Source organism: Bos indicus x Bos taurus, chromosome 4 (genome assembly GCF_003369695.1).
Source record: "Bos indicus x Bos taurus breed Angus x Brahman F1 hybrid chromosome 4, Bos_hybrid_MaternalHap_v2.0, whole genome shotgun sequence".
Taxonomy (NCBI): Eukaryota; Metazoa; Chordata; class Mammalia; order Artiodactyla; family Bovidae; genus Bos; species Bos indicus x Bos taurus.
This window is the reverse complement of record NC_040079.1, coordinates 30,771,553-30,915,731: the sequence shown is the minus strand read 5'-3', so window position 1 is coordinate 30,915,731 and position 144,179 is coordinate 30,771,553. Positions and strand designations below refer to the sequence as shown.

General features: G+C 38.2%; 1 non-coding gene across 1 annotated transcript; it reads left to right on the top strand.

The window, feature by feature from the left end:
• Nucleotides 1-116,884: 116,884 nt before the first annotated feature.
• LOC113891972 lies at nt 116,885-116,991 on the top strand. Its single transcript, XR_003510944.1, has one exon. It is a non-coding gene; the product is annotated as a U6 spliceosomal RNA (small nuclear RNA).
• The last annotated feature ends 27,188 nt before the right edge of the window (nt 116,992-144,179 follow it).

Sequence of the window (144,179 nt, the reverse complement as noted above, 5' to 3'; positions counted from 1 at the left end):
AACTGAACTGAACTGACTTGGTGTTTCTTCTTTTGGAAGATGATTTCCAGAGTTCTGCTACATGTATCATAAAAATCCTCTGGAATGGAGAACTTAAACAGGAATTTATTCTTTGTGGACTGGGTTGCACATGAGTACAGTTAAGATAACATAAAATGGCAAAATCAGTGTAGCTTTGAGGGTACATCTCACACAGTAAAGAATCTGCCCACAATGCAGGAAATGGGTTGGGAAGATACCCTGGAGAAGGGAATGGCTACCCACCCCAGTATTCTTGCCTGAAGAATTCCATGGACAGAGAAGCCCGATGTGCTACAGTCCACGGGGTCACAAAGAGTTGGACACAACTGAGCAACTGACACTCACTTTTCACTGATAGTAATAGAGCACCTTGCCTTCTGAACTGGCATTTGGTCTGATCTGTCTACACTTCTAATCCTGAGCATGCAATTGACAGATCAATATTTTAAGTCGAGAAGATAGACTGACTTAGAAACATTGGAAACAGAAATACTGACAGTGGTTTTTTCCCCCCTCCTTTGAAAGCGTGGCAGTTCATAGTATTGGTGGGTTGATTGTCTCATTCTGGTATACACAGGACTCTATTTGTTCCTTATCCTGGGAAGTAACTGGTATTATAAATGATTCGTTTTTTGTTCTGACAGCTTGAATGCTACTGTACCCATTTAAAGAGTTATGAGACTTTCGAAGCTGAATTCCAGGGTGATTATGATGCTGCAGTTGTCATTGCCTGATGTAAATCATGTGGTCATAAATGAAAGCCTACCCTGGCCTTCATCTGGGCAGCATTGCCTCTGCCTTTGGGAACTGCTACCACTTGAGACAGTTTGCAGGGAGGTTTATATGATGTAATACAGATGCTTTCCAAAAGCAGAGATCGTGCTGTTATGAAATGCTGTTGTCCTCTGGCACCCATTGGTGTGTGCCTTGAACACCAGGCAGGTCTCACAGACACCAGAAGAGGGAAAGAAATCAGCATCCGTCTTTATTTAGGGATAAATGGAGAATAATAGAAAAATTACCTACAGCTGCCCTATGCTTAGGCCTGGAGTAGACGGCCATATCCAAGCACATCTGAAGTCAGGAAAAAAGTTTCCCAGAAATCTCACACGCCTAGTCTTTTTTTTTTTTTAATTGGAGAATTATTACTTTACAATATTGTGATGGATTTTGCCATACATCAGTATGAATCGGTCATAAGTATACCTTGCCCCTCCATCCTGAACCCTCCTCCCACTGCCCTCTCCACCCCATCCCTCTAGGGATAGAGTCCAGGAGTCACAACAAGAGAAGCTGTCACAATGAGAAGGCCGAGGACCACAGCTGGACAGTAGCCCCTGCTTGCAGCGACGAAGACCTGGCATGGCCAAAAATAAACAAATCAATACTTTGAAAAACAACAAAGATAGGTTGTTTGGCCCCAGTCAGTCTGCATTTTGAGTTTCAGATATTTACCAGTATGTTCTGGGATTACCAACCTCCTGATATGCATTGCAGAGCCCCGCTTGGGAAGAAATCTTCAATTTCATAGTAAGTTGACATAGGGCACTGCCACTGTGCTTGGGAAAAGGGAAGTCACCCTGTACGCAGGTAGTGTGAGGTCCAGGCAACCCAGAGTGAGCACCTAGAGGAGTTTTCATATGAGCCTAACCCAAACATGCTACCTGAAATATGGGCAATTATCAAATGTCCTCTCTTCTGCAAAGCTAGGACTCCCTGATGAGTTAAGATACCGAACTGCTGTATTGCTTTTGAAAGCTGTTTTCTGATCATTTATTATCATGGTGCTAATGACAGAAAGTCATCAAAGAGTTGAATATGGGTATTTGTAAAATTTCTATTCTCTTTTAAGGGATTAAATTGCTTTAAAAATGTTGGCTTTTGCTCCTCTTCTCTCTCTTACCACCCAAGCAAGGGAAGTGAGGCAGCAGCACAGTGCATCCTTGCCCTGGTGCTTCTATATCCAGTCGATAGGTGATGCCAAGCTGAGAACTAGACTAGGCTTCTCTCATTTTCCATCTTGGTGCCTATCCTCCTGCCAGGAATGTGACTACAGTGTTAAATTTAGAAGCACTAACTTAGGGAGGAATTTAAACAGAAGTTCAAACATATCTGTGGCAGTTCTGATTTACAGTTTGTTGTTGGCAGTATGCGGATTTGGGGAATTAAGGGATTTGGCAAGATATTCACTTTGCCTGCTTATGCCTCTTCTCACTATACTTCAACTCAGTGCAACAAATATTTCTTAAGCACCTACAAACAGGGCACTGTGCTGAGTACACTGGGAAATAGAGTATGACAATTCTTACCATCCAAAAATTGTATACCTGGATGCATACATCGCATTGTGTACCTTGGGCAGTACTGACTGCAAGAGTACCCAACCAGATGTGTGCTGTCATTTGTAAGCTGCACAGAAAAGGGTTCTGAGCGATTGGTAATGAATGCATGCTTCTTTTTTCATGGTGGTGATGGTTTAGACAATGAAGACATTAAACAGGAAAGCGAATTACTATGCCTTCTTTAGTCAACAAGTGTGAGCATTGCATTTTCTCAAGAAGAGACTCTGGAGTTGCCTGGAAGGCCATGGGAACTTGGAGGTCAATGTCTCAAGTTTACTGACGCTTCAGTATTCTTGTCATGAAATCTTCCAGACAGATTCCACTGGAGAAACAAGAACTTCCTTATTCAGAAGTTTTTCTGGTGGCAATCTACCTGATTTTCTTTCTTTTTTTTTTAAATTGAGGTACAGATGATCCACAATATTGTGTTTCAGTACATGGAGGTTTCTAGGCAAGGATACTGGCATGGGTAGTCATTCCTTTCTTCCAGGGTGTTGTTCTGACCCAGGGATTAAACCTGGGTCTCCAGCATTGCAGGCAGATTCTTTACCTACCATCTGAGCCACCAGGGAGCCCTGGTTACAGGTGTACAGCAAAGTGATTCAGTTATACATACTTTTTTAAAGACTATTTTCCATTATAGGCTATTGAAGCATATTAATAAAGTTCCCTATGTAATATAGTAAATCCTTATTTTAATTATATATTAATCCAATATATAATTATATATTAATCCAATATATAATTGCTTATATATATATATTAGTTTATATCTGCTAATGCCATATTCATAATTTACCCCTTTCCCCTTTGGTAGCTATAAGTTTGTTTTCTTTTTCTGTGAGTCTGTTTTGTATATAGATTTATTCGTATTGTTTTTAGATTCCACATATATGTGATATCATATGATGTTTGTCTTTCTCTGTAAATCTACCCTGACTTTCTGAACCAAGTACTAATTCATACATACTTGGTAAAAAAGTACATTTTGGAAAAAAAAGAAGCAATTATTTTATCATCATAATAATTGTACATATCTGCTTCTAAGTCTCAAATGCATTTTTAAGGGCACTTTTAATCATACTTTAACGATGACTTTGATTTCCAATCACTTATAAAACAGAAAATGTCAGAGTTATTTTGAGTCTTCAGCATTTTAAAGCAGTAAATTATTTATTTCTTCTCAACACAAATTAAGGATTTTCAAAGAGAAAAGTGAATGTAGAAAGGGAAAAGCTATAAATCCAGAACAAAAAGGGACCCAGAAATAGAGCTCAATGCATAGAGACACAAATCAGAAGTAAGACATTTAGTGAGACAGGAAAAAAAATCTTGTTAATCTTCAGTGCTTAAAAAAACTGAAGGGTGAGCTGGGCAGCCTAATTGACTATCACTGAAGGATGTGACATTGCTATCAAAAGGGTCAGTGTAATTTGGGGCTGGCTATGCAGAGTCATCACTTCCCAAGGTAGAAAGATAATGCTCTGTGTCTATGAACTGGGCTTCACCCAGAAAATATTTAAGTGGCTATCAAGGTGAATCTGAGAATAGACGCTAAGCCTCCTTTGGACTTGAGCACAGGTAATTAGTGATATGCAAGGCGACACTACCCTTGGCTTTCACAGCAATGGGACAGCCATCCCTTGGTCAAGTGGCTTTAGATCTCCTGAGAGTGCATGCATACCCAGGGGCGCTAATAAAACTTGTCAGGTGCCTGTCCGCAGATGACAAGTTTCAGGTCACTGTTACTGAGTTAACTTCGTAATAAGCACAAAGAGTTCCTCTGAGAGGCTTGAAAATCAATTTAGAAGAGGAGATCTTGAATATTTCAGATTATGGTGAGGACCAAGCAGCTCTTTATGTCTCTGCACAGTCAGGAGTGCTGCTCAAATCATACTTTCTTGACTCCTTTAAAATTCTGCTAGATGGAAGCTAAAAGCATTGTACTTTCCTCTTTACTTTGTGTTGAGTTGGCCAAAAAGTTCACTTGGGTTTTTCCAGAATATCTTGTGGAAAAATCCGAATGAATTTTGTGGCCAACCCAATATTTGAGTATAGATTTAAATTTGCAAAATAACTTGCAAAGAACCCCCATATATTCCACAGCCAGTATCTTTATTACTTGTGAAGAAACATTACAAGACACTTGTTTTATTTAGTATATAATTTTCTCAGTATGTGTAAAAGTAAATATTGCAATTATATTAAACAACCAGTAAGAATTATAACAATGTGGATGCTACTGTAACCCAGTTCTTCATAACCACTGTGATGATAGTTATACAATCCTGAGAAAACCTACGGTGTACACAGAAATTGAAACCTGGTTGCTGAAATACTGGCATTGTGCCTTTAATATAGACAGCTATTTTATGTTTCTACATGTATTTTTTAAAAAACAATTTTACTTAAAAAAATGTTTCTTTTTCATTCATCTGTCCAGAGAGAGAACAGGAGGTCCTATATTTTGACATTTGGTATAATCTCAATGAAAAACAGAGGCATATTCTCAAATAGCATGTAGGTTAGTTGTATTTTCAGTCAGAAATAAAAAATCATAACTTCTCAATTGAATTATTCAGTAAGTTAATGAAAGTCATACTGAACAATAGTCACCATGCCTGGAAGTGGAAATAATAACTGCTGTTATGAAATAGAAGGTCTGGGATGTTGTTTTTCTTTTCTCTTCAGGAACTTTATATTGATCTTTGATGTTATTCTGTTTCCATAATATAAAGTAGAGAAAGGGCAATAGAGAAAGAGAAACAAAGTCACTGGCTCTTTCCAGTTATGCTCTCTGAATTAGTCTAGCTAAAAGTTTTCAATTTTGTTTGATGCCGGGAGCCGGCATATTGCATATTGAGTGCATATTGCATATTGAGTGCAGCACTTTTCAGGATCTGGAATAGCTCAACTGGAATTCTATCACTGCCGGTAGCCAGCGTGAGGAACTCCGCCCATGACAAAGGTCATGAGGAAGGAGGCTCGGCATACGCAAAGGCGGGATCGAGCTTCAGGAGTCCCCCTGGAAATTCTCGAGCATATACCCCCAAAACCAGAGTCTGCCTACTTTCTGCTTTGTGCTTTCACCTACACCTCTGACTTTACGGGGGGCTGTCCCCCACTACCTCTCTGAAAAAAGTTAGCTTACAGCTCCAGTTAATAATTCCTGGGTGTGACAGTGTTTAACTTACAAACTCCTTTGGAAATCCTCTAGCCTGCCTGAATAGGTTTTTCCGGCCTCATGTGATTGTTCAGAGCCTCCCAACTGTGAGAGGCAGGAGATGTTCTAAACTGTCTAAACACAGATTCTTTTGAGTAGTTAAAAGATTGATTAGAAATTGTATTGGTGAAGGGATTTTCACTTGTTGGGCCAATGTTTGCTGCTAAGTTTCCATATCCCTTACCTGCTGTGTCCCTGGCAGTGTATTGGTTAATATAATTGGTGTAAATAGTAGCTTTAATGTTTGTAACCTGGGACCCTTGAGTTAATTCTTTTTCTTGTTGTAGCCCACCACACCTTTGCGCTGTACGAATGCAACTTTATCTAATGCTTTTGGAAGGTGGCTCCTGACCAATCACCTTTAGAGAAAAATAAGTTTTCTGAAGAAAAGGTCTTAAAATGTTAACAGGCCTCCGGGCCAGAAGATGATGCAAATCACCTAAACTTTTGCATATGATAAGTTTGAAAGCCTGACTTCGATAAGGATCAGGAACTGCTGTCTTTGCATGCCTCTACCCCTTCCCCCATTATCCTCTGTGCATAACTTAAGGTATAAAAACTACTTTGAAAAATAAAGTGCGGGCTCTGTTCACCGAAACTTGGTCTCACCATGTCGTTCTTTCTCTTACCTTCTGGCTGAATTATTCAGCCTCTTTTCTCCACTGAATTTCTTCACTGAGCTATCCTTATTTCAGCCTCTTTTCTTCACTGAATTTCTTCACTGAGCTATCCTCATTCTATTACTCTTTATATCCTTAATTAACGTTTAATTAAGCAATTGTTTCCTGATCTTCGCCTACGCCGTCTCTCCTTCGAATACCCTGGATCAGCCGGGGCTGGTCCCCGGCAGTTTACCTTTTCGAAACCCCATCTCTTAGTTTTATTAATCCTCCCTATTTTTCTCTTTTGGGCTTCCAGGTGGCACAGTGATAAAGAATCCATCTGCCAACACAGGAGATGTGGCTTTGATCCTTGGATCGGGAAGATCCCCTGGAGAAAGAAATGGCAAACCACTCCAGTATCCTTGCCTGGAAAATTCCATGGGCAGAGGAGCCTGGTAGGCTATAGTCCATGGGGTGGCAAAGAGACACTATTGAGCATGGCATGGTAGCATTTTTCTCTTTTAGCCTCTACTTCATTTATTTCCATTCTGATCTTTGTTATTACTTTTCTTCTAGAATAATCTATTTTTTTAGTGAAATTTTAACCACACAAATTTTTCAAAGCAAAAATTTGTACTTTTTTGTCTTGGAAATGTTATAACATTTTTAATAGCAATACATAGGAATGAAACATATTCAGTCATTTACATTACAAATAAGAAATCTGCAGTTTGTTGTTGTAGCCTGTCAAAAGAAAACTACCCATTAATAATCTATGTGCAATGTAATTACAAATATGTACAGTGCTTTAAAAAAGCCTACAAGGAGGACTTTACAGAAGGACAGGTGGCTAGGTTCTTTATTAGACTAGTCAGATGTTCAGAATATTAAAATTCTGTGGACTAGTAATAAAGTATTAGTCACTCAGTAGTGTCTCTTTTTTTTCCCTTGTTTCTTGTCTATTTTTTCTTAATATATACATTTTATTGAAGTATAGTTGATTTACAAAGTTTCAGGTGCACAGCAAGATGATTCAGTTATACATATACACATGTGTTATTTTCCAGATTGTTTTCCATTATAGGTTATTACAAGACATTGACTATAGTTCCCTGTGCTATACAGTAAACATTAGTTGCTTGTTACAGGTCTATTTTTTTAAATTAGAAATCTAGCATTCTATTCACACTGAGTCAAACAAGTAGAATCAAAATGTCATAAATTTTTTAGTTAGGCAAAAATTCATGTTTCCTAAAATATATGAACATACATATTATATATATATATATATATATATATATAATATGTATGTATACAAAAGCTTTCTACTACACTTGATAAAGGTTTGAGGAAGAACACAGGATAATCAATTTTTTGATTACCTCAAACTCAACTGATTTAGGACCTTAATTATATTTTCAAACAATTTCCACCTTTATCAATCTAATCATGGAGTAACTCTTCCATCATATCATGGATTCTGCCACATCCAGGGGGAAAAGATTATAGTGGGGTATATAGTACATGACATGATGAAAAACTTGGAGATCATTTTAGAGTGCCATCTACCATACAGATCTATACCACATAGATTGGGTCTTCCCTGGTGACTCAGCTGGTAAAGAATCTGCTGCAATGCAGGAGTCCTGGGTTCAATCCCTGGGTTGGGAAGATCCCCTGGAGAAGGGAAAGGCTACTGACTCCAGTGTTCTGGCCTGGAGAATTCCATGGACTGTATAGTCCATGGGGTTGAAAAGAGTAGGACATGACTGAATAACTTTCACTTCACTATCACATAGACATTCTGCTTTTATTAATGGGCTGATTTTGACCTCTATAATGTCTTCCTTCTCCAAAGATTTATCTAAGAGACCTAAAATATTCATTTTTTTTCTCCTCAGTCCTTTTCCACACTTTTTTTGTTTTTGGCCACTTCATGTGGCACGAGGGATTTTAGTTCCCTGATCAGGGATCAAACCTATATACCCTGCAATGAGAGCATGGAGTCTTAACCATTGGATTGCCAGGGAAATCCCTCCACACATTTGTATGATATCAAATATCAGAAGATGATTGCTTCTTGGCAGGAAAGCTATGACAAATCTAGACAGTGTGTTGAAAAGCTGACATTACTCAGCTGACAAAGGTCCATATAGTCAAGGCTATGGTCTTCCCAGTGGTCACATATGGTTGTGAGAGCTGAACTGCAAAGGAGGTGGAGTGCCAAAGAATTGATGCCTTTGAAGTGTGGTGTTGGAGAAGACTCCTGAGAGTCCCCTGGACAGTGAGGAGCTCCAACCAGTCAATCTTAAGGGAAATCAACCCTGAACACTTATTGAAAGGACTGATGCCGAAGCTCCAGTATTCTGGTCACCTGATGGGAACAGCCGACTCATTGGAAAAATCCCTGATGCTGGGAAAGATTGAGGGCAGCAGGAGAAGAGGGTGGCAGAGGATGAGCTGGCCGGATGGCATCACCGATGCAATGGACATGAACATGGGCAAACTTCAGGAGATGGTGAGGGACAGGGAGGCCTAGCGTGCTACAGTCCATAGGGTCGCAAAGAGTTGACACAACTGGTAGACTGAGCAACAACATGCTGACTTGACTTCACAGTAAGTTTCATTTTTTTTTAAATAAGTGACTAGCTATTTAAGCCTAGGTATCTATTACTGAAGTCATTTTCTAGTCATATCAGGCATGGACTGATATATATGTTTAAAATGATCTGTTGATTTAAAGCAAAGTTAAAACAAAACTGAAAAGTAAAAATTACAAAATTAACTTACAAAGTTCCTAATATATTTAATGGATCAAATAGCTTTTAATTCCACTATTAGATAATTTGTCATTTGTGCCTGAATTCATAAACATGAATTTTCGAAGGACTGGGGGATAACTCAGTGAAATGTGCCTACAATTCGATTCATAAGCCGAGGCTGTTCAGAAAGTTGTTTGAATATTTGGTGAAATCTTTTCTTGGCCAAATGTAAACCTAAGAACGCAGTGTAGGCAAGGCTAACCTCTATTGTCCTGCCATTAACAAGAATCTTGTGGAGACGGTTTTACCCAAAGGCAATGGAACAAAATAAAAAGAATCAACTTCCTTGAGTCCCTCCCTGTTTCTTGTTGTTGAAGAGATTTATGATGTAGGGGCAATTAAATGCTCCAAAAGAACACGAATAATTACAATAGGCCTCGGTGTGTGAGAGAACTTTATTGAAATGTATTGGCAGGGTGTTTTGTAGTTTCTAATAGCTTGCCATCAGAAAAGCAAAATGAGAGAACAGAGAAAAGAAAAAAAAATCACCCTTTATGGATTACTTCCATGAAGAGAGAACAAGTTTGGGACTGCAAATATGTTTTCTGCTTTCTCCATTGGAGGTGGGGCTGTTCTTCCCAAACAGCCATCCCTGATGGTTGCTACATTTGCACATTTTTCCTTAAGTGAATAGGTTATGCAGACATTTTTCCCTGGTTGTGTTTGCTTAAATTTTATATCAGACAATCTGGCTTGAAAAAATAGAAAATCGCAGTTTGTAAATTATATATCTAGGTATAGGCTTTTTTGTTTTATTTTAGTTTTTCTTTTTTTTTTTGACATTTATCCTTCTTGGTATTCTCTGAGCACCTTGAAGGTTTGGTATCTGACATTAGTTTGAGGAAAATCGTTTCTGTCTTTATTCTGCTAGTAATATACGAACTTCCTTGGTGGCTCCGTAGTAAAGAAATCTGCCTGCCAATTCAGGAGATGTGGGTTTGATCCCTGGGTGGGGATGATTTCCTGGAGAAGGAAATGGCTCCCCACTCCAGTATTCTTGCCTAGAGAATTCCATGGACAGTTCCATGGACAGAGAAGCCTAATAGGCTATAGTCCATGGGGTTGCAAAGAGCTGGACAATATACTATACCTTTTGTAGTCATCTCATAGCTCTTGGATATTATGTTTTGAATTTTCAGTCTTTTTTTCCCCTCAGTTTTGGAGATTTCTATTGAGATATCCTCAAGCTTACAAATTCATTCAGCAGACATGTCTAGTCTACATGAGTCCAACAGAGGCATTCTTCATTTCTATTACAGTGTTTTTGATCTCTAGCACTTAAAAAAAAATTCTTTCTTAAGATTTCCATCCTTATTTATATAATTCATTTGTTCCTGCATGTTATCTACTTTTTTCATTAATGCCCTTCAGTATATTAATCATAATATTTTACATCCCTTGTCTGATAACTCCAGTATTCCTGCCATATCAAAGTCTGGTTCTAATGTTTGTTCTTCCTCTTCAAACTGATTTTTGTCTCTGAGGATGTCCTGTAATTTTTTGTTAAAAGGTAAACATTATTGGGTAAAAGGATCTGTAGTAAACAGGCCTTTTGTAATGTAATGTTAAGTTTGAGAAGAGAGGAAAGTGTTCTATATAGTACTATGATTAAGTTTCAGTCTTTTTAAAAGTTGTTTTATTATAATTGATTTGTGTTGCTGTGTTAAAGTCTCAGTCTTTTTTTAAGCTGTGCCCTTGGACTGGGAATTTCATCAGTGCTTCTCAGACTAACTAAATAGGGCTGAGGCTGGAGTTGGGTATTTCTTTTCCTCTGGGTAAGTTAGGTTCTGTTAAAACCATAGAATGTTAGCCTCTGGGGAAATATTTTTTTCTGAGGGTAGAAGCATGAAGGGATTTTTCTATGATATTTACTGTGAGGATCGTGAAGGTAAAACTCAGGAAAGTGTGGGGTCTCTCCTAGTTACTGCTGGAGTTCTTAACTCTCAGACTTGTCCACACTGAAACTCTAGCAACTTATCAATAACAGTTCAACCTCTTTTTCTTTGATTTCCAAAGTTTCTTATAAATGTTACATGATGTCTGCAAAAAATTTAACAACTTTGGTTCAAATGTTTTTAAAGTTCACAGACTGATTTATATATGAACTTTTATTTATTTTTTTAATTTTATTTTATTTTTAAACTTTACATAATTGTATTAGTTTTGCCAAATATCATAATGAATCCGCCACAGATATACATGTGTTCCCCATCCTGAACTCTCCTCCCTCCTCCCTCCCCATACTATCCCTCTGGGTCGTCCCAGTGAACTTTTATTTTATATGTATCATACTCTGGCCAAAATACTGCATAATATGTTAATTTTTTTTCAAGAATACAAATGCTAGGCATCTACTTTTATTAATGAGACTGCCGATGTGTGTCTCATCAAAATCATTGTTATTTTTCAGTCACTAAGTTGTGTCTGACTGTTTGCAACCCCATGGAATAGAGCACGCCATACTTCCCTGTCTTTCACTATCTTCCAGAGTTTGTTCAAACTCATGTCCATTGAGTTGTGATGCTATCTAACTATCTCACCCTCTGCCGCCTTCTTCTCCTTTTGCCTTCAATCTTTCCCAGCATCAGGGTCTTTTCCAATGAGTTGGCTCTTCGTATCAGGTGTCCAAAGTATTGGAGCTTCAGCTTTAGCATCATTCCTTTCAATGAATATTCAAGGTTGATTTCCTTTAAGATTCACTGGTTTGATCTCCTCGATGTCCAAGGGACTCTCAAGAGTCTTCTCCAGCACAATTCAAAAGCATCAGTTCTTCAGTGCTCAGCCTTCTTTATGATCCAACTGTCACATCCATACATGACTACTGGAAAAACCATAGCTTTGACTATATGGAACCTTTGTCAGCAAAGTGATGTCTTTGCTTTTTAATATGTTATCTATGTTTGTCATATCAGAATACTTAGCTTTTAATCTACATTTTCAGAGAGCAATTCATATTCTTCCTTCTTCCCTCTTAGAAGGAGAAAAGCTTGCCAAACAATACATTATACTGCTCTTCAACTGGAGCCATTTTTCCATCTTAAATACATTTTGTGCAATGTGTCATTTATGGTTAAAATATTCTAGTTATCATTTTTATTTTCTTATAGAAACTGCCAATTATATCCAGAGTCTATTATTTAGTCATGCAAAATTTACAGAGAAAAAAAAATGCGTTTTCAACTACAGACTCTGAAAGATAAATTATAAATATGGCCCAGGAATGAAATTCTTTTCCTGGCATAAATACAACAGTGCTCTATGTAATACATAACTTTTAAAGATGATCAAATCTAGATACTTAAATTGAACTTGGAGGTCGTCTAGTGCAACCTCTCAGGCAATTAAGAACCCTCTCAACAATACCTCCGGAAAACAACCATATTATCCTTTCTAGTAAGACCCTAAAAAGCCCTTTCACATACAGAATGGATTTTATCCCATGACTTTCAAATGTGTCACTAACAGACTGTGATGGTTAAACAATGTATACTGAGTGAAAGATGGTAGGTGAAAGAAGGGAGGGAGAGAAAGAACTGAGACTACAACTCTTATCTCCAGACTCTTTGCCAGGTTTTCTTACCATGAATCCAGAATGATGCCACCTAGACTGCCTAGGGAAAGCAGACTCCTGGCTCAGCGAACACAACAGGGGGATATTTTTGGTATTACTTCATCATTCTCTTGGGGGGAAAATGTGTTTCTTTTTAGGTTCTTAAGTAACCTAATAATAGGTTACTTAAAATATATATCTAGACTTACAGACAAGTCTGCCCAGAAAGTGGTCTCAATTAAGGCAGCACGACGTAACAAGGAAAATCATCCTCAGAATGTCATTTTGGTACCACTTAGAATTTTCCAGATGTCTCTACACAAAGCTCTTTAACAATTCTATTTTATTGCCAGATGGAGGGGAATCCTACAAATTTTGTATTTATTGTCTCACCTATTAAGTCCATTATTGAAGCATTATTCATGTGATATATTTTAAAAATTCTTAACTTTGTTCACATCTCTTAGCATTTCCCTTCACTTCCATTTATATGCACACAAAGATTTTATTAATCCAAGACATTTCTAAGGAGGTTTTATTTTGTGTTAGGTAATGGAAGTACAGTGTAATAAGCCTATATACCGTAACAGGATATGCAAAGCATTTTAGAAGAATAAATCTACTATCCAAAATAACATAATTCACTTTTAAGTTTAAAAGCATGACATTAGTAACAGTTTTTCTGCATTCATTAATAAATTATACAAATATTTATCATGCACGATACTGGATGCTTGGGGCTAGTGCACTGGGACGACCCAGAGGGATGGTATGGGGAGGGAGGAGAGAGGAGGGTTCAGGATGGGGAACACATGTATACCTGTGGCGGATTCATTTTGATATTTGGCAAAACTAAGACAATTATGTAAAGTTTAAAAATAAAATAAAATAAAAAAATAAATAAATGAACAAGAGTTAAGATTCAAATTTAAAATCTTGCTTGGGGAAAGATAGGCAATAACAAGTTAAATTTTAAACATATATAGTATATAAAATGGTTAGGACTGCTAAAAAGGAAGATGAAGCAGAAAAATGGGATAGCAGGCATGTAGAGGTGCAATTCTGATCAGAAATCCAAGGAAAGTGTCAGTGAAAACATGACATTTAAATAAAGACTTGAAGGAGGTAAGAGAGCAAGTTTTGTGGATTTCTGGGGAAAGAGTATTCCAGACAAAGGAAAAAGCAAGTGCAAAAGCTTTGAGACAGGAGTACACCTAGAATATTATAGGAAAATCCTGGATGCCAGTGTAGCTGAAGAAGAGTGAGAGAGAGCAGAGTGAAAGAGTTCAGAGAAACCAGGGCAGCCAAATCCAAGGCCTTTGGGGTCATAATGAAAAACCATGAGAGAGTTCTGGAAGGGAGACATGATTTTACTTATATTTTTAACAAGTCCCCTGAAGGCACTGTGGAAAATAATGGAGCACAGGAAAGAAGCAGAATGACTAGAAGGTTTTCATACAGTGATCTAGCTGAAGGAGACTGGCAATGTGGGTCATATCATTAGCACCACATGTGTCTGATGGGGATAGGTTTTACAGGATATACTCTTGAAGTGAATGTGAACTATGAGAGCATGCATTTTGACCTCAAGCTTTTTTAGCCTTATCAACTGCAAAAATGGAGTGACCATTAATGGAGATGAGAAATACCATAGGAAGAGCAAGCTTAGACATTATGCGTGAGTTGCCTATTAGAAGTCCCAGAGAGATTTAGATGAAGCAATGCCTCCTCCTGGCATTCCGAGGTGTTTCAGACACAATGTGTACATTAAGGTACCACTGATTCATATGAGGGATTTAAGTCCATGAGACCAGATTAACTTGTAAAATGGAAATATATAGAGAGAGAAGGGGTTCAGAAATTGAGTGGGAGTCATTCCATTATTTAGTGGTTGGAGAAATGAGGAGCAACCAACAAAAGGAACTGAAAGCAGTAAAATTCCTGGAAACCAAAAAAGTTTCTTAAGAAGAGAAGGATCAGTTGTGTCAAAAGGTGCTGATAAGTCAACTGTGTTGAAGATTGAGAGATGGCATTGGATTTAACTATGTAGAGGTCAGTGGTGACCTCTAAAACTCTTGACAAAAATAGTTTTAGGAAGTGGTAGTGATGAAAGCTAGTTGGAACTATTCAAGAAATAATAAAGGCAAAAAATCAGAGGCTGTGAGTGGAAAATCTTCTTAAAGAGTTTTGATGTAAAAGAAAACAGAGGCAAATGAAGACTGGAAAGTTTTCTTTTGCTTTTCTTTTTTTAAAATAGGCAAAATAGGGTGGATTTTCTTCTGTTTATGGGTGTTTGACAGTTGGTCAAAAAAAAAGAGAAAAACAGTATTTTAAAGAATCCATGTGCCAAAGAGAAACAAGAAAATAAGATAATATAATCTTGGTACAAATATTTTGAGGGCAGGGAAAGCATTAATATTTGAAGGTAATGGTTGGCATAATTGCAAGAGCAATGGTTTATATTGTACTTCATAAACACCATATGACCTTCTTCCAAACACACTAAGCTTCTTCTTCCTATGTTTGCAAAACCCACATCCTTGAATGAATCTTAAGAGACAAAAAGGTGAAGACTAGAAGCAGTGTTTTTTGTTTGTTTGTTTGTTTTATAGTATATGTGAGCACAGAAGCAGAGTTTCTAACTGCAGGAGAGTATCCAAGGATATTAAAATGCTTTCACTTTTACTTACGTTTTGTGTAAGTCACTCTTGGAAAAATGCAAGTCAAATGTCAGTTAAATAAATATTTTCATTTCCAGAAGCTTACCAAACTTAAAAGGATAATCTATTTTTGGCTATTTTTATAAAATAAAATTATCTTTGGGGAAAAATCTGAGCAATCTTATGGTATTGTTATGTAAATTAAATAATACTTTTAATAACCAGCAAAGGAGAAAAAAAATAATACCATCTGCAGTTGTTATTAAGTCCTAGTGCCAAAAGTTGTTAACTAGAAGAATTCTCATTCCATGTGAGGAAGTTCAAGGCACTGACAGTATCAGGGAATACAGAACAACTTAATGTTACAGATTATAGAACAAATCTTTTTAAAATATTGATTTCTCACACTATTGGAAATACTAAAATAATTAAATATAGTAACTACTTTTGGTTTGAATTCTTTGGTTCTCTGTCTCACACACATTCACACATACACACACAGAGAGAAGCCTAAAACAAAATCCCTAAAAAGCAATAATTTAGCTAGGAATGTAGAATAGACAAGAAAGGAAAGAAAGCGTATTAATCCCAATACTAAAGAGAGTATTTTTATTGTGAAGAAAAGATTAAGAATAAGAAAAAGAAATTGCCAAGTGTTTAATGAACTGGAGGCTGTAGTAAAATAGTATTCATTTTCCTAAGGAGAAAAAGTCACTCATAACACAACATGAACAATTACAATCCATCTCTTGTTTTTATCTCCTTTGAAATAAAGTATACTCTATGTGTTCTCAACATGTGGAGAATGATACTAATGTCAATAGAGAATAACACAAAAATGGAATCAGCATAATTATGCATGAAGGAAAATGGCAACATTCAAATCATGATATGTCTTGCACAGGCAGATTTCCCTCACTACATTTTTCAGAATATAAAAGCCATTGAAGTAGAGTAAAAATTTAAAATTAAGTAGCATAGAAAAGTTCAGTTCCTTTAGCAGTGACATGTTGCAGAATAAATCTGGATGATGAAAGAGAAAGTTTGTATCATTGAAATCGCAGTCAACTTTACTTATTTCACAAATTAAATGGAAAATACCTAGGCCCAAGTGATCATTTTAAGTACCCACACATATGACTTTGATGCTTTTCATTTTCATGATAAAAAAAAAAAAAAAAAACAATCATTAGGGGAAAAAGAAACTCATCTCTGGATATTTTTAGAGGAAAAGCACAATTGCATCAGGAGTTAAGGTCTTAGGGTCCTTGATGCGGCTGCTGTTGTTCAGCTGCCATGTCATGTCTGACTCTGTGACTCCATGGACTGTAGCACTCGATGCTTCCCCGTCCTCCACTATCTCCCAGAATTTACTCGAGTTCATGTCCACTGAGTTGGCGATGCTATCTAATCCTCTTCCTTCTCCTCCTTTTGTCTCCAATCTTTCCCAGCGTCAGGGTCTTTCCCAATGAGTTGGCTGTTTTCATCAAGTGGCCACAGTACTGGAGCTTTAGCTTCAGCTTCAGCATCAGTCCTTCCAATGAATATTCTGTGTTAATATCCTTTAGGATTGACTGATTGATCTCCTTGCAGTCCAAGGGACTCTCAAGAGTCTTCTCCAGCACCACAATTTGAAAGCATCAGTTCTTCGGGGCCCAGGCTTTTTTAATGGTGCAACTCTCACATCTGTACTTGATTACTGAAAAAGTCATGGTTTTGACTATACGGACCTTGGTCAACGAAGTGACATCTCTGCTTTTTTTTTCTTTTTCTTTCAATACTTTATTTTTTTTAATTTTATTTTATTTTTAAACTTTACAAATTGTATTAGTTTTGCCAAATATCAAAATGAATCTGCCACAGGTACACATGTGTTCCCCATCCTGAACCCTCCTCTCTGCTTTTTAATCCGCTGTCTAGGTTTGTCATAGCTCTCCTTCCAAGGAGCAAGTGTCTTTCAATTTCATGGCTGCAGTCACCATCTGCAGTGACTCTGGAGCCCAAGAAAAGAAAACCTGTCACTGCTGCCATTTATCCCCTTGTATTTGCCATGAAGTGATAGGATCAGATGCCATAATCTTAGTTGTTTTTTTTTTTTAAACATTGAGCTTTAAGCCAGTTTTTTTTTCTCTCCTCTTTCACCCACATGAAGAGACTCCTTAAGGTCCTTAGTAGTCTAATTATGTATGGGTGGGATCAGGAATACCAGTATGTCTACAAATATATTTTAAGATTAACCATGTAAGCTGAAAATTAAAAGATGATTTAAACTAGTGTGTGTTTCCATTAATAAAGAGGATACTCACTGTAGAATGCATGAAGACTATAAATACAAGACAAAATATAAATTGCTTCTAATCAATAATTACGAGTAACAGTTAACATGGATGCATTTTACTTGAAGATATTTTCTATTCATATGATATCAACTAAGATATTAACTGGATTTATGGTATCCAATTAAGATCATATTGTAATATAATTTTGTATCCTATTATTTTAATGATGTTATGTCACAAACATTTACCCATATAATATTATTTGAAAGAAATCATATATATAAATGAAAATACATTTAACTATTCCTTTATGGTTACATATTAAGATGTGTCCTTTTTTTGGTATCTTAAGTGAGCTAAGATTGATATACAAATATGTAAGTTTTACTTTTTTTTATAGTTAAGTTAGATATATAATCTCTCTGTTTGGATTCAGGTTTCTCACAATTTTCATAGTACGAGACACAGTACAAAACTAATAAACATTACATAGATGCCAAAGAATAAAATTGACCCTCCCTTTGCCACAAGAATAAAATTTAGTATTTCCTTTTTTGCTGTTAAAATGCAACTTGCAGTTAGCTATTCACTAAACATGTTTCACGAAGAAGGCAATGGCACCCCACTCCAGTACTCTTGCCTGGAAAATCCCATGGACGGAGGAGCCTGGTAGGCTGCAGTCCATGAGGTCGCTAGAGTCAGACACGACTGAGCGACTTCACTTTCTCTTTTCACTTTCATGCATTGGAGAAGGAAATGGCAACCCACTCCAGGGTTCTTGCCTGGAGAATCCCAGGGATAGGGGAGCCTGGTAGGCTGCCGTCCATGGGGTCACACAGAGTTGGACACAACTGAAGTGACTTAGCAGCAGTAGCAAACATGTTTCACAGCCTACTAATTGGCTCAGAACAGCAGATTCAACAAATTTTTTTTCATTGAATATTTTCTTTACACAGAAACACCATAATGAATATTAGGCCTTATCCTCCTATATTTATCCTTTTACATACCCTTCTATCAGTTCAGTTAAGTCACTCAGTTGTGTCCGAATCTTTGCGACCCCATGGACTGCAGCACAACAGGTTTCTCTGTCCATCAACTCCCGGAGATTGCTCACATTCATGTCCATTGAGTCAGTGATGCCATCCAATCATCTTATCCTCTATTGTCCCCTTCTCCTCCTGCCTTCAATCTTGCCCAGCATCAGGGTCTTTTCTAAGGAGTCAGTTCTTCACATCAGATGGCCAAAGTATGTAAGTTTTACTTTGAGTAGTGACTTTATAATTCTATTCATTCTGTTAATGAAAATTTAAATATAGTGCATCAGTGATCAGATGAATGGTTCCATACTTAATTTATTTATTATGCCAAGGTGAAAGTGAAAGTGTCAGTCTCTCAGTGATGTCCTACTCTTTGCTATGCCATAGACTATAGCCAGCTAGGCTTCTCTGTCCATGGAATTCTCCACACAAAAATACTGGAGTGGGTAGCTATTCCCTTTTCCAGGGGCTCTTCCCAGCCCAGGGACCGAACCCAGGTCTCTTGCGTTGCAGGCAGATTCTTTACCATCTGAGTCACCAGGGATGTAATGTAACAAAATAAAATACTGAAGGCAGAAGAAGGGATGACAAAGGACAAGGTGGTTGGATGGCATCACCAACTCAATGGACATGATTGTGAGCAAGCTATAGGAGACCGTGAAGGACAGGGAAGCCTGGCATGCTACAGTGCGTGCGGTTGCAAAGAGTCAGACATGACTGAGTGACTGAACACCAATTAACACCTTCAAATGAAAAAATAAATAAGCAAATTAAAGCAGGAAAAAATGAGAATTAGGAAAGGAAATGCAGTCAAAGGAACACAGATACTCAAAATATACAACTTAGGAACCCATACATTTAATAAAAGTAAGTCACAATGTTTTCTGGAGTTTCTGAATAGCCAAACCAGAAAGGGAAACATACTCTGAGTCCCAATAACTGAGTCTCAATTCTTAGGATTAAAATAATGCTATTCTCGGGGTTAGCTACACTTTTTCCAGATACAATGACTTGAAAAAATTTCTTCCTTGGATTTCCATGAAGACAAATTAGGTTAACAGGATAAATTTAATCTCCAGTGACATCCTTCTAATTAATTTTAACATAGCTATTTCTTATACCATCTCTCCATGCAGACCAAGGGCATGATGGCAAGATCAAAACCTTAAAATACACATAAATTGGTCTCCATTTGTCAGCTATATTTCTATTTGAAAGGTTCTGTAAAATAGTGACCACTTGAATGAATAAAAACTAAGAGTGTGTGCATTTTTTAATTTTTTACTTAATCACATTTTGATTTTTAAAGCCACAGAATTAAAATAATTTGAGTCCCTTTATGATGGTGGAGAAAAATATCATTACAGCATTGAAGCTATTGTTATAATAGGGATTTAAAGTATATTTTCTTTTCTCCAAGAAACTGACTTTATTTTTAAATTACATATTTTACCTAACTCCAAATGGAAATTTTAGTTGGCCCATAATCAAAAGCAAAAGTGCATAGAACCACTGATAAAATAACAAGAGTCATACAATCATATTATACACGTTGGGAGTAGATGCTTATACTAAAAAATATCAGACTGAAAAGAGCTACTGCATTAAATTTCTTGGCAACAAAGGCAACATAAATCTAATTAAATTATAATGGAAAATATTTCAGTTCAAAAGGAATAGACATTTTGTTACCACAGGATACTTAACCCTTAATTAATTAATTAAAAATTAGCACCAGACTTTCAGGTAAAAATAATAGACTTCTCCCTCCTTCAAAATTCAATAAAATGGATAAAAAGTAATAACCAGAAGGAAAAAAAGAATTTGCCAATCCACAAGTAAGTAAAGAAGTGTTAGTCACTTGGTTGTTTCTGACTCTTTGCCATCCCATGGACTATAGCCCACCAGGCTCCTCTGTCCATGGAATTATCCAAGGATACTGGAGTGGGATCTCCCTGACCCAGGGATCAAACTCAAGTCTCCTGCATTGCATGCAGATTCTTTCATGAGCCACCATCTGAGCTGCCAGGGAAGCCCAAGTAAAGAAGGACACAGTGCAATGTGGACCTTAGCCACAACCCTACCTTATATAAATGGTACTGAGAGTTGATTAAATATTGACAATTCTCACAAATACCATCAATTTTTATTTCTTTTTAAATTTTGAATGAAAGAACATGGTGAAGTGGATTGGAGTGAGTAAGTGGACATTGCTCTTACTGAACAAAATGGAGACTCCAAGCATCTTCCTAAAAAAATGATCCAAAATCCTGGAGTAAATATACCCCCTTTTTTAAACTTCCACCACCACCTCTGTGGAAGTAGAACTCCTGGTCTTTACCAGGTAAAGAAAACATGTGGGCTTTCCCTGGTGGTACAGTGGATAAGAATCTGCCTACCAATGCAAGAGACATGGGTTCAGTCCTTGGTCTGGGAAGATCCCACATGCTACAGGTAACTAAAGCCAATGCAACACAATTACTGAGCCCGTGCTCTAAAGCCTGCCAGATGCAACTACTGAGCTCACAAGCCGTAACTACTGAAGCCTGTGTGCCTAGAGCCCGTGCTCCACAACAAGAGAGCTACTTCCATGAGAAGCCCACACACCTCAACTAGAGAAAGCCCATGCAGCAACAAAGACTCAACACAACCCAAAATAAATAAATACATTATTTAAGAAAAACATTGCACGGGAGTGACAAAATTCTCAAAAGAGCCTTTTCTCTCAGTTAGAGACACTCATCAGTCAGAGGTGGAAACAGAGTCAAGGAGAACTCATTCACATTCATATACAGGAGAAACGAACTCTCCAGATCCTGTAAGTGTCAAAAGAAATGGTCTCACATGCATGCAAAAGTATTGAACAACCTTTCTAAAAACTTATACATTAAAAAAAGACCAGTTTTTTAAAAATTGTTAGCCAAAAGTCAGAGGAAATGTTCCTATTAGTGTTTTGCAGTGAGAGAAATTAATGTGAACAAGGACTTAATACATAAAAAAACTCAAACACAAGATGACAAAACAAAAAATGAGATGAAGAGATTCCACTAGAGCCAATGAAATGAACTGAAGGCTAAATAATACTATTACAGAAATAAAAAATACAAGAAATAAAGTACATAATAGATATGCTTTAATACTGAGATAATAACATAGAAGAATAACTTGAGATAATTACAGTGAATGCAGACAAAAGACTAGCAATCAAAGCAATTTGAGAGAAAATAATAGACATTGAGGCCAGACAAAAATGAGCCATCATAAAGATAACTGAGGCTCTTACAGAGAGAATCCAACCAATTGAGCAGAAAAAGAATTTTAATATATAGCATTAAAAAATTCCTTGAAATGAAGAAATATCTAAATTGACAAATTAACCCATCTGTATAACTTTTCTGATTCCTAAGAATTGATATAGTTTGATGACCTAAGATTCAAAACTAAAGAGAAAGAAGATAGCAAAACTCTAAATTGCAGTGCCTATGAAGATATTTTAATAGGAGGATAAAGAATGACTGCCCCTGAATCATCCTATATATAAGATTTGGACTTAGATTCCATAAGCCTGATTTAGTGCAAAAGGCAATGAGCACTTAAACATTGGCCATCTAAAAGACAGTGTTTTTCTTGTTTGCTTAGATTTCTTTAAATTTTTTTCAATTGGATGATAGTTGCTTTACTATATATATATATATATATATATATATATGTATATGTATAAACATATATATATGTCTCCTCTCTCTTGAGCCTCCCTCCCACCCACCCACAATCCCACCCTTCTGTGTCATCACAGAGCACAGGGCTAGACTCCCTGTGTTATACAGCAGCTTCCCACTTCAGTTCTGTCGCTCAGCTGTCTCTGACTCTTTGCGATGCCATGGACTGCAGTACACTAGGCCTCCCTGTCCATCAACAACACCTGGAGTTTACTCAAACTCATGTCCTTCGAGTCGGTGATGCCATCCAACCATCTCATCCTCAGTCATCCCTTTCTCGTCCCTCCTTCAATCTTTCCCAGCGTCAGGGTCTTCAAATGAGTCAGCTCTTCGCATCAGGTGACCAAAGTATTGGCGTTTCAGTTCAGCATCAGTTCTTCCAATGAATATTCAGAACTGATTTCCTTTAGGATGGGCTGGTTGGATCTCCTTGTTGTCCAAGGGACTCTCAAGAGTCTTCTTCAACACCACAGTTCAAAAGTGTCAATTCTTCAGTGCTCAGCTTTCTTTATAGTCCAACTCTCACATCCATACATGACTACCAGAAAAACTGTAACTTTGACTAGAGGGGCCCTTGTTGACAAAGTAATTGTCTCTGCTTTTTAATATGCTGTCTAGGTTGGTCATAGCCTTACTTCCAAGCAGCAAATGTCTTTTAATCTCATGGCTGCAGTCACCATCTGCAGTGACTTTGGAGCCCAGAGAAACAAAGTCTGTCACTGTTTCCACTGTTTCCCCATCTATTTCCCATGAAGTGATGGGACCAGATGCCATGATCTTCGTTTTCTCAATGTTGAGCTTTAAGCCAACTTTTTCACTCTCCTCTTTCACGTTCATAAAGAGGCTCTTTAGTTCTTTTTTGCTTTTTGCCATAAGGGTGGTGTCACCTGTATATCTGAGGTTATTGATATTTCTCCTGGGAATCTTGATTCCAGCTTGTGCTTCTTCCAGCCCAGTGTTTCTCATGATGTAATCTGCATATAGGTTAAATAAGCAGGATGACAATATACAGCCTTGATGTACTCCTTTTCCTATTTGGAACCAGTCTGTTGTTTCATGTCCAGTTCTAACTGGTGCTTCTTGACCTGCATACAGATTTCTCTGGAGGCATGTCAGGTAGTCTGGTATTCCCATCTCTTTAAGAATTTTCCACAATTTGTTGTGATCTATGCAGTCAAAGGCTTTGGCATAGTCAATAAAGCAGAAGTAGATATTTTTCTGGAACTCTCTTGCTTTTTAGATGGTCCAACGATGTTGGCAATTTGATCTCTGGTTCCTCTGCCTTTTCTAAAACCAGGTTGAACATCTGGAAGTTCATGGTTCAAGTACTGTTGAAGCCTGAATTGGAGAATTTTAAGCATTACTGTGGTAGCATGTGACATGAGTGCAATTGTGTGGTAGTTTGCGCATTCTTTGGCATTACTTTTCTTTGGGATTGGAAAGAAAACTGACTTTTCCAGTCCTGTGGCCACAGCTGAGTTTTCCTAATTTGCTAGCATATTGAGTATAGCACTGTCACAGCATCATCATTTAAGATTTGGAATAGCTCAACTGTAATTTCATCACCTCCACTAGCTTTGTTCATTGTGATGCTTCCTAAGGCCCTCTTGACTTCACATTCCAGGATGTCTGGCTCTAGTTGAGTGATCACATCATCATGATTATCTGTGTCATGAAGATTGTTTTTGTATAGTTCTTCTGTGTATTCTTTCTACCTCTTCTTAATATCTTCTGCTTCTGTTAGGTCCATACCATTTCTGTCCTTTATTGCATCCATCTTTACATGAAATGTTCCCTTGGTATCTCTAATTTTCTTGAGATTCCCACTGGCTAGCTGTTGTACACACAGTGGTGTATATATGTCAATACTACTCTCTTAATTTGTCCCACTCTCTCTTTCCTCCACTGTGTCCACAACTTTGTTCTCTACATCCACGTCTCTCTTTCTGCCCTGCTAATAGGTACATCAGAGAAGGTATGGTAAATAGTGTGGATTGGACATTTCCAATTCTTTCACACCTCCCTTTTTCTTGGAAAAGTTGGCCAACTTGAAACAACATTCCAGAGGAATTCTGCCTCTATCATGCCCAAGTATCTAGTTCTAGACATTTTTTTTAATAAAGGAATAGAAAACTGCAAAGAATATATAAAACAACTGTTTTCAGACATTAAACAAGAAGCAGCGTAAGACCTCTGTGACATCTGAGAAAAGGGTCACAAAGGAGATAAATCCTACAATCTTTCTGATTTTCTACTAGGAAGCAATTTCCAGACTTCAGTGTAGAAAGGGTTCCCAAGATGAGCACAACCCCTTCTTTGACCTACAAGAAATGATTTCTGAAAAACTTAGTTGCTCTGAGTTTCAACTTCCTAACAATTGAAATATCCTTGTTTCTATTTGATACAATCTTTAAACATGCTGTACTGGAGTCACTGTAAGCATCTGGTAAAATTTAGCTATTATTACTAGTAAGTAGATATATCACAATGCTTCATGTACCGAGTGAATTTACTGAGTTTAACTGAAGAAAATTTAGAATTTCATGAAAACACAGTGCTTATCATAAGATTATAAAACTGAGAGAAACATGTCAAAATCCACATAATGGCAATCATAGGAAATGGAATTCTTTTAACAATCAGACTTTTCATGGGATAGAAAAAAACAGAAGTACTAAAAAATGTTATTAATTGTGTTATACAGTTTTGTGAAATGACCAGTCAGGGTATTTGCTTAGCAAAGAGCCTAACACAAAAAATTCATACTACATCTTAAAAATAAACTGTATGGTCCTGAAGAAAACCTAGCTGCTGTGAGCCATGACTTGTAACTGAAACATCAGAGTAAGGCCCCTGTGGAAGATCTGTGCATGAAAATCCTTTAGAGATGCCATTCTTTTTAATTAGCCCAAGAAAGGGAGTGAAGATCTTTTTCATATTACTCTCAGGTATTTGACAATGCTTCATGGACTGAAGAACCTAATATGAAAACTTTCATCTTCTAGGTTAGATCATTATCCTTCACAAATTGGTTGCTTGAGAGCAATAATTCAACCTATAATTGAGTTTCCATTATTCCTCCTAAGAGATAAATCTGGAAAACTCTGAATTGCATTGTTGTTGGAGTTTCAGTAGACCTTAACATCAGAATAATGTTCCCAAATGACATCTTTCCCATTATTAGTCAACGGTAAGAGCTCTGAATATTTGAGTGCAACATTTGTGGAACATGGTGCCATAAGGTAGTACAGCTTTAAGCCTGCCTCCCCAATGAGGTTTTATAAGCTTTGAAGTAGTTCTGTTCTCCAGCAGCAGCAAAGAAGATAGTATACATATTGTACGATACAGTCCTAGGACAACCACAGTGGTAGATAGCCAAATGGCTCTCACGCTCTACTTCGTCCTATATTCATGCTCTTTGCCCTAGCCTTGTAGGGCCCTCCCATTCTGACTCTGGGGTCAGCCATGTGACTTGCTCAACCACAAGCTTGAAAATCATTGGTACAATTGGGCTTCTCTCCTGTTCCCTTTTACCCATAAGAAAGACATGCTGTCCTTAGTTTGCTGGAAGATGAGACAGAAGGAAAAGAGATGAGATGTCTCAGTCAAGTCCATTCAAGATGACTCCAAAGCCAGCCTGCCCAAGACATCTGGGAGAGCCTAAAGAGCAGAAAAGTACCCCCAACCCAGTTAACCTACAAATTTATGGGCTATATAAATTCTTTTTTCTTATGCCACTGGGTTTTGGAAAGGATTGTTATCCTGTATTTATGGTGACTAAGTCCCATCAAAACCGGTCTCTGTAACTTGAATTAAATAAAAAATGCAAGTCAGTTTCTTGGAGTCATTTCCATCTTCAAAAACTAAATTCCTACAGGCTAGGTTGATTATAACTCAGGTAATCTGCAACCAATGATTTGGTGGAACAAATACTTACCTTGTTTTCTGTGTATATCCCAACTTGATTTTAAAATGTTTCTATTGGCATAAGGAAATCTTTTCAAATGGGGTTAAAAATAAGCTGGATTATATTTGGAGAGAGCTGAGTAAATTAAAGCTGAGAGATCTCAACAAATAATCATCAAAAGACTGTAAAGAGTAAGCCGATGTCAAAACAATTATGTGGGTTTTGGCACTAACTGAAAAATTTTAGTTTCCAAGAAAGAAGCCTTCCTCATTCATGAAACAAAGTCAACTCTCCATTTTCAAAAATCTTGGGTAATTAATTAATGTGCCTAAGTAACCTATAGAAATTTTGTGAGTTTAAAAAATAATATCTCAAAATTTAATGGTGCAGTTAAACCATGTTGAATGTGCACTGGCTCATAGCTTATACAATTTTAATACTTGATTTTATAGTGTTTGTTGCTAATTTTTTTAATATATTTGAGCATTTATCTTTCAAAGATAAGTATAGGTGATATGTTCAGTATTAGAGCTACAAGACGTATCTTTAGCAAGTACAAAACATAAGGATATTTCTTAGAATTCACATCCATGTCCTGCATAAAAAAGTTAATCCTACTTACTTTAATAGGCAATTATGTTTCTCAAATTGAAGTCTTATTAATTTTCATTCCTTTATAACTACTTAATTTTATTTCTAAATGGAAGTACCAGAATTTTGCAATTTTGGTTTATAAACCACATGATGATGCAACCAAAGTATGTCCAGTGTCACTGAAAATTCTTAAAGAATTTTCCCTGGATGTCTGTTCAAAAATTAATAAAATTATGTACTAAAACCCATAATCTTATGTTGCAGCCCTTCAAGTTTCTTTATTTTATTTTATTTATTTGGTTGTGCTGGCTCTTAGTTGCATCACGTGGGATCTTTCATTGTGGGGCATGGACTCTATAGCTGCAGCAGGCAGGTTTAGTTGTCCTGCAGCCTGTGGGATCTTGTTCCCCTGTGAGGGATGGAACCCACATCCCCTGCATGGCAAGGTGGATTCTTAACTGCCAGACCACCAGGGAAGTCCCCTCTTTCTTAGTAATATTTATCATTCCTTTGCCCTCTTTTGTTGGTTAAAAAAAAAACCCAATGTATGTTTCATATAGTGAAAGTGGAAGTCGCTCGTATAGTTGCTCAGTCCTGTCTCACTCTTTGTAATCCCATAGGCTGTAGCCTGCCAGGCTCCTCTGTCCATGGAATTCTCCAGACCAGAATACTGGAGTGGGTAGCCTATCCCTTCTCCAGGGGAACTTCCTCATCCAGGAATTGAACCAGGGTCTCCTGCATTGCAGGAGGATTCTTTACTAGCTGAGCTATCAGGAAAACCCCAGAAACATTATGAGTGCTCTCTCAATACAACATTCTCACACACCAATAGCAATGGCCATGTAAGTACGAGCAATAAATAAACAGAATAGTCACTTAGGTTAAAAAAAAAAAAAAAAGCAGGTCTTTAGTTCATTAAAAAATATTCACCTTCATTAATATCTGAAGAAATGCAAATAAAAACTGTAGCTTCCCTGGTGGCTTGGATGGTGAAGAGTCTACCTGCAATGCAGGAGACCTGGATTTGATCCCTGGGTCGGAAAGATCCCCTAGAGAAGAAAATGGCAACCCCCTCCAGTATTCTTGCCTGGAAATCCCATGGATGGAGGCGCCTGACAGGCTACAGTCATGGGGTCACAAAGTGTCAGACAAATAAAAATTATACTGCATCAAACTGAAAAAGATGAAAAAAAATGATGAAGCACTATGTTAGAAAGCTTATGGTAAATCTTGAATTCCTGTAACTGTTAGTAAATAGGTAAACTGGTAACAGTCATATATAACATAATTTGGTAATATTCTTGAAATTATAAATGCACATATCCACTGGCACACCAATGTCAGAATTTATCATATAGAAATATATAAGCAGAGAGATGAAATAACATGTTCTCATTACACACCACTTGTCATAGTAAAAGGCTGTCAATAAGCTAGATGTATAGCAATAGGAGATTCATTAAATCTTTAGAGTAGAGCTACACAATAGAACTTTTCTTCCAAGGAGCGAGCATCTTTTAATTTCATGGCTGCAGTCACCATCTGCAGTGACTTTGGAGCCCAAAAAAATAAAGTCTGTCACTGTTTCCACTGTTTCCCCATCTATTTGCCATGAATTGATGAGACCAGATGCCATGATCTTAGTTTTCTGTATGTTGAGTTTTAAGCCAGCTTTTTCACTCTTCTCTTTCACTTTCATCAAGAGGCTCTTTAGTTCTTTGCTTTCTGCCATAAGGGTGATGTCATCTGCATATCTGAGGTTATTGGTATTTCTCCTGGCAATCTATATTCCAGTTTGTGCTTCATCCAACCAGTCCATCCTAAAGGAAATCAATTCTGAATATTCATTGGAAGGACTTATGCTTAAGCTGAAACTCTAATACTTTGACCACCTGATGCGAAGAACTGACTCACTGGAAAAGACCCTGATGCTGGGAAAGATTGAAGGCAGGAGAAGAAGGGGATGGCAGAGAATGAGATGGTTGGATGGCATCACTGACTCAATGGACATGAGTTTGAGTAAACTCTGGGAGTTGGTGATGGACAGGGAGGCCTGGTATGCTGCAGTCCATGGAGTCGCAGAATCAGACATGACTGAGCGACTGAACTGAACACAATAGAACACTGTAATGATATAAAAAGAATGGAGAAGCTTTTATGTGTTTCTGTGGGGTTGTGCTCACACATGCCTTTTAAATAAAAAATATAAGTTGAGAGTAACATCAGTGAAAATGGCAGAGCGGGGACCTCTGGGGAACTATCATGCTTCAGAAACACTAAAAATTCTGGCAAAAAAAAAAAGAAAAGAAAAACATGCAGAATTAACCTTATCACAACTCTGGAAAAATATCTGGTCTGAGCTTAACAGCAGCCATGTGAATGCTTAATCAGGAGAACCGGGACTGAAACCAAGTAGGAGACCTTTGTGATGCTTTGACTTGCCTTTGCCCCATCTCCCCTCCACAGCTTGTCAGTCCCCATTCTGGACATTGGTTCTGGTTCTGGAAGGAGCAGAGAGAACCTTGTTCTCAAAAATTTGTGTCTGTCTCTTTTGACATCTCTGAGAACTCTGAGGAGGAGTCATGCAGAGGGGTTGCGTTTATTTCACCTAACTCGGAACTCTCTCAGGGGAATGAGGAGACTATGCAATGAAATTCCTCAAAAACATTGGGAAAGGAAAAGAAACTAGCTATTGAGACCTGAGGCAAAGAGTAACAGTTGAGGTAAACAATAGATATGCTGAATATTCCTGCAAGTAAAGCTCTGGAATAAAGTATTTTGGGGAATGCTGTTGCTGCTGCTGCTGCTAAGTTGCTTCGGTCCTGTCCGACTCTGTAGGACCCCAGAGACGGCAGCCCACCAGGCTCTCCCGTCCCTGGGATTCTCCAGGCAAGAGCACTGGAGTGGGTTGCCATTTCCTTCTCCAATGCATGAAAGTGAAAAAGTCGCTCAGTCATGTCCGACTCTTTGTGACCCCATGGACTGCAGCCTACCAGGCTCCTCTGTCCATGGGTTTTCCAGGCAAGAGTACTGGAGTGGGGTGCCATTGCCTTCTCCGATTTGGGGAATAAGTTCTTTGAAAGAGTCCCACATAAACTGGGGAATCTACAAGAACACGCAACAAAAAGGCATCCCAAATTGATCAGAACTTCTGTGTGGTGGGCAACGATTTGGGGTCATTAAGCTTGTCAGTAAGGTCTTTTTTTTTTTTTTCTTCTTGCTTATCTATTTCTTCACAGAAGAACTCTACCTTACTGTACTTAATATCGGTGTTCTCTGTTAGACTACTCTTTGCTGGACTGCCCTATTTCAGCTGTAGAGCCGGTGTCTAGCATACTAATTAACTCAGAGTTCACATACCTATTTAAATGAAAAAGAAAAAAATTAGAAAGATTGGAGTTAAAATGAATAAAATAAAGAATGCAGTTCAGTAAACTACATCCTGGAGTAGACATGAGCAAGAAAACAGATGAAGGGAGAGGGGCTCACTTGTTACCTGACTCCTAGGTCTTCAGTAAACACCCAATGATATTCAACTACCTTTAAAGCAAGTATAGGATGTATAAAATCACAAATACAGAGAAATTAAACTGGACCACAGAGACTATTGAGAGTCCCTTGGACTGCAAGGAGATCCAACCAATCCATCCTAAAGATCAGTCCTGGGTGTTCATTGGAAGGACTGATATTGAAGCTGAAACTCCAAAACTTTGGCCAGCTGATGTGAAGAGCTGACTCATTTGAAAAGACCCTGATGCTGGGAAAGACTGAGGGCAGGAGCAGAAGGGGATGACAGAGGATGAGATGGTTGGATAGCATCACCGATTCACAGGACATGAGTTTGGGTGGACTCCGGGAGTTGGTGATGGACAGGAGGCCTGGTGTGCTGCGGTTCATGGGGTTGTAAAGAGTCAGACACGACTGAGCGACTGAACTGACTGACTGACAAAAAACACATAAACCTGAGCAAGAAAGTGGAAAAGACTTGGATTAAAAAGAGAAAGGGACTTCCCTGGTGGTCCAGTGGCTAATATTCCCTGTTCCCAATGCATGGGGCCTGGGTCCCATTCTTAGTCTGGGAACTAGATGCTTGCATGCCTCAACTAAGACTTGTTACAGTCAAATAAATAAAATAAATTTTTTAAAAAGAGAAAAACTGTGCATTTTCTAATCAAATAAAAATAAAACTTCACGTCTAAATATTAAACAAAATATTAAAAAATGTATACAGGAATTCAAGTATTTTCCCCAAATACTGATATATTGAAAATGAATCCAAAGCTGAAATTATGACTTGTGTGTGGGTGTCATACAAAGTGAAATAAGCCAGGAAGTGAAATTATGGCTTTTTAAAGCTCTTATAATTAAGACATTCAAGAAAGGGAAAGAATTAACAAGAATGTGGCAGAAGTGTATGTTGAGAAGTATAATTTTTAATATAATCAATTGGTTCTGTGTCTCCAAGAAACAGGTTATGAGAGGAGAAGAGTATCAGAAATGGGGAAGTGGACTAGAGTATATTTCTTCCAAAGTTCTTGCCATGGAACTAAGGAAGGGGTTCAAGCATACACCTCAAGAAGATAAGACTGCAGAGCTAAGGGACCATGGGAAAATTCTGCACAGAACTGAAAAAAGAGAAAACTAAAACTGAAAGAGAACTGAACTGAACTGGTATTCTTGCCTGGAAAATCCCATGGATGGAGAAGCCTGGTGGGCTACAGTCCACGGGTTCACAAAGAGTCAGACACAATTGAGCGACTTCACTTTCACTTTCAGCTACCAGATGCTGCACTCACAATGACATGGATGACAAGCACCAACTAAAGGGATTACACCCCTAGAAAAACAACCATTAGAAGATGATAAGTCCATTTCAACTTTTAAAAGATGTGTTCATAAAATCTCAAAATAATAGGGTCTCACCTATGAACTACTAAATGTAAAAATAAAAAGTGATAGTCTTAAAAGAAAGCATTTGCTGGAACAATTCTAAAGTCTTTACCTAAATTGTATTATTTACTTCTCACAAGAACTCAATGTGCTAAAAAATTATTTCCATTCGATAGACTAGAATAATAAAACTGGGAAACATTAAAAAATTTTTTTAAGTTATCCTTGGTCACAAAGCTAGGAAGAGGATTTCATTCAGTACTCATGTTCTCTTTATTTCAACATTATGTTCTGATGGCACAGAGGAGATGGGATTAGAGAATATATTACTGGCATTGACAAAAACATGAATATCACATTTGAAAGAAGATAATGATATCTAGAAAACAGATTAGTGATTTATTCTTTGCAAGAAGTTTCTAGACTTCAAGAAAGTGACCTTGAGACTTTTACTTTTGTTATTTTCTCATAAATAGCATATATAATTGTATTTATATCACTTTATATTAATATAGTTTTTTTTACCTTTAAACATAAAGTATATTGCTCAGAGAATCTGAACTATGTTAACTGACACTTCTGCATATTTACCATAATATGTCATGCTGCCTCTGAGCTTTCTGTGCAATCTTGAATTGCCTTCTGAGATATCCAAGTCTGTTCAGTCAATTCAGTCCCTCAGTCGTGTCTGAGTCTTTGCGACCCCATGGACTGTAGCACTCCTGGCCTCCCTGTCCATTACCAACTCTTAGAGCTTGCTCAAACTTGTGTCCATTGAGTCAGTGATGCCATCCAACCATCTCCTTCTCCTCCTGCCTTCAGTATTTCCCAGCATCAGGGTCTTTTTCAATGAGTCAGTAATTCCCAAGTATTAGAGCTTCAGCATCAGCATCATCCTTCTAATGAATATTCAGGACTGATTTCCTTCAGGATGGACTGGTTGGATCTTCTTGTGGTCCAAGGGACTCTCAAGAGTCTTCTCCAACACCACAAGCATCAATGGTTCTGTGCTCAGCTTTTTTTATGGTCCAACTTTCACATCCATACATGACTACTGGAAAAAACATAGCTTTGACTAGATGGACCTTTGTCAGCAAAGTAATATCTCTGCTTTTTAATATGCTCTCTAGGTTGGTCATAACTTTCCTTCCAAGGAGTAAGCGTCTTTTAATTTCATGGCTGCAGTCACCATCTGCAGTGATTTTGGAGCTCAGAAAAACAAAGTCTGTCACTGTTTCCACTGTTTCTCCATCTATTTGCCATGAAGTGATGGGACCAGATTCCATGATCTTCATTTTTTGAATGTTGAATTTCAAGCCAGCTTTTTCACTCTTCTCTATCAATTTCATCAAGAGGCTTTTTAGTTCCTCTTCACTTTCTGCCATAAGGGTGGTGTCATCTGCAAATCTGAGGTTATTCATATTTCTCCTGGCAATCCTGATTCCACCTTGTGCTTTGTCTAGTCCGGCACTCTGTATGATGTACTCGGCATATAAGTTAAATAAGCAGGGTGACAAGACACAGCCCTGACATCCTCTTTTCCCAATTTGGAACCAGTCCAATATTCCATGTCCAGTTATAACTGCTGCTTCTTGACCTGCATACAGATTTCTCAGAAGGCAGGTAAGGTGGTCTGGTAATCCCATCACTTTAAGAATTTTCCACAGTTTGTTGTGATCTACATAGTCAAAGGCTTTGGTGTAGTCAATAAAGCAGAAGTAGATGTTTTTCTGGAACTCTCTTGTTTCTCAATGATCCAACGGATATTGGCAATCTGATCTCTGGTTCCTCTGCCTTTTTTAAGTCCAGCTTAATATCTGGAAGTTTTTGGTTGACCTACTGATATAATCTCATTTGGAGAGTTTTGACCATTACTTTGCTAGTGCGTGAGAAGAGTGCAGTTTTGCGGTAGTTTGAGCATTCTTTGGCATTGTCTTTCTTTGGGATTGGAATAACAACTGACATTTCCAGTCCTGTGACCACTGCTGAGTTTTCTAAATTTGCTGGCATCCCCAGCATTGAGTGCAACACTTTCATACCATCATCTTTTAGGATTTGGAATAGCTCAACTGGAATTGCATCACCTCTGTTAGCTTTGTTCGTAGTGATGCTTCCTAAGGCCAACTGGACTTCACATTCCAGAATGTCTGGCTCTAGGTAAGTGATCACACCATCATGGTTATATGAGTCATTAATATCTTTTCTGTATAGCTCTTTTTGTATTCTTGCTACCTTTTCTTAATATCTTCTGCTTCCATTAGGTCCATACCATTTCTGTCCTATGTTGTACCCATCTTTGTATGAAATTTTACCTTGTTATCTCTAATTTTCTTGAAAAAAATCTCATCTTTCCCATTCTATTGTTTTCCCCTGTTTCTCTGCATTGATCACTTAGGAAGGCTTTCTTATCTCTCCTTGCTATTCTTTGGAATTCTACATTCAAATGCGTATATCTTTCCTTTTCTCCTTTGCCTTTTGTTTCTCTTTTCACAGCTATTTGTAAGGCCTCCTCAGACAACCATTTTGTCTTTTTGCATTCCTTTTTCTTGGGGATGGTCTTGATCACTGCCTCCTGTACAATGTCACAAACCTTCATCCATAGTTCTTCAGGCACTCTAACAGATCTAATCCCTTGAATCTGTGCATTACTTCCACTGTATAATCATAAGGAATTTGATTTAGGTCATACCTGAATGGTCTAGTGGTTTTCCCTACTTTCTTCAATAAGTCTGAATTTTTCAATAAGGAGTTCAGGATCTGAGCCACAGTCAGCTCCTGGTCTTGTTTTTGCTGATGGCATAGACCTTTTCCATCTTTGGCTGTAAAGAATATAATCAACCTGATTTCAGTATTGACCATCTGGTGATGTCCATGTATAGAGTCTTCTCTTGTGTTGTTGGAAGAGGGTGTTTGTTACGACCAGTGCATTTTCTTGGCAAAACTCTGTTAGCTTTACCCTGCTTCATTTTGTATTCCAAGGCCAAACTTGCCTGTTCCTCCAGGTATCTCTTGACTTCCTACATTGTCATTCCAGTACCCTATCATGAAAAGGACATCTTTTTTTGGTTAGTTCTAGAAGGTCTTGTAGATCATCATAGAACCGTTCAACTTCAGCTTCTTCAGCATTAGTGGTTGGGCATAGATTTGGATTACTGTGATACTGAATGGGCTTAGAGTAGGATTATTATTAGGTATAGTCTACTACAGCTTTGGGCTTCCCTGGTGGCTCAGTCAGTAAAGAATCTGCCTACAGTGTGGGAGACCCAGGTTCAATCCCTGGGTCCAGAAGATCCCCTGTAGAAGGGAATGCCAATCCACTCCAGTATTCTTGCCTGGACAATCTCATGGACAGAGGAGTCTGGTGGGTTACAGTCCATGGGGTCACAAAGAGTTGGATCCAACTGAGCGACTAATACATACACATGCTACATTTTTATTTCTTGAAAGTGTGTAGCTTGACTTTTTTTTCTTCTGCTAATCAGAATACTTCATTACTCAATTATACAAAATGACACAAAATTCCTTACAGTACTTTCCCCAGCAGGAAGCAAACATATCAGCCTCTTCATTTCAAGAGATAACAGAAGTGAAAAATAAATTACAAAGGGACAAAAAAATCATGGTTAAGTATAAAATTATATATATATACAAAATTATTCTTTTTCATATTCTTTTGCACTATGGTTTATTAGAGAACATTGAATATAATTGCCTGTGCTATACTGTTTAGTTCAGTTCAGTTCATCTCAGTCTCTCAGTCATGTCCGACTCTTTGCAACCCCATGAATCGCAGCGTGCCAGGCCTCCTTGTCCATCACCAACTCCCAGAGTTTACTCAGACTCAGGTCCATCGAGTCAGTGATGCCATCCAGCCATCTCATCCTCTGTCATCCCCTTCTCCTCCTGCCCCCAATCCCTCCCAGCATCTGGGTCTTTTTCAATGAGTCAACTCTTAGCATGAGGTGGCCAAAGTACTGGAGTTTCAGCTTTAGCATCATTCCTTCCAAAGAAATTCCAGGGCCCATCTCCTTCAGAATGGACTGGTTGGATATTCTTGCAGTCCAAGGGCTCTCAAGAGTCTTCTTCAACAGTTCAAAAGCATCAGCTCTTCGGCACTCAGCTTTCTTCACAGTCCAACTCTCTCATCCATACATGACCACTGGAAAAACCATAGCCTTGACTAGACAGACCTTTGTTGGCAAAGTAATGTCTCTGTTTTTTAATATGCTATCTAGGTTGGTCAAAACTTTTCTTCCAAGGAGTAAGGGTTTTTTAATTTCATGGCTGCAGTCACCATCTGCAGTGATTTTGGAGACCCAGAAAAATAAAGTCTGACACTGTTTCCACTGTTTTCCCATCTATTTCCCATGAAGTGATGGGACCGGATGCCATGATCTTTGTTTTCTGAATGTTGAGCTTTAAGCCAACTTTTTCACTCTCCACTTTCCCTTTCAATAGGACCATGTTATTTTTCTGTTTATATATATATATATATATATATATATATATATGTATGTATGTATCTATTGGAGAAGGAAATGGCAACCCACTCCAGTGTTCTTGCCTGGAGAATCCCAGGGACAAGGGAGCCTGGTGGGCTACCATCTCTGGGGTTGCACAGAGTAGGACACGACTGAAGCGACTTAGCAGCAGTAGCAGTGTGTATCTGTTAATCCCAAATTTCTAATTTATCCCTGCCCCCTTACCCCTCTGCTAACCATAAGTTTGTCTTCTAGGTCTGTGACAATGTTTCTGCTTCATAGAATAAGTTCATCAAATGATTTATTTTTATGCTCTTACTTTTGTAGCTGCTCTGATACTTAAAGATCCAGTCAAGGCTTACTATGGACAGATTTCAAGATCGTAGGAACACGTTTGTGAAGCTCTCACCCCATGGCTTCTAAAAACAACACCAAAACAAGCAACTATTTTCGAGAACTCTTATAGATTTTAAGAATTCTTGTAGCCATAAATACACATAAACTCTTGTAACTATCTCCTTCCTGATAATAGATTTTCCCACTTGAACAGAAGAAGATGACATAAGGAAGGTATCTTTTTCAATTAAGGCCATCAGTTGCAGGAAACATGGGACAGTTAACTATAATCAGGGAGTTTCATGGAGTAGAATACAGAGGTCAGGACCAGAAGGCAGTGCCAAGAGAAGTAGCATTAGGACTGATCAGCAGTGAAGTGAATAAAGTGAAAATGTTAGTTGCTCAGCCATGTCTGACTCTTTGCAATCCCAGGGACTGTAGCCTGCCAGGCTCCTCTGTTCATGGAATTCTCCAGGCAAGAATACCTGGAGTCGGTAGTCATTCCTTTCTCCAGAGGATCTTTCTGACCCAGGGATCAAACCCGGGTCTCCTGCACTGCAGGCAGATTCTTTATTGTCAGAGTCACTAGGGAAGCATTAGGTCTGATCAGGAGCAGGTCTAAAAGAATCTGAGGTGAGTCTACTGAAAAGAGTAGATGACTGAGGAGTCTACATACTGAGTGGTGACTAGAGATAACGAGTCCTGGTTGATTAGATTTACCACAGAGTTGCCAAGTGATTTATTCCTGGCAGTTTGTTGATGGGTGGAGTGTAGGTGTAGGGAATACCAAGGTCTTTCTAGCATCAGCTGTGGCCTTGCCCACCAGAGGGAATCCTGGCTGTGGTGGACAGAGAGACTCAAGTTTCCTTAGAAGGAGCCAACAATGATCTCGATTGACTTGACTATTAGTACACATATCTCCATTTTTTAAGAGCTTTTACAAAAATTGTTTTGATGTGGACCGTTTTTAGTTTTTATGAATTCATTAACAGTATTGCTTCTGTTTTATGTGGGAATTTTTGTTTTTTCTTTTTCTGGCCTCAAGGCAGGTGGGATTTTAGCTCCATGACCAGGGATCAAATCCCTAGCCCCTGAATTGTAAGGTGAAGGCTTAACCACTGGACCACCAGGGAAATCCCCTTATCTGTGAGTTTTCAAAAAACTCATCGGCACTCAGCTTTCTTTATAGTCCAAATCTTACATCCATACATGTCCACTGGAAAAACCATAGCCTTGACTAGATGGACCTTTGTTGGCAAAGTAATGTCTCTGCTTTTGAATATGCTGTCTAAGTTGGTCATAACTTTCCTTCCAAGGAGTAAGTATCTTTTAATTTCATGGCTGCAATCACCATCTTCAGTGATTTGGGAGCCCAGAAAAATAAAGTCTGACACTGTTTCCACTGTTTCCCCATCTATTTCCCATAAAGTGATAGGACCAGATGCCATGATCTTAGCTTTCTGAATGTTGAGCTTAAGCCAACTTTTTCACTCTCCTCTTTCACTTTCCTCAAGAAGCTTTTGAGTTCCTCTTCACTTTCTGCCATAAGGGTGGTGTCATCTGCATATCTGAGGTTATTGATATTTCTCCCAGCAATCTTGATTCCAGCTTGTGCTTCTTCCAGCCCAGCATTTCTCATGATGTACTCTGCATATAATTTAAATAAGCAGGGTGACAATATATAGCCTTGACGCACTCCTTTTCCTATTTGGAACCAGTCTGTTACGGCTCAATAAATGGCTCCTTCTGGTTTCTTCTTCCTATATCTAGAATTATATTATTACAGTCAATTATCTTATAGGAATATATATTTGATCAATCAATTCAAGTTGTCTAATCATCATTAGTTTTATCTGAGGCTCACTCATCCATTTGTATGCAAGAAACAACAATCTTGTAGAAAAAGCTATGGTTTTTCCAATAGTCATGTATGGATGTGAGAGTTGGCCATAAAGAAAGCTGAGCACCAAAGAACTAATGCTTATGAACTGTGGTGTTGGAGAAGACTCTTGAGAGTTCCTTGGACTGCAAGGAGATCAAACCAGTCAATCCTAAAGGAAATCAGTCCTGAATATTCATTGGAAGGACTGATGCTGAAGATGAAGCTCAATACTTTGGCCACCTGATGTGAAGAATTGACTCCTTAGAAAAGACCCTGATGCTGGGAAAGATTAAAGGCAGGAAGAGAAGGGGATGACAGAGGATTAGATGGTTGGATGGCATTACCGACTTGATGGATATGATTTTGAGCAAGCTCCAGGAGTTGGTGATAGACAGGGAAGCCTGTAGTCCATGGGGTCACAAAGAGTTGGTCACGACTCAGCAACTCAATTGCAGGTAGCAGAATACAAGTAACATAACTAGTATAATTAATAAGGTCATAAGCAACTATTTAAGCTATAAACTTTCATTAGGTATGGCCAAGTATATCCCCAGGTCATTTGACCAGTCTGTTCTTGAACCAATCGCTGTGTCTAAGGCAAATGATATATTGACGTAAATGTCACAAAGTCGTCTATACACACAAGGCAAGTAGTGGGTCATCCTAGCCCCTTACAGAATGAGAAAGAAATGTTATCTGCTAGGCAGTTACATGACTAACTTTAGAAGAACAAAAAATGATATTTATGCTTGAGCAGGTATTTCGGCCATTGAGAGATCTGGTGAAAGCAAAATATAGATGCACAGTTGCACACTAGAGGGGAGGGAGCAGAACCAAATGGACAGAGAATAGTTTTATGCTAATTTTTTTTTTTTTTTTTGGTCTTGCCTTAAAATGTGAGTTTTTATTTCAACAGCAGGTAAGTGTAAATGGTAATTGGAGCAATAGAAAGAGAAATTCTTTGCTGTGGCTACTTTTCTCCCCTCTAATGTCTTTGCCCTATTTTCTTCAGGTAACTACAGTCTAGACAAATCTCCTCACTCTACAGCAACAGTCCCCAAACTTTCAGGCACTAGGGACGGGTTTCATGAAGACAATTTTTCCACAAACCTGGATGGGGTTGGAAGGGATGCTTTCAGGATTGTTCAAGCACAGAATCTAATACTGCCTCTGATCTGACAGGAGGCAGAGCTCAGGTGAGAATGCAGTAATGTAAGTGATGGGTAGCAGCTGTAAATACAGAATAAGCTTCACTTACTCACCCACTGTTCACCTCTGCTATGCAACACGGTTCCTAGAAGTCCATGGACCAGTAGCGGTTCCAGGGGTTGGGGACCCCTGCTCTACGGGACGCACTTCCCTAAGTGTACATTCTTAAATTTGCCTTGAGTGAGACATCTGCCACGTCATTTATCCCCTCAATGGTAGGATTTCTTGCCTCTTCAATTTTTAAATCCATTAAAAAATCAGTCTCCAAGATGATTTGGAGATGAGAAGGGAAAGGGTATGTGATTCACCATAAATAGCCTTAACAATGGCACCCCTAGAAAGTGAATGTGAGCAATTAACTGATACTTGATTATCCTAAGTTTTCCTCAAGTGTAAAGGAAGGTTAAGAAAAATACCTCCCCTCCCCCAAATAAGATAATATATGGGAAACAGCCCAAATGAGATCATATATGGGAATCACAATGTAAATTATCAAGAGTTTAAATACATGAGCTACTAGTATCTTGCTGGATCCACTTTACCACCTACAGAAATGCCTTTTAAACCCTCTCATCCTATCTGCTAAGGATTCCAGATACTGATCATAGACCCAGACTCTGAACCAAAGGTTTGAAGTGGAAAGCCATTCAGGAAAAAAAAAAGAAAAACATATTAATCTTCAGTTTTAATGGAACTGCAGGGGACAATAAAAATTTTGTTCCCAATTACTTGAAGTTTGCCATCTTTGCTTCTGGCAAGCAGGCAAACATTTAAAAAGTATCTAATGAGAGCAAGTGACTGCACAGACCCTGCACACTGCTCAATTGTTCCCTGATGCGCCCTAAATGTGCTGACAACAGCTTTCCTTCATCCGTGCCCCTCCAGGCCAGGAACCTCAGCTGGCTCCAGCAATAGGAAGAGCTTTGTGCTTATTCTAATTCAGTAAAGATGGACAAAGACCACAATCTTGGAAGTAGTAAAAAGTACCTCTCAAATGGCACGAAGAACATGGCAGTGGAAATATAAAAGACTAAAAATAAGCTTTTGATGGTTTCTTTTGTACTAAAATAATATCAGCTGAACATATTTGAAGGCAAAAAAATGGATACATCTGAAATGCTGCTTATTTATTATACTTGAAGTCTCCTGAAATTATCATTGACTTGGAGCATTTTCTCTCCTCCTTAGATTCAAGTTCACACATCCTGTTCATCACTCATTCATTGTTTATCCATTTAAAAATTTCATTATCATTTCATTTAATTCTAGGTATTGCATCAGTTGTAGTAGCAACATTCATGCAGCAATTACTGTGTCCCAAGCATCAGAGTAAGGATTTTTCATTAATTACCTTATTTAACCCTCCTAACAAATCTGTGAGATTGGCCCTTTATTCTGCCCATCTTACAGCTGAGGAAACTAAGACCTAGGGAGGTGACAGTGTTTATCCAAGCTCATCCAAAAAAGCTAGCAATTGATGGACCAGAAATTCAAACCAGGTTTATGTAGCTTCAAAGTATGAGCTCTTAAGATTTATTTTAAACTGCTCTGGAGTTGGGGATCTACATGTGCAGAGCGTGGTTTTCTTTGGCAGTTTCAGTGGAGGTGTACAGAGGGGGTGCTCGGACCCTTGGGAAAGGTTGCTGAACCTTGCCTGAGAAGTGTCAGGAGAAGAGGTGAGAGAGATTGGGAGGGCGGGAAGAAAGCGAAAGTCGTGTCCGACTTTTTGCAACCCCATGGACTTTACAGTCCATGGAATTCTCCAGGCCATAATACTGGAGTGGGTAGCTGTTCCCTTCTCCAGGTGATCTTTCCAACCCAGGAATTGAACCCAGGTCTCCAGCATTGCAGGCGGATTCTTTACCAACTGAGCCACCAGGGAAGCCCAAGAAGAAGTATCAGGAAAAGAGGAGAGAGAGAGAGGGAGGGAGGGGAGAAGAAGCCTTAAAAACTATGACAAGGAGTTTAAATTTTGCACTGAAAATTACGGAGGAAAGCGGAAAGATGAACCATTTTTAAGATTACTGCTCCAGATTTACTCTGGTAGAACTGGAGTAGGGCATGGTGGGAAAAACAGAGAGCAGATAAGAAGGCTATTGAGATAATTTAGACAGAAAATAATAAAGACTTAGGGAATGACTATGAGAATTGAAAGAGGCAATGGCACCCCACTCCAGTACTCTTGCCTGGAAAATCCATGGATGGAGGAGCCTGGTAGGCTGCAGTCCATGGGGTCGCTAAGAGTCGACACGACTGAGCGACTTCACTTTCACTTTTTACTTTCATGCGTTGAAGGAAATGGCAACCCACTCCAGTGTCCTTGCCTGGAGAATCCCAGGGACGGGGGAGCCTGGTGGGCTGCTGTCTATGGGGTCGTACAGAGTCGGACACGACTACAGCGACTTAGCAGCAGCATGAGAATTGAGGGAAAAAAAAAAATAAAACGGCTTTAAAGACACAAAAGGAGCAAAAGCAGCAGATTTGGGGGACTGGGTGCACATGGTGAGAAAGGAGTGATCTAGAATTCCAAGGTTGTTGCTTGGGGAGGTTTAGTGGTGTGTTTACCTATAAGAGGATCAGAGACATTGCAAATTCGGGAGAAATGTGATGTTATCTGAAGAGTCTCTGGCTCAGCGGAGATGCTCATTAGAACAGTCAGGGCCCTGAAATTCGGTTGGGAGCCACTGCCATATGCCTGTGATGATGCAGAGGATTATTCTCAGATCAGTTGAAGCAACTGATGCAGAGATATTCACTCTCATACCGATTTTAGAGGAGTGATAAGCAGCGATTCCTAATGAGACAGTTGTGGCGTTAGTGGTGTGAACTGTGTGTAGGAAAATGCCAGGCATGGCATGTGTCTTAGCAAAGTAGTAGATAGATGAGTCTAGAGCAAGTGTGGGTAGTGGCCTGAGCCAACAATGGGGCACTGGAGCTGCCAGACTACACATATTCAAAGATGGTGTGATGTTACAGGCAGTAGCATGTGATACTGGCTGGAAAAAAATCAGTGCTGAGACAAGATCTGGGGACCTTGTGTTCTACCATGGTAATAGTCCCTGTTTGCTGATCAATTGATGCAGAGGCCACATGGAGCACTGTGTAATTTGGAGCCAAGAGAAGTGAGGTTTGAGAAAAGCATTCCAGGATGGGGACAAGATGTAAAGGTTTGCAGCCCTGACTGAGCACATAGGCTTCTGTTTTGAAACAAAAAAATATCAATCTGTCTAGAAATGGAAAAATATGGAGAATGTTGTGAAATCAGCAATGTTGGTAAATAATAAATGCACTGCTATTGTTAAGAAAGTGAGCCCCAGAGTCAGACTGTCTGGGCTTGAAACTCAGTTCCCCATTTACTGTTAATGAGACCCTAGGTTAGCAACTGAATCTCACTATGTCTCCAAGTTTTTACCTGGAAAATGAGCATGATTATAAAATATTTCAGAGAGTGCTATGAAGAGTTAACAATCCATGGAAAGTGCTTAACCATGTGAAAAATCAATGTTTGTCATTTCATAAAAAAATACATAAGCACTAAAGATATACATATATAGATATATGTATATAGATATGTATAGGAGGATCTTAAGTACCAGACAGCAATTCAAAAGATGTGATAGAAAAAGGAGGCATTAAAGCATTAACAGGAAAACTGTGAAAACACTCATCTTTAAAAAGGACATTTTTTCCTCATAAGAAATAATACAGAATGACTCTGAATTAGAGATTGTTCAATCAATTTTGTTTTCTTTAGACAATACATTTGAAATCTAGAGATGTTCAATAACATAACCAAAGTCACCCAATCAAGCCAGAGTCAAAAACAGCACTGTTTCCTAATCTCCAACATGACGAAATTTTTACTACATGATGCTAAATAATACTCTTAAGAAAGACTATCAGCTGAATAAAAATCATTAGGATATTTATGCCTCGTTTTTTAAAAATTATCCAGCAACTTATTCTTAATATGTAAACTCTCTGATGCAGAGATATTGTACTTTTCAGAATTAACTTTTCCTGATACTGAACAACATATTCTTATGTGGTAGAAAACTTCAAATATATCAATAATAACAAGCATTTTGTTTATCTTATTGAAAGAGATTGAAAGGGTATTTGTCCCCTAGTGAAAATCACACACTGGTAAATTTCAATCTTTTTGTTGCCTGCCTCTAGAAAGTCTGCATTTCCTATAAAGCACTTCTTTGAAATTATTTTAGATTATCTGGAAAGATAGAATCAAAGAAGATGGAGAACTAAAAATGAATAGGGAAAATGGTAGAGCTGTTAAAACCAGTTCTCTCATATAACTGCCACCCTTCACTTTCCTTTTCTCACTGGGATATTTCTATAATTTGTGATTAAATCAGGTGAGAGTGTCTACTAAATATAGAATACGAATTTCATTTTATCAAGCTAAAAAGTCCAAATACTCATACTTCTTATGCAAAGATTTAACTATGTCTAATCACTCCAAGCCAAGAAAGGCAATGCCAAAGAATGTTCAAATATCACACAATTGCACTCATTTCCCATGCCAGCAAGGTTATGCTTAAAATACTTCAAGCTAGGCTTCTTCAGTACATGAACCGAGAATTCCCAGATGGACTACCTGGGTTTAGAAAAGGTAGAGGAACAGAGATGAAATTGCCATCATTGGCTGGATATTGGAGAAAGTGACAGAATTATAGAAAAAATATCTACTTTTGCTTCACTGACTATGGTAACACCTTTGACTGTGTGGATCACAACAAACTATGGAAAATTCTTAAACAGAAGGGAATATCAGACCACCTTACCAGTCTTCTGAGAAACCTGTATGCAGGTCAAGAAGCAACAGATAGAACTGGGCATAGAACAACTGACTGGTTCAAACTTGGAAAAGGAATGTGACAAGGCTGTATAATGTCACCTTGCTTGTTTAACTTATATGCAGAGTACATTATGTGAAATACAGGTCTGGATGAATCACAAGCTGGAATCAAGACTACTGGGAGAAATATCAATAACCTCAGATATGCAGATGATACCACTCTAATGGCAGAAAGCAAAGAGGAAGTAAAGAAGCTCTTGATGAGGGTGAAAGAAGAGAATGAAAAAGCTGGCTTGAAACTCAATATTCAAAAAACTGAGATCATGGCATCTGATCCCATCACTTCATGGCAAATAGAAGGGGAAAAAGTGGAAGCACTGACAGACTTTATTTTCTTGGGCTCCAAAATCACTGTGTATGGTACTGCAGCCATGAAATTTAAAGACCCTTGCTCCTTGAAAGGATATTAACAAACCTAGACAGTGTATTAAAAAGTAGAGACATCACTATTCCTGCCAATAAACGTCCATATAGTTAAAGCTACAGTTTTTCCAGTAGTCATGTATGGATGTGAGAGCTGGACCATAAAGAAGGCTAAGTGCTGAAGAATTGATGCTTTTGAATTGTGGTGCTGGAGAAGACTCTTGAGCATCCTTGAGCATCAAGGAGATCCAACCAGTCAATCCTAAGGGAAATCCACCCTGAATATTCATTGGAAAGACTGATGCTGAAACTGAAGCTCCAATACTCTGGCCACCTGATTCGAAGAGCCAACTCATTGGAAAAGACCGTAACTGGGAAAGATTTAAGGCAATAGGAGAAAGAGGCCAAAGGGGATGAGATGGTTAGATAGCATTGCCAACTCAATGGACATGGATTTGAGCAAACTCCAGGAGATAATGAAGGACAAGGGAGCCTGGTGTGCTACATTCCATGGGGTGGCAAAGAGTCAAACAGGACTAAGTGACTGAACAACAACAAAATCAACTGCCATGAGCTCTGGAAGTAGTCTCATTTTCTCCAGGATAAAAGGTAAGCTTTTTTTTTTTTTTAATGAATCTGAAGACTGGAAAATGCCACGTTGCTAAATGTTGTTCCAAGGCTCAGTATTTATTGATTCTTACTATGTTTTCCATTATTTCATATGCTCCCAGTGGGGCTTGCACTTTTTATTTTTCACACATTAGGTTTATGTAGTTCTTTATAGGTTAAAAAAATTCACGAATGTGGGTACACAAGTATTGATTGGCAGCTTAAAAACATATATTATATATCCTTCCCTTGTTCAACAAAGAATTTCAGACATCCTAATGGGGAAAGAAAAATGTAACCTGGAAACCTAGGACAATCATTTCCAAGAAATTCTAGCAGTCACTGTTAAGGAAAGACCTCTTAACACTTAGTGCTTTTTATATGCTTCAAGCAATTATTAAAAGAAAATGAGAAATAATCCAATTATGAGGAAATTCAGAATAAATGGTAATGAATAAACAGAACCCAGGAAAATGGTTCTTAAATGCATGCTTAAATAATGAAGTATTTACATTTATGGGAAAGGGTAGATGACTTCCATAAAATTGTTATTACACAGCATTTATGTGGTACTTTCCATTTTATAAGTGTACTACTGTTATTGAATTAACAAAAAGATTCCAACACTTCATGTGAATTACTCTCACCAATAGATTATGCATAATTGTAGAGTATATGAGAAACTTGCAAACGAGTGCTATTGATAAGTTTTATTTCTTTGCTAAGCAAAAAGAAAGACTGTGAATGTAAGGAACTGAATGTTGATTTTAGAGAACTGTGGAAGAGGGACCAGAAGAAAAAACAGATCTTTCAATCGGATTACAAACAATGACACAAGAACCCATCTGCCTGTGTTTTAGGGTGAAGAATGCTGTGATTATTTGATGAGTAGGAGGGAAAGTTTGGTGGGATGAAAAGATGGAATAAAACCAGGAAAGCTGGCTGCCTCAAGTTCAACATGAAAATGTCAAATTAAATGTGTGTTCTCTTCCTGAAAAATACCCGCCCTCATTATGCATCCATGTGTTGATGACTGATGCAAATGAATTTTTCAAGTGCTGCACAAATGAATTGCCTACTGATGTTAGCATAGTGAGTGCCAATCCCTAGTAATATACAGAATTCTTATTTTTAACCTTAACATACAGACGTTACATGTTTACAGGTTCAGTCTTCCTTTCCTCTTTACTATATTCCAATTTAATCACTGAACTACTAGAATTGGGGCAGTTGTGGCTCTGGATTGGAAATAATTTGAATTCTGACTATCGCCTTTATGGGGAAAACTAGGCTACTGCTACTTCCCTAAGGCAAACACATCTGTGGTTTAAGCTAATCAGTCTCTGCATGTCACCACTGCTTCATACAAATAGGGTGAAAATAGCATGTCTGCAATGAGGAGCTGTAATCTTAAAGACAAATCATATATTCTGAGTAAAGCTCACCGTAATGGACTAAATATTTGCATATCAATTAGTGATTTTCCAACTGAATAAGTGTTTTAATCAATGAACATATGTGGACATTTTGATATATTGCCTCCTGGATGTAAAGTCTGATTTTAATTGAACAATTTTTAATGTTTTATAAACATAGTGTTTTATAAGATGACATTTTATAAAACTGAAGATGACTCTTCAAGGCAAAACTGAGAAAAGCTTCAATTTTATTGTTTTAGTGGCTCAAATCGCAAATTAACTTTTATCGAAAAGTAACTGTTATTTTAATGAGTAAATGTTAACATTGGAATACTAGCAAAGTATAGTCCTGTAAATGTAAATACCAATAAAATAGTATCTCATTGTTGCTCATGGAAATTAGCGATGTATAATAATGCATGTCATTACTGGTAGTGAAAACCATTGGTGAAATCATTATTGCATTTTAATGAATGAGTTAAATGCCTGGGATTGTCAGCTATGCTAAAGGAATAATTATCTGAGAAAAATTAATTCTGGCATTTGGTAATTACTAGTAGAAAAAATGTAAATTTCACTGAAAGAATGCTTTGTCTAAAATATTTTATGCTATCTCAAATGCCATAGCCACAACTTGCATTGTATACAGAAAATACCTTACTACACAATCATAGACTATTCTGGGTCAAGGGAATATTTTAAAAGACCTAAAAATTATCCTTATTTAAATAATGATAGCACCAATAATAACTATATTTTCTACTGGAGTAAATATTCATATCTATGACAAGATTACTTGGATAATTTTCTTTATTTTGTCATGTTTTGTTTTAATGTGTAAATAAGAATTAGCATAAAACATAAAATTATGTCAAAGAGCAGTTTTGACCTGTACTCTAAAGCTGTTGGACAATTATTTTTATTGTATATGGTTTAAATGATATGTGTGATAAAATACAAATTAAATCCTTGTTGACAGGTTTTCTGAAGTTATGTGGGCAATAAAATGGCATTTAATTTTTGTATTCTTTTTTCAGGTTTTACATTTTAGATCTATGATCCATTTTGAGCTAATCTCTGTATACAATGCAGGGTATGATCAGTTGTTGTTGTTGCTGTTTTTCTTTTTTTCTTGCATCGAGGTATTCAAGCTTTCCAGTGCCATTTGTTGTTCCGCACCTAGCAGCATGCAGGAACTTAGTTGCCCCATGAGTATCAAACTGGCGCCCACTGGAAGGCAAAGTCTTAACCATTGGACCACCAGGAAGTCCCTAAAATGGCATCTTAAAATGGCATTTTTATTCCTAGCAAATTTCTTTTTACCAGACTTGATTTTACTAAATACATGCAGAAAAACATTTACTTTTTTACTGTGTTGATATTTGTAGTGATAATGCAGATTCAGTGATGGGCAAAACTCCTGTGGACTTAGCAGGAATCAAGGCAGTGGCACTCACAGGCGTTGTGTTCTCACACACATTTGTAAAATAAATAAATTTGTAAAAAGTTAATTTCTCTAAAGAAGTTTTGTTAAAGTAGAAAAATGTGTTAATTATATTAAATCTTGGCCCTTGAGTACATATCCTTTAATATCCTATGTGAAAAGAGAAGCATAGAGCACTTCTGTTACACATGTAAAGGCCAGTGGTTGTCTTGAGCGAAAGCACTTGTGAGCTTGAGAGTGGAACTAGCCACTATTACCATAGTATGTAAATTTTACTTGAACGAACCAACAAAAAAATATGGGTATTCAGAAGTGGATGTCTGAAGAGCCGAAACAATTTTGAAAAAGGACAAAGTTGGAGGTCTCATCCTACTTGATTTTAAACTCACCACAAAGTTAAAGTAGTCAAGCCAGTGTGGTAGTCATAAGGGTAGTCATATCGGTCAAAGAAATAGAACTGAGAAGCTAGAGATACGATGGAGATAAAAGAATCTTTTCAAGAAATGGTGCTAGGAGAAGCGAGTATCCATATATAAAAGCATGTATTTGGAACCCTGCCTCATGACATACAAAAAAAATTAACCTGAAATGGTTCATATCTTAAATCTAAAAACTGAAACTGAAATATCCATACAATAAAACATAACAGTAAATCTTTGCGACGAATAGGTTAGGAAAGGTTTCTTAGATCTGACATGAAGAACACAAAAGGAAAAAAGATATGAAAGAAGGAAAAAAGTGATAACCTTCCTTAAAAGTCAAAACTGTTGGGCTTCAAAAGACACCATCAAGAAAGTGAAAGGATAATTCACAGAATGGAAGAAATACATGCAAATCATACGTCTGGTCAGAGTCTAATATCCAGGACAGAACTAAAAACTAAAAAGATCAATATCCCATTTCTAAATGGGCAAAGGTTCTGATTAGACATATCTCAAAAGAATATATATGTAAGTGACCAATACTGCACAAAAAGATGTTGAACTGCATTGCTGCTGCTGCTGCTGCTGCTAAGTCGCTTCAGTCGTGTCTGACTCTGTGCGACCCCATAGACAGCAGCCCATCAGGCTCCCCCATCCCTGGGATTCTCCAGGCAAGAATACTGGAGTGGGTTGCCATTTCCTTCTCCAATGCATGAAAGGAAAAGTCAAAATGAAGTCACTCAGTCGTGTCCGACTCTTAGCCACCCCATGGACTGCAGCCTACCAGGCTCCTCCATCCATGGGATTTTCCAGGCAAGAGTACTGGAGTGGGGTGCCATCGCCTTCTCCGGTTGAACTGCATTAGCCAGTAGGAAAATGCAGACCAAACCATAGTGGCATGCCACTTCATATGCACCAAAATGGCTATAATTAAAGAAGACAAGCAATAACAAGTACTGGCAAGGAAATAGAGAAATTGAACCCTTATTTATTGCTTTTGTGAATGGAATATAAAATGGCACAGACATAGAAAACAGGCAGTTCCTCAAAATTTTAAATATAGAATCACTGCATGATTCAGCATTCCATTCCTAATTATGTACCCAAGAAAACTGAATATATATATATATATATATATATCTCTCCAAACAAAAATATACACACAAATGTTCAAAGTAGCACTATCCACAATAGCCTAAAGTGGAAGCATAATAGCCCAGAGGAGCACGGCAGGCTACAGTCCACAGGGTCACAAAGAGTTGGACACAACTGAGCAGCTAACACACACAAATGTTCTAAATTTTATGGTACAGGTAGTCGCTTACTTCTGTAAATATATGCTAATCACTGAATTTTAAAATTTAAATTGGTGAATTCTATAGTATATGAATTATCTTAATAAACTGCTTTTAGGAAAACAGCAGGTATTTGGCAGATGTTTTCTCAAAAACAAATGAAGTCAGCCTGTCACTCCAAAGAAAACAACTGACAGTATTGCCAGTGATATAATTCAAACTTTTAGGCAAAAATTAAAGTTTTTTAAACTTTTACCAGCTCAACATTCAGAAAACGAAGATCATGGCATCCAGTCCCACCACTTCATGGGAAATAGATGGGGAAACAGTGGAAACAGTGTCAGACTTTATTTTTCTGGGCTCCAAAATCACTACAGATGGTGACTGCAGCCATGAAATTAAAAGACGCTTACTCCTTGGAAGAAAAGTTATGACCAACCTAGATAGCATATTGAAAAGCAGAGACATCACTTTGCCAATAAAGGTCCGTCTAGTCAAGGCTATGGTTTTTCCTGTGGTCATGTATGGATGTGAGAGTTGGACTGTGAAGAAGGCTGAGCGCCGAAGAATTGATGCTTTTGAACTGTGGTATTGGAGAAGACTCTTGAGAGTCCCTTGGACTGCAAGGAGATCCAACCAGTCCATTCTGAAGGAGATCAGCCCTGGGATTTCTTTGGAAGGAATGATGCTAAAGCTGAAACCCCAGTACTTTGGCCACCTCATGCGAAGAGTTGACTCATTGGAAAAGACTCTGATGCTGGGAGGGATTGGGGGCAGGAGGAGAAGGGGACGACAGAGGATGAGATGGCTGGATGGCATCACTGACTCAATGGACGTGAGTCTGAGTGAACTCCGGGAGTTGGTGATGGACAGGGAGGCCTGGCGTGCTTCGATTCATGGGGTTGCAAGGAGTCGGACACGACTGAGCGACTGATCTGATCTGATTTGATCTGATATGCTTCACAGCTTCCCGGTGGTGGATTTTCTATGGAGATTAGTGGGGATAGTAACGAATGTGTTTTTTGATATTTATGGAATGTGCAGAAGATCTGTGAAACTCAGTGAGCCAAGATTTTTCAAATGGCCAATGAATGATGATACAAAGCCACTTGTTGTGCTGTGCTTGGTCGGTCATGGGGTTGCAGAGGGTTGGACACGACTGAGCGACTGAACTGAACTGAACTGAAGAAGATTAACATTGAACCCAATTCTCATTAACATGGTTATTATTGGTAAATAGTTTTTTTTCCCACTAAAGGAAGTTATTTATGTTAATATGTTTATTGTTGTTGTTCAGTCACTCAGTCATGTCTGGCTCTTTGCCACCCATGGACTGCAGCATGCCAGCCTTCCCTGTTCTTCACTATTTCCCAGAGTTTGTTCAAACTCATGTCCATCGAGTTGGTGATGCCATCCAACCATCTCATCCTTTGTTGTCCCCTTCTCCTCCCGCCTTCAATCTTTCCCAGCATCAGGATCTTTTCCAGTGAGTCAGTTCTTCACATCAGGTGGCCAAAGTATTGGAGCTTCAGCATCAGGATCAGTCCTTCCAATGAATATTCAGGGTTAATTCCTTTTAGGATTGACTGATTTGATCTCCGCTGTCCAAGGGACTCTCAAGAGTCTTTTCCTGCACCACAGTTTGAAAGCATCTATTCTTCAGCACTCAGTCTTCTTTAAGGTCCATTTGTTAATATGATGGATTAAAATTGTTATTTTTAATGATTAATAAATATTTAAGTTTTCCTCCATTTAATTTCCAATGTGGTAACTAGGTATAGCTGTAATAAACCTAAATAAATCTCCTTGAGATACTTAGTAATGTGTAAGGGGGGAAAGAGGCCTGAAACTAAAGTATTTGAAAACTGCTGCTCTCAAGCCTCCCTTCACTTCCTAGAGGAGAAATCACTCCAGGGGTTGCTCTGAGGGGCTTCATATGGAGGTAATGTGTGGATACACAGGTCAGAGAGTGGCATATCCAGAGTATGGAGTTCCCCAAAAGTTTTTAAGTCTAGTTTCTATATAAGAAATCCACATGCCTTCAGTGATAATGAAAAACAAGAAAAGAAAAAACTTTCTCTGTTGTTGCAGAGAGCTGAATGTGTGGTTTTAAAAGCCCAGCCTAGGCTATAATGATAGATATATGATATATGAAGAGAGTACTTATGATGAAGCAAATAGAACAAAATATTTACAAATTTCTGAATCAGGATAAATAACATAGGGAGTTCCTTGTACTAACATTGTGGCATTTTGGCATGCTAGAAATTATTTCCAAATAAAAGATTTAAAAAATAGGAGGCATGCATGCTAAATCGCTTCAGTCATGTCCAACTCTGTGCAACCCTCTGGACTGTAGCCCACCAGGCTCCTCTGTCCATGGGATTCTTCCGGCAAGAATACTGGAATGGGTTTCCATGCCTTTCTCCAGGGGATCTTCCCAACCAAGGGATCAAACTCACCTCTCGTATGTCTCCTGCATTGGCAGGTGGGTTCTTAACCATTAGCACCACCTGGGAAGCCCAAAAAATAGGATACTCGGGGTTATATGGAGCCATTATAAATAGCTCTGTCAAAGATGGAACTGGTCTTTAATAATTTATAGTATTTATCTTAGCACAAACCATATAGGGGAGATAGTTAAATGTACTGGGTGTCTTTTATGTGCCAGGAACTATGCAAAGTGCTTTATTTGCTCAATGTAAATTGAATTCATATTTAACCATATTCTTGAGAAGCAGGAGTTATCATTATTTTATATTTTATTTTGTAAATGAAGAAACTTAAGTAACTTGTGGGAGACTGTAAAGTTTATGTGTCCCAGTTCATGTTCGAACCCAGAGAAGCTGGCTGACACTCATGAATAAGAAAATTAACTACCTCGTGAGTAAACAGCAAACTAGGATTAAAACCCAGATGATTTACATCTTCTTCTAAAGCATGTCAGTCACTGGCACTTGCTAAGAGTAGGTTAGGAGTTAGTTCCAGTGATTTTGCAGATAAAAACAATTCTATTCCTTAGAAATATTTTTGAATCAAGAATTTGGTCATTTAAACATATTGGTATTTTAGTGGAATTTTGTGTCTTTGAGGAAAATCTTTAAAATTATTTACTGTAGAGCTTTGAAAGCATTTGATTTCAACTGTTGTGGAAAAGTCAGCCTAAATAACCCAAAGATTAGGGGCCAAAAGCAGAGAACAAAGAATTCTCTCAAATGTTGAGAAGGACAGATTTCCTTGAAATCTGTTCTCTTCCCTTTTCACCCACATATCTTTATAATTCCTTTGAAGCCCAGGGCCAAAAAAAATAAGTCATTCAACCCTGGTGCTGCCAAGGGTGGGTCCTGGCATGGGAACACAACGGAGGGCAGGAGGGCAGAGACCACATGCTTCCCTCCATGTGGGGCTGGTTTTACCAGATAATAGCTTTCAGGATGACCTCCTGTTGGTCCTGCCCTGGGGCTACATTTTAAGTCTTCTCACTTGATCAGTTCAGTTCAGTCGCTCAGTCGTGTCCGACTCTTTGCGACCCCATGAATCATAGCACACCAGGCCTCCCTGTCCATCACCAACTCCCGGAGTTCACTCCAACTCAGGTCCATCAAGTCAGTGATGCCATCCAGCCATCTCATCCTCTGTCGTCCCCTTCTCCTCCTGCCCCCAATCCCTCCCAGCATCAGAGTCTTTTCCAATGAGTCAACTCTTCGCATGAGGTGGCCAAAGTACTGGAGTTTCAGCTTTAGCATCATTCCTTCCAAAGAACACCCAGGACAGATCTCCTTTAGAATGGACTGGTTGGATCTCCTTGCAGTCCAAGGGACTCTCAAGAGTCTTCTCCAACAGTTCAAAAGCATCAATTCTTCGGCGCTCAGCTTTCTTCCCAGTCTAACTCTCACATCCATACATGACCACAGGAAAAACCATAGCCTTGACTAGACGGACCTTTGTTGGCAAAGTAATGTGTCTGCTTTTTAATATGCTATCTAGGTTGGTCATAAGTTTTATTCCAAGGAGTAAGCGTCTTATAATTTCATGGCTGCAGTCACCATCTGTAGTGATTTTGGAGCCCCAAAAAATAAAGTCTGACACTGTTTCTACTGTTTCCCCATCTATTTCCCATGAAGTGATGGGACCAGATGTCATGATCTTCGTTTTCTTAATGTTGAGTTTTAACCCAACTTTTTCACTCTCCTCTTTCACTTTCCTCAAGAGGCTTTTGAGTTCCTCTTCACTTTCTGCCATAAGGGTGGTGTCATCTGCATATCTGAGGTTATTGATATTTCTCCCAGCTATCTTGATTCCAGCTTGTGCTTCTTCCAGCCCAGTGTTTCTCATGATGTACTCTGCATAGAAGTTAAATAAACAGGGTGACAATATACAGCCTTGACATACTCCTTTTCCTATTTGGAACCAGTCTGTTGTTCCATGTCCAGTTCTAACTGTTGCTTCCTGACCTGCATACAGATTTCTCAAGAGGCAGGTCAGGTGGTCTGGTATTCCAATCTCTTTAAGAATTTTCCACAGTTTATTGTGATCCACACAGTCAAAGGCTTTGGCATAGTCAGTAAAGCAGAAATAGATTTTTTCTGGAACTCTCTTGCTTTTTCAATGATCCAGCGGATGTTGGCAATTTGGTCTTTAGTTCCTCTGCCTTTTCTAAAACCAGCTTGAACATCTGGAAGTTCACGGTTCACGTATTGCTGAAGCCTGGCTTGGAGAATTTTGAGCATTACTTTTTGAGCATTATCTCACTTGATACTTTGCCCCAAACTCTGCTCTTAGTGATGGAGAGGGAGGTGAATGCAGATCAATAATTGTTCCCTCTGCTGTGAGAGAGAATAAGCCTCTTTCTATCACCCCTGGTCTTGGAGAATAAGGTATCTGCTAATCAAGTGCTTCTTTCAATAAGAGAAGATGGCCTTTTGTTTGTGGATCAACAGTTACTATGACGATCTGTGAAAATTCTGAACTTACATCTTTAGCATCATGAATTAGCTAGCATTTGCTATTGTCCGTGTTGTGTGCCTTGGCATGGTGCTCATCACTTACACAGGTAGTAGTTCAAGGACATACCCAGGCGTTTCAGTTGTGTCCGACTCCTTGTGACCCTACAGACTGTAGCCCGCCAGGCTCCTCTGTCCATGGGATTTTCTAGGCAAGAATTCTGGAGTGGGTTGCCATTCCTTTCTCCAGGGGATTTTCCTGACCCAGAGATCAATCCCACGTCTCCTAAAGCTCCTGCATTGCAGGCAGATTCTGTACTGCTGAACCACCAGGGAAGCCCAGTAGTTCAAATAACTGGGATTTAAATCCAATGCTACTGAGTTTTGCTTAATGATTAATTTATATGTCTTCTTTGTAAAAAGAGCCAGGAAGAATATAAAATTAAATCAGACATAGATAACAGTATTAGGATGATTATAATACAATCAAGTAGCAGATTTAATGTATATACATATTAATAAATAGTTAAGATATGCAGTAAAATATACTGGGATTTCATGAGCATGAGAGATATCAATGGATATGAATGAGATAAGATCTTATAAAGGATGAGGAAATTGAGCTATTTCAACATCAGATATAATTAAATAAATGTACAAAATTGTTTTTTAAAGAAACACAAGGAAAGTGTGGCTCCTGGAAAACAGAAGATAGATTTGAAAACAGCAAACATTTCAGTTTGAATAAAATATTGATTGCACAAAAAGCAATGTTTGAAAACAGTTTATAGAATTTGTGAATGCTTATGACACTTTAATATTATGTTTTAGACCTGGTGGCTCAGCAGTAAAGAATCTGCCTTCAATGCAAGAGACAAATTTCATCCCTGGGTCAGAAATTTCCCCTGAAGAAAGAAATGGCAACCCACTTCAGTTCTTGCATGGGGAATCCCATGGACAGAGAAGCCTGATGGGCCACAGTCCTTGGGGTCACAAAGAGTTGGACATGACTTAGTGACTGAACCACCGACACACCACCACATTTTAGGCAGAGCAAAGCTCCATAATGTTTTGAGTCAAGGAGGGACATGGTCAGGGCTATGCTTGAGAATGGAAATGTTCAGTGCAGATGCCACCAGCACATGTAGTTGCCTAAGTTTAAATTTAAATTAGTCAAGATTAAATAAAATGAAAAATTCAGCTCCTCAGTTGCATTTGCCATATTTCAGATGCTCAATAATGCCCAACAGCTAGTAGCTTCTGTATACAGGACAGGAGCAATATAGGACATTTCTATCATCACAGAATGTTCTATTGAACAGAGCTGCTTTAAAAGATTAATCCAGTAGCTCTCTATAAATGGATTGGAAGGGACAGGAAACCATAAACAGGAAGCTGATATGAACAATCAAGGTTAGAAGTCCTGAGTAGCTGTCACAGGGAATAGAATTTCATTTATAAAATGCACAATAGTACCTTGTACTCTTCTGAGTTTTCTACAGATACTCATGATAAGAACTATTTTTATTGCGTACTCCAGGGACACCACTCAGAATTTAGATTTCTTATATTCCTCTGGAGAAATTTTCTTTGGCATGCATGAGAAAAGAGAGAAGGTGAAATGACTCACCGGAATATGACTATCTGGAGATCCTCACTTCCATGTGGAAACGGGGGGAATTCAAGCAGATGGGCTTCCTGCGAATCAGCTTGGGTGGGGGGTTTGTGGGTAACAACCATCTGGCTCCCAATTTGGCTTGAATTTCAAGGCAAGTCCAAAATCATCCAGTTGCTCTCTAAAGTTTGTTTATACTTGGAAAAACATCATTAAGAATTTACATTTTTTTTTTCCTATTTTTAGTCCTCGAATTTTTCTGTAATCATTACTGTCTGGAATAGGAGACTTTCTCATTTTACATTTAAGGAAACTGAGGCCAAAACCAAGTGATTTGGCTAAGATCACACAGCTTGGTGTTTGCAAAGCTAAGCAATAACAGGTGTTCCAGGTTCTTTCACCTGCACCATGGCATTTTCAGAGTAACTTACAACAATATGCTCTAATTTCCTTTTCATATACTTATGAATTAGGGCAGTAGTTATGATTCTGTAATTTAACTTATGAGCCGAACACTGTCACATTTAATTATACGTTTAATAAATATTTTGTTGAGCATTTGTTTGACACTGGAACATCAGGACCTAAATCTTGCCAACTGCCAAATGGGTCCAGAGGATAAAAATTGTTTAAAGACCTGCATTCTAGGTAGACATGACTACTCTTCGTCTGTCACTTTCTTAGAACCTCTACAGTATGTGGTGGCCCTTATTTGCTTTCCTGTCCGTCATCCTCCACTAGAGCATGTTTAGAACACAGTCCACATCATACTTGTCCCTGTTCCGTGCTCATCCCAGTTCTCAGCACATAGTAGACAAGTTGATGAATAATGCATGAATGATATATGGGTAAAGAGGTAATTTGGAAACTCTGCTTATGTCTCCCTTTATTAATCTCACTTCTGACCTTTAGAAGTACGCAGACTTGCCAGGGGCACAGTGGAAAATCAGGCTAGTCCGTCTCCTAGCACTCATCAGCAGGCAATTCAAAACTGCAGAGTGCAGCAGGGAGAGGGTCTAACAGAACCCACTTTCTCACCCACCAACACAGTTTAACAAAGCAGTCTTTTGGCGTTCCTGGATCCCTTTCATACAGAACTAATTGTTTTTGTTGTTGTTGTTGTTGTTGTTGTTGTTGTTTTGCGGGGGGAGGGGGATCTTTTTAATTGACTCTCTTTTTCCTGGGAATAAAAGCCAGCCTGCCAACAGTTGGCAAAGGTGAGTCTGCCAGCCTCTGCGGGATCCTGGGGACTCCTGGGATCTGCCTCCCCTGCAGGAGAGGGAGGCTGGCTGTGTCTCCACAGAGCTGTATGGCTCTGATCCTCTTCTATTGGCCAGGACTGAAAGAGATGAGACAGGAAGCATGACTTATTCCTACCATTCCTCTCTATGTCCCAAAACAGCGGGTAGAGATTTCAAGTTGAATCAAATGGTTTGAAATTTAAAATATTTTCTAGGAACACCAAAATCTGAATCAAAGGAGATAAACATCATGGCTGGATCCATACCAAGCATCAGGTGACAATGCCTAATTTCATGGCAACACTTCGCTTCATGCACCAACAGGGCAAAGAGTTCATTCACATTGCGGATTCTCTTGTGACCCAAAGAACAGTGATCCAGATACACAGAGACAATGTTATCCTTTGTTTTAAGCACTGTCATCACATCACCTCCCACCCACTCCCTCCCTTCCTCCCTCCAACATAATAAGACTTCTGGTGACAACTCAGTAATTAGATGCATAAACTGTCAGACACTAGAACTCCCCAAGCTCTTTTTGAACTTTGTGTCTTGTTATTATTGTTGCTCATGTTACAATAAGGAATTTGGGATGCAGTCTTTATGCTTTTTACAAGACAGCCCTTTTGTGGCAATCAACGTTATATAAAGCTTGTCCTAAAAATGATCTTTCTCATCATATTCCCATCAGATGACATTAAACAGTTCATATCACAGAGAATGTACTCTTTATGAATGAGAGCATTTCTCAAATACCTCATTAAAAACATATCTACCCATCCCAAAGCAATTAAATTTTGCACCACTGCCTTAAAACTACCATTTTGTTCCAGTGAGAGGATATTCTTTATTTGTATTCCTGCATTCTAGGCAGTTCTGAATCCCACGTGACCAACATCCATGTTAATACACTCCAGGGCAGACTGTGACATGCGCCATCACCAAAGGCAGGAAGGAAGCTCTTGTTAGAAGTGGTGTGAATTGACTAGTTTAAGCTCCATGTCTGTAACACAAGTCATTGTCTACTGCATAAATATGTAGAAAGTTCATAATTTTTAAAATCTTTATGTTTTCTGCAAAGAGCAATGCTACACAATGGCGAAAGTGTATCCTGAAAGGAAAGGAATTCCTAAACATATGTGAATATAGGGACAGAGTCATATACTTCATAACTTATTTTATTTCAAATATGAGTCCAAAGTCATATTTTGTTTTGGCCACGTTGAGATGAATTTTATGCACAAAAACGCTGATTGACTTTCAGTGAATTTTGTGGACAGTCAGTTTTACTATTATATATGGATATAGACACAGATCCCTGAGAATCACTCTGCTGGGCAAAAATCTCACAATAAAAAAAAAAAAAAAAAACAGGGCTTATGGGACAATGGGTTAGGGGCACAATGCTAACAAACTTCACCAGTGACACATATACAAAAAAATAGAAGTCTGGTAAAAGTGGTAACAGTTTTATGTATGTTCAGTGGATCAGAAATTCACAAGAAGCATAATAACTACTACGACGCTTCACTTTGAAAGTGATCTAAAGCTGCCTGTGAGCATTGGAGGGGACCAACTTGTAAAGGTGTAAAGTGGTATAAGAAAAGTGAAAGTGCAAGTAGCTCAATTGTGTCCAACTCTTTGTGCCCCATGGACTTTACAGTCCATGGAATTCTCCAGGCCAGAATATTGGAGTGGGTAGCCTTTCCCTTCCCCAGGGGATTTTCCCAACCCAGGGATCGAACCCAGGTCTCCTGCATTGCAGGCAGAGTCTTTACCAGCTGAGCCACAAGGGAAGCACAAGAATACTGGAGTGGGTAGCCTATCCCTTTTCTAGGGGATCTTCCTGACCCAGGAATCAAACCGGGGTCTCCTCCATTGCAGGTGGATTCTTGACCAACTGAGCTATTAGGGAATGTTTCCTGAAATTGGAAAACTGTAGCACTAGATGTGGATGGGCAGGTCTCAGAGTTCACAGAGAACAGAGAAGACTGCTAGGGAGTTGATGTATGTTTTCTTATTTTATTGCATTGAATAAAACCCCCAGTACAATGCTAAATGGGCTTCCCCGGAGGCACTAGTGGTAAGGACTTTGCCTGCTAATGCAGGAGATGCAAGAGACAGAGGTTAGATTCCCTGGAGCTGGAAATGGCAATTCACTCCAGTATTCTTGCCTGGAAAATTCAATGGACAGAGGAGCCTGGTGGGCAACAGTCAATGGGTTCACAAAGAGTTGGACATGACTGAGTATGGGTGGTCATACACCCACACACAGACAGTGCTCAATAAAAATAGGTTTACTTTTTCACTCAGACTTTAAGAGGAACTTTTTCAAGACTTTACCATTGAGTATTACATTTGCTATAGGTGTTTTGTTAATATTCTTTATCAGATTAAGGAAGTTCCCTTCTACAACTCATTAACTAAAAGTTTTACTAAAAACAGATATTGAATCAAAAGCCAACTATGCATCTATTGAGATAGTCATATATTTTTCTCTCCTTTTCTCTTTTGATAATGTGAATTACATTCATTTTGAAATGTGAAGTCAGCCTTTCATAGGTGTAGTAAACTCCACTCTGTTGTATTGTACTTTCCCTTTTGAACATCACTTGATTTAATTTATATGTTTTGTTAATGAATTTTACATCTGTTTATGTAAAGGAGATTGTTCTCTAATTTTCCTTTTGCATAACGTCTTTGTCAGGTTTTGGATTATGCTGATATCACTTTAAAAAGTTTCCTCCAGTTTTATAATCTGGGAGAGACTGCATAAACTGGGTGACTGGGCGCTAATTTCTTCTTTAAATATTGGAAACATTTCAAGTACTTTCTTTGTGGGAAGATTTTGGCAATGGATTTCAAAGTTCTAGTAATGATAATTTATGTTTTCTTTTATTTTTGTAAACGAAATCTGTGGTAGCTCAGCTGATAAAAGTCCGCCTGCAATGCAGGAGGCATGGGTTCGATTTCTGGGTCAGGCAGATTGACTGGAGAAGGGATAGGCTACCCACTCCAGTATTCTTGGGCTTCCCTGTTGGCTCAGCTGGTAAAGAATCCACCTGCAGTGTGGGAGGCCTGGGTTCAATCCTTGGGTTGGGAAGATCCCCTGGAGAAGGGAAAGGCTACCCACTCCAGTATTCTGGCCTAGAGAATTCCATGGACTATAGAGTCCATGGGGATCACAAAGAGCTGGACATGACTGAGTGACTTTCACTTATTTTTTTTACAAACAGTCTCCTAGAGCTTTGGTAATTTTATTAATAGTTTTTAAAAAAATACTGGCTTAGTTGATTTTCTTATTCTATTCCATGTTTCTGCTCTTTATTTTTCTTCTCTTTTGCAGAGGACTGATATGTTGTTATTTTTCCAGCTTCTTGAGATTAAATTTTATATTAATTTTTAATCTTTTAAATATGTATATTTACAAGTATACATATCCTTACAAATACTGATTTGACTATGCTTTAATTGTAAACTGTATGCTTAAATATGTTGAATCTTCATTATGATTCAGTTCAAACTAATTCTCATCGACTTCTTAATTATTAATATATGAGATGCTTTATTTAATTTCCAGACAGTGAGGCTTTTCTTGTTATCATATTATTGACTTCTACATTAATTATATTATGATCTAAGCTATTTAAATCTTTAAAATTTCTGGAGATTCTTTATGGCCCATTAGGTGGTTGATTTGGTAAATATTTCATGTGAACTTAAATTCTGTCACTGATGATTGCAGAAGTTTGTGGTTCCTCAAGATTCCAATTTCTAACTCCAGATACACAGAGTACAAACGGCCTTCCTACTTCTCTGCAGTAGAGGCTCTGCACAGGGGCCCACCCTGACCCTCAGCTCAAAACAGAACTGGTAATTCCTCTGCAAGAAAAAATATCCAGTGATCCGAAGCTCCAAAACTAAGGCCACCTGATGCAAAGAGCTGACTCACTGGAAAAGACTCTGATTCTGGGAAAGATTGAAGCCAAGAGGAGAAAGTGGGGCTGACAGAAGATGAGATGGTTGGATGGCTTCACTGACTCAGTGGACATGAGTTTTAGCAAACTCCAGGAGATAGTGAAGGACAGGGAAGCTTGGCATGCTGCAGTTCGTGGGGTTGCAAAGAGTCGGACATGACAGCAACTGAACAACAACAACAAAAGCTCATTTGTATACAGTTTCCCTCTCTATAATTTTATTTCACCTAGTCCTTCTTGATGCCCTATGTTTTTGGAAGCTTTCAACATTACAGATTTTGCAACTTATCCATCTCCTTCAAGTTGCTGCAGTGGGAGTATTGGCTTACTATAACCTACTATATTCTACCTAGAACAGAAAATCAAGACTCAAAACACTTTTTAAAAAAATAAACACTTTTTTAAAAGAATCAATCAGAAATGTTTGTAATTCAAAGAATAGAGCTGTTGGAGCATTAATTTGTTTGACAAACATCTATTGACTTTCTGCTGGTCACAAACACCATATCATGTGCTATAGAATTAACAATGAGTTAGATAGTCCTGGTACCAAATGGAGTTATAGTTTACAGAGAAGTCAGATATGGAAACAGATCCATTGCAATGCAATCTAGCATATGTTATAATACGGAGACAAGACTATCTCCTAAAACTCAGGGGAAGCAAAGACTCCTTGCCCACAGGACTCAATTGAGAGTTCACAAATAAAGTTACACTTAATACTGAAGCCTGAGCAGAATTTGTCAGGTACAAAAGGAGGAATGATATTCTGGGCAAAGGGACAGCTTTTGTAGACATTTAGTCTCATGAAAGGATATAGAATATTTACTGAAGAATGAGGCATAAATATACCAGAATAGAGTCACATGAGTGGGTCTACGGTGTTGAGAGGCATGTGTGAAAATAAGGTCAGTGAAGTTATTTCAGGCCACAGGAGGAGGTGTATTGAGTGCCAAACCAGAGGCTTTAATATATTTCCTGAAGGCCTTCCAGAGCTAACAGAAACATTCAAATAAAAGGAAACAAATAATTAGATAAGTTGTTCAAGAAATAGATTCTGACAGAGTGAAGAGAGCAGAATCAAAAGCAAAAAAAGCAGGTTTACAGAGAAAACAATATGAACGTTTTCTAGAATGCTATTTATAGACTAGTTATGGATACACTAAATCATGAAAATGACTAATGAAGTCACTCTAAAATTTATTAATAGCGACTACAATAGTCAAAACACAAAACTTACCTTGTTCTATTTTCATTAATGTGTGATTTGATGCTACTAAATGAATAGGTTTCCCTCCAAAGGGAGTTTGTTTTTACAGTGTGACTCTGATTTTCTCGGAGGTTCTGAGAGAAATCTGAAATGCATCCTTCTACACCTTTGTTTTATATGCAATGTTTTTTAGTATCCTTTTACCTTATTTAGACAAAATTCTTTCACTTAACCTTTAGATATAAGAGATAGTGAGAGAGCAAGAGAGAGAGAAAGAGAAAGAGATTAGTATGGAGACAGAAACAATGAGAGGATCATGATGTAATACAGTGAAGCCTCATTTCTGGTAACTAGCTCTGTCACTTATCCTATCCTTTCATCTTATGCATTAGAAATGTTTTGCCAGCAAGAAGACCTAAGTAGACATTTCTCCAAAGAGAACATACAGATGGCCAACAGGAACACGAAAAAATGCTCAACATTTTCAATCATTCAGTTCAGTTCAGTTCAGTCACTCAGTTGTGTCCGACTCTTTGCGACCCCATGAATCGCAGCATGCCAAGCCTCCCTGTCCATCACCAACTCCCGGAGTTCACTCAGACTCACGTCCATTGAGTCAGTGATGCCATCCAGACATCTCACCCTCTGTCATCCCCTTCTCCTCCTGCCCCCAATCCCTCCCAGCATCAGACTCTTTTCCAATGAGTCAACTCTTCGCCATGAGGTGGCCAAAGCACTGGAGTTTCAGCTTTAGCATCATTCCTTCCAAAGAAATCCCAGGGCTGATCTCCTTCAGAATGGACTGGTTGGATCTCCTTGCAGTCCAAGGGACTCTCAAGAGTCTTCTTCAATCATTAGAGAAATGCAAATCAAAACTACAATGAAGTATCACCTTCCACCTGTCAGAATGGTCACCATCAAAAAGTACAAATAATAAATGTCGGAGAGGGTGCAAACAAAAGGGAATCTTCTTATGCTGTTGGTGGTAGATTGATGCAGCCACAACGGACAACAGTATGGAGGTTCCCTTAAAAACTAAAAATAGAATTACCATACCATCTAGGAATCTTACTCCTAGGCATATATCCAGAAAAGATGAAAACTCTAATTCAAAAGGATACATGCTCTCCAACATTTATAGCAAGCCTATTTTCAATATTCAACTCAAATGCCCATCAATATATGTATATATTTGTTTTTGTTGTTGTTGTTCAGTCACTGAGTTGTGTCCAATTCTTTTGCAATTCCATAGACTGTAGCCACACCTGACTTCCCTGTCAATGGGATTTCCCAGGCAAGAATACTAGTGCATGCTAAGTCTCTTCAATCATGTCCAACTCTTTGTGACACTATGGACTGTAGCCCACCAGGCTCCTCTGTCCATGGAAGTCTTCAGGCAAGAATACTGAAGCGGGTTGCCATTTCCTTCACCAGGGTATCTTCCCAACCCAGGGACCAAAACCCCAGGTATTCTGCATTGACAGGCAGATCACTTACCCCTGAGTCACCTGGAAGCCAGTGGAATATTATTAAGCCCTAACAAAGAATGAAATGTTAGCATTTGCAGCAACACTGATGGTCCTAGAGAATATCATACTAAGTGAAGTAAGCAAGAAAGAGAAAAATAAATAAATCACTTATATGTGGAATCCAAAAAATAATACAAGTGAACCTCTATATGAAACAGAAACAGACTCACAGATGCAGAAAACAAACTTAGGCTAACCAGAAGGGAAAGAGAAAGGGGACAGAGATAAATTAGGAGTATGAGATTTACAGATACAAACTACTATACATAATATCAGTAAGCAGTAAGGATTTGCTGTATAACACAGGGAACAATATTCAATATCTTGTAATAACCTATAATGGAAAATAATCTAATATTTATATATATATATAATTCAAGAACTTTGCTGTATACCCAAAAGTGACACAATACTGCAAATCACCTGTATTTCAATTTTAAAAATATCTTGCCAGCAGAGCTTCTGCAAGAAAGCTCCATCTTTGACAGAACTAGAATAACATCTATGCCCTAACTTTGAAGTTCTATTCAATGCCAAACCTTAGTACACAAAAGGAATAAGTAGACGTCTTTGACCAAAGCTTAGATTCCTTGTTATTTCATTTATAGTTTTTCATGTAGAACAATGTTTAAGCTAAGTAATTGCCTACAAAGTGGTACCTTTTTGTGACTGAAAGAGTTTGGATGAGTTGAGAATATATACAAATGGAGACTCTTCAGAGGTCCCAGTTACATCTGACACATTCTCCTTTTTTTTTTTTTTTGCTACAAACCTGTTACCATATCCCACACGATGCTTTGACTGCCTCTTCCTTATGAAGTAAACACTTGGATAGTACCTAGCTTAGAATCATTAGAAGATAATAATTCAAGTTATTATGGTAACATAATTTGCAACCCCCTTGAACATTCACTATCCAACCTGGATGCTGTCCCCATTTTACTGAAGAGAAAATTATGGTCTTAAAATGTTAAATCACTCACCCAATGCCACATAAGACACAAACAGGGTTGGAAGAAAGAACTTCTGGTTCTAAATCTGTTCTTGTCACATACTGCTTCTCCTGTCATCTCTCTTAGCCGTATCCCTAGTATTCAACCAACCTGAAGACCAAACACCAAAATGTTTCCTAATTAGCATAGATTGAGCGCTTCCTGTATGAAGAGAAGGAATCTTATGTTGACTTTGTGGAAATTTATATTTGGCAGGTGTTGAATGTTGTAAATGGAGAAGGCAATGGCACCCCACTCCAGTACTCTTGCCTGGAAAATCCCATGGATGGAGGAGCCTGGTGGGCTGCAGTCCATGGGGTCGCTAGGAGTCGGACATGACTGAGCGACTTCACTTTCACTTTTCACTTTCATGTATTGGAGAAGGAAATGGCAACCCACTCCAGTGTCCTTGCCTGGAGAATCCCAGGGACGGGGGAGCCTGGTGGGCTGCCGTCTATGGGGTCGCACAGAGTGGGACACGACCGAAGCGACTTAGCAGAATGTTGTAAATAGCATTACTATTTCACATCTTCTAATCTCTGAATCAAACTCATATAAATGCATGTCATTTCTTTTGTACTTGAGCCTTGAGGTGATTTTTATTATGAAAAGTGCAATTTTGAAAATCTAATAAACTGCCATCTATCTGAAGGGCAGCATTTTGCTGACACAGGTAATATCTGGAATTGTGATACCAGGTTATGAAGGCCATATGACAGTAAGCACTTGCTAATACAATAAAAACATTTCCAAGTTCTTCTTTCCAAAAGCATATTTGTTTGTCTGTTGTATGACCCTGAAGTTTACTTGTTTGCCCTCATTTCATAATGAACCATATTCTCCTGGCCTATCCTGATGTAGGTTTGTCTATATATTCTAAGTTAATTTCTAATCATTGTTCTCCTCTCAGACAGAAACATATGTAATCCGCAAATTAATTTTTTAAATGTTTCCAAGACTTCCCATTTGCTGTGATCATCTTGTTCTCTAATATATAAGAAAAATGGACTTAAATCCTGATCACATATACAATGGAAAACCAGCAGTATACACAATATAACCAAAGAGTCATGATTATCTATATTTGTGGCTTTTGTTTATTTATTTATTTATTTATTTTTGTGGCTTTTGTTTAGTCGTTAAGTCATGTCCAACCCTTCTGCGACCTTGTGGGCTTAGCCTGCCAGGCTCCTCTGTCTGTGGAATTTTCCAGGCAAGAATACTGGAGTAGGTTGCCATTTCCTCCTCTAGGGTATTCTCTGGACCCAAGGATTGAACCCACATCTCCTGCATTGGCAGGAGGTTCTTTACCACTGAGACATCAGGGAAGCCCGCTTATCTATATTATCAATTATCAGTTCTCAGTCTCTATGAGTAATCCACATGAAATAAGCTTTTCTGAGATTCTGGGATACTGTAGAGGTTTACAAAAACATTATAGCAAAGAATTTTGTTACATTATTTCAGGCATACAGTATATTGATTTGATATCTGTATATATTACAAGATGACCTCCACAGTAAGTCTAGTTAATATCCATCACTATTTTTGTTGTTTTCAGTCCCTAAGTCATGTGCAACTCTTTGTGACCCCATGGACTGTAACAAGCCAGACTGCTAACCTTCACTATCTCCTGGAGTTTGCTCAAACTTATGTCCATTGAGTCAATGATGCCATCCAACCATCTCATCCTCTGTCACCCCACTCTCCTGTTGCCTTCAATCTTTCCCAGCATCAGGGTCTTTTCCAATGAGTCAGCTCTTTGCATTAGGTGGCCAAAGTACTGGAGCTTCAGCTTCAGCATCAGTTCTTCCAAAGAATATTCAGAGCTAATTTCCTTTAGGATTGACTGGTTTGATCTCCTTGCTGTCCAAGGGACTCTCAAGACATAAGCACAACTTTTTAAGACTGGTTTATTTGGAGTCCCTGATGGTGTAGCAGGATCAATAAAAATCAATCAACTTGAATATAAAATGAAACAAAGGTGAGCATACCTGAGGAATAAAAACAATCAGCCAGTGTGCAGAAAATTTTATGACCATTTCATTATGAGAATTTTTAAGAACTGAAGAGTGGTTAGAACATTGATCTCCATCTAAAGGAATTAATAGTTGGCAACTTTCATTGAAACACAAACATACACATACTGAAACAGCCAGATTTTCAATTATCATGACATAAACATAAACATAAAATTATCATGACATAAAAAGAAATTTAAAAAAAAATTGAAGCTGTAATAATGTCATCTGGCTATTTAAGAAGTTTCTTAATAATGTTTATTCAGTCACACTCACCTACTGAGTCCCACTATATGACTAATCATAGTTACCTCCAAGCTGAGAAGCCAGTGTTAATTTCTAGCCTCAAAACAGAAGGAAATAAATAAACCTACTTTGGCAAGTAAGAGAATTTAGTCTGTTTAGAGCCACAGAAAACTGAATTGATTCACAGACTTTTGTTACTCAGATAGATGATTATCTCACAGATATGAAATCTGTCTTATAGACATATGGGATACCCATTCTTAATTTTAATTATATATTAGGGTTGCCAGATTTAAATTTGAATTTCATGAGCAACACATATTTTGGTAGTTCAAATTAGTATTAGTCTATTCCATACAGTGAAACTCAAGATTATGTGTTCTTAGTAAGTATCCTGGGTGATTCTTTGGAACTTCAGCATCTGAGAACAAACATACTTTATATTAGATCTTGTGCTCAGCTCTGAGTATGCAGAAATAATCTAAGTCTCTTCCCCGGAGCTTCTCACTGACAAGCACTGGGTGTAGGGAAATACAAAAATAATAACCTGATATTCTTTCCTCCTTTTATTGCCCTGTAAAATACCACTAATTTTCAATTTCATCAGTTTTATGATCTGAGTTTTTCAGGATGGTATTGTTAGCCTATGACCTTGCTCAAATTTTACAATACAATTGATGCTTTTTACATACTCAGAGTTTCAGAGTGCCAAGCAGTTAGCAACGAAGCTTCTATTTCTTTGTTGTTTTCAAAACATCCTCGTTGCTCTGTCCTACTTTCTCTAAGTTGGTTATTATTAAAGATGAAAATGTCCCCAAGAAAGGAACATGCTCAAAGTGTTCCTAACAAGAGATTTTGAAATATGTGACCTGTCAGAAACAAGAATCTCAAAGGGTGACAGTTAAGTTCACCCAATTCCCACACCACTGCTGTGCCTCAGAATTCAGTATTACTGCCTTTAGACTATAAGCAATCAACACTATATGTAAGACATACGAAAATTCTTTCTGCTGATTTGGAAGCCATTCTCTGCTTTAAAAATATCCATGTCCTTGTTAGGAATGTTAGCATCAAAGACAGGATTTGTAACTACTATTAATTCCCCAGATTTTCAATCCCCTTTACCCTAATGTACTTTTCCATAGCACTTATTAGCTTGTAACATACCGTAAAATTTACTTGTCAGTTATCTTTCTTGCGTATTATCTATCTATTGCCATTAGATTATAACTTCCAAAAAAAGCAGAGGGTTTTTTTTTTTTTTTTAGAGTTTTGTGCACTGATTACCTTTCAGTGGTGGAGAGCTAAGTAGTATATAGCAGGGACTCATTCAATTTGTTAAATGAATGAAGCTAAGAGTAACTAACATTCCATCACTCTTAGTCCTACTTTATCTCCAAAGTATGAAACCATTCAAGTACTGCTGTACTGATTTTTGTCCAGTATGGTAAAAAGCACTTTTGGGGAAAAAAAAGTAGTGCTTGCCTTTTGTATGGAAAAGAGGGCAGACAGAATGGAAACCAGAATTACAGAAAACTAACCAAACTGATCACTTGGATCACAACTTGTCTAACTCAGTGAAACTATGAACCGTGCCATGTAGGGCCACCCAAGACGGATGGGTCATGGTGGAGAGTTCTGAAAAAGTGTGGCCCACTGGAGAAGGGAATGACAAACCACTTCAGTATTCTTGCCTGGAGAACCTCATGAACAGTATGAAAAGACAAAAAGATAAGACACTGAAAGATGAACTCCCCAGGTCAGTAGGTGCCCAATATGCTACTGGAGAAGAGTGGAGAAGTAACTCCAAAAAGAATGAAGAGATGGAGCCAAAGCAAAAATAACACCCAGTTGTGGACGTGATTGGTGATGAAGGTAAAGTCCAATGCTGTAAAGAACAATATTGCATAGGAACCTCGAATATTAGGTCCATGAATCAAGGGAAACTGGGCGTGGTCAAACAGGAGATGGCATGAGTGAACATGAACATTTGGGGTATCACCGAACTAAAATGGACCAGAATTGGCATATTTCATTCAGATGACCATTAAATCTACTATAGTGCACAAGAATTCCTAAGAAGAAATAGAGTAGCCCCCATAGTCAACAAAAGAGTCTGAAATTCAGTTCTTGGGTGCAATCTCAAAAACAACAGAATGATCTCTGTTTGTTTCAAGGAAAGCCATTAAACATCATAGTAACCCAAGTCTATGCCCCAACCACTATGCCAAAGGAGCTGAAATTGAGTGGTTTTATGAAGACCTACAGGACCTTCTAGAACTAACACCAAAATAAAGATTTTTTTTTTCATCATAGGGTACTGGAATGCAAAAGTAGGAAGCCAAGTGATACATGGAGTAATAGGTAAATTTGGCCTTGGAGTACAAAATGAAGCAGGGCAAAAGATAACAGAGTTTTGCCAAGAGGATGCATGGGTTATAACAAATACCCTCTTCCAACAACACAAAAGACAACTCCACACATGGACATTACTAGAAGGTCAATACTGAAATCCGATTGATTATATTCTTTGCAGCCAAAGATGGAGAAGCTCTATACAGTCAGCAAAAAAAAAAAAAAAAAAAAAAAAGACCGTGAGCTGACTGTGGCTAAGATCATTAATTCCTTATTGCCAAATTCAGACTTAAATTGAAGAAAGCAGGGAAAACTGCTAGACCATTCAGGTATGACCTAAATCAAATTTCTTATGATTATACAGTGGAAGTGACAAATAGATTCATGGGATTAGATCTGATAGACAGAGTGCCTGAAGAACTATGGATGGAGGTTCGTTGCATTGTACAGATGGTGAAGGTCACTCGGTCATGTCTGACTCCTTGCAATGCCATGAGCTGTCCATGGAATTCCCCAGGTGAGAATACTGAATTGGGTAGCCTTTCACTTCTCCAGGGGATATTCCAAATCCAGGGATCAAATCCAAATCTGCCTGCATTGCAGGCAGATTCTTTACAAGTTGAGCCAAAAGGGAAGCCATATACAGGTGGTACATGGGTCCTAAATCACTTCAGTCATATCTGACATTTTGCGACCCCATGTACTATAGCCCACCAGGCTTCTCTGTTCATGGGATTTGCCAAACAAGAATACTGGAGTGGGTTGCCATTTCCTTCTCCAGGGGATCTTCCCAACCCAGGGATCAAACCTGCATCTCATGTCTCCTGCATTGGAAGGTGGGTTCTTTACCACTAGTACCACAAGGCAGTGATCAAAACCATTCCCAAGAAGAAGAAATGCAAAAAGGCAAAATGGTTGTCTGAGGAAGACTTACAAATGGCTGAGAAAATAAGAGAAGTGAAAGGCAAAGGAGAAAAGGAAAGATATATCCATCTGAATGCAGAGTTCCAAAGACTAGCAAGGAGACATAAGAAAGACTTTCTCTGTGATCAATGCAAATAAACAGAGGAAAACAATAGAAAAGACTAGAAAGACTAGAGATTTGGGAAAGACTAGAGATCTCTTCAAGAAAATTAGAGATACCAAGGTAACATTTCATGCAAAGATGGGCACAAAAAGGACAGAAATGTTATAGACCTAACAGAAGCAGAATATTAAGAAGAGGTGGCAAGAATATATAGAATAACTGTACAAAAAAGGCCTTAACCATCCATATAACAACGATGCTGTTATCACTCACCTAGAGCCAGACATCCTGGAGTGCAAAGTCAAACGGACCTTAGGAAGCATCGCTATGAACAAAGCTAGTAGAGGTGATGGAATTCCAGTTGAGCTATTTCACATCCTAAAACATGATGCTGTGAAAGTGCTGCGTTCAATATGCCAGCAAATTTGGAAAACTCAGCAGTGGCCACAGGACAGGAAAAGGTCAGTTTTCATTCCAATCCCAAAGAAAGGCAATGCCAAAGAATGTTCAAACTATCACACAATTGCACTGATTTCACACTGCAAAGTAATGCTCAAAATTCTCTAAGTCAGGCTTCAACAATACATGAACCATGAACTTCCAGATGTTCAAGCTGGATTTAGAAAAGGCAGAGGAACCAGAGATCAAATTGCCAACATCCTTTGAATCATAGAAAAAGAAAGAATTCCAAAAGAATGTCTACTTCTGCTTCATTGAGTACACTAAAGCCTATGACTGTGTGCATCACAACAAACTGTGGAAAATTCTTCAAGAGATTTGAACACCAGACCACCTTGCTTGCCTCCTGAGAAATTTGTATGCAGGTCAAGAAGCAACAGTTAGAACTGGACATGGAATATCAGACTGGTTCCAAATTGGGAAAGGAGTATGTCAAGGCTGAATATTGTCACCCTGCTTATTTAACACACACAGAGTACATCATCTGAAATGCCAGGCTGGATGAAGCACAAACTGGAAACAAGATTGCAGGGAGAAATATCAATAACCTCAGATATGCAGATGACACCACCCTTATGGCAGAAAGTGAAAAAGAACTAGAGACTCTTGATGAAAGTGAAAGAGGAGAGTGAAAAAGTTGGCTTAAAACTCAACATTCCAAAAGCTAAGATCATGACATCCAGTCCCATCACTTCATGGCAAACAGATGGGAAACAATGGAAACAGTGAGAGACTTTTTCTTGGGTAAGAACATCATTGCAGATGGTGACTTCAACATTAAAAGACGCTTGCTCCTTGGAAGAAAAGCTATGACCAACCTAGAGAGCATATTTAAAAGCAGAGAGATTACTTTGCTGACAAAGTTCTGTCTAGTCAAAGCTATGGTTTTTCCAGTAGTCTTGTATGGATGGGAGAGTTGGACCATAAAGCTGAGTGCTGAAGAATTGATGCTTTTCAACTGTGGTTGGGAGAAGGCTCTTGAGAGTCCCTAGGACTGCAAGATCAAACCAGTCAATCCTAATGGAAAGCAGTCCTGAATATTCACTGGAAAGACTGATGCTGAAACTGAAACTCCAATACTTTGGCTACCTGATATGAAGAACTGACCCAATGGAAAAGACCCTGATGCTGGAAAAGATATAAGGCAGGAGGAAAAGGGGATGACAGAGGATGAGATGGTTAGATGACATCACCAATTATTAGATGGACATGAGTTTGAGCAAGCTCTGGGAGTTGGTGATGGACAAGGAAGCCTGGTGTGCAGACATCCATGGGGTCACAAGGAGTTGGACACGACTGAGGGACTGAACTGCAGTGAACTTTGTATGGAAAGGAACTGCTATAAGATGTTTGTCTGGTGCTTCCAACTTAACCTTTCAAAAGTAAGTTTCTAATCTGCACAAATCTGTTCCCCCATCAGATTTCCCTCTCAATAGCAACCCAGTCCTTCTAGTTGCTAGTTTAAAACCTTGCTGTTAGACTTGATTCCTTTCCATTAAAAAGCCAAATATTGACTTTAGTTCCAAGTATATACAGATACTAACCACCTCTCATTACCATCACTGCTACCGCCCTAGTTCTACTCACCATCATTTCCTGCCTAACGGGTCTGTCTCCCTACTCCCACCTTCAGTGTCTAGTGTCCATCCTCAGCATTACAGCAAAGTGATCCCATTTAGGATGCAGTTCAGATCATGCCATTTCTTGGCTCAAATCCTCCGATTCTTCCCCTCACATTCAGAGTAAAAGTCAAAAGTCTTACAATGACCTCCAAGACCTTACATGATTGAGTTTGTCATGGTCTCTCTGACTTGATTGCTACTCACACCAGCTGACTCACTCTAGCTACGACTGCCTCCTTGCTATTCTGGGAAGACTCAGGACGCTCTCCTGCCTCAAGACCTTTATGCTTCTTGTCCCCTCAGCCTGGCATGCTCTCCTCTCAGATTCTCATGTGGCTCACCCTCACTCTCTTGTAGTCTTTGTTCAAATGTCTCTATCTCCCTGATCCCTTCCCTGGCTCAACCATTTGAAATTACAAACCCCAATGCCTGGTACCGCCTCTCTCATTTCCCTGCTTATTTTTCCATAAAATGTATTAATTCTTAACATATTATTTAATTTACTTATTTTTTAATTAATTCATAAATTTGTTTTCTGTCCATAAGAGTAAAGGCTCCATGTGAGCTACTGTTTCACTTTCTTTTACGTGTATATATATATATATATATATACACATGTGTGTGTATATATATATATATATACAAAATTTTTATTTTACATTGGAGTATAGTTGATTAACAATGTTGTGTTAGTTTCATATATACTTATTTTCTTATATATCTTCAGTACACAGAATAGTATCTTACACATAGTAAGTGCTTAGTAAATGCTAAAAGAATATTAAAAATTAAGAAAAAGTTTTTATTAAATAGACTGACAATGGTTACATATTCACCTACACAATTCAGTCTTGCTTATACTTTGAGTAGGTAAAATGTATAATTTCTTAGTTTTATTTACACATTTATTCAGTAAATAGTGAAAGTCAAACTCTGGAGAGTATATTGTACATAATTTTGGAATCACCATGTGTACACCTAATGTAACTAATATAATATGGAAAATCAACTATCCCTCAATAAAGTAAATAAATAATATTTTTTTAAAGTGTTGTTGTTCATTCGCCCAGTCGTGTCCAACTCTTTGAGTCCACAAGGACTGCAGCATGCCGGGCCTCCATGTCCCTCACCATTTCCTGAAGTTTGCCTAAGTTCATGTCCAATGCAAAAGTACTAAGGCTTAAAAAGGGGCTTCTCTGGTGACTCAGATGGTAAAGAAGCTGCCTGCAATGCTGGAGACCCGGGTTTGATCCCTGGATCGGGAATATCCCCTGGAGAAGGGAATGGCTATCCACTTCAGTATTCTTGCCTGGAGAATTCCATGAACAGAGGAGTCTGGTGGGCTAAAGTTCATGAGTTCACAGAGTCAGATGTGACTGAGTGACTAACACACAGACACATGTATGCCTAAAAAAAAAAAAAAACAAGCAAATAAATAGGAAAGAGTGTACCAGTTGAGTGGGTTTATAATTTAGAAGAGTAAAGATACATGCACTAATAATAATAAAAAATTATATACTAAAATATAGAGTAGATAATAATGTGAAATATTTGATATTTAATTTGAGATATATTAATTAATTTTAAGGTGCTTTTGTATAATTGTATGATTGAAAAAGTAGTTTAATTATAAAACTCTGCTTCTCTGTAAGCTCATACTGTTTTTAAAACAAGACAGTTGTTCAAAAATAAGACCAAAACTGATAAACAATTCTTTTTTTTTCCTCTCATTTTAGGTAGAAAACTTTGTTTTAGAGCCATTATGTGTCATTGTATCCTATAAAGAAAATGAGCAACAATAAAGGAAAATATTCTGAACTCTTCTCTGGCAGACTAGATCACTAAGATCATCATTAGATTACCAAATCCTAGCTATTTTCCTCTAATCTCTGTATTTTGCCTACTTAAATTTCTGCTTTGCTTTTTTTGGAACAGCTTGAAAATTCAATATAATACGAAGCAACTAAGTTATTGAAGTTATTGCAATCATCTTGCTGACAAAGGTCATATGGTCAAGGCTATGGTTTTTCCCAGTAGTCACGTTACAGTTGTGACAGATGGACCATAAAGAAGGCTGAGAGTCGCTGAAGAATTTATGCTTTCCAACTATGGAGCTGGAGAAGACTCTTGAGAGTCCCTTGGACTGCAAGGAGATCAAATCAGCCAATCTCAAAGGAAATCAACCCTGAATACTCATTGAAAGGAATGATGCTGAAGCTGAAGTTCCGATACTTTGGCCACCTGATGTGAACAGCCTATTCATTGGAAAAGACCCTGATGCTGGGAAAGATTGAAGGCAGAAGGAGAAGAGGGTGACAGAGGATGAGATGGTTGGATGGCATCACCAATGCAATGGACATGAAAGTAAAATTCTCTCAGTCGTGTCTGACTCTTTGTGACCCCATGGACTATACAGTCAATGGAATTCTCCAGGCCAGAATACTTGAGTGGGTAGCTATTCCCTTCTTCAGGGGATCTTCCCAACCCAGGGATTGAACCCAGGTCTCTTGCATTGCAAGTGGATCCATTACCAACTGAGCCACCAGAGAAGCAATGGACATGAACTTGGGCAAACTCTGGAAGATGGTGAGGGACAGGGAAGCCCTGTATGCTGCAGTCCATGGGGTCATGAAGGATCGGACACGACTTGGGGACTGAATGATGACAACAACAAGTTATTGAAGTAACTTAATAAGTAACGCAATAGCTGTGATAACTTTCATTGTAGGGTATTTCATGTGAATGTTTAATATTTTTCAGAAGCTAAAAAATGTGATGTTCATATTAAATATCATAAACTGGAAATATTTTAATATTTTTCCTTTTATAAAGGAGTTTGAACCTACTTCATGAGTTAACAAAGTAGTATGAAATATATATGCCCACTTAAGACATGTTCTAGAAATCTTCCACATTAGTGTCATTTATAATTAGAAAATATGGGGCTTTTTAAACAGACTTTATTTTTTGGCACAGTTTAGACTCACAGCAAAACTGAGTGAAAGATACAAAGATTCTGTATCCCATGCCTCCATACATGCTTAGCTTCCTCATCATCACCATTCTTTACCAGAAGGGTATATTTGTTACAATCAATAAACCTACATCAGTGAATCACCACCCAAAGTTCATAGTTTATATTACAGATCATTCTCGGTGTGGTATAGTCTATGAGTTTAGAAAATAATGCCACATATCCACAATTCACAAATTTTGCCGTAGTATATCCAGATTATAGTATCATCCAGACTTGTTTCACTGACCCCGAAATCCTCTGTGTTCTAACTATTCATCCCTACTTTCTCTTTAATGATCAGAAACCACGTATCCCTTTACTTGCTCCAGTTTTGCTTTATTCAGAATGTTATGTATTGGAATCAAACAGTATGTAGCTTTTTCAGATTGGTGTCTTTCACTTTGTAATATACATTTAAGTTTTCTCCTTGTCTTTTCATGACTTTGATTGATAGCTTATTTCTTTTTTAGCACTGAGGAATATTCCTTAGTGTGCCATAGTTTATCCATTCACTTACTGAAAGACATTACTGGTTGTTTCTAAGTTTTAGTAATTATTAATAAAGTTGCTATAAATATCTGTGTGCAAGTTTTTATAAGGACTTAAGTTTTCAACTCACTTGGGTGAATACCAAAGAGCCTGATCACTAGATCATCTAGGAAGGGTAAATTTAGTTTTCTAAGAAAACTGACAAACTGAGTTAGGAAGTATTCTCTTAGCTCCTGTCCTTTGTAAGAGATTATAGAAAATTCATGTAATTTCTTTCTCAAGTGTATGTTAGAATTCACCAGCTTAATCCATCTGGGCCTGATATTTTCTTTTTTGAAATGTTAATAATTATTGGTTCAATTGTTTAAATTAATAAAGGCCTATTCAGATTGTCTGTTTCTTCTTGTATTAGTTTTGGAAGATTGTATCTTTCAAGGAATTTGTTCATTTCATCTAGGTTATCAAATTTATGAGTATAAAGTTGTTCATAGTATTAATTTTCTATGTTTTTAATGTCAGTGGGATCTATAGTAATGTCTCCTCTTTCATTTCAACATAATATTTAGTTTTACCCTTTTTTTTTTCCTAGTTAAGTCTGGGTAGATGCTTATCATTTTTGTTTCAAAGAATCAGCTTTTAATTTTGTTTCTCTATTAACTTCCTTTTTAGAAGTTCATTGATTACTGTTCTACTTATTATTGTTTATTTTCAACTTACTTTGGATTTTGCTTAAGTTTCCTTCAGTAAAAGCTTAAATTATTGATCTTTACATTTTTGTTATTTTCTTTTTAAAAAATGCATTCAGTCCTATAAATTTTCCCTAAGTACTGCTTTCACTGCATCCCAGAAGTTTTGATGATTGGTATTTTAAGTCTCATTTAATTCAAAATATTCTTTTCCTCTTGAGATTACTTCTTTGCCTCAAATGTTATTTGGAAGTGTTGTTTAATCTCCAAGTATCTTTGGATTTTCCATCTGTCTGTTATTGATTTCTAGTTTAATTTAGTTGCACTATGAAATCAGATTTTGTATTATTTTTGTTCTTGGTAAATGTTCCATATGAGCTTGAGAAAAATGTGTATCCTGCTGTTGTTAAATGAACAGTGTATAGATGCTCATTATATCCAGTTGATTGATGGTATTATTGAGTTCAACTATGTGTTTGCTGATTTTCTGCCTGCTGGATCTGTCCATTTTTGATAGAGAGGTATTGAAGTTTCCAATGATAATAGTGGATTCATCTATTTCACCTTTCAGTTCTATCAGTTTTTGCCTTACATGGTTTGGCTCCATTGTTAGGCATGTGTGTGTGCATTTGCACTCAGTCGTGTTCAACTCTTGGTGACCCCATGGACTACAGCCCGCCAGGCTCCTCTGTCCATGGAATTTCCCAGGCAAGAATACTGGAGTGGGTTGCCATTTCCTATTCCACATACACATCAAGAATTATTATGACTTCTTGCAGTACTGAACCCTTTGTTATTATGTGATGCCCCTCATTATTTCTGATAACCTTTCTTGCTCTGAAATCTATTTGACTTGAAATTAATATAGCTACTCTTTCCTTTTTTGATTAGTGTTAGCATGGTGTTTCTTTCTCCATTCATTTACTTGTATATGTGTCTTTATATTTAATGTGGGTTTCTTATAGACAACAAATAGATTTCATTTTTTTTTGATTCACTCTACATTTGTCTTTTAATTGGTAAATTTAGACCATTTATATTTAAAGTGATTATTAATATACTTGAATTAATAACTATCATATTTGCTAGTATTTTCTATTTGTTGCCCTTGTTCTTCATTCCTATCTTTTTCATCTACTCTTTTTCTACCTTTTGTGTTTTTTGTTGAGCATTTTATGTAGTTCTCTTTTCTCTTCATTCTTAGTATGTCTGTTGTACTTTGTTTTTTCACTTTCAGTTTTTTAGTGGTTTCCCTAGAGCTTGGAATACTTGGAGTATTCAATACAAATACTTCATGTCCACTTTCAAATAACACTATACTGATTCCTGGGTAGTTTGAGTACCTTAAAATAACACAATAATCTTAACTCCTCTCTCTTGTCCCTTCTAATATAGTTGTCATTCATTTCACTTATACATGTATATATAAGCATAGACGTGTGTGTGTGTGTGTAATCAAATGCATTGTTGCTGTTATTATTTTGAAAAATCTAATATCTATTAGGGCAATTAAAAATAAGAAAAATCAAAGTTTGATTTACAGCAACTTATTTTTTCTTTGATTCTCTTCTTTTTATTATGTAGATCTGAGTGTCTGGCCTATATCATTTTCTTTGTTTCTGAAGAACTCCCTTTAACATTTCTTGCAAGACAGACTACTGGAAACACATTTGTTTTCTGGGAAAGTCATTATTTCTCCTTCACTATTAAATGATTATTTCTCAGAGTACAGAATTCTAGGTTGGTGCATTGTTTTCTCTCAGATTTTAAGTATTTCACTCCTTTCTTCTTGTTTGCATGGTTTCTGAGGAAAGTCAGATGTAATCTACCTTTCCTTCTCTCTGGATAAGATGTTTATTTCCTCTAGCTTCTTTAAGAAAATGTTTGTATATTTTTGATTTTCTACAGTTGATAAATGACATAACTAGGTGTGGCTTTTTTGCCATGTATCCTTTTTGGTTCTTTCTTCTGATAAAGTTGAATAAAAATACAAAAAGAACAACAATTCTAATCTATACCTATTGAGTACTTAGTTGTTGACTGGTATTACTGACACTAGGGATCTCAAATTTAGTCCATTAAAAATATTTATACTTTTCATGTCTTGTTGAAGAGAGGTCTGAATCCTTCCAAGAAACCCCAGGGCTGACTGTTTGGAAGTTTAATGCTCCTTAGTTGATATGGTCTATGGACTCAAAGCACCATTGGTTTTAAACATTGTTAATGCCAAGAGCAGTAAACAATTTCCCTGGAGTTTTCACTGCTGCTCTTGAACAAATCTGTTTGTTTTTCTTTAACCACGATTCAAACTTTTATAGCACCCAATGTCCAGCTTGTTATCCTCTTCCAAATGTGAAAGCTTGTTCCCAGAGATGGCTTGGCATAATTTTGATTAAAGACTGTTTTCACACGTTCAAGAATATAGCACAGTTAACAAAAGAGACAGAGTGTGGCCCAAAGGATTAATAAAGACCAATGAATACAGCCAAATGAAGCATATTTACTATTTTTCTATTATTTACTGTTATTCTTCAGGCTGAGGGGCTGCCTAGCATCAGCAGAGATGAAGTCTAGTGGGATATAAGCGTTAACCAGACATTTCAGCAAAGAAGTAAGAAATAAAAAAGAAAGTGAAAATAAAATTGTAAAGGGCAAACTCAACTTTTACAAAGAATTAAAAATGGACATTTTACCAATGGAGATTTCACATATATCTGCTTATTCAGCATGATAAAATTTCTAATGCAAACATACTATATTTATTTACTTAAAAATGTGTAGATCTGTCCTGAGTAATTACATTAAGTCTTTCCTTGTCATCATTTATAACCACTTAAAGCCTCTTATAATGTATGCTTCTATCAAGAATGTGTAGTTCTCAATAATTCGTTCTAATTTTTTAAATTTTTTGCTTTCTGTGAAATTAATACAGTATTTTATTTGAAAATTGCTAACAATGCTTGCAAAATTATTTAGATTGCTCCCTTATCACAGTTCTCTCATTCAGAGATTTTTCAAGCTTGGGTATAAAGATAAGCTTTAGGAGGTTTCTAAACACAACATTTTAGGCAACTGAGCATTTTTCTCAGGAGTGTTCATACAGGCTTATCTGTCCATGGGATTCTCCAGGCAAGAATACTGGAGTGGGTTGCCATTTCCTTCTCCAGGGGAATCTTCCTGACTCAGGAATTGAGCCCCGGTCTCCTGCACTGCAGGCAGATGATTTACCGACCTATGAGGGAAGTCTACCATATGTATACATGTATCCTCTCTTTTTAGATTTCCTTCACATCTAGGTTGCCACAGAGCACTGGTTAGAGTTCCCTGAGCTATACAGTAGGTGCTCATTAGTTATTTATTTTATACATAGTATCAGTGGTCTATATATGTCAATCCCAATCTCCCAATTCATCCCTCTCCCCTACCCTATGATTCTTTTACCATAATGATATCCCCAAACCCTCATCAAGATTCAGTAACATGATGGAATTACCTGGTAATATCAAACAACAGAAGTATCTTGAAGATAATTTCTTGAAAGTAGAAGTGAGCACTACTGGTAAGTTTTCAAAAGGGAATATATGACATGCTGAGACAATATGTAAGGTTATGATTATTTACACTTCTCCCAATTACCCCACTACCATTCACAATATATGGGTCCTATCTATAGTTAGAATGCAATCCAATAATGAATTTAATCCTAAGTACTTTGTATTACATAAGAATTCACTGTAACCTTTTGAATAATAATTACTCTGAATTTTTCTCCTAATTTTCATTAATTACATTTCTTGACATGGAAGTTATAATATTCAAACAATATAAATATTTTATTATAGAGAAATTTTTACAAGGATAAAACTTTCTTCAGAACAATGCCTTCTAAACAGCAAGTATTTACTGTCATTTTTGAAATACACTTGTATTTTGTAACATGAAATCTTTTTAAAACATGCAATTTTTGTTCCATTACTAAAGAACATATAAAGTACAAAAAGTTAATTATACATAAAGTTAAATACAGTGTCTGTAACACCACACAGGAGTAAAAGTGAAATTATCCTTTGTCTTAAATATTTCCAGCAGAAGATCTACTATAATTAGACTGACCTTGATCAACAACAGTTCGACTTATGAGGGTTATTAGATCAGCAGCAAATTAACTCAGAATTGAAGACTTTTAGAGCTGCAAAAATCTACCACTTACTCAAGTGGGATAGGAGTTCCCATAATATTAACATATGCTTAAAACTTGACTATGATATCTAAGAATCACTTTACCAATATTTTTAATTTAGGGAGAAAAAAAAAAAACAGCCTCATAACAAGAACTAGCCTCAGAATAAGAAAAAAAAAAAAAAACAGAGAGAAAGAAAGGACCGGTTGAAGAATAGAGAGGTAAGAAGGCTTTCCTTCTCTCTTTTCTTTCTTTTTTTTTAAATTGAATAAAGAGGAAGGAATGAGAAGAAGTGGAAAGCACTAGCAGATTTTCAAAGTCAAGAAACCTTTGTAGGATGACACTGCCAATGGAAAACAATTGTAAAAAGCCCCTCCAATGGAGTGAATGAAATAATTTTTAAGACTAAGGATATTCAATTTTAAAATATTTGGTATTGGCTATATAAATCACCACTATTGTGCCCGTGGCACAATCCTCCACTTTATCTGATCTTTGGTAAAGGCTCCTGTACCCAAAAGCTTGAGACTGACATTTTTATTTAATTGTATCTATCACCCCTCCCCTGCACTCCACCCTCAATGCCAGAAATCACATTTCCCATTTTGTCTGGCATGGTACAAAACAGTATCAGAAAGACTGGGATTGTGAAGTATTTCAGAAGGAATATAGCTCAGCACTAGAGATAACAATAAAAATGTAAGTTCTACAAAAATTTGCAGAGAATCTTAAGAGAATACATTAAAGTATTCACATGCCGTTGAATCATTTTTACTCAATCTTACAAGATCTCAAGGAATAGAGTGATTTCAGTTAGTAGTCTTGTTATGGATGTGAGAGTTGGACCATAAAGAAAGCTGACCATCAAAGAATAGATGCTTTTGAACTGTGGTGTTGGAGAAGACTCTTGAGAGTCCCTTCGACTACAAGGAGATCCAACCAGTCAATCCTAAAGGAAATCAGTCCTGAATATTCATTGGAAGGACTGAAGCTGAAACTACAATACTTTGACCACCTGATGTGAAGAACTGACTCATTGGAAAAGACCCTGATGCTGGGAAAGATTGAAGGCAGGAGGGAAAGATTGAAGGCAGGAGGAAAAGGGGATAACAGAGGATGAAATGGTTGGATGGCATCACCAACTGTATGGACATGAGTTTGAGCAAGCTCTGGGAGTTGGTGATGGACAGGGAAGCCTGGCGTGCTACAGTCCATGGGGTTCCATGCCGAGTTGGGCAAGACTGAGCAATTGAACTGAACCAAGTCGTGTTATGACACTGAGGTAGGCAAAATATGGGTCCCCAAAAAGGTCCACATCCTAATCACTAGAACCTGTGAACATGTTACCTTACACTGCAAAAGAAAATTAAGGTTGAAGATGTAATCCCCTTTGATTATCAGTTGATTGGGAGACGTGGCGATTACTCTGTGTTACATAGTCTCTGGACAAGCTCCCTCTGAACCAGGTACCTTTCTGCGAACAATTAGCTGAGGCCAGGAAAAGGCCACATTACATCTTCTAAGCATGGCTACTGGGGTAAATTTACTATAGGCTCAGAAATGTATGGTAAGGTCTGGTCAGATAGTGAGAACTGTGTCTGTTATATAACAGAATTTAATAATCGGTAACATTAACTCTCATTTCCTCCTTCATATGCTTGCATTTCTGTTATTCTTAAAATCCTTATCCACGGGAATCCCCACCCCCAATAGCATTTCTATTCTTATTCCCAGGCCGTGAATCCTGCTAAAAATGACCACACAGTCATATAGACTGGTGCTGTTCAGTTGCTAAGTCACGTCTGACTCTTTGCGATCCCATGGACTATAGCACACCAGGCTCCTCTGTCCTCCACTGTCTCCCAGAGTTTGTTAAAATTCATGTCCATTGAGTCAATGATGCTATCTAACCATCTCATCCTCTGCCACCCCCTTCTCCTTTTGCCTTCAATCTTTCCCAGCATCAGACTCTTTTCCAGTGAGTTGGCTTTTAGCATCAGGCAAAGTATTGGAGCTTCAGCTTCAGCACCAGTCCTTCCAATGACTATTCAGGGTTGATTTCAAGATGACTGGTTGGATCTCCTTGCAGTCTAAGGGACTCTCAAGAGTATTCTCCAGCATCACATTAGAAAGCATCAGTTCTTTGGCACTCATTAGCAAATATGTCAGAGAAGGTGATGGCACCCCACTCCAGTACTCTTGCCTGGAAAATCCCATGGACGGAGGAGCCTGGTAGGCTGCAGTCCATGGGGTCGCTAAGAGTCGGACACAAACTGAGAGACTTCACTTTCACTTTTCACTTTCATGCATTGGAGAAGGAAATGGCAACCCACACCAGTGTTCTTACCTGGAGAATCCCAGGGACGGGGGAGCCTGGTGGGCTGCCGTCCATGGGGTCACACAGAGTCGGACACGACTGAAGTGACTTAGCAGCAGCAGCAGCAGCACATATGTCGTCTTTAAATTCTCCTTGGTTTGCCCCTCCTACCACTTTCCAAAGCACTATTCAAGCATCTAACCACCTCCCATGCCTCAGGAGGTCTGTGTTCCATCATTTCTTATCCATGACAAACAGAAAGTAGAAATTGTAAGTTAGGAACTACCTTAAGGCCCTTACTTCTTTCCCTACTAAACATACATGTATATCTACCCCTCTCAAACTCTTTACAACCTCAGAAGGAAGTGGCTTCCTTTTCTCTAATGAAATATTATCCATCCATCTGGGCTCTCAAATTGGGCTTTAAAAAGCTGTCCTTCTCTCTACTCTGTTATCTCCTCTTTCTACCCTGAACCTTGTTCTGTCAAAGTTCTCATGCTTCATGCCTGCACTCATGCTTCTGAATGCAATATGCATAAGAAAGTCCCACATTGAAAATATACAAAATATGTAATGTATCCTCTATTAGCTCATTTTTATCTTCCATAATTGGTGACACATGAATCTTTATCTTTTGTTCAGATTAGACTAACTGATTTATAATTTATTTGATGATCAATTTATGAGATAGCTTTAAGAGATTTCTCTCTCATCTTCCACTTTAAAATAAGCATGAAGTCCCATCCATACTGCTTTCCAAGTATCCTCTGAACCTGTATACTTCTGTCTCCAAGCAGTGACTTGATCTGGACCATTATTTCTCATTTGTTTTGCAACCATCCAACTACATCAGTTGGAGAAGAAGATGGCAACCTACTCCAGTATTCTTGCCTGGAGAATCCCATGGACAGAGGAGCCTGGTGGGCTACAGTCCATGGGGTCACAAGAGTTGGACACGACTGAGCGACTAAACCACCACCACCACCAAGTAGACCAATACACTTGCATCTGCACCTGTATACATTTTCCCTTTTGTCACAATGATAAATTTGTCCAAGCTCCTGTCTAACACTAAATTCCATTTTATAATGGATTTCATATCCTCAAGGTATTTTGATTAAAGAACTTTTTAAAAAAATTAATTTTTAATAAAAATTAAAAATTTTTATCTCTTGCATTATCAACTTTGTACTCTTGTCAGGGTAATTTTCACTAACACACAAACAAGCTCTATTATCTTCCATCTTATAAACTAAAAACTTTCTTTTGCCCCCATATAACCGTCCATTCACTATCCCTATTCACTCTTATCTTTAGAACAAACATGTCTTAATCTCCACTTTTTCTTTTCTCATTCTCTCTTCTTCCACTTTTCCCAATTTTCTTTTGAACCTATTTGAATCATGCTTTTGTCCCCACCACGTAATTGAACTGGTCAAGGTCACAAATAATCTGCAAGTTTAAACTCAAATGGTTTCTTCTCATTTCTTCATTTCCTCTCTTGATCAATAACATTTAATACAATAGTTTCATTCTTTCCTTTCTGAAACATTCTTTTTTTCATTTGATTTGCGGAACATGTGGTTCTCCTCTTGCCAGCAGCACTAGCTACTTCTCAAGCTCCTTTGCCAGATCCTCTTTTTATTTCCAAGCACCGCATGGTGGAGTGCCACAGCACTCAGTTCTCTGACTCATCTGCTCAATATACACTCACTCCCCAGGAAAATGATCCATCGCCACGGTTTAAAATAAATTTATATGCTGACAATTCCCAAGTCTATATTTCCAACCAGATTCTTCCTCCAAATACAGTCTCATAAATATAATTCCCTACTTATAATTTCCACTTGGATGCTTACAGGCAGCTCAGTTTAGCAAAGTTATAGCAGAACATATGACATCACCCTTTTTTTTTTTCCTGAAAGGGTCTCTTCAGCCTCCCCAGGACCAGCAGCTCATTCTTCCCAATTGCTTGGGCCAGAAACCTTGAATTTTTACTTTCCTGTTAAAGTCAGTAGAAAATGCTCTCAGCTCTGCATTCTAAGTATATCCTATAAAACAAACCCTGCTCACACCTTCACCAACACTACAACAATTGTTCAAGCCACCAACACCTCTGTGCTGGACAGGAGCTTTAGTCCCCTACCTGGTAGCCCTGACTTCCTTACCCACGGTTTACTCTCTACAAGCAGATAGAACTCTCCTTTGAATCCAATATAGCTGATGTCACTCCTCTACTCAGAATCTTCATTTCAGAATAAAATCTAAAGCACTCACAGTGGCCGAAAGGACACTGTGAAATCCAGCTCCCAACCACTTCCCTTGTTTCTGCATACCTACTTGAGTGAGCTCCCTGAATGAAAATCCGTGGGTGTCACTCCACTGCTCTGGGACCGTCTCCAGGGACCATCTCCCCTCCCTCATCTTCCGAATAAGCCTGGATCCCTGAGGAAAACAGTCAATTCTCTTCATTAATAAGTCCGTGCTTATTCCATCCAACATGAACTTCTTCTTTCCTCCTCATTAAATTGTGTACTCTTAACTCCATTAAGCTGTTCTTTCAGCTTCAGATAACTCCCACCCAGAATACCCCTTTACTACACACCCAGGAGGCCTCTTGTTTTGCTGAAAAACCATTTTTCTTGGGTTCTCTTTAAATTTCTAAAGCTGAAAGAACTTCCTTTCCTTCTTCTAGAGTGTGCTCCAGTAGAATGTTGCATATAGAGTTCACTTCTCACGTTGTATTAAAATTGTTAGTCTATTCGTCTGTCTCTCTCTCTCTGAACAATTCAGATGCTCACTGGGGGTGATGGGACATATCTTATTTATCCTTAAGTCCTTAGCATTTAGCACAGTGCCTGGCACATGAAAACTTTTCAAAAACACTGAACAATACTCATCAACCAATACCAAAAGTATAACATATAAAATGAGTGGCATTCTTTGAAATTTTAAGCATTTAACTATTTAATCATTTATCTATTTAATTTTTTAACCATTTAATCCAATTTAATAAAATTCAAATAAAAAATGTAGTCTGTATAAAATAAAGGGTAAGAGAGCAATTTATATTTTGTTTTACATTGATTTTAATTCAGAAGAACCACAAGACAATGTATTTATAAACTGAAACTGAATTATTCTGATATTTATAAAAGTAGTCCATTAAGAAATTAAAGAGCTAAAATGCCCAAATAAAATAGGGAGGCTATACAACTCTCCTTGCTCTCTTTTTTTCAAGAGTTTGTGCTCACCAAATTGCTACACAATTTTCAACTTCGCTTTTCTTTAGTACAATTTTAAATCTCTATAGTACATACAATAAAAATCAAATGAAAAAAACACCAGCCCCCAATGAGAGGTTACCAGCCAGTTTTACAATTCTTCTTAGCAAAGAAGGACTTGCCTGACTTCAACCATTATAAAGACATCCAGATCCTCTTGCCATGGTGCTTCTCTTTTCACTGTGATAGACATTAGATTAATCATGAAAGAGAAAAATGAGAGTACAAGGAAGGGTCATCTGCTGATAGCATGGCATGCGCTGCCTTTGTATTGGTGTCATAATACTTTGAACCACCACTCTTGCTACTTTGGACATTACTGGGGCTATAAGGTGTGTTAAGATTGTTAAACTGTGCAGATTTTGCAAACTATTATCAAAGAAGCAGATGTCAGAATTTTATTCTCCATTCTGACTAAATGATGGTATCATCCGTGTTATGCTTGCTGTATTTTATTTTTTTTAGCTCCCCCCTCTGATGTATTGCACCCATCACAATGTTTTCTTTCATTTGTTTGACACTTCCCTGTGTATAAAATACTTTCACACAATTATCTTAAGTGAGTCACATGAAAATCCTGGGTGGTAAGCAGAGCTAGAATTATTGTATAAATTTAATAAACCACAAAATGTATCATAGTAAGTACCATTCATTTTTTGAAAAATTTCCTGATATCAGACAGTTTAATAAGTACTTTCCATCTTTCTTAGTCTCATAAACACATGTTTTATAGTTGAAGACATAGAAGCTAAGCAACATATTCAAGGTCAAACAATAAAATAGTATCAAATCAGGATTTTCTAAGGCGATATAAAATATATATGAAGGTACACACACACACATATATATTATGTATGCACGTGTATATGTGTTTGTGTGACTATATATGTACTTCAAGGTCCACACAAACCAAAAATGTATTTCCCTTTCAGGAGGCCACAAGTTAGGAAAAGGTTTTATGTGGAAGAAATTTTTTTAAAGGTTGTCATCTGAGATATCATTCCTGTTAATTCAAGAAAGTGACTCAATTCTTCGGTGGGAAAACCTTGGCTTCTTCACACAAGAATAAGACAGCCAAAACTCAGGAACAGATTTGCTAAATTTACTAGAAAGCTTCCCGAGTCTTTGACGATATATCCATTTACTCTGTGCAGTCTTTTCCTGCAGTAACGCTAGTAGGCAGGATGACTGAGAAGAATGAGCCAGGGTGCCAGAGAACAGAGAGAGATGAAGAGTGAACGCTGGTCTCTTCTGACTGGGGCATGAGAAATTAACAAGTGATGTAAAACACTCTTCCCATGGATGCAACCTAAATGTCCATCCAGAGATGAATGGATAAAGAAGATGTGGTATACATACAACATGGAATACTACTCAACCATAAAACATAAGAAAACAATGCCCTTTGCAGCAACACTGGATGGACCGAGAGATTATCGTGCTAGATTATCAGACAAAGGCAAATATCATACATTATCATTTATATGTGAATCAAATCTTTTAAAAAAGATGACACAAATGAACTTATTTACAGAAAAGAAACAGACTCACAGACATAGAAAACAAATTTGCAGTTACCAAAGGGGGAAGGGAGTCAGGGGGATAAATTAGGGATTTGGGACTAGCAGATACAAACTACAAGGTTTAGAGTAGACAGACAATAAGGTACTATTGTATAGTACAGGGAACTATATTCAATCTCCTGTAATAAGCCATAATAGAGAACTATATATATATATATATATATATATATGTATCTTCAAATCACTTTTCTCTACACTAACATAACATTGTAAATCAACTATACTTCAATTAAAAAATAAAACTTAAAGTCTTCCATGCCTTTGCAACTCAGAAAATATCCACAATGTCTAGTGAATTTAAGAGAAACTAGTGCTAAGGGGCTATAGATACTTGCGGAAAGAGGAAGAGAGATTATTCTGACATAGTTAATGATAATCATGGTGAAACTCGTATGTCCACCAAAGCATGACTTCAGGTGACTGTGTCGTCCCTGTAAAAGAATAAGCATCTCCCAGAGCTCTTCTCCCAGCAAGACAAGATGAAAAGTCCACTAGAAACCCAGGTTTAGTTAATTTCATGGAAAAATCCATCCACCCTAGACATGTTCAACAACTACATCTATAAAAAAATATTTTGAAACTTAGGAAAATTAGCTCACATTATTATTGTATTCAACATTCACTTCTATATTAATTAGTATTAGTATTGCTTTCCATCCTTTTATTATAATCCACAGTTATCATTTAGGCTGTACAGCATTAGACATTCTTGGAAAAAATTTAGAACTCGTGTGGTACTTGAGACTAGCATTTAAAACATCATAGGTAACATATTAAAAATAATTTTATCTCATTACAATTTTCCATTCTGATTTCCCCCCAAGGTTTTGGTATCTTGAAACACTAGATTTCCACAATTGCAGATGTAGATGGATTTAAAATTAAATAAAAGTGATAAATATTTAATAAATTGGCATTTCTTATAATCAAATCTAATCTAACAGCAAACTTGCAATGCCTAAGAAAAATGATATACTTTTGCAACTTTCTGTTGTTTTTATAAAAAATTTTAATTATTTATTCTTTCAAACATTTAGTAGTTATTCTCAGTTCTGCATAAACCCTGTATCATAGGGTTCTGACAAAACCCACTCATGTTAAAGACAATCTGCCTTTTAAGTAGTTCAAATAGGGATGCTTAACTTATTCCACAAGTGGCTTTAATACGTTCTGAAAATATGCTTATTTCCTTGAGCAATAGTTTTTGTCTTTTAGGAGAAACAATTAAGATAAAATAAATATATAATCATTTAATCACCAACAAAAATAAGTTCCAACATTCTGAGTCAATTTCCACCTCCCTCCCAAATATCCAAGTGAATTCGCAAGTAAAATAATACCAGAAACTTGTTCTAAAGCAGTTTTCAAAAAACCACACATGAACAAAGTTTTAGGTAAAATGGCCAGGCCTCCAGACACCAGGTAAATTGTAATGCTTTTGTAGCTTCTCCACTCCAGAGGTTAGCTCTACTGATAAATGGTTATTCCCATTATTTATTTCAATATAATGGAATTTCCCCATCAAATACCTTTAAAAACACAAGTACTATATTACTTCAGTGAGAAACTACATCACAATTAACACCAAATCCGTCATCAAATTATGGTTTATCAAATATAATTTTAAAGGCATGTGTTAAGGCAGACCATGTTTAGGAGAAACTTACCATCTAGAGGAAAACAGAACCAGAGGCATGGAGAAGGAGGGACAGAAGAATAAAGGCAAACCTATATTTAACAGCACAGACTGGAAAGCTAAGAGCTCAGAATATAAGTCAATAATTGACTCTGGAACATGAAGAGAAAAAAGAGCAGAGGCAGGGGTGAAGGTAAAGGGGGTGAACGGCAATCAGCAATTGAATCAGTCAATGAAATATTTATTAAGGGTCTATCAATATAGCACACTGGGTCTTGGATATCTATAAAATTTGAACAAATATGAGTCTATATCCACAGAGTTGGGTTTATGATATAGCCTTAGGCTAGTGACATACAGATGAGACAAGGTTGTAATGAGTTCCTAGTGATACACTGTATAATAAAATCATTTTAATGAAATCCAAGGAAGATTTGTCCTTGTTGAATCATAGTTTCTCATTTGTTAGTGAGATGCTCAGTGTTTTGAAAATGCACTGCTTAGTCACTCAAAATTTAAACAAAAAGTACTGACAAATCCATGAGTCACAAAACCTGAACATGAATTTTAACATCAGCACTGTCTTACATTAATGTCAAAAATGTATTTTGTAGAGCCTTTTTTTTTTAGCAAAATGCAATTTTATATTTTGCAATCAGTTTTCACAAGGCAAACAAGAAACTAATACTTGATATTTGCTAACATATTTATTTTTTAGAGCTCTTAATGTTCTACACTATAGCACATTTATGAGAATTCATATGAGAAGTGTTTTTCAGTATTATCCAGAATAAAGTACTGCTCCTATTTTATTAACATTCTGAAACATGTTATCAATTTTGTTCCTTTCTTTGCTCTCATCATTAAGAGGTAATTCAGAAACAAATTTTCTTCCTACTTGTTGTTGTATAGGACTATATGACATACATTTTTGTCCGTTCATCTTGTCCATAACTTTGTCTCTTATCCTGTTTTTTTTCTTTATATCACAATTGTTCTCTTTTTAATTTTTCCTGATATATCTATTTCACATAAAAAACATGCATATGATGTACACATTATGTGTATAACTGTTAACATTAACAAAAGAAAAATATAAATACTAAGATTCACATTCATGATCAATGATTTGTAAATTTGCTAATAACTATCAGTTTAGCTTTTGAGTAACTAAAGCTAAAGTGTACCTATGTATACATATATATATAAACATGATAGATACATATATATTATACACATATACACATGATAGATAGGATATGTATTACCTCTTATCTTTTTGAGAGCAAGACAAGTAGTTCTTAATCTCCTTTTGCATTTCTTCACAATAACAGAGTCAAAATCATATGATTGCTAGGTAAAATACTGGAATATAAAAGTGCTTCTCATTAATTTTGTCCTATGAATTTTTGTTAAGCAAGTTGTACACGTGGCAAACAAGAATGCTAAAGGAGCTTTCCCTTTCACGTTGGAGGGTAAGGTTGGGTTTTGTTGTCATCATTTCTTATGAAAGAAAAAAGTACTTTTTCCTCACTGATTTTACTTAATTTCCTTAGCACATTTTGCATGTGTTAATGTTTCATAGACTGTAATAGTAACTGCCATCATATAGCAAGATTCATTTTAAGGAAGTAAATTTCCAAACACAAAAGTTTTTTTTTTTAAATTGATTATAAATTTTATCCCCCTTACCCTAATCTGAAGATAATTCCTCACATAATGAACACAATCCCTCTGGAAAACAAGATTTTGCATTTAAAGTCTTTGTTGACTGTTTCTTCACCTATTCAATGCTTATGATATAAAATTTGAAATATATAGAAATACATATTTCACTGTTATTAAAATACTTTTTATACATGTATGTTGTATTAATTAGGATAAACTGGCTTCCCTGGTGGTTCAGACAGTAAAGAATCCACCTGCAATGTGGAAGACCTGGGTTCAATCCCTGGGTTGGGAAGATCCCCTGGAGGAGGGCATAGCAACCCACTCCAGCATTCTTGCCTGGAGAATCCCCATGGATAGAGCAGCCTGGCTCGCTATAGTCCATAGCGTCGAAAAGAGTCAGACATGACTGAGCTACTAAGCACAGTGTAGCAATTAAGACCAACAAGACTATGCTATGCTACAAAGAACCCCAGAATCTCAATGATTTCAACCAATCACAGCTTATTTTTCACATTTCATGTTCAATTCAGGCCAACTGTGGTCTCCATTCATTACCATTATTAAGAACCCATGTTGACTGAAGTTTCATCTAGATCTGTGCTGTGTAATACAGAAGCCACAAGCCACAAAGAACTACTCAACATCTGAAATGTGGCTAACTTGAACTGAGATGTGTTATAAATGTGAAATATATACCAGATATGGATGACCTAATTCTAGAAAATATACATATAAATATCTCATTAATAATTATTCCATTGATTACATGTTGAAATGGTATTTTAAAAATATTAAATATGATATATTATTAAAATTAATGTCACTTTTTTCTTTTATAATATGGCTGATAAAGAACATTGGATATTTCTATTTAATCATCTTGGGATGAGGATAAGGTTTCTAGATCTGATATTTGTTAAGAGACAAGCATGAGTTTCTTCTCTTTTTTTTTCTTTTGTTTGCTTGTTTATTCTTCTAAAAGTGTGGAATCCTCTCAGACTTACAATGATATGGAAAATAGGATATAATAGGACAGCTATTGTTTAGTTGCTCAGCTGTATCTGAGTCTTTTGCAAACCCACAGCCTGCAGCCCACAGGTTCCTTGGTCCATGGAATTCTCCAGGCAAGAATACTGGAGTGGGTAGCCATTTCCTCCTCCAGGGGATCTTCTCAACCCAGGGATCCAACCCGTGTCTTCTGTGTCTCCTACACTGGCAGGCAGATTCTTTACCAGTGAGCCACCTGGGAAGCCCTATCATTATTAGGACAGTACCTAACCCAGTTTCCAGTGTGTAAAACATGCAATTCATTTGGTATGCTCTAGTGAAATTTGTTTGCCTGTTACCCCAGGTGTTTTTTGACTTCCTACTTCTGCATTCCAGTCCCCTATAATGAAAAGGACATCTTTTTTGGGTGTTAGTTCTGAAAGGTCTTGGAGGTCTTCATAGAAAGGTTCGACTTCAGCTTCTTCAGAGTTACTGATTGGGGCATAGGCTTGGATTACTGTGATATTGAATGGTTTGCCTTGGAAACGAACAGAGATCATTCTGTCATTTTTGAGATTGCATCCAAGTACTGCATTTCAGACTCTTTTGTTGACCATGATGGCTACTCCATTTCTTCTAAGGGATTCCTGCCCACAGTAGTAGATATAATGGTCATCTGAATTAAATTCACCCATTCCAGTCCATTTTAGTTTGCTGATTCCTAGAATGTCGACGTTCACTCCTGCCATCTCCTGTTTGACCACTTCCAATTTGCCTTGATTCATGGACCTGACATTCCAGATTCCTATGCAGTATTGCTCTTTACAGCATCAGACCTTGTTTCTATCACCAGTCACATCCAAAACTGGGTATTGTTTTTGCTTTGGCTCCATCCCTTCATTCTTTCGATTCATGGGGTCGCAAATAGTCGGACATGACTGAGCGACTGAACTGAAATGAATGAAATTTGTTAGTGTATATTTATAATTTCACTACCTAATCACCAGTGTTCAAACTCAATGAAGTACACAATTTCTCACATATGGAGATTCTTCAGGTTCTACTCCTCTGGAGAATAATTAACATATTGGAACTAAACTTCCCAGAGTATCATGTGTCCTTTCGATTCACCTCCCCATCTCTATATTTCTATTGCCTGCTTTGCTATTTTCCAAGAGCTGGTGTCCTAATGGCTTCTGAGTCCTTTGAGTATGACCCTAGCAGTTATTCTTGCCTTCTGATGTGACAAGTTGTTCAAAATTCATAATGGATATGTCTTGCCTCAGTCTTAGAATTACTAATTCTCCAAGGAGCCCTGATTTATTTTAATGGGAAATGATATTTGGAATGCTCATTGCTGTTGCCCTCAAACCGTTCAGAGGACAGAGCTGGAAACAATGACTTGTTGGCTTTATTCCATATTACATACACAATAGCCATCATAACCACCAATACTGCCATCCACAACACAACTATTAAAGTACTGGGGAGAGATGTTCTTTTAAACCTTAAGATATCATACAAAGACTGAATAGTCACATTACTCCATTTTAAAGTCACTTGAAACAGCCCCTATGTTTGTGTTATCTACCACAGGGTACAAATCTAGATCAATGTGCTTCATTTTGTTTTCTATTTTTAGTTATTTAAAATTTTGATTTTATTTTAGAATTATGTAAAACATAACACATAAAGAAAAACAGAAATCTGTATGTCTACATAAAGATCAATCAATACATGAAGAAATAAAAAAGAAGAAAAATCCCTACCTTACAGTAGAATGCCAACTAATACTATAGAAATAATTATGAAACCAGAAAATTGCCATTTGTAATCACTGCTGCTGCTGCTAAGTTGTTTCAGTCATGTCCGACTCTGTGCGACCCCAGGGACGGCAGCCCACCAGGCTCCCCCATCCCTGGGATTCTCCAGGCAAGAACACTAGAGTGGGTTGCCATTTCCTTTTCCAATGCATGAAAGTGAAAATGAAAGTGAAGTCGCTCAGTTGTGTCCGACTCCTAGCGACCCCATGGACTGCAGCCCACCAGGCTCCTCCATCCATGGGATTTTTCCAGGCAAGAGTACTGGAGTGGGGTACCATTGCCTTCTCCTTGTAATCACTATCACAGCAATAATTAACTCATGCATAAAATATCTATGGATGTTAAAACTAGCGGGTGAAAGGAGGATGAGAAATAGGACTTTCATGTATTTCAAAATATCTTCTCCATGCAAAATCTTCATAAATACATGGTGGAAAAGAAGCATCTCCACAGCAGAAAAACCTGTAAGATAAACCACTGTAACCAAGTGATAAAAATATAATCACCAGGAATGACAACCAACATTGTATGCTACCTGTAAAGATGCAATGGAAAGGAAGCAGCATCGCTTTTGTGACACACCAACAAAAATATGTAATCTGTGTCTAATCATGAGGAAACATTAGACAAGCCCAAAGTGAAGGATAATAAAGAGAACACTGATCTATAATCTTAAAATTTATGTCAAGATCATGGAAACAAGGGGAACAGTCGTTTTTCAAGAAAAGAGAATAAAAAGGCATAACCAGGTGGAACACATAATCCTAGACTGGATTCTTTGGCTAAAAAGAATATAACTGAAACAGTTGAAGAAAGCTGAATTGGGTCTCTGGACAAAGGGAGTTGGGGACTGACATGTACACACTGCTATATTTAAAACAGATAACCAACAAGGACCTATTAAGGAACTTTGCTCAATATTCTATAATAAATGGGAAAAGAATTTGAAAAAGAATAGATACATGTAGAAATATAACTGAAGCACTTTGCTGTACACTTGAAACTAACACAAAATTGTTAATCAACTATCTGCTAAGTCACTTCAGACGTGTCCGACTCTTTGCGACCCCATAGATGGCAGCCCACCAGGCTTCGCCGTCCCTGGGATTCTCCAGGCAAGGACGCTGGAGTGGGTTGCCATTTCCTTCTCCAATGCGTGAAAGTGAAAAGTGAAAGTGAAGTCGCTCAGTCGTGTCCGACCCTCAGCGACCCCATGGAATGCAGCCTACCAGGCTCCTCCCTCCATGGGATTTTCGAGGCAAGAGTACTGGAGTGGGGTGCCATTGCCTTCTCCGTAATCAACTATACTACAGTATAAAATAAAAACTAAAAAAAGAGAAAGTGTAAAGGCAAACTAAAGACAAGGAGAAAATATTAACAATATAGGTATCTGTCAAAGAACTCATTTACATTATATGAAGAACTCCTACAAATATATTAATAAAGACTAAAATATTTTTAATGGAACAAAGATTTAAACAGTGACTTTAGAAGATATTCAAATGGACAATAAGCAATGGAAAGTTGCCTAAAGCTTACTTATTAGCAAAATGCAAATTAAAACCACAATAAGCTAAAATTTAAAAGACTGACAATACCTAATGCCAGCAAAAATGTGGCACAAATAAAACACACTTATATTACTAGTGTGGATATAGAATGGTACAACCATTTGTAAAACTGACAGTATCTAATAAAGTGAAACACACAACTAATTTTTTGAAAAAGGATATGAGTGTTCTTTTTAATGCGTTTATAGCACTCTTATAAGTTTTAAACAATTGGTTTGTTTGTGTATTCTTTAACTACATGACCAAAGTCGAATCTATAAAACTTTCTTTCAACTTCTTTGATTTCATATTTTGGTGGAAATGTGAGAAAATGCTAGCCAAAAAACAATTTTAAGCCAGAACTGAGTTTACATGCATTCTTTCAAGAATTTGTCTTTTGCATCAGGAAAGGTATATCTCTATTTTGCAAACATGTTTCTGGTGTTTCTTTAAAATAGATACCTCATTTAAGAAATAGGGAACTGTGGCCAAAAAAAAAAAACCACACAAAAATTAGCAAATAGGAAAACCACGCTTGTTAGGCATAAGACACAAAAATTTAAATGATATTGCAGAAGTCTCTACAACTTACTGAAAATTAAATTGAAGTACATATAGTATGAGAACATTTTTTAAAAGCAAAATGAAGATTTTTCCATCCATTGATTGCATGACTTGAGTTTCTGGCAATATCTTTTATTTTGAATAATTTGAAAGAGCAAAACTATATTTCCAGATGCCCAGACTCTCCCAAAGTATTATTTCCAAGCAGATGAACATAATTTGAATCAGTAATGTTCCCCAGCAAGTCAGTTAAGCCACTCTCCTGCATTATAGGATTGATGTCATCAGTATTAACCCATCCATTAGCCTGAGTTCAAGGATTTTACATTATAAGATTCCCTCCTCTTCTCTAAAAGCTTATTCTGTCACTCAACCATTCTTAAAATGATGAGGCTTTCATATCAAAACTTGATTAAATTATTTTTCTGTCGAGAATTTTAAGTTAATACCTTATTTTAAGATGAGTACTCATAAAATTGACACCATGTTCTTCCTAGGATCTACCTTTATTTATTCATAGATACTTGGTATTACTCCTTTCTGTTGTCTTCAAGTCTAACTCCTTTTCCTCATTTATTCATCATAAAACTTCTATTAATCTATATTTATTTTCTTCTAATTGCCTCCCCAGATTTAATATGTTATTAGTGGTTTAATTTAATACTCAAAAAATCAAAGACACATTCAGGAAATAATATAATAATTAACCATGCATGTTGAACTAAATTCCCAAACTCCTGGAGGGATTTATTATATGGGCTTATGCTTCCTTAGCTAGAGATCACCAGTTAAAGTAATTGAGCTGATTTTACTTCATTTTTCATTTTAACAGATTTGAAATACAGAGTTTCTAGTTTATAGATTTGCTTATATTGAACTAAGTCCAATTACAGAATATTAAAATGTCAGAAAATGTTTAAAATTGGAGGTAATTCTTTTAAGATTTATACATAACTTCAAAAATTTATTACTGCAATAAAATTATACAATTTGGAGGAAATGTAGGCAGAAGTTGAATTCACATCTCCTGAGCTGGGTCTCAGGTATGCAAGTATCAGGTAAATAACCTTGGGAAGATCATAATCTTTCAGTGAAGTTCCTTGTCTATAAATAAAGACAATAAAAATTTCCTACATAAATTTTTGTTCAGGAGCCATCATGGAAGGAGCATCTGATTATATCCAGTCTCTGTCCTGAAGATTTTCATTTGCAAAGACTGTTCTAACTTCTGGATGTTTTCTTAAAGCCAGTGATAGATAGTGGACAAACATCTCACTCAAGATGACTCTTAAAGAGGGATACAGAGTCATCTCCCTCATATTTATCCCCCACTGGATAAATAATCCCTAGAGTTCTTGAAAAGAGCATAGGAGTTCACTAAACACCCCCAAGGTGCAGGTATCATCTAAGACACTGTAACCATCCAAGAGAAGGTTACCATTTGGGGCATAAAAGAGCTATCCTCACACAGAACCAATTCACTAGTGTCGACTGAATCGGGGTGTCACATTTTCAAGAGGAATATTCCCCTTTGAGTGAAAAAACTACTCTTTAAGCAGAACATCGGTACAAAAGGCAACAGGATAAAACCAATACCGCAACCACTCACAGGAGACAGTGGTGGACTGGGTATGGCATCCACACAAAAGAATATGCCTGACTTTTTCATTTTTCTTGTATCAACACCCCCATAGAAGGAAAGTCAAAATACAGTGTCCAAGATAAGACAGGAGCTGGAACTAAAGTAAAGACAGGGAGTCGACAGCAACTCTTTCAAGGTTGGTAGCAATCTTTTATCAAATGAAATATTATATTAGAAATATTATGTATGATTACTACATAAAGTGAATGAAAATAACAAATAAGGTCCTCAAAACACTTAGATATTCACTTTGGTTAGGAAGTGCTTTCTTGTTTGTGATCCTGAGGTTTCTTGACCCAACTACTAAAATTAACAAATAAGAGGGGGGGGGAAGAACAAGCCAGAATTATCTGTTGCTTGCTCCTACTTCCACTGTAAAATGCAGCACATATTTATACTAGAACTGGTCATAGAGAACTAGGAGAAGGTGGTGTTAGGACACACAGGAAGTATAGAATTTCAAGGAGAAAATGATCCTAGGTCAAATATAATTGAGAAGTCCAACATATGACTGCAAGTCATAATGACTGTGAGAGCCGTTTCTAAGTATCTGTAAAGGAACAGGCACAAAGCCAGACTGTAGTGGGTTGAATAGGAAATGGGAAGTGAGAAAGTGGAAGAGGGTGTCTGAACCACTATATCTTGATATTGAGGAGAAACAAGAGAACTAAGGACAAGAGTCTTAAGTTTTTTGTGGAAAAAAATCATCACACATATTTTTCATGAAAACATCAACTTACATGTTTAACACTTACTCATGTGCAAACTTTTAATAAATTCCTTCCAAATTAGTTCCACTTAGGACTTCCCTGGTGGCTCAGATGGTAAAGTGTCTGCCTACAATACAGGGAGACCCAGGTTCAATCCTTGGGTCAGGAAGATCCCCTGGAGAAGGAAATGGCAACCCACTCCAGTACTCTTGCCTGGAAAACCCCATGGACGGAGGAGTGTAGTAGGCTACAGTCCATGGGTTCACAAAGAGTTGGACAAGACTGAGTAACTTCACTTTCACTTACTTTCACTTAATCAGCTTTCAACTTCTAATTACAGACATCATCACAACAAACCATGTTAACAGAATTACTAAACACCCAAGTAATCAAGTCACTCCCCTATGTCTCTGTTGTCAGGGTCCCCACACGAAGGCCCCATTCAGTTGAATAAGTTTACAGATGCTCATGAGAAAGGTCTTAACATCCCCTAGAACACAACACCACACTGAATAATAGAATGAGAAGTGATAAATTTATTTCAATTTTCAAATGCAAATCCCCATGAATATTTTATTTTCCTATTTACCTTTAAGCCTAAAGAATTCTCCTTTTTCAACATCTAATTCTAACCATTTTTGGCATTAATAGCCCTTGAATAAAAAATATCTTACATAAAATAAAGGACCCCATTCTAATATTAACTTTACCATTCCTTATTCATCTCAATTAAGGATTCATTTATCACTTGCACTACATTTTATGTGATCCTAAGATTCCATTAAACCTTTTAAAATTACCAAGCTTGACAGTATCTCTTTATATCAAAGAGATCTAGGTCAAGACAAGACATAGGTGGGTTCTGGGCTCACCTCCTTCCACAGCACACTGAATCTGCAACTAAATATGAAACAACTTCCTCTGAAATAAACCTAATAACCAAGGGGCTGCTTTGCATCAGCTGAATGAGAGAAATAAGTCCCATGCGGAAGTAGGTTGAGGAGACTTAGGACACGTCACCCCGTAAACCCCACCAAGGGCAGAGCGATGCCCAGCAAGAAGGAAACTCAACCCCCAGAGCTTCTCCCTGAGGAGTACAGGGTTTGACGCCCCCCCGCCCGCATGGGGAACCCCAAGTTTTTAGGCCTGCCCCTGACAGACAAGCCGTCGAAGCATCTATCTTTGAAAATCCCCTGGATTCAGTCCACAAGACCCACAAGTTTTAGGCCGTTTTAACCAGTCTAAAGGGCTCCAGCTCTCTGACTCAGCTGCTGCAGGGCTCAACTCAAAGGCAGTGGATGAAGTCCCAAATTTTTGTGAATGAAACTCACTTGCTTACCTTGAAGCTGTTGACAGGAGGGGTAGGTATCTAATTCAGCTCATATCTGGGACCTGATGGCTGGTGGCACTGTCCCCTGAGCCTCTTTCTAGCCCCAGGCACCATCTTTAAAAGAAAAAAATAACTAAACTCTTTTCTTTTTTCTTTTGTCCCCCCGCCTCTTCCCGCCCTTTTCCTTGCACGTGTCATCTATACACTCTCCCTCTCCACAGCTCCTGCTGGCAGGCGGCGTCTTGCCGAGTTTTCCTCGGGTGCCATTGTTTTCTCTCTCCTTCCTGGCAGCTGAGGTCTGTAGCCTCCACCTGGCGTCAACCTAGCTGATGCGTCCCATCTTCCCAATCTCCCTCTGCGTGTTCCTGATCACCAGTATCTCCTAGAGGGGAGGTTTTAAGTACATCTTCTGCCCTGGTTTTTGCAGCTGACACCCAGAAGACACCTCTAGATCTGACTCTGGTGGCCTGTGGAGCTTAAGCTTGGGGTACCACAGGACTGTATACATTTGCATATTTTCAAAACTGCTACCTGAGGGTCAGGCTGCCAATCTGCCTGAATCTCCCTCCTGCCAGAGATCCTTCCCTTTGGGACACAGGATAGGAAAACCCTCAACTACAGGGAGCTACTAAAAATTGGCTGCTTGAACAATTGCAAAAGTTTGAGAGAGCCAGGACAGGGTTGAAGGATGAGGCTCATCTCCTACATGGGGCCCCTTCTTCAAGATGGGGAGAGGGGCTATCTATCTAATGCATGGACACCAACACGGAGTCAAGCAAAACAGAGAAATAGAAGACCACGTTCCAAACAAAAGAAAATATTTGAACTTAAGGGGGAAAAGTCCAATGAAATGGAACTAAGTAATTTAACTTCATATCAATTTTCTTAAACTTACCCTCATAGTCTGTGGATCTCTGATGTCCTGAACTCTTAAGAACCAGATTTATCTATTTTTAAAAATATTCTCCAGGAATATATCTCATCCCTTTCTAGAATGATCAAACAAATCTTTTCCTACATGGATTTCAACAGACTTTGTAAGTAAAATAATAATCATGTAATCCAAAAGCATTAAAGCATTCATGTTTGTCCTTCACTAGAATGACCATAAACTTTGTCATCCAAACTGGGAAACTCCAGAGAGTAAAAAGGGATGTTATTCTAACTATACACAAAGGTAGCCATTGACTAGGACAGAGTCAGGGAAACCTGGTGTTTTAGCTAGCCTGACACTCAAATTTTTAGCTATACTGTACAAAAATAAAATAAATAGTGAAGGAGGTACAACAATTATGGGTAAGGAGTGGAGACAGTGGAGGTTTGTGTTTTGCTTTTACAGTTCCCGTAAATCCCCATTCTTACTTTGATGTGCACCATTGCTGCAGAATAATGCTGGCACTGTCTGAAAATGGTTGACCTTAGTCATAAACCTCTGTAGGGGACTAATGCCTTAGTGTGAAGTCACTCAGTCATGTCCAACTCTGTGCGGCCCCATGGACGGTAGCCTACCAGGCTCCTCCATCCATGGGATTTTCCAGGCAAGAGTACTAGAGTGGGTTGCCATTTCCTTCTCCAGGGGATCTTCCCAACCCAGGGATTGAACCTGGGTCTCCCGCATTGTAGGCAGATGCTTTACTGTCTGAGCCACCAGGGAGTCATAAACCTCTGTACTGGACTAATTCCTTAAGCTACATTCTAACTTTCTTTTTCTCCAGCTTTCTGACTTCATTTCTCACCACCCCGACCCTCTATTCTTGAGCTTGCCTCATTCTTTGGACTTGCTGTTTGTAGTACTGTTTTTCCACTACAAACTTGGTCTCCTTTCAGCTGTGATTTGGATTCCCCCACGCTAAACTAGGTTCAATTCCAACATGAGACAACATAAAACACTAAATTTACTTACCCAATTTTTCCATCACTCTTTTATCATGGAAAGAGATATGGGAGCCAGAAATTAATTCATTCTCAATAACTTTGAGTGCCATAATTCTGGATCAAAATATAATCTCTCAGAATATGACCAAAGCCAAGTGTATGCTGAATATTAACATATTTTTTTATCATTTCCAATTTAATAATCTCAACTGAAAACAGATGCAAACAGATCATTTTATAAGCAGTCATCAAACTCATGGAGCTGATATTGGGTGCTACTTTAGAAAACAAGTGATTAAACCTTCTTCCATTATTATCTAAATAGCTCTATTAAAAAATGTGTCATTTGCAGTCTGAAAGAGTTGGTTGGCAAAGCTGAGTGACATCCAAGTTTATTTTAAATCAGGGCTTCCAGTTTTGGAGTTTTCTTGTAAAGAATTCATTTCTGACTACTCTTCCCATTGGCTTAGTGCCAATGGGGATGCAAAGAAGTTTAGTATGTATCTTTGTGTTTTAATGCATCTGGGAGACATACTACACATTAAGATGACAGATGGGAAGAACCACCATTGACTCTGGGCAATTCAGAGGTTTCCAAGAACCCATTAATTATGTGTTCCAGAAGTTTAAGCACTAGTTTGAAAATAATAAATTAACTGTGCTAATGTAGTGAAAAAACTTTGCTTTTACATAATAAGGAAAAACACAAATAATATACATCATCTTATTAACATCCAACCTAGTGGTTAGTCCTTTTTTATTCCCTAAAAGTTTATAAATTATGATATCTCCACTCTGAAGTGGAAATTTGTGACATGTGGGAATTCTAGACGACACTTCTGAGGCTGGAATTGTTCCAGTTTTTATCATGATATAATGTTTCTCAAATCTGAGAGAAGGAAAATAACATTTTTGTGTGTGTTAAATGCCTGCTCTGTAAATTCAGCCAACTGCTTGCAGGACCATTCGTCACTTGGGGTGGGTTAAATATAGTAGACAATCCAGGAATGGTGAATAGGGTGAGAGATCCTGTGCTTAGTCAGCCAGGCTTGTCCAACTCTTTGTGACTCCAGGGACTGCAGCCTGCCAGGCTTCTCTGTCCATAGGGATTCTCCAGGCAAGAATACTGGAGTGGGTTGCCATGCCCTCCTCTAGAGGATCCTCCCAACCCAGGGATCAAACCCAGGTCTCCCGCATTATAGGCAGATTCTTTACCCTCTGAGCCACAAGGGAAGCACAGGAATACTGGAGTCGGTAGCCTACCCCTTCTCCAGGGGATCTTCCTGACCCAGGAACCAAACCGGGGTCTTCTGCATTACAGGTGGAGTCTTTACCAGCAGAGCTACCAACTGCATTTTAATATAATTTTTATTTTCTTAGTATTTATTTATTTGGCTGCTTTGGGTGTTGGTTGCAGCACTTGGGATTTCATTTTGCCATGCAGGATCTTTCGTTACACTGCACAGAATGTCTAGTTATGACACGCGGGCTTCAGTAGTTGCGGCACATCGGCTTAACTTCCAGGTGGCATGTGCTATCTGAGTTCCCTGACCAGGGATCGAACCCACACCCCCTACATTGGAAGGCAGATTCTTAACCACTGGACCACCAAGGAAGTCCCTTATGTAATTTTTAGAGGTTAATTTCCATTTACAGTTATTACAAATATCAGTTGTATTCCCTGTGTTACACAATACATCCTTGTAGCTTACCTTACATCCAACAGTTTGGACCTCCCACTTCCTCACTCCTATATTGCACCTTCCTCACCCCCTGGTAACCACTGGCCTGTTTCTGTATCTGTTAGTCTGCTGCAATTCTGTTATATTCACTAGTTTTTTTTTTGTATTCTGGGGAGTCCACATAAAAGTAACATCAGACAGTGAAAAGTGAAAGTCACTCAGTCATATCCGACTCTTTTTGATCCCATGCCAGGGATCTTTTTGAGCCCTGCCAGGCTTCCTCTGTCCATGGAATTTTCCAGGCAAGAGTACTGGAGTGGGTTGTGAATTCCTTCTCCAGGGGATCTTCCTGACCCAGGGACTGAATCCAGGTCTCCTGCATTGCAGGCAGATTTCTTTATCATTTGAGCCACCAAGGAAACTCTATCATATAATATTTATCTTTGACTTATTTTGCTTACTATAGCATAAAATGTTTACTATATACAATGCCTTGTATAAATAATCAGTAACTTCTCAAATATCATTCATTTCATTCTCAAAAATATATTATTTTAAAATCCATAGTTACATGAACTTATTATTGAGGAATCTGATCTGTGGGTTTTAAATGTATTACTTTAAATCTGAAACATACCCCATAGACAAATGAATGTTTCATATTGTTTATACTGAATACATATTAAACCTTATTTCTGAAATCTGAAAAAAGTCAGTTACACTTAACAAAAGGGAAATATTTATCAGTGATGCTTACTGAAATTTTACCATATAATTTCTTGCTTTAAGATGAAAAGACTCAAAATGACCAGATAAGCATTTACTTTTTTTCTTTCTCCAAAACAAAGCTTGTGAAGAAATCAAGTACACAAAGAGCTCTCCTGAACAGTGTTCAACTCTAGGCCCCCTAGAGGGACAGATGTAAAGAATGAAAGACTCCAGTTCACCTTTGAGGAGAAAATGGAAGGTTAATGCTGATCAGGCAGCAATAGGACATTTCAAAATAAAAGTGCCAGTGTTCAGCTCCCTGGGAATCTCAACCAACATCCAAACTTAGACAGTCTGTCCATATTATTTAAGAATGTGTGTTCTCATACACAACAAAATCAAATATAATTTGTGTTATTTCTGTGTGTGTGTGTGTGATCTTAGAAAAAGAACAATTATAAAAAGTGAAATGTTTGGAGAGTTCTCTGAGATCTCCCAAGAAGGTTGGTCAAAGGATAATGAGAGAAAAACAAAAACCAACTTCAGTTTGTGTAGGGCAAAAGCAAATAAATGTTTGACTCTTTTCAGCGATTGTGGTCATCTGCTCAAAATCTAAAGGGAAGCCTCACTTGGATTATGCCTTTAGACATACCTTGACTTGAAGGCTTCTCTAATGCCTCAGTGCCCTCAGTCAAGACTGCTCATTCAATTTGGTTAAAGCAGAGCACAGACGTAATTTCAAAACTGTGAAGTTCCAGTGATCAAAAACCTAGATGGCACTCTGGTCATAGTTAAACCTCCCTTCCAAAAGTGCATGCTCTTTGACAAAATAGAAGCAACCAGAAATGAAAACGACTTCAATGTCCATGCACTCCTTCTACCATTTATTACCATTTCACTCCTATCTCTAGTCCAGGCTATCATTACCACTCATCTAGGCAAGTTATACACTTCGATAAATCTTTTTACTGAGGCTTTACCTATCCTGTTGTTTCTCTTTCCATTCTCCGCAAATATTAAGAAGTGCATCAAATCATATCACTTCTCTGTTTAAAATACTCTAGTGTCTTCCCAATTAGATTTAGAACAAAATTCAAAGTCCTTGCCATGGTTAGGAAGCTCTGCATAATCTGGCCTCTATCTCTTTAACTTCATCCTTACATCTTTCTCTAGTTTGCTTTTCTATCTACACTGTTTTTGTTTTTTTTTTTAAGATTATTTATGTGAACCATTTTTAAAGTCTTCATTGAACTTGTTACTATATTGCTTCTGTTTTGGTTTTTTGGCTGTGAGGTGTGGTGATCTTAGCTCCCCAACCAGAGATTGAACCCACACCCCCTACATTGGAAGGTGACGTCTTAACGTCTTAACCCCTGAACCACCAGGGAAGTCCCTCTACATTGGTCTTGATGCTGATCCAGTGTTCTCATGGCAGAACATTTGCACTTGCCAATCTCTCTGCCTACACGCTTATTCCCCAGAGGTCCACATGCCTCACTTCATTTAGGTATCTTCAATACCACCTTCTCCCAGAGAAGGGAGAACTTCTCAGACCAAGTGGTCTGCAAACCTTTAAATTTTCTTTTTTTTTTTTACATTTCAATAATCATTTTATTAGTTACAGAAGAATCTCCACTAGTATTTACATAGTGCAAAAAAGCTGTTATTACCCTCTAAAATGTGATATAACAATCATCCTTCATACAGCAAAAGAACAAGATGAAAATCCCTTCATGTTATAATTCATAATAATTTTGCTAGCTTTTAATTAGAGCATTACAATTAAGACATTAAATTATAAATTCATGTGGTATATTTAGAAATTAAATTACAAAATAATACAAATCCTTTTAAAGTGTGATGTGCCAACAAAGTTTAAATTTTTATCATTAATTAGGATTCAGATTTCAGATTAGGCAAACAGTTTGGTTGATTCCGGAAGTGTGTAAAGTTTGGAAGGAACAAGGTAGGAGGAAGATAATAAATTACTTCACAAAAAATTTTTAAAAACCAAAAAAAAGTAAACAGATAAGTTAATGTTCTACCTTGTTGGCACAACATACAGAAAATACTTAAATGACAGGTTTATTTTTAAGCAAACAGCAGCTTTACAAACAGTAATACTTCTTTATACATATATTAAAGTAACAATGTGTTAGGATTGAACAGTTTTATGTTAGAGTTGAAAAAATTTTCAATTCTTTACATGAGTCCCTGTTCAAATCAGATGACCTTCTGGGGACTCAGTTTCTTCATGAATTCAGTTCAGTTCAATTGCTCAGTTGTGTCACTCTTTGCGATCCCATGGACTGTAGCATGCTGTGCTTCCCTTTCCGTCACCAAATTCCAGAGTTTACTCAAACTCATGTCCATCCATTCGGTGATGCTATCCAACCATCTCATCCTCTGTCATCCACTTTTCCTCCCGCCTTCAATCTTTCTCAGCATCAGGGTCTTTTCAAATGAGTTGGTTCTTCGAATCAGGTGGCCAAAGTATTGGAGCTTCAGCTTCAGCATCAGTCCTTCCAATGAACGTTCAAACTGATTTCCTTTAGGATGGACTGGTTGGATCTCCTCCAGTCCAAGGGACTCTCAAGAGTCTTCTCCAACACCACAGTTCAAAAGCATCAATTCTCTGGCACTCAACGTTCTTTATAGTCCAACTCTCACATCCATACATGACCACTGGAAAAACCATAGCCTTGACTAGATGGACCTTTGTTGGCAAAGTAATGTCTCTACTTTTTAATATGCTGTCTAGGTTGGTCATAACTTTCCTTCCAAGGAGTAAGCGTCTTTTAATTTCATGGTTGCACTCACCATCTGCAGTGATTTTGGAGCCCAGAAAAATAAAGTTAGCCACTGTTTCCACTGTTTCCCCATCTATTTCCCATGAAGTGATGGGACTGGATGCCATGATCTTAGTTTTCTGAATGCTGAGCTTTAAGCTAACTTTTTCACTGTCCTTGTTCACTTTCATCAAGAGGCTCTTTAGTTCTTCTTCACTTTCTGCCATAAGGGTGGTGTCATCTGCATATCTGAGGTTATTGATATTTCTCCCTGCAATCTTGATTCCAGTTTGTGCTTCCTCCAGCCCAGCGTTTCTCATAAGTTAAATAAGCGGGCTGACAATATACAGCGTTGACAGACTCTTTTTCTTATTTGGAACCAGTCTGTTGTTCCATGTCCAGTTCTAACTGTTGCTTCCTGAACTGCCTACAGGTTTCTCAAGAGGCAGGTCAGGTGGTCTGATAGTCCCATCTCTTTCAGAATTTTCCACAGTTTATTGTGATCCACAGTCAAAGGCTTTGGCATAGTCAATAAATCAGCTACTGCTAAGTGCTTCAGTCATGTCCAACTCTGTGCGACCCCAAAACTGGCAGCCCACCAGGCTCCCCCGTCCCTGGGATTCTCCAGGCAAGAACACTGGAGTGGGTTACCATTTATTTCTCCAGTGCATGAAAGTGAAAAGTGAAAGTGAAGTCGCTCAGTCGTGTCCAACTCTTCGCAACCCCATGGACTGCAGCCTACCAGGTTCCTCCATCCATGGATTTTCCAGGCAAGAGTACTGGAGAAGTACATGTTTTTCTGGAACTCTCTTGCTTTTTCCATGATCCAGCGGATGTTGGCAATTTGATCTCTGGTTCCTCTGCCTTTTCTAAATCCAGCTTGAACATCTGGAAGTTCACAGTTCACATATTGCTGAAGCCTGGCTTGGAGAATTTTAAGCATTACTTTACTAGTGTGTGAGATGAGTGCAATTGTGCGGTAGTTTGAGCATTCTTTGGCATTGCCTTTCTTTGGGATTGGAATGAAAACTGACCTTTTCTAGTCCTGTGGCCACTGCTGAGTTTTCCAAATTTGCTGGCATATTGAGTGCAGCACTTTCACAGCATCATCTTTCAGGATTTGAAATAGCTCAACTGGAATTCCATCACCTCCACTAGCTTTGTTCGTAGTGATGCTTCCTAAGGTAGGTGTATTTAAATTAAGGTTCTGCTGAGGATACTTCCAAACCACCTATATGGCCACTGGCAGATCTTAGGTCCTCATTGGCCATTGACTGGAGATGTTAGTTCCTTATCACATGACCCTTGCCACAGGGCACCTCACAACACAGCAGCTGCTTTCCTTCAGAGACAACCTATGAGACAGGAAGAAAGGAAAGGAAAATGGCAGCTACCTTTTCTTTGTAACCTAATCTTGATAGTGATATCCCATCACTTTTGCCATATTCTATTTTTAGAAATAGTGACTAGGTCAAGCCCACACTCAAATAATCAAGAGAGAATCGTGATTCATCAGAGGCAAGCCTAAAGGCTGTCTGCCACACTTGTGTATCAAATGGAAATGATATTCCCTGCCATGCAAAATGGTTGGTTATAAAAGCAGAAGATAAATATATTGTCAATAACTTACATGTGTATACAGTTGGTCCTTGGTGTCCACCATTTCCACATCTTTCAGTTCAACCAAATATAGATCAATAATATTCAGAGAAAACAAATCGAGAAAGTTCCAAAAAAGCAAAACTTGAATTTGCTGCATGCTCAGCAACTATTTACATAGCATTTACATTGTATTTACAATTATTTACATAGCATTTACATTGCATTATGTATTATAAGTAGTCTAGAGATGATAAAATTATGTAGGAGGATGTGCATGGGTTATACAGAGACACTGTGCCATTTTCTATAAGGAACTTGAGCATCTGCTGATTATAACATCTCTAAGGGTCCAACAGAGAAGGCAATGGCAAGCCACTCCAGTACTCTTGCCTAGAAAACCCCATGGATGGCGGAGCCTGGTGGGCTGCTGTCTATGGGGTCGCACAGAGTCGGACACGACTGGAGTGACTTAGCAGCAGCAGCAGCAGCAGCAGAGGTCCAAAGATCAATCTATTAGGGATGCTGAGGAATGGCTGTAACTTATTTCAAGGTCTTGTTGTAAAGACTTACACTAATATATATAAGGTCAACACAAAAACTTTCTTGCAGATGAAAAAGATTTAAAGGGAACTTCTCACTGCACAGAAATTACTGTTAGAGTCATGACCAGAATTCAAAAGATAAAATGCCATTCTGTACCTTACCCACTTGTTTGTGCTTTGATTTTCTTTTACCCAAGTAGTAGTTTTTAATGCTCCAACAAAATTCTAGATGCCAAGTATAATTATTCTAATTATTTAGAAGCTTCATAGGAAAATAAATGTACTTCCAGCATTAAAAATGTAATGAGCTTAGCCACAAATTTTTAAGTCACAAAGTTAAAATAATAATAAGGCTTCAGAGCACATATAAGATCTGAAATACTTGCTTGGAAATTAAACTAACTTCAGGAAATTAAAGTATCATATATTTTCATAGAGAAAAGTAGTTTATAGATGTTATTTTCAAGAAATGGCATTTCATTCCACTGAAATGGTAAATATTAAATAACTCAGACATTCTAGAAATAAAGGCACAGACAAGTTATTTTCTAAAAGTGTCTGTACAGAACTTAAAAGGTCCACAAGGGAATAAAGGAAAGATCTTAATCTAGGACACATTTTTATTCACAATCCACTACATTTTTCACTTTATAGCACAAAACATTTCAATAAATATGTGGCAGCATATAGTGTAGAAAATATACCATGTAGAAAAGTGATTAATAATTAAAAAAAAAAGAAAAGTGATTAATAATTAAAAAAAAGACAAGAATACTCTAACTAGAAACTCAAAATCTAGTCAAAAAGATAAGGCATAACCACATAAAATGGTAACCTAACCATAATGCCAAATGTCCACTTGCTAATCCTGCCCTTCAAGATCTATATACGATTAGCTTGAACCTCAAACTGCTTGTTCAGTGGGAAGACAATTGTCTTCCTCTGAACTTCTGAAAATCTCCCACCATTTCTCGAAGCTCTCTGGCTCTGATTTCTCCCTTCTTAATCCTCCGTCTTCTTTCCAGCTTCTGGTGGTTAGGTGTTCCTTCATCCTCACTGCTCCTCTTTAACCTCAATGCAGCCCTCCACTGATTTAATTTGTTTCCCACGAAAACCACTCACACCAGGCTTTTGTGTGTGTAACAGCCATAACTGAGTATTTGAGAAGAAAAAAAAAAAAAAAGATTTGATATCACAACCACACAAATGCCTAAAACTTGTCTTAGACATCTGCTAGGCCATTGGCAACCCACTCCGGTGTTCTTGCCTGGAGAATCCCATGGACGGAGAAGCCTGATAGACTGCAGTCCATGGGGGTCACACAGAGTCGGACACGACTGAAGCGACTTAGCAGCAGCAGCAGCAGGCCATTTCCACCAGTTGCCAGCCTTCCCCCGAGATGTGTGGTTCTCTGTTCAGTCTCCCCCCCTCCAATCTTGTTTCAATTTTGTTTTCTCTTTGTGCCTCAGTGACCTTTATTCTCCTTGGCTTATGTTCTCTCTCCAAGCAGAATCAAAGTTTTCCTTAACAAAAACAGTCTTCTCCCCAGGAGGAAGTCTGGTGCCAGTTGTTTCTGAAAGACAACTTCTTTTGCCCTTTCGCATCATGTTAACTACTGAGCATACACAAGGTCAGTCCTTTTCATACAATTGCTTATGGTCATTTTCTAATATAAGATTCACTTTCTTCAGCTCTTTGTCTAAATTAGTACTTAATTTTTAGTTGTCAGCATGTGTAGGGGTCACTTAGACTGCTTCTTTAAAATGTAGATTCCTGATCCTCACCCTGATATCCTGAATCAGGAGCTTTGAAGTGGGTCTCAGGGACTGTGACCACCGCCTAAAAGGGATTCTGACAGCAGTGGTCCAAAGGACACAATTTAAGAAACACTGACCTTTTCATTGATAAAAACAGTAAATAACATTGATTTAGTTCTCAGCTCAAAAGAGTGCCAGGGACACTGTATCCTCAGATTGAAAGTAATTCATAGTCATTTCTTCCAAAAGTTTACAATCTTTAAAATTATAATATTGGTGACAAGTTTGGAAATTTTTATTGAAGCTTGGGGTGGGGGGAGCTGGAAAAGATAAACTTAAGTGTAAATACATATACAGAAATGAAAGGCCCATATAGGCAGAGATTTTTATTTGTATTTCATTGATGGAATTTTTAGGAGCTTCCAAATGGCTCAGTGGGTAAAGAACCTGCCTGCAATGCAGGAGACTCAGGAGATGCTGGTTCAATCCCTGGGTTCAGAAAATCCCCTAGAGGAGGGCATGGCAATACCTCTATGGTATTCTTGCCCGGAGAATCCCATGGACAGAGGGGCCTATCGGGCTATAGTCCATAGGATCGCATAGAGTCAGACATGACTGAAGTGACTGAGCCCACATGCACTGATGAGTTGCTAGCACCTGGACAAGTGCCTGGACTATGGTATTTGTTAATCCTTATAAGAATATTAAATACTATTGCAATCAGTTATGGACACAAAAAGGAAAGTTATGAGGTTACTGAGATATTCAGGAGCCAAAGAAAATAATTGCTAAAATCTAGAATGTGGAAAACCAAGTAGCAAGATATTAAAAAATTATTCTGTCCTCTTAATATGTTAGAGAAAAGGCTAAATTCAAATTAAAGGAACACTCCCATTGATTCCTCTATAGGATATCATCACATTCACATGAAAATAATCTCCTTATTACTGGCAGAAACAAATTACTGAAATGTACCTGAGAAAATTGAGTTTCAAGCTAGAGCAGACTCTTCTGGGAAAACTGAGTTTTAAGTTAGTTTGTATTCTTTGTCAAGATCTGATGTCATCCTTCACAGGCAACTTTCCAGGGGCCAAAGTCACGGCATTCTCTCCTCCCCTCATGAAATTTTCAAAGTGTGTGTTAGAGCAGAAGTCTTATAAAAAATGTCTGTCTCTTAAGAAAGTAAAAACCTGTCCGCTATGGGGATAGCCATCTCACTTTGTGGGAAAAATATCTGATTCCAACATCACCCTCTGTTCAGAAATTAATTTATGAAACAAGCATTTGGCAATCTGAAATGTTTCTCCACTAGTAACAACACTGTAGACATTTGGTCGAATAAATGTAACCATTTAGACATATCAGCTATTATACAAATACCCTGGAAGAAAACCACATCACATATGTAGCTGATTTCTACATTTTGATTGTGCTGTGTGTATTGTAAATGAATGTATTTTGCTTCAGTCTTTACTCCTTTGACCTTTTAGAGTCTTAATGAGACTCCCAAAGCAACAATCAAAGCACAGTGTTCCATTTTGGAAGCATTCAGAAAGCAATACACTTTGGCTAAATTTAGTTGTAGCATTCAGAATTTAAAAACACATCCAGCCATCTTTCTAGGAGACACAGAGTCACTCATTTTCTATTTAAGTAAATTGGTCAAATAATAGTTGCTTCTTCTTAGCTCACTCATGCTAAAAAATAAAGTGGGGTTGGAGGGAAGAGGGGACACAATAACAAAAACTGACCCATGTAAGGCTCTTAATGACTGCAACTCAGGCATACTCATTTTGTAGGACACTAAACAATGGAAACTTTTGTGCTCATTTTAAACTATTCTGGCTCAGAAAACACAAATTACAATTAAAATTGAGGCAACAAAATTATAAGCTGAAGACACTAAAAATTTCCCATGTTGAAGAAATATTGTCTGCTTTATCAAGAATTATATTTGGCAATTGAAAATAATTGAAAGTTAGGGGGAGAAAATTTAAACTAGTAGTTTATCTCCTAAATGATAACTTGGGAAATATCATATCTTTAAGCATTCAAAAGTTTATTCATTTAAGCAATAGCCCAGATTTTAAGATGTGTTTTGCTTATGGTACTTAGTCAGAAATTTTTTCTGGGTAACATAATTTAAAAGAGCTCACCAAGCACTAGAAAGTCAGCTCTTCAGCTCCACACAGTTACATTACTTTCTGGGTGTGAAAAACTGCTAGATTAGAGAGACCAGATGCATTTGGAAAGTTTAAGCACCACTCAAATGCAGTCTCGCTTTCTGCACTGGAAATCTAGATTTTAAAAAGCAGCTATTTTTTTGTTATTGTTGTTTAATATTCTTTATTTTGGCAAGAACACAACATGAAATCTAGCCTCTTAGCAAATTTATGAGAGTGTTGTTATTGTTGTGTAGTTGCTAAATCGTGTATGACTCTCATGACCTCATGGACAGTAGCCCTCCAGGTTCTCCTATCCATGGGATTTCCCAGGCAAGAATGCTAGAGTGGGTTGCGATTTCCTTCTCCAAGGGATCTTCCCAAACCAGGGATTGAAACTGTGTCTCCTGCATTGCAGACAGATTCTTTGCTGCTGAGCCACCAGGGAAGCCCTTTTGAATGTATGATACAGCTTTGCTGACTACAGAGGCAATGTTGTACAGCAGAGCTCTAGAACTCATCCGTCTTGCATTGCTGAAAATTTCTGCAGTAACTCCCCATTTCCTCCTCCCTCCAGTCCCACCATTTTACTCTTTGGTTCTATGAATTTGACTTTCTTTATTTTTTAATTTATGTATTTTTAATTGGAAGATAGTTGCTTTAAAATATTGTGTTGGTTTCTGATTTACTTTATACAAGTGGATTTTGCAGTATTTGCCTTTCTGTGATTGGCTTATTTCACTTAGCAGAGATTTTTCTGGTAGTTCAGATGGTAAAGCATCTGCCTACAATGCGGGAGACCTGGGAAGATCCTCTGGAGAAGGAAATGGCAACCCACTCCAGTACTCTTGCCTGGAAAATCCCATGGACGGAGGAGCGTGGTAGGCTATAGTCCATGGGGTCACAAAGAGTCGGACACAACTGAGCTACTTCACTTTCACTTTGATGTCCTCAAGATTCATCCATGTGGTTGCATATTGCAGAATTTCCTTCTTTCTTAAGGCCAAATCATACTTGATGGTATGTATGTACCACATTTTCTTAAATAAATAAAAACCAGGTATCTCAGAATTTACAAAATTGTAAATGAAGGTAAAAGCCAGCCTGGCTTGAGACAGTAAAGTTGTCTGAGGGGGTCTCCGTGTTGAGATATGTTTTCCAACAGCACAGGACCCAGTGTGAAAAGAGGGGAGTAAAAGGGATTAGGAAAGCCATTCTTCCATCCTCCTGCCCACATGCATCTAACCTGAACTGCGGGGTATTGTCTCTGGCTGGTCAGGTTCTCTGGGGGAGAAAGCTCAGGGAAGAAAAGAAAAGGAGTGTGGAAAGGAAGGAAGCAGGAGGGAACATGAAACTCACCCAGAACCACTTATTTTGTCACATAACTTTGTTGGCATAAAAGATTAAATTCCCCTTGGGACTTCCCTGTTGGTCCACTGGTTAAGATTTTGCCTTCCATTGAAGGGGGTGCAGGTTCAATCCCTGGTCAGGCAGCTGAGATCCCACATGCCTTGCAGCCAAAACCCAAAACGTAAACCAGAAGCAATATTGTAACAAATTCAATTAAGACTTTAAAAATAGTCTACAACAAAAAAACTTTAAAAAAATTAAAAAAGATTAAAGCTCTTTACCAATCTCCTCTACCCTTCCCCCAACAAATATGAAGCATTTCTCAACTGTATAAATGTCTACTGGATCACAGGTAAATGTAAAATTATATCTGTACTCTTAGGAAAAAAAAAGTTGAACATCATTGTGCATTAGGTGCAAAAAGTGAAGGAGTCAACATCAAACCTGGGTCAGGGGTGTCTTCCAAACGCAATGCCCTTGCCACAGCAAAGAGTTCCTGGTAGGTAACAACAGGGGGAGCACTGGGTGAGGAGAGCCCGCAAACAGTCTAAACAAAACAAGCAAAAACCTCACCAACAGCTTACAAATATTTAAGGGCTTCCTGAGTTAGATAGTGAATGAAAGCTACATTAGGGCCCATTCTGGATAGCACCCCACTGGAAAATCCCATGGACAGAGAAGCCTGGTGGGCTACAGTCCATAGGGTCAAAGAGAGTCAGACGCAACTGAGCACGCATGCATGCAGGCAGGCACTTAGTGCATAACAAGTGTGAGGATCAGACTCATGCAGGATTGTTTGTACATCAGAGCTGAAATGGAATTCTATGTGATGTCTTCTGGCACAGCAGCTTTATTTCAAGAGATGTTCTAATTTCAAACCATTGTTCCAGAAGTCAGCAAATTGTAAACCTGAACACACAGAAACTGCACCAAAGAATATTGATGAAATCTTTCCCCATCCTCCAAAACCACAAATCTTGACTGTAGCTATCAAGAAAATGTTTTTTTGCAAACATTTAGAAATAATTGTGAGAGTTCAACACAAAACCTGGATGAGGTAAGTAGCATTGTTCAGCATATAAATGTTTGCACAAGCAAAAAAGAATCATAAGAACAGGATATGTTCACAGAACAGGGTGTGTTTGGGGGGCTGTCTGAGGCCATAAACTGAAAAAATTGGGGGCAGATGTGGTCACCTTTAGACAATAGATTACAGAGATTAAGAGCAAGGGCTGTGTGGCCAAGCTAACCCAGAGCCGTATCTTTCACCCACATCTTACTGGTTGTGAGACCATGTGTAGTTAATTATACTACCATTTCTGAATCTAGTCTTACTGTCTTTAAAATGAAAATAAGACATTTTATTTTTGAAGTAAGCTGGAAATGCATTGTGCATGATTTAGCATAGTGTCTGGCATAGAGTAAGAACTCAACCTAGATTTGAGTTATTTTTCAGTTGTTTCCTTTTTAACTGGACAAATTGGGAGAATACAGCAATGATCATTTTGGATCAAATAATCTATCCCTGTATTCCATCCCTGTGTGTAGAATCAGAAGGTATTTTAGTCACTTTCCATGTGTCAATACTCTGCAAGGCAGCACTATAGAATTGACCAAAGCTCTTAGTTTTACAGTTGTCATCAAATGAATCTTGCTTGTCTTTCAGAGTCACCATCTATACTTTTTACTCCTTTATGTAAATAAGTGTTTTCGTTAAAATGTGTGTCAGCGCTCACTGAAGCAGTGCATATACTAATATTGGAACAATACAGAGAAGATTAGCATGACACCTGCTCAGTGATGTCATACAAATTCAGGAAACATTTTGTATTTTATGAAAAGTTATGGATGTAGATGGTGTTGAGAGTTACACAACAATATGAATATACTTAATACCACTTAAGTGCTCATTTAAAATTGGTTAACATTATAAATTTTATGTTCTATGTATTTTACTGTGATACAGAAATTAGAAAAAATATATTGATACTGCTTCATTAAGAGGGCATCAAGCTCTTAAAATACTGGTCCTTTGTCAGTGGTTTTATATATTTGAATGGGCATAGAATAGCTCAACTGCTAGTTCACTGTTACTCAGCAAAGCAGAGGCAAACATAGCATTAAAATTCTGAATATGGCAATCTGAAGAGACTGACTAGAGCAAGCTGGGTTTTGTTTATTTATATACGCTTACTGCATAACAGTTCAGAAGAATAATCATTGGTATAATCACCTGTTATCACTGAATGTTCCAGTGTTGTATTTTTTATGCTTCTTGAGAGACCCGTGGGACAGAAGATAGTAATCAGAGAATAATTATATTTTATGTTGATGCCAAACAGCAATTTAAAGTATTTTAAATGTTGTTGTATTATTTACTTTTCTACATATAGTTAACTAGAAAGCTTTCCTAAATACTAAGATGATTGGTTTTAAACAACTGGCATATAAACATGAAACATGAAAACAAATTTACACCAAGTGAGTATTCAGGAGTCCCACTGCAGCTTTCATTCTTCTTTGATCTAACTTTTCATCAAGCAACAAATATGGGGATGGATGCTTTTGGAAAAAAAGAACAATTGCTTTCTATTTTTTCTTGTAATATGAAAAAATAACAACTTCTTGTTTTCAAAATCAAGTCAGCCTCTACCTGCATCCTTACCCTCCAATTCCACCTTCCCTCCTGTCAGAATGGATGAATTTTCCCTGTTTCTGCCCACTGCCTTCTTTAGAGCTAAACCCAGTGGAAACAAGTGTTTCCGTTTCCTCATTTCTTACTATCTACTCAACACTCTGCATTCAGTTTATCAGCACCTCCATCTCGCCCTACCCAGTGGTCACCTCTCCATCTTCATCTTTCTCAACCTGTGAGGAGCATTGGGTATATTTTTGTTTTCGACATTTACCACCCTAATTTTCTTCCTTCTTCTGCAGCCTCTCCTTCTCAGGCTTCTTTGCTTACTCGTTTTCTTCTTCCTACCTCCAAATTAGAGTGTCCCATGACTAAGGCCAGGGTTTCATCTTCTTTTCTATCAACATTCTCTCATGTGACCTCATCCAGACCCCACATGCTAATACCATCTCTTTGCTGCTGCTACTGCTGCTAAGTCGCTTTAGTCGTGCACGACTCTGCGAGACCCCATAGACGGCAGCCTACCAGGCTCCACCGCCCCTGGGATTCTCCAGGCAAGAACACTGGAGTGGGTTGCCATTTCCTTCTCCAATGCATAGAAGTGAAAAGTGAAAGTGAAGTCACGTAGTCGTGTCCGACTCTTCGGGACCCCATTGACTGCAGCCTACCAAGCTTCTCCATCCATGGGATTTTCCAGGCAAGAGTACTGGAGTGGGTTGCCAGTGCCTTCTCCTGATCTCTTTGCTAATGATTATCAAATGTATATATCCAGCCCTGACCACCTCCTGAATCCCAGGCTCATATATCTGACAGCTTACTTATCATCTCCTTTGAGTGTCTATTAAGCATCTTCCTGAAGCAGCAGCCTTCATCACCCTCTAGAGCCTGCTTCTTCGAGTCTTTTTTTAATTGATTCACATGCTAAGTCTGAAAACCCTGAAGTCATCTTTGAATTCTCTCTCTGTCCCCCCTGCAATATCTTGTCAACTTATATACATCAAAATATTTCCTCACTCCAGTCATGTTTGCTGCCTCCCCTGCTACCATCCTGGCATGTTATCATTAACTCTCACCTCAACAAGTGCAATAGTCTCCCCACTAGTTGGCTTGCTTCTCTGCCTGCCCTCCCAAACTGCATTTTCCATGGAACAGGCAGGCAAAGCTTGTGAAAACTAAATCAGCTTATGTCACTCCCCTGCTCAAAAGCTTCCAAGGTCCAGGCATCACACTTAGGATAAAACCCAACTGCTTACCACCTCCTGATCTGGCCTTGGCCAACTGTCACATCTTATCTCCTACTATCTTCTCCCATTTTTCATTGCTCTAAGACAAATCTCCCTTAATATTCCCCAAATATACCAATTTGTTTCCCACTATAGGACTATTTATTGACATGTAGTTGGTTTTTGATGAACATCTACTGAAAAAATGATTATAAGCTGGGCTCCTTCCCTTCACTTCTCTCACTATAATTATCTGTCAATTTGTACAACTTCCTGTACCCACTCTGCAGTATTACATCCACAGAAAAAAAACACTATGCATCTTATTTTAGGGTTCAGTTCAGTTCAGTCACTTAGTTGTGTCCTACTCTTTGCGACCCCATGGACTGTAGCACACCAGGTCTCCCTGTCCATCACCAACTCCCAGAGTTTACTCAAACTCACGTCCATTGAGTCGGTGATGCCATCCAACCATCTCATCCTCTGTCGTCCCCTTCTCCTCCCATCTTCAATCTTTTGTAGCATCAGGGTCTTTTCCAATGAGTCAGTTCTTCCCATCAGGTGGCCAAAGAATTGAAGTTTCAGCTTCAGCATCAGTCCTTCCAATGAACATTCAGGGTTGATATCCTTTAGGATGAACTGGTTGGATCTCCTTGCAGTCCAAGGGTCTCTCAAGAGTCTTCTCCAACATCACAGTTCAAAATGATCAATTCTTCAGTGCTCAGCTCAGCTTTCTTTATAGTCCAACTCTCACATCCATACATGACTCCTGGAAAAACCATAGCTTTGACTAGATGGACCTTCGGCACAGTAATGTCTCTGCTTTTTAATATGCTGCCTAGGTTGGTCATAACTTTTCTTCTAGAGAACAGCTTCTCTTATTTTCATGGCTGCAGTCATCATCTACAGTGATTTTGGAGCCCCAAAAGTAAAGTCTCTTACTGTTTCCACAGTTTCCCCATCTATTTGCCATGAAGTGAACTAATGCCATGCTCTTAGTTTTCTATTATATTTTATTTATTTATTTATTTATTTTAGAGTTAGTCACTGAATTATTCAGAGTGGTTTTTTTTTTTTTTTTATCAAGTGAGAGACCTCATAGAAGGAATGGCTGTCTTGAGTTAAGGCAGCCTGGGAGCATGTCTTTAAAAGAAGTTATATAAGATGATTAAGTTCCATGTATATGCTGTAAAACATGGTGGCTATAATTAGCAACACTGTATTGCACACTTTTGCATTCCAGTCCCCTATAATGAAAAGGACATCTTTTTTGGGTGTTTGTTCTAAAAGGTCTTGTAGGTCTTCATAGAACTGTTCAACTTCAGCTTCTTCAGCATTACTGGTTGGGGCATAGACTTGGATTACTGTGATATTGAATAGTTTGCCTTGGAAACTAACAGAGATCATTCTGTCATTTTTGAGATTGCATCCAACTACTGCATTTCGAACTCTTTTGTTGACCATGATGGCCACTCCATTTCTTCTGAGGGATTCCTGCTCGCAGTAGTAGATATAATGGTCATTTGAGTTAAATTCACCCATTCCAGTCCATTTCAGTTTGCTGATTCCTAGAATGTCGACATTCACTCTTGCCATCTCTTGTTTGACCACTTCCAATTTGCCTTGATTCATGGACCTGACATTCCAGGTTCCTATGCAATATTGCTCTTTACAGCATCGGACCTTGCTTCTATCACCAGTCACATCCACAGCTGGGTATTGTTTTTGCTTTGGCCCCATCCCTTCATTCTTTCTGGAGTTATTTCTCCACTGATCTCCAGTAGCATATTGGGCACCAACTGACCTGGGGAGTTTCTCTTTCAGTATCCTATCATTTTGCCTTTTCATACTGTTCATGGGGTTCTCAAGGATGAAAGTGAAAGTGGAGAGTGAAAAAGTTGGCTTAAAGCTCAACATTCGGAAAATGAAGATCATGGCATCCAGTCCCACCACTTCATGGGAAATAGATGGGGAAACAGTGGAAACAGAGTCAGACTTTATTTTTCTGGGCTCCAAAATCACTACAGATGGTGACTGCAGCCATGAAATTAAAAGACGCTTACTCCTTGGAAGGAAAGTTACGACCAACCTAGATAGCATATTCAAAAGCAGAGACATCACTTTGCCAACAAAGGTTCGTCTAGTCAAGGCTATGGTTTTTCCTGTGGTCATGTATGGATGTGAGAGTTGGACTGTGAAGAAGGCTGAGTGCCGAAGAATTGATGCTTTTGAACTGTGGTGTTGGAGAAGACTCTTGAGAGTCCCTTGGACTGCAAGGAGATCCAACAAGTCCATTCTGAAGGAGATCAGCCCTGGGATTTCTTTGGAAGGAATGATGCTAAAGCTGAAACTCCAGTACTTTGGCCACCTCATGCGAAGAGTTGACCCATTGGGAAAGACTCTGATGCTGGGAGGGATTGGGGGCAGGAGGAGAAGAGGACGACAGAGGATGAGATGGCTGGATGGCATCACCAACTCAAAGGATGTGAGTTTGAGTGAACTCCGGGAGTTGGTGATGGACAGGGAGGCCTGGTGTGCTGCGATTCATGGGGTGGCAAAGAGTCTGACACAACTGAGCGACTGATCTGATCTGATCAGATTGCACACTTGTTGTTGTTATCATTTAGTTGCTCAGTTCAGTGGTGTTCGACTTTTTGCAACTGCATGGACTATAGCCTGCCAGGCTTCTATGTCCCTGGGATTTCCCAGACAAACATAACAGAGTGGGTTGCCACTTACTTCTCTAGGGGATCCAGGATCAAACCCAGGTCTCCTGCATTGGCAGGCAGGTTCTTTACCAGTAAGCCACCAGAAAAAAACCAATTATACTCTTAAACATTTATTAAGAGGATAAGTCTCATTTTAAGTGTTCTTATCACTATAAAAATTTCCCACTATCAGATGTGTTAGATTACTGCATATCTAAAACTCAAGTTTCAAGAAGGTGGGTGCTGCTGCTTCTGTAACTGAGCAGTTTACAGTCAGAGGCTAATAAATTGCATTTGTTCCTGGGTTAGGAAGATCCCCTGGAGAAGGAAATGGCAACCCACTCCAGTATTCTTGCCTGGAGAATTCCATGGACAGAAGAGCGTTGTGGGCTACAATCCATGAGATCACAAAGAGTGGAACACGGCTGAGCGACTATCAGTTTCACTTTTTTTTTTAAACATCCTGTCTGTCTTTTCACCAGGAAGATTCGTAATCTGATTAGCTCTCACTGTTTCCCATGCCTCTCCTCCATGTCTCTTCCTTAAATTGAGTAAGGCTAAAATCTAAAAATGAGCCTTGGTTTTCTCTATCATCCTTTTGTAATCCAGTGGTCTTCTTTAATCAGCCCTCTTTCTTCCAAAGCTTCAAGTACATCACATCTTATCGTCACATCCTAAAAATAGCTAAATTCTTATTTGATTTCAGGCTTTATGTTGTTTCTGGTGATATAAAATTTATAGCAAATAGATTAACCTGTGCTTATATTACTGAAATTCCTTAGAGTTCTTCAAAAGCAAACTACTATGTAAATCTAAATATTTTACCATCTTTAACTTATTCTAAACATGCCCCATCTCAAATTTCTCCCCTATTCTCTATTTTCTTTTCTCATAAATTCCTACTCCGTTTTCATGGCATTCTGTAAGATCTCATTAAATAATATTGACTGGCATCTCCTTTTAAGTCCCATTGCCTACATTCTTCAACTTTGCATTTTCCAAAACACTTTCCACCTCAAATTCAAAGCCAACCCTAGTTCTGATTCATGTAGGAAGACTAAGTGGCAGAGTCAGGTATTAGAAGGCTTGAGGGAAAAAGAAAAACCTCAAAACACTCTGTAGTGAGCATCCTGTGTGAAGTGCTGAGGGAGACTGCAAAATGAGGAAGACCGGGCATTGTCCTCAGGACCTTATGATCTCAGGCGCAGACAGACTCACTCTGAGTTTAGAACTATGACCTAAGGAAAACCATGAACCGTCAAAATCCCCCATGCAGTTGAGAGATCTCCAAGGGGTTCCTGAAGGCAGCATGTACCATAGGTAGTTAAGAGTGAGCAGGATTTCCACAAGCACAAAGAGTTGATCATTCCAGATAGTGAGGCTGATCCTAGGGAAGAGCAACCTGAAAGGAAGAATCCTAATAACGATTCTTCTGTTCTAGGGTAACAAATGTCAGGAGCAACTGGGCTTTCTGAAATCTCATCCCTTGTGCAGACCAGATTATCTGCCAGACCGTGTTTCACGTTTGTTTGAATACAATACTGACAGCTGAAAAACACAGACTCATGCCTGTGAGTCAATACGTGAGGGGCACTGGCAACATCAAGACAAGGTATCTCTTCCTCAAAGCGAATGACAGAGAGAAATCATATAAGCTCAGGCAAAAGGATTTCTTCAAAGATAACACAGAGCTGTGATGAGGGCAGTTCTATCTCTGGCTGAGACAGACTGAGTTTCACCGAGTTTCACCACAAGAACAGAAAGATGCCTTATTTGAGCAGGAGGAGGAAGCCAGCCCCTAGACAGCAAGACACAGCTACAAACACACATATAGCAGAATGGAGGCAGGTGGTTCTTACATTTCTCTTCTTAAAGCCTTTCAGCCTTGTGCGCACAGAACATACTCCGTGAGATCCAGAATATGTACAAACACTCGCAGTGCCAAGTAGAGTGTGAAGGAAGCAGAGTGAGTTTTTGGCTCCCTCTCACATCCTCTGCAAGAGCCTGTCTCTCCTTTCAGGAACCACGTTCTTAGTCTCTTTGCTTTTTACCACACAGCCACCCCCACCCCAATTATATCTGGATTTTAAATACAAATAGTCCCTCAGAGATCAAGCTCTTTCCCTAAAGCATGCCAAAATGGCAAGAGCTTCCTCTACCTAATTCTCTACTCGACCTATAAACTATGGAGAAAGATTGTTTTAATTTAAACCAAAGAAGAGGATATAGAAAAGCAGCTGTATGTTTTAGCAGGGGACTCTGGTAAGGCTCCCAGCATTTCTAAGCTGAATACTCTGATGTGAGTCACAGCTCCAAGGGACCAGCTCCTAAGAGCAGTATTGCCTTCTGTTCTGTAAGATGCCGTCATAGAGTCAACAGTGGTTGTTTTAATGGGAAGTGCTCACTGCAGCACCACGTGTTGAGGAAGCATCACCCAAGAAACCAATCGGGTGAAATCACATGGGTTCTAGGATGAAGGTTTTCAGTCTGACCTGTGGTGAGGGTGGGATCTGGAAATGGACTGCAGAATGTCTGTGAACTCTTGAGATTGTATGCAAAATTGTGGCTATTTGCATTTTTTTGAGAGAATGCTCTCATTTTTTAATTTATACTTTTCAAAAGGATACGTAACCTTCCAGATTACAAAGGTCTGTGCTCAAGGAAAAGTGTATCAGTTTGCCGGGGTTGCCAGAAGAGCAGAGTGCCACATGCTGCATAGCTTAAACAACAGAAATTAGATTCTACTCAACTCCACTCTGACTTCATCTTGGTAACACTAGTGGTAAAGAATCTGCTTCCCAATGGAGGAGACATAAGAGATGTGGGTTTCATCCCTGGGTCGGGAAGATTCCCTGGAGAAGGAAACAGCAACCCACTCCAGTATTCTTGCTCGGAAAATCCCATGGACAGAGGAGCCTGGTTGGCCACAGTCCATGGGGTCACAAGGAGTCAGACACAGCTATACACGCACTGTAACTGTCGCAACTCCACTCTGACTTCATCTTAACTAATTACATCTACAACAACCCTGTTTTCTTTCTTTTATTTTTGCAAAAATAGTATGGTGCATTTTAATCTTTGGAGGTTTAAAAATCTTTGGCTTCTTGAGATTTATTATTATAATACATTTACATGGTTCAGGATCCTAAAAATAGAAAATGCATTACATTGTGCTTCTCACCACCTTCCTACTTTGCCCAGGACCCCATTGCTCTGGAGTTATGGTTGTTTTCCTGGGTATCCATTCAAAGTATCTTTATGTGTGTACTTACAAGCAAATATGAATGTATATTTCTCCCTCACCAACTAGTTTCAAATAAGGTCACATGCTGAGGTCCTGGGGATTAAGACTTCAGCATATAAATTTGGGGGGACAATTCTACCTATAACAGAAAGCATAGCAGTGGAGTGTAAAATATCTTTTTTTCCCCATTCCAAACACCATCTCCCAACTTCCAACCTGGCAAGAGAGACAGTGTCAATGAACCTAGAAGACTGTTGTAACTTCAGTATCCTGAGACGACTATCATGATAGGAATACCAGTCATGATAGATTGAATGATTTAATTCACGTAAAGCTCATAGAACAGTGCCAAGCACATAGTATACTTACCACCATTTGTACACATCCACTAGTGGTCTCCTGTTTACACATTTTCCCATTTTTCACTCACATCTGCCCAGAGATGTTCTGGATTTCTTTGTGACTTTTCTCTTCCTTTCTTACAACCATAAATTACAGCTTTCTTGGGAGATGGAACCAACTGTTGAGCTGTGTATATCACACTGTCCAAAATTCAATAGGCACCCTTAACTGCAAAGATAACCCCTTTACAGTCACCCTGTGGGCAGTGCCGCAAGCCCAGGGCACAGACCTGAACTGCTGAACAAAAGGTCAGCCGAAGGCTTTGAACCCTTTTTCTTTCTCTTTCTCTTGTTCTCTCCCGTGACCGATGTCAAGTATGTGCTTCAAAGTCCATTTTTCCTTGTTCCCTTTTCCTGACTCTAAGAGATAAAATTGATTCAATTTGTCAAAAATTTCTTTTATCTACTTTTTCAGAGGACTTTTTGGCCTCGAAACACAGTTCACGTTCTTTTTATGTTTCCAAATGGACTTGTTCTTGTAACTCTCTGTGGCAATTATTATAGAATAAACATTTGTACAGTTTCCTTGAATTTTATTTACTATTTTCAACCTGCTGCGATTCTAGTTCAAAGGTGAATCATTGGCCAAACAGCTTTTCACTTATAAACAAAACTCTTTCCCCCTATAAGTTTTGATTCTTTTTATTTACATTTTCCTAGATGTATAATGCTAATCAGAAACTTTATATAAGTCCTATACAGTAATAATATGCATATCAATTTAATTCCATTCAATAATTATTGAATTTCGATTATGTCCTGGGCACTGTGCCTGTCAACAAAAATAGGAAAAAAGTAAAACAAATAAAAAAATAAGGTTATAGCTTCCTAGGAAAGAGAGAAAGAAGAAAAAGAATAGCTATGGAAATTGTCACCCGATGAACTGAGTGAAGAACTTTACATGTTACATCAGTTAATATCAACATGTGAGAAATTATACAGAACAAAAAAACTTATAAAGATTACACTTCTAGTAAAGTGGCAAAATCTAACTGCAGAACTAAAGCCCTTTCTACTTTCTTGCACTACCGTATCCATTCTACAAAGATTATTGAGAATTTCCTGTTAATGCCATACATACTACCAGGTACTGTGAATAAAATAACCAAAACTCAGTCATAATCATGACATATATGACTCAGAGTTCAATTAAGGCAATTAATCAAATACTTAAATTTATTTAAGACTTCAATTAAAAACACATGCTAAGATGAGAAATGCATACTTCTATGAAAGCCTCTAATAGTCAAACAATGTAGGTCCTAAGGAAAATGAGAGAATGGTTCACAGATGAAGGAATGTTAGACTAAAGTCTAAAGAACAAAGGAAGGGCTTTCCTGGTGGTCCAGTGGTTAAGATTTCACCTCCCAATGCAGGGGTGCAGGTTCAATACCTGGTCAGGGAGCTAAGACCCCACATGCCTTATGGCCCCAAATCCCAAAACCATAAAACATAAGCAATATTGTAAAATTTTAAATAAATACTTTTGAAATGGTCCACATTAAAAAAAAAAAAACTTTTAAAAAGTAATAATGAACAAAGGATATTTTAGAAAGTCGAGTCACTATCACTTCTGGCAAAATGGAATAGACATATTTTCCCCTATTATTCATGCCTAAATATAAATAAAACCCTAGATATTATATACTAAACAAACATCACAAGGCTCTGAAAGGTATAGAAAAGAAGGCAGTGAGACTGGGGACCACAGAATTTAAGGAATAAAAATAAGTTCCCTGGGTTTTCTTCTACTTTGTATGTACTAGACTTGGAGACAAGAAGCTGGTAACCCAGGGACACCAATATCTGCAGACAGAAGTCCCCAAGAAAGCCTGATCTCTAGTTTAAAAAAAAAGGGGGGGGGAAGGAAATAGAAAAATTTTAGACAATAATTACTCTACTTGAGGCATGTACCACAGAAAATCTGTAGCCATCCATGCTAATGAAGGTTAAGAGAGGAGTCGAGACTTACACCCTCAAGAGTCTGTAACAAGTGCCCCCAAACACCTGCCAGGTTGCTGTCAGAAAAAACCAAATAGGGAGATAAGACTTTCATTCCCCTGGTTTAGTAATAAGTACCCATTCCCCACCCTCTTCCACTCCCAAGGCATCAATAGAAATGACATTATGGGCTGAGTGGATGGTCAGAAATTTCACAGTAACTCAGAGATAATTAGTTCACATCTGCTGTGATACCAGTGGAGAAAGCTCATATCACCAAGCTCTCAGCCCTGCCCAGCAGTAACAATGAGCCAACCGCACCCCCCCCACCCTCCACACACACATAAGACATATCTCGCCTATGAGGCTTGTGTGGGAACCTGAATTTCTATCTCTACTTGGCAGCAATGTGGTAGTGCTTCTCCTTTCCTTTTTCTGGAGTGGGGTCTGAGGGAAAAATATTTGAAGAAGGTCCAGAGTCTCAGAAAATAATAGAGGAGACTGTCCAGAATTCAATTAGAGATTGCTATTCATGCCAATAACCAGGAAGCTCTCAAATAGGATAAAAAAGCAATCAGTGGATGCCAACAAGAATATAACAGAGATGTTAAAATTATCTAATAAAAATTTTCAAACATCCATGATAAAATTGCTTCAACTTGCAATTACCAATGTGCTTGAAACAAATGAAAAAAATATTTCATCAAAGAATTAGAAATATTAAACAAAGAAACAGAACATATTAAGTAGTACCAAATGGCAACTTTAGAACTGAAAAAATATACTAACTGAAATTAAAAGCTTAGTAATTGGCTCAACAGCAGATTAGAATGAACAAAGAAAAGATTAATGAAATGGAAGTTAGAATATTATACAATACCAAAAAAAGGAGAAATATATACTGAAAAAGTAAACCAAGCCTTGGAAACCCATAACAAAATAGCTAATTTTCATGACTTGAGAGTTCAAGAAGGAAAAGGACAAGAAGTCAGGCCTGAAAAATACTGAGTGAAAGCTCCCAAATTTATAAAAAGACATAAACATCCAGATTCAAGAAGTTGAGTGAACCCAAAACAGGAAAAAATAAAAAACAAACTCATGCCAAGAAACATCTTAGTTGGACTTCTGAAAACTAAAGACAAAGAAAATTCTTGAATGTAACCAGAAAAATATAACATTTTACCTATAGAGAAAAAACAATTCAAATAATAGCATATTGACACCACCCTTATGGCAGAAAGTGAAGAAGAACTAAAGAGCCTCTTGATAAAAGTGAAAGAGGAGAGTGAAAAAGTTGGCTAAAAGCTCAACATTCAGAAAACAAAGATCACGGCATCTGGTCCCATCATTTCATAGCAAATAAATGGGGAAACAGGGGAAACAGTGGCTGACTTTATTTTTCTGGTCTCCAAAATCACTGCAGATGGTGAGTGCAGCCATAAAACTAAAAGACGCTTATTCCTTGGAAGGAAAGTTATGACCACCCTAACTGCTACTGCTAAGTCACCTCAGTCGTGTCTGACTCTGTGCAACCCCATAGACAGCAGCCCACCAGGCTCCGCCATCCCTGGGATTCTCCAGGCAAGAACACTGGAGTGGGTTGCCATTTCCTTCTCCAATGCATGAAAGTGAAAAGTGAAAGTGAAGTCGCTCAGTCGTGTCTGACTCTTAGTGACCCCATGGACTGCAGCCTACCAGGCTCCTCCATCCTTGGGATTTTCCAGGCAAAAGTACTGGAGTGGGGTGCCACTGCCTTCTCCATGACCAACCTAAACAGCATATTCAAAAGCAGAGACATTACTTTGTCAACAAAGGTCCATCTAGTCAAGGCTATGGTTTTTCCAGTGGTCATGTATGGATGAGAGAGTTGGACTATAAAGAACATTGAGCGCCGAAGAATTGATGCTTTTGAACTGTGGTGTTGGAGAAGACTCTTGAAAGCCCCTTGGACTGTGAGGAGATCCAACCAGTCCATCCTAAAGGAGACCAGTCCTGGGTGTTCATTGGAAGGACTGATGCTGAAGCTGAAACTCCAATACTTTGGCCACCTGATGTGAAGAGCTGCCTCATTTGAAAAGACCCTGATACTGGTAAAGATTGAGGGCAGGAGGAGAAGGGGACGACAGAGGATGAGGTTTTTGGATGGCATCACCGACTCAATGGACATGGATTTGGGTGGACTCTGCATTGGTGATGGACAGGGAGGCCAGGCATGCTGAAGTTCATGGGGTCACAAAGAATTGGACACGACTGAGTGACTGAACTGAACTGAACATCAGCTCCCATCGAAATTTCTCAGGTGCTAAAAGAAAGGATATGACCACCCAGAATTCTATGCCCAGTGAAAGTAAGAATGAATGAAGAGAAACTAAATATATTCTCATATGAAAGAAAAAGGAGAGAATTGATTGCTAAAAGAATGTAGGGGAGCAGTTGTATAGCTATATGCTAGCAATTGAACAGGAGAAGGCAGTGGCAACCCACTCCAGTGCTCTTGCCTGGAGAATCCCATGGACGGAGGAGCCTGATGGGCTGCAGTCCAAGAGGTCTCTAAGAGTCAGACACGACTGAGCGACTTCACTTTGACCTTTCACTTTCATGCATTGGAGAAGGAAATGGCAACTCACTTCAGTATTCTTGCCTGGAGAATCCCAGGGACTGGGGAGCCTGGTGGGCTTCCGTCTATGGGGTCGCACAGAGTCGAACATGACTTGAGTGACTTAGCAGCAGCAGTAGCGGCAGCAATTAAACAGGTGGACAACAAAATTAAACATACTTTTTAAAAATTGTTTTTTAATGAAATATTTTATTCATGAAAAAAATTTTTTTTTATTTCAAAGTTTTGTGCACACCACTCATGATGTGGGATCTTTGTTCCCTGACCAGGGATTTAACCTGCTTCCCCTGCACTGGAAGCATGAAGTCTTAACCACTGAACCACCATGGAAGTCCCTAAAAATGAAACATTTTAGACATAAATCTAGCAAACCATTATGAGACTTATATGCTTAACCTACACACTGATTGCTGCTGCTGATTAGAGAGATAAAAAGTCTAAATAAACAAAGACATATATGTTCATGGATTTGAAGGCTCAACTAATGAAGGCTCAATTAATAAAGAAAGACATCAGTTTTCAAATTGATATACAGGTATAATGAATTCCTATCAAAACATAAGCAAGATTTTTTTCATAGATCTAGACAAGATTGTTCTAAAATGTGTATGAAAAGGCAAAGAAACTAAAACAGCTGAAACAATTTTGAATAAGAACAATAAAATAAGAGGAGTCTACCTCCCAATTTCATGACTTATTATATAGCTACATAAATCAAGATTGAGTGGCATTGCTAGATAAACAGACACACTGATCAATAGAGAACAGAGGACACAGAAAGAGATGCACATAAATATTCCCAACTGATGTTTTGACAAAAGTTCAAAAGAATTCAAGGGAGGATAGACTGTCTTTCAACTTACTGCTGAAGCAATAAGACATATCTAGGCAATAAAATAAACCTTGATCTCAGTCTTACTGCTAACACAAAATTAACTCAGAATATATCAAAAATTTAAAGGTAAGCTGTGAAAACTAACCTTTCAGGGGAAAAAAATGAGGAAATCTTCAATGTCTTGGACTAGGCAGAGTTGTTGGACTTGATACCAAAAACAATCCATAAAAGGAAAAATTAATAAGTTGGACTTCATTAAAAATAAATTTTACTGTGTACAGGACCCTGTTAAGAAGATGAAAAGACAAGCTACAAAGTGGGAGAATCAAGCCACATAACCAGCAAAGTATCTAGAATATATAACAGCTTTCAAAACTCACCAATACAAAGTCAAATAATCCAATAAACATAGTCAAAAGACATGAAACATTTCACCGAAGACATACAGATGGCAACTAAGCATATGAAAGACTCTTATCTCTTCTTGCTATTCTTTGGAAATCTGCATTCAGATGCTTGTATCTTTCCTTTTCTCCTTTGCTTTTTGCTTTTTTTCTTTTCACAGCTATTTGTAAGCCCTCCCCAGACAGCCATTTTGTTTTTGGCATTTTTTTCCCATGGGGATGGTCTTGATCCCTGTCTCCTGTACAATGTCACAAACCTCCATCCATAGTTCATCAGGCACTCTATCAGATCTAGGCCCTTAAATCTATTTCTCACCTCCACTGTATAATCATAAGGGATTTGATTTAGGTCATACTTGAATGGTATAGTGGTTTTCCCTACTTTCTTCGTTTTAAGTCTGAATTTGGCAATAAGGAGTTCATGATCTGAGCCACTGTCAGCTCCCAGTCTTGTTTTTCCTGACTGTATAGAGCTTCTCAATCTTTGACTGCAAAGAATATAAGCAGTCTGATTTGGGTGTTGACCATCTGATGATGTCCATGTGCAGAGTCTTCTCTTGTGTTGTTGGAAGGGGGTGTTTGCTATGACCAGGGCAGAGTTCCAAAGAATAGCAAGAAGAGATAAGAAAGCTTTCCTCAGTGATTAATGCAAAGAAATAGAGGAAAACAACAGAATGGGGAAGACTAGAGATCTCTTCAAGATTTTAGAGATACCAAGGGATCATTTCATGCAAAGATGGGCTTGATAAAGGACAGAAATGGTATGGACCTAACAGAAGCAGAAGATATTAAGAAGAGGTGGCAAGAATACACAGAAGAACTGTACAAAACAGATCTTCATAACTCAGATGATCACGATGGTGTGATCCCTCACCTAGAGTCAGACATCCTGGAATGTGAAGTCAAGTGGGACTTAGAAAGCATCACTATGAACAAAGCTAGTGGAGGTGATGGAATTCCAGTTGAGCTATTTCAAATCCTAAAAGATGATGCTGTGAAAGTGCTGCACTCAATATGCCAGCAAATTTGGAAAACTCAGCAGTGGCCACAGGACTGGAAAAGGTCAGTTTTCATTCCAATCCCAAAGAAAGGCAATGCCAAAGAATGCTCAAACTACCACACAATTGCACTCATCTCACACGCTAGTAAAGTAATGCTCAAAATTCTCCAAGCCAGGCTTCAGCAATACATGAACCATGAACTTCCAGATGTTCAAGCTGGATTTAGAAAAGGCAGAGGAACCAGACATCAAATTGCCAACATCTGCTGTATCATCAAAAAAGCAAGACAGTTCCAGAAAAACATCTATTTCTGCTTTATTGACTATGCCAAAGCCTTTGATTGTGTGGATCACAATAAACTGTCGAAAATTCTTCAAGAGATGGGAATACCAGACCACCTGACCAGCCTCTTGAGAAACCTATATGCAGGTCAGGAAGCAACAGTTAGAACTGAACATGGAACAACAGACTGGTTCCAAATAGGAAAAGGAGTATGTCAAGGCTGTATATTGTCACCCTGCTTATTCAACTCATATGCAGAGTACATCATGAGAAACTCTGGGGTGGAAGAAGCACAAGCTGGAATCAAGATTGCTGGGAGAAATATCAATAACCTCAGATATGCAGGTGACACCACCCTTATGGCAGAAAGTGAAGAGGAACTAAAAAGCTTCTTGATGAAAGTGAAAGAGAAGAGTGAAAAAGTTGGCTTAAAGCTCAACATTCAGAAAATGAAGATCATGGCATCTGGTCCCATCACTTCATGGGGAAATAGATCGGGAAACAGTGGAAACAGTGTCAGACTTTATTTTGGGGGGTTCCAAAATCACTGCAGATGATGATTGCAGCCATTAAATTAAAAGACACGTACTCCTTGGAAGGAAAGTTATGACCAACTTGGACAGAATATTAAAAAGCAGAGACATTACTTTGCCAACAAAGGTCCATCTAGTCAAGGCTATGGTTTTTCCAGTAGTCATGTATGGATGTGAGAGTTGGACTGTGAAGAAAGGTGAGTGCCAAAGAATTGATGTTTTTGAAGTGTGGTGTTGGAGAAGACTCTTGAGAGTCCCTTGGACTGCAAGGAGATCCAACCGGTCCATCCTAAAAGAGACCAATGTTCTTTGGAAGGAATGATGCTAAAGCTGAAACTCCAGTACTTTGGCCACCTCATGTGAAGAGTTGATTCATTGGAAAAGACTCTGATGCTGGGAGGGATTGGGGGTAGGAGGAGAAGGGAACGACAGAAGATGAGATGGCTGGATGGCATCACCGACTCTATGGATGTGAGTCTGAGTGAATTCCAGGAGTCGGTGATGGACAGGGAGGCCTAGCATGCTGCAATTCATGGGGTTGCAAAGAGTCGGACACGACTGAGCGACTGAACTGAACTGATCTGAACTGAATATCATTGGTCACCAGGTTCCTCTGTCCATGGAATTATCCCAGCAAGAATGCTGGAGTGGGTTACATTTCCTCCACCGGGGATCTTCCTGACCATGGATCGAACCTGCATCTCATCTACATTGGCAGGTGGGCTTCTGGTGGCTCAGTCGGTAAAGAATATGCCTACAATTCAGGAGACTGCCTGCAGGAGATCGAGGTTTGATCCCTGGGTCAGGAAGATCTGCTGGAGAAGGAAAGGGCAACCCACTCCAGTATTCTTGCTTGGGAAATCCCATTGACAAAGGAACCTGGCAGGCTACAGTCCATGGGGTGGCAAGAGTTAGATATGACCTAATGACTAAACCACTACCACCTCCAATGACTAAACCACTACCACCTCCAAAGCCACACTGGCTATTAGGAAATGTATTTAAAACCACAATGAGGTATTACTACACATTAACAGAATGACTAAAACAAAAACTAGTGACAAGACCAAATGCTGGTGAGGACACAGAGAAATTGGATCATTTTATATTACTGGTGATAATTAAAAAAAAAGTGCAGCCACTCTGGTACAGTTTAATAATTTATAAACAACAATAACAACAAAAGAAAGCGCCTGAACGTGCAACAACCTCCCATGTGACCTAGCTGTTATACTTCTGAACAGTTATCCCAGAGAAGTAAAGATGTATGTTCATACAAAAACAGCTACACAGATGTTTATAGCAGCTCTATTCTTGCCTGAGAATCCAATGGAGAGAGGAGGCTGGAGGACTACAGTCCAAGGAGTGGCAGAGTCAGACATGACCTAGCCAGTAAACAGCAGCAGCAGCAGCATTCGTGATAGTAAAAATGTGGAAACATCTAGATGTCCATCAGTGAATGAAGGTTAACAGACAGGTACACCACAATAAAAAGTATTAAACTATTGATACATTATAATGTAACAATCTGGATGAGTCTCTAAAGACTTAGGCTGAGTTAAAAAAAAAAAAAAAAAGCCAAGCCCAATAGATTACATGTTTAATGTTTCCATTTATTTAAAATGCTTAAAATCACAAATTGTAGAAATGGAGAACAGATATTGGCTGCTGGAGGTTAGTGGGGGCTGGGGATACTAGAAGGAGGACAATGTGGTTGTAAAAGAGCAACATTCAAGATCTTTATGGTGATGAAAATGTTCTGAATCTTGACTGTATCAGTGTCAATATCCTGGTTGTGATAACTCAAGATGTTACCTTTGGGGAGGACTTCCCAGGTGGCTCAGTAGTAAAGAATCCTGCCAATGCAGGAGACGTGGGTTTGATCCCTGGGTCCAGAAGATCCCCCAGATGAGGAAATGGCAACTCACTCCAGTATTCTGGCCTGGAAAATCCCATGAACAGAGAAGCCTGGCAGGCTACAGTTCAAGAGGTCACAGAGTCAGACATGACTGAGTACATACATACCTTTGGGGAATTGAATAAAGGGTTCACAGAATACGTTTGTGTTATTTCTTAAAACTGCATGTGAAACTACAGAATTATTGTAAAATGAAAAATTTAATTTAATAAAAGGTAAAGGATGATGAACAGAAACAGATTATTCCAAACATAGGATATCATTTATGAAGAAGGGGCCTTGGCAGGAGAAACCAATGTATTACTGATCAACCACAGAAGGTTACTGTGAATGAAATGCCAAAGACAAGGAGTGTAGGATGAGGGGCAGGAAGAAGGAGAAGGTATGTTAGGGACACAGTACAAAAGAAATCTAAAGAGGTGGGTGTACTGTGCAGAGCCATGCGGGCCACCTTAGAGACTAGGGTCTTAATCTAAAAGCATGAGGAGTCATCGCCATGTATTAAGCAGAGAAATGACTTAATCAGAATAGTATTTTGAAAAACTAACAACCTGCAATGTGGAAAATGGATTAGAAGGACAAAAGTAGGTATCTTCCCAACATGCAGCTCAAAGTTCAGTTGTGCTGCTCCAGCTACAGAGGTTCAGTCTGTGATAGAGAAGCTGCCTAGAGAATCATGTGATTGATTAATCAGTTACCTTGAGGAAAATTCTCCACTGAGGTGTCCTTGGGAAAATTCCCATAGAGTTACAAAGGAGAAAGCATCTGAAAATTGGTTTGATATGTTAACTATTTTAATTCATCAGCCATGTAGGTGTGATCAAAAGTAATCTGAGCATTTTTTATAGCCTCTGTCAAAAGAAAGGAAAATCTTTTCATTTCTAAAATCATTCCACAGAAAAATCACCAGTATCAATGATAAAAGGATTTTCTTTAGTGTTTCCTAGAGATGTGATGCATTGACACAATTAAAAGAATTGTCCATGAAAACTTACAGAACATGAAAAATAATGTTATGTCACAATTTATTGTGCCCCAGGAAGTCACCTTATTCTGAAACAAAACTAGTAATGTCTTTAAACATATTTTTTTGATTCACCACCCTATTTGTTTATCGCCGACCACTTACCTAAGGGTACAATCCATGCCAATGATTCCAAATTAGGATTTATTTGTAGTAAGCAATCAATTGCTTCTGTTTTCCATTTTTATAAAAAAATAAACACTTTTATTTTTCCACAGTGAGTTGAATAGACTGCCCCTTATTTTAGCATAATAAAGACAGTGTCTAGATGGACAACTACCAATTTTTCGTATTAAACAATCCTCTAAAACATTAAAACTTTGCCAACTTCCATATTCTAGAAGTCAATATTTCTATTATCTACAATAAAGATATTCAGCTTAAACAAAGGCAAACTTAAATAGAGTTACAGAAATAAGACGGAAGTAGCACAGAGCTGCTTGACTGCATGTGTTCTAAGTCGCTTCGGTTGTGTCTGACTCTTTACAGCTGCTGGCTGGCTCCTCGGTCCATGGGATTCTCCAGGCAAGAATACTGGGGATCTCCCCAACCCAGGGATGGAACCCGTGTTTTCTACACCTCTTGCACTGGCAGGCAAGTTTTTTACCACCTGGGAAGTCCAGCTGCTTGTTTAATAATACTAATTTGGAGTCACAAATCCATTTTGATTTCTTATTCACAAAACTTGGTCTTTATGATTTACATGTGACAGTTAGTGTCTTTTAGTTTCCTATCTGCTTTGTATAAGAGATAATAAGAAAGCTAAGGAAACTTGAAACAACTTGAGTTGTTTTTTAATGCCTCAATCTATAAGTGAGTGACAAAGTTTTGCTGTTTAGAAATATCCAATGGTTAAAAATAATAATAATAATATCTAGGTATGAGTTAAGTGCTTAGTACACATTAACTTAAAATCTTTAATAAAAATAATATCTTTCATTCTCATTTATTTTAAAAATATTTATTGAGAATGAACTATCTGCTGGAGAGAGGCAGAACACTGTAGTTTAATTGTACCTCCTTACATAAAAGTTCAAATATCACTGGAGAGTATGTTGACAATGATTAAAAAGTACACAAAGTGTTATCATATCAGTACTTCATAAAGGGCTTTTGATAGAAAATAATTTCTGTGGAATGTAATATAGATATTATTCAGGGGGAAAAGTTACAGCTCCATGGTCAGACAGAACTGGGGAATTCTAAGATAAAATTAGGAGGTCCATGCTCTAATCCTTGGAACCTGTGAATCTGTTATCCTGTGTGTCAAGGGCCTTCTCATATGTGAATTGAAAACAATTGAAATGAGGAAACTGTTCTGGATTCTCTGAGTGGGCCCAATTAATTGCAAAGGTCCTTGAATATGTCAGAGAGAAGCAGAAGAAGAAACTCAGAGGGAAATGTGACTGTGAAAGAATGGTCAGGGAGATACTGCTGGCTTTGAAGATGACAGAAGGGAATGAATCAAAGAATAGGGGGAGGGTAGGGGAGGAGAGCTGCTGCTGCTACTGCTGCTAAGTCGCTTTAGTCGTGTCCAACTCTGTGCGACCCCATAGATGGCAGCCCACCAGGCTCCTCTGTCCCTAGGATTCTCCAGGCAAGAATACCAGAGTGGGTTGCCATTTCCTTCTCCAATGCACACATGCACGCTAAATCCCTTCAGTTGTGTCCAGCTCGGTGAGACCCTATGGACAGCAGCCCACCAGGCTCCTTCGTCCACAGGATTCTCTAGGCAAGAATACTGGAGTGGGTGGGGAGGAGGGCAATAGAAACTAAAAGCCAGGAAAATATATGGATCCTCTAGAAAGAAACACAGTTTTGCTAACACATGGTTTTAGCCCAGTGACATTTGTGCTGGATTTCTCATCTAAAGAACCATGAGATAATAGTTTTGTAGTCTATAATAATAAAATTTTGTAAGATAAAAATGATGTGGTTTTAAGACACTGATTTTGTGAATAATTTGTTGCAGCTGCAATAGAAAACAAATGCATTTTCCTAAGAAGCTCAGGCCATAGCTGATGCTGTTTGGTGACATTTCTACAGGCAAACAAACAGTATATAAAGAATTAGGAGCAGGCATTCTACTTGATATCAAATAAGGTGGACCAGAATAAAAGATGAGTTACAATCCCTGGAAATTCATTGCTCTATGACAAAGATATTTCAAAGTTTCACCTGGTGGCCAAATTATTTTTAATCTCACTAAATGCAAATGCAGTAAAACTGAGGATTTTCAATAAATAGTAAGTCAAGTTATAGTAGAGGACATGGATGTGAGGACCATCAGAAAACTTTCCTGTATCCCCACCTAAAACTCTGTCGCAGGATTTGATAAATACCCTACTCTCACACAGCGTGTTTAAATAGTCAACTCAGGTGGAAGAACCCAACACCCTTTCCCCCCATAATAATTCCATATTCTTCCTAAAATACTTTCTATCCTTAAAAATGTTCTCATGGATGTCTTCTGAAATCATTTACCTCAAAAGGATGATTTGATGAGAATGTGTTAAACAATGTTTGGGGAAGCCAAAATCAGCCCTATCCTATAACGGGTTCACTCTGAAAGTGTCTCTCTTAAATACCCAATCGAATGCTGTTTATTCACTGTGAAACATGCATGGTTTCTCATTCATCTCATTAGGAAGTAGAACAGTTCTAAAACATTGATTAGGAAACAGAGCTATCTACCGAATTGTCACTGATGGGTAACCTCAGTAACTCCTTTACCCATTCAAGATCTTTATTTCCATTTTCCTCTAATTCTTTTAATTTTCTACTAAGAGGTCAAACAGGTTTTTACACCTTCAGCAGCACACACTCTGGTGAACCAGGGAAATGCATGATTTCAATACAGTTTCCTCAATTACTGCTTCTTAACAAACTAATCCCGAAGCCTATATATTAAAACACCATTTCAAAACATTTGTTCTTATTAAACAGGAACTCAGAACTAATGTTCAGGATAGGCTTTGAAGTGGGTGGTAAAGCTTTATTTATCCTGCAGATAAGCATGCACTATTAACAAAAATCCAGATTCTTATAACTACAATTTAAGCAAAGAAGAGATTAAAGACTGAGTCCCTGTGATCAGTAGAATGTATTGCCTATAATAAAAAAACTAAGATGAAAGTGAAAGTGTTAGTTGCTCAGTCCTGTTAGACTCTTTTCGATCCCATGGACAGTAGCCCACCAAGCTCCTCTGTCCATGGAATTCTCCAAGCAAGAGTACTGGAGTGGGTTGCCATTCCCTTCTCCAGGGGAGCCTCCCAATCCAGGGATTGAACTGGGGTCTCCTGCATTGCAGGCAAATTCTTTACTGTCTGAGTCACCAGGGAAGTCACTGAATAAGATGAAACTAATTAAATTATAAATTGCAGTATTATTTAGAGGAAGCAATATTAACAACAGGTTGCTTTAAAAACACTTTTCCTCAGGTAAAGTTTCCCCCTTTTTTGGTTCCAAAATATATCTTTCTATCCCTAATAGTATTACTATCATTCTTTCCAAGCAAGCTCCCAAGTTCAGAATGAAAGTGGGGTCATATTGCTTGGTTTTATCTTTTACTTCAAGGAAACCTACATTTTATTTTGTTTGATATGTTTCTTTTTTGTATAACAAGTTTCCTCCATAATATCATTGTCTACCATAAAGAAAGAAAGTGAAAGTGAAGTCACTCAGTTGTGTCTGACTCTTTGCTACCCCATGGACTGTAGCCCACCAGGCTCCTCCATCCATGGAATTTTCTAGGCAAGAGTACTAGAGTGGGTTGCCATTTCCTTCTCCAGGGAATCTCTTCCTGACCCAGGGATCAAACCCGGGTCTCCCGCATTGCGGGCAGACAATTTACCATCTGAGCCACCAGGGAATCCCCAAAAATACACCCCCCCAATGTATGCCAGGTGTTTCTCAAATGAGTAATGCAATACATAAAAGAAAAATGAGAAAAAGTTAATAATTTTGTGTCACTGAGACCTATTCCAATTACCTGAGCTATGGAAGAAATTTTAAGGAAAATAAAGACTAAGATGGAAAATCATCAATTTACTTAATTCTTACCATTTCTAATGTTAACAAGTATGGACCATTTGAAAAAGTAATATATTTTTAATGTACATTTTTTCTAATGTACAACCTGTCATATTAATTAATATTATTAGAGATAGTGTCTTTGTAAGTTTATTACAAAGTTATTCACTTGTTTCTTGTGCTCATTCAAAAAGCATCTGTTCAATTCCTGCTCTCCTTCAGAAGCGGTGATAAGAGTTATCCTCAAAGCGGACCGGGGTTTATTCTTCCTGGGGACACAGATAAGAAAGGCATTTTTGAACCTGGTCAACTTTTTGAAATTTGCATCTATCAAAGACATCAAGGAACTTTGACAGAATTCTCCATAGAGAATTGGAAATCATTAAAACAAGCAACTATATGCAACACTAGATAGTTAACCTCGTTTGTTCCTTAAAATGGTGAAAATAATCAGAGACTGAGTTGTCTTTGATCGTACTCAGTACGATTAACTGCTGCATTGGTGCCAGCTGACAGGTAGTCCATTTGAAGAGCCATAAAAAGAAACAATTTCCTATATCACTTATTTAAAAAATACTTTAAACTGACTGTTAAGGTAAACCTTTAGCTAACCATTGAGTTTCACTTGATGAGATTTAAGTCGATGAGAAGAGGAAAAAGTTATTGGCAACTAAGGAAAACAGAAAAACAGGGTGATGTGAGTCATATATTTTAGGCGAAGGAGAAAATTGTACTTGTTAGTCACTTAGTCAGTAATATTAGTTTGTATTTCTTATTATTTACTGGAATAACTTGTTTTTAGTTCACAGAATCTAATGGATTAGGTCATATGATTTAGCTCCTAAGAGTTCCTTGGCAGAACGTAAATACATTTCATCCTGACAGCTGCTCTGATATCCTGTAAAATTGATATTAAAACACTTCTATACTGAGACTCATCACCATCAGGATAATTACAACATAGTTGGCTCTGCTGAGAATTTCACATGCCAAACATGTTTAATGCAATGAAATATTTGATTTTTTCATGCAAATAAAATTATTTTTAAAGGTAGCAATCAGTCATTACTTAAAAGAAAATCTTTGCAGGTGATAACTGGAAAACAAATTATCTGAAATGGATTTTAACTTATTTAAGAGAATTCTAAAGTTCAAAGTGTCAGAATTATCACTGATCATCAGTTACATAAGTTCTTAAACTATTAGTTTTTAAAAAAAAACCCTTTAGTTTCTTTTTTCCAACAAAATTTTCTCATATAACTGCTATGATAAAAGGCAAACCAAGAACTTCATGAATCTCTTTTAAGAAACCACTCAATCACATCCTCTCTCAACTGCAAGTATCCTAGGACCACCATTTTAAAATGACTATGAAGTCTGAATATTTCTATAGTTTATTCTCATGATTTGTGGGAGTTTTATAAAGTTCCACTCTTGATTTCTCTGACCATTTTTTAAACTCAAGCTCAAGAAGCTTCTAGAAGCTTCTCTGGGCTCCCCCAGCCCCCTGTCTAGTTTAAGTCTTCCCTGCTCTATGCTCTCATTAATTACAAATGAATAAGAATGAAGGCAAAGATGCTATTTCAAAACCCTGAGAAACTTGAATGATCAACTATAACTGCCAGGACCAAGAAACTGGCAGCATTTTGGAAAAAAAGAAAGGAGATTGGCTGTGCAAAGGAGATTGCCAAATTTACCAAAATCCTGAGGTTTGAGTCCCCACTGATAAAAAGAGTTGGTAAAGTCATATTCCTTAAGACATTTTCTAGACTGCAAATTCTATAACAAGTACAAGGCAAATTAAAAAATATATATTGCAAGTCATTTTGCCATGATATTTAATGCCTTATCCTTAACTGTCAAGTTTTATTTCTGCTGGGAAAATCCAAAATCAGTTTAGAAATTGATACTCTAAGCAGATTTCCAACTGATTGGAAAGCATACTTTTGAACAATTTTTAAGTATTTTAATTTTTGAGCAAACAATAATTAAACAGAAGAAATTCTTGAATTTATTCTGGAATTGTCTACATCTACATTACTAACATTATTCATAATAGACATCAGTATAATAATACTTGCTTAAGAAGTATGAGAACAAGACAATAAGGTGGCTTTCAAGAACATGGAAAGAAGAAAAATCAAGTTGTCCTTTGAACTTTTAACTAGCTAAAATGCAAACAACAGATGTGACTATCTTGAGAATTAACTAAGTAACTGTCTTTGAATATGTGTAACAAGAGTCTGGAAATAACTAAGATGCCAGTGAATCTGATTTGAATGTAATTACAGAAAGACATTTACCTCTGCTTGATTGACTATGCTAACGCTTTTGACTGTGTGGATCACAACAAACTGTGGAAAATTCTTCAAGAGATGGGAATACCAGACCACCTTACCTCCCTCCTGAGAAATCTAAATGCAGGTCAAGAAGCAACAGTTAGAACTGGACATGGAACAACAGACTGGTTCCAAATTGGGACAGGAGTACATCAAGACTGTATATTGTCACCCTGCTTATTTAACTTATATGCAGAGCACATCATGAGAAATGCCAGGCTGGATGAAACGCAACTGGAATCAAGATTTCCGGGAGAAATATCAATAACCTCAGATATGCAGATGACACTACCATTATGTCAGAAAGCAAAGAGGAACTAAAGAGACTCTTGATGAAAGTGAAAGAGGAGAGTGAAAAAGTTGGCTTAAAACTCAGCATGTTCAAAAAACTAAGATCATGGCATCTGGTCCCATCACTTCATGGCAAATAGATGGGGAAACAATGGAAACAGTGACAGACTTTATTTTGGGGGGCTCCAAAATCACTGCAGATGATAACTGCTGCCATGAAATTAAAAGATGCTTGCTGCTTGGAAGAAAAGCTATGACCAACCTAGACAGCTTATTAAAAGCAGAGACATTACTTTGCTGACAAAGGCCCATCTAGCCAAAGCTATGGTTTTTCCAGTAGTCATGTATGGATGTGAGAGTTGGACCATAAAGAAAGCTGAGTACGAAAGAATTGATGCTTTTGAACTGTGGTGTTGGAGAAGACTCTTGAGAGTCCCTTGGACTGCAAGGAGATCAAACCAGTCCATCCTAAAGGAAATCAGTCCTGACTATGGAGAGGACAATGGCCCCCTACTCCAGTACTCTTGCCTGGAAAATCCCATGGATGGAGGAGCCTGGTAGGCTGCAGTCCATGGGTTTGCTAAGAGTCAGACGCGACTGAGCGACTTCACTTTCACTTTTCACTTTCATGCATTGAAGAAGGAAATGGCAACCCTCTCCAGTGTTCTTGCCTGGAGAATCCCAGGGATGGGAGAGCCTGGTGGGCTGCCATCTATGGGGCCGCACAGAGTTGAACACGACTAAAGTGACTTAGCAGCAGCAGCATTCATTGGAAGGGCTGATGCTGAAGCTGAAACTCCAATAATTTGGCCACCTGATGGGAAGAACTTACTCACTGGAAAAGACCTTGATGCTGAGAAGGATTGAAGGCAGGAATAAAAGGGGAAGACAGAGGATGAGATGGTTAGATAGCAACAGAGACTTGATGGACATGAGTTTTAGCAAGCTCCGGGAGTTGGTGATGGACAGGGAAGCCTGGCGTGCTGCATGCAGTCCACGGGGTCACAAAGAGTCAGACACCACTTAGCAACTGAACTGACTGACTGACTGACAGAAAGACAGGTCTGAAATGTGTTTGCAGTTAATCATCTAAAAAAGAAAGACATTGAACTTTACCCTGTCTGGAGAAAGATTGAACAGAAAGAGGGATGGCTAGCCCATAGCATGGAAAAGAGAAGCTCAAAGAGATAGCAGGCAGCAATGTTCATCCAGTGCTATACTTGGGAAGGTGTCACCAAACCTTTGCCTACTGTTAGGGAGGTGAAAAGGATTCACTGAGACTATCAGAATCTGGATAAAATATCTCTTAAAGAACCACTGTACTGTTTAAGCAACTATTTAAAATTACCATCACTGCAACATGAAAATTATTCAGGCAAGAATCATCAGTCAGTGTGTGATAAATCATGAGGGAAGTTTAATGAGGAGCAAAATATAGACTTAAAGTCTTTTTCTCCCCATAAATTGTTAATGAGTGCCAAGGGGACACTCCAGTGTATGTCTCCAGTGGAGAAACAAAATAACACCTTGCCAGGTGATCAAAATTAATATCATCAATGAAAAGTACCTCCACATATGGTATCCAGGGGACACTA